At 52.9% G+C, this 136,947-nt stretch overlaps 7 protein-coding genes and 1 long non-coding RNA gene across 16 annotated transcripts in view; all 8 read right to left on the reverse strand.

Annotated features, from left to right (window-relative positions):
• Nucleotides 1-2,259: 2,259 nt before the first annotated feature.
• On the reverse strand, nt 2,260-5,067 carry APOC1 (apolipoprotein C1). Of its 2 annotated transcripts, none has more exons than XM_049900773.1 (4): nt 4,876-5,067; nt 4,289-4,365; nt 3,654-3,801; nt 2,260-2,447 (listed from the first exon to the last, which is right to left on the reverse strand). In XM_049900773.1, the coding sequence occupies exons 2-4, from the start codon at nt 4,344-4,346 to the stop codon at nt 2,417-2,419; spliced, it is 237 nt and encodes a 78-aa protein (XP_049756730.1). In that variant the 5' UTR covers nt 4,347-4,365; nt 4,876-5,067; the 3' UTR covers nt 2,260-2,416. The 2 variants fall into 2 exon arrangements, with proteins under 2 accessions (XP_049756730.1, XP_049756729.1); XM_049900772.1 differs by lacking the exon at nt 4,876-5,067 and adding an exon at nt 4,480-4,513.
• A 3,567-nt stretch (nt 5,068-8,634) lies between these two features.
• Nucleotides 8,635-12,268, reverse strand: APOE (apolipoprotein E). The gene is made up of 4 exons (XM_049901451.1): nt 12,179-12,268; nt 11,186-11,251; nt 10,105-10,288; nt 8,635-9,504 (listed from the first exon to the last, which is right to left on the reverse strand). Exons 2-4 carry the CDS (start codon nt 11,226-11,228, stop codon nt 8,787-8,789), a joined length of 945 nt encoding a protein of 314 aa, XP_049757408.1. The 5' UTR covers nt 11,229-11,251; nt 12,179-12,268; the 3' UTR covers nt 8,635-8,786.
• Nucleotides 12,269-13,139: 871 nt separating this feature from the next.
• Nucleotides 13,140-28,197, reverse strand: TOMM40 (translocase of outer mitochondrial membrane 40). 2 transcript variants are annotated; one of them, XM_049901285.1, is made up of 10 exons: nt 28,127-28,197; nt 27,705-27,987; nt 26,913-26,980; nt 26,344-26,436; nt 24,935-25,036; nt 24,748-24,853; nt 17,586-17,708; nt 17,230-17,306; nt 17,012-17,114; nt 13,140-16,028 (listed from the first exon to the last, which is right to left on the reverse strand). In XM_049901285.1, exons 2-10 carry the CDS (start codon nt 27,979-27,981, stop codon nt 15,889-15,891), a joined length of 1,089 nt encoding a protein of 362 aa, XP_049757242.1. In that variant the 5' UTR covers nt 27,982-27,987; nt 28,127-28,197; the 3' UTR covers nt 13,140-15,888. The 2 variants fall into 2 exon arrangements, with proteins under 2 accessions (XP_049757242.1, XP_049757241.1); XM_049901284.1 differs by having other exon boundaries at nt 28,084-28,161.
• Nucleotides 28,198-29,630: 1,433 nt separating this feature from the next.
• Nucleotides 29,631-65,021, reverse strand: NECTIN2 (nectin cell adhesion molecule 2). Of its 2 annotated transcripts, XM_049900906.1 has the most exons (9): nt 64,745-65,021; nt 49,867-50,244; nt 45,477-45,773; nt 43,814-43,931; nt 43,071-43,219; nt 33,904-34,057; nt 31,601-31,664; nt 31,370-31,456; nt 29,631-30,684 (listed from the first exon to the last, which is right to left on the reverse strand). In XM_049900906.1, exons 1-9 carry the CDS (start codon nt 64,824-64,826, stop codon nt 30,415-30,417), a joined length of 1,599 nt encoding a protein of 532 aa, XP_049756863.1. In that variant the 5' UTR covers nt 64,827-65,021; the 3' UTR covers nt 29,631-30,414. The 2 variants fall into 2 exon arrangements, with proteins under 2 accessions (XP_049756863.1, XP_049756864.1); XM_049900907.1 differs by lacking the exons at nt 29,631-30,684; nt 31,370-31,456; nt 31,601-31,664; nt 33,904-34,057 and adding an exon at nt 36,517-37,269 and having other exon boundaries at nt 64,745-65,019.
• Nucleotides 65,022-71,633: 6,612 nt separating this feature from the next.
• Nucleotides 71,634-83,770, reverse strand: BCAM (basal cell adhesion molecule (Lutheran blood group)). The gene is made up of 15 exons (XM_049901381.1): nt 83,627-83,770; nt 81,171-81,292; nt 80,254-80,482; nt 80,100-80,170; nt 79,592-79,688; nt 79,330-79,512; nt 78,749-78,885; nt 77,676-77,832; nt 74,497-74,612; nt 74,258-74,399; nt 73,723-73,859; nt 73,401-73,545; nt 73,168-73,312; nt 72,194-72,311; nt 71,634-72,097 (listed from the first exon to the last, which is right to left on the reverse strand). Exons 1-15 carry the CDS (start codon nt 83,706-83,708, stop codon nt 72,092-72,094), a joined length of 1,887 nt encoding a protein of 628 aa, XP_049757338.1. The 5' UTR covers nt 83,709-83,770; the 3' UTR covers nt 71,634-72,091.
• Nucleotides 83,771-83,821: 51 nt separating this feature from the next.
• Nucleotides 83,822-86,911, reverse strand: LOC126085742 (uncharacterized). 3 transcript variants are annotated; one of them, XR_007519344.1, is made up of 4 exons: nt 86,726-86,911; nt 86,252-86,414; nt 84,670-84,749; nt 83,822-84,081 (listed from the first exon to the last, which is right to left on the reverse strand). It is a non-coding gene; the product is annotated as an uncharacterized LOC126085742 (long non-coding RNA). The 3 variants fall into 3 exon arrangements; XR_007519342.1 differs by lacking the exon at nt 86,726-86,911 and adding an exon at nt 86,540-86,684; XR_007519343.1 differs by lacking the exon at nt 86,726-86,911 and adding an exon at nt 86,516-86,684.
• Nucleotides 86,912-89,542: 2,631 nt separating this feature from the next.
• Nucleotides 89,543-106,734, reverse strand: CBLC (Cbl proto-oncogene C). 4 transcript variants are annotated; one of them, XM_049900670.1, is made up of 13 exons: nt 106,551-106,734; nt 106,088-106,459; nt 104,804-104,950; nt 104,150-104,306; nt 103,487-103,608; nt 102,182-102,319; nt 98,818-98,905; nt 97,401-97,532; nt 96,075-96,239; nt 95,536-95,616; nt 90,150-90,265; nt 89,979-90,043; nt 89,543-89,867 (listed from the first exon to the last, which is right to left on the reverse strand). In XM_049900670.1, the coding sequence occupies exons 2-12, from the start codon at nt 106,441-106,443 to the stop codon at nt 90,034-90,036; spliced, it is 1,512 nt and encodes a 503-aa protein (XP_049756627.1). In that variant the 5' UTR covers nt 106,444-106,459; nt 106,551-106,734; the 3' UTR covers nt 89,543-89,867; nt 89,979-90,033. The 4 variants fall into 4 exon arrangements, with proteins under 4 accessions (XP_049756627.1, XP_049756626.1, XP_049756630.1 ...); XM_049900669.1 differs by lacking the exon at nt 106,551-106,734 and having other exon boundaries at nt 106,088-106,543; XM_049900673.1 differs by lacking the exon at nt 106,551-106,734 and having other exon boundaries at nt 104,150-104,340; nt 106,088-106,216.
• An 18,108-nt stretch (nt 106,735-124,842) lies between these two features.
• Nucleotides 124,843-136,947, reverse strand: part of BCL3 (BCL3 transcription coactivator) — a 12,787-nt gene continuing 682 nt past the window's right edge. The window contains exons 2-9 of the mRNA XM_049901282.1: nt 135,298-135,451; nt 130,090-130,198; nt 129,278-129,482; nt 129,083-129,171; nt 128,789-128,866; nt 127,861-128,028; nt 127,104-127,221; nt 124,843-126,673 (exon numbers count right to left, since the gene is read on the reverse strand). Of these exons, the coding sequence (XP_049757239.1) occupies nt 126,486-126,673; nt 127,104-127,221; nt 127,861-128,028; nt 128,789-128,866; nt 129,083-129,171; nt 129,278-129,482; nt 130,090-130,198; nt 135,298-135,451 (1,109 nt within the window). The 3' untranslated portion in view covers nt 124,843-126,485. The remainder of the gene's footprint in view (nt 126,674-127,103; nt 127,222-127,860; nt 128,029-128,788; nt 128,867-129,082; nt 129,172-129,277; nt 129,483-130,089; nt 130,199-135,297; nt 135,452-136,947) is intronic.

Consider the following 136,947-nt stretch of genomic DNA (forward strand, 5'->3'; position numbering starts at 1 on the left):
ACACAACAGAACAAAGCGTTGTCCGGTCCTGCGTCATCCCCATGATTGGCTGTGGACCAGACCATGGTGATCCATAGAGTTTTCGTTGACTGATTTTTCGGAAGTAGATCACCAGGCCTTTCTTCCTGGTCTGTCTTAGTCTGGAAGCTCTGCTGAAACCTGTTCAGCCTCATGGCAACACACAAGCCTCCAGTGACAGACAGCAGTGGCTGCACATGAGGCGCATTGGCTGGGAATTAAACCCGAATCTCACCAATAGAAAGTGAGAATTCCACCACTGAACCACCACTGTCTTCAAGAAAATGCTTAAAACCCAGTGCCATCGAGTCAAATCCAACTCACAGTGACCCTACAGGACAAAGCAGAACTGCCCCATAGGCTTTCCAAGCCTGTAATCTTTATGAGAACAGATTGCCCCATCTTTCTCCCATAGAATGGCTGATGGGTTCGAATCACCGACCTTCTGGTTAGCAGCTGAGCACTTAACCACTGCACCACCAGGGCTCCTGTCTGTAAGATAGGGGCAGTAAAAGGTCAAAGGTACACCTGACCCAAGCCATGATATTTTCAATTGCCTCACATGCATGCGAAAGCTGGACAATGAGTAAGGAAGACTGAAGAATCGATACACTTGAATTATGGTGCTGGCGAAAAGTATTGAATGGACTGCCAGAAGAGCAAACAAGTCTGTCTTAGAAGTACAGCAAGGATGCTCCTTAGAAGCTGAGGATGGTGAGACTTCATCGCATTTAATTTAGACATGTTTTCAGGAGGGTCCCTGGAGAAGGATATTATGCTTGGTAAAGTAGAGGGTCAGTGAAAAAGAGAAAGTCCCTTAACAAGATGGTTTGACACAGTGGCTGCAACAATGGGCTCCAACATAAAAACGATGGTGAAGATGGCGAGGGGCCAGGCAGTTTCATTCTGTTGTACATACGGTTGCCGTGAGTTGGAATGGATTTGATGGCACCTGACAACAACAACACAACAAAAGGTCTCTGAGTGGGGCAAATGGTTTGTGCTCAACCGGTAACTGAAAGGTTGACAGTTCAAACCCATCCAGTGGCATCTGGTGATTTGCTTCTGTAAAGATTGTTGTTACTTTTGGTGCTGTCGAATTGATTTAGACTCAGAGTGACCCCATGTGACAGAGTAGAAAGTGAAGATCACAGCCAAGAAAACCCTATGGAATAATTCTACTCTAAAACACATGGGGTCACCATGAGTCAGAGTCGACTCCACGGCACAAGACCACGTCTACCTCATAGGCATTTTGTGAAAATTCAATGGGATTAGTTTTTTCAGATCCAGCGTAATTACTCATTTCAACAAATATTATTGAGGCCCTGCCCCTCCAGGGCTCACAGTTAAGTGGGAGAGACAGACCCATCCATCCCCCAAAACTGATGACCCAGAGTGGACAGAGCTAGGAGAGAGGCACCTGACCCAGACTGAAGGTCAGGGAGGGCTACCTGGAGGAGGTGACATTGGAGCTGAGACATGGAGAGTAAAGATTGTGTCCATCTCCTTCAAGGCTCTAGCCCCGTGTCCCACCTCCCCCTCTTCATTATACCCTCCCTTATCCATATAAAGTTTAATGAGCACCTATTATGAGCACAGTGATAGCCTAATCTCTTACTTTGGGAGCCTCTGGGTGACATGGGTTACGCATGAGTTGGAATCAACTAGACTGCAACTGGTTTTTTGGAGTCCCTGGGTAATGGAAATGGTTAACACACTTGGTTGCTAACTGAAGGTTGGTGGTTGAGTCCCCCCAGAAGTGCCTCAGAAGGAAGGCCTGGCATGGTAACCTACTTCTGAAAAATCATCCACTGAGAACCCTACAGAGCGTAGATCTACTTGGACACATAGGGGTCTCCATGAGTTGGAGTCAACGACGGCAACTGGAGGAAGAGAAGAATTATCTTATCATGGGAAGCCCAGTACAGGGGAGAGTGAAACAGAGCAACAGCACCGGGGTGGGATTTTAATCCAGTCCTCCACTGCCTGGGTGTGTGACCTTATGCAAGTGGCTTCACCTCTCTGGGCTTTAACGACATCATGGAGATGATAGGGCCCAGATCACAGGGCTCTCCAGAGGATTCTTTTTTAAGATCATGAAGTTGAAAAATTCCTAGCACAGGGCAAGTTGAAATATACTCAATACATTTCCGACTTTGCACCTCTTCCCTAAAGGCACCGCACCCACCCTCTTCTGAAGCCCCTGCTCCACGGCGAAGCACTACTCAAGAGGAGATTCTCTATAGGACTTTATTGGTATAGGGGGGTAAGAGACATTACGGTGGGAGTCCTCAGCCCAGGGCTCTGCAGTTTCAGCCTGCAGCAGGGACTAGGCTGCTGAGGAGAGCAGACAGCCCTCCCAGTGTTCAGGGGAAGGTGGTTCCGAAGCGCTTCTTCACTTGCCGAATGTCCTCGAAAACCAGCTCCTGTTGGGGTGTGGGGATCATTTTGTGCCTCCTCCTTCCCAGGATGGCCAGTCCTACCACCTACCTGACTCCCTGATCTTCCCCTTCCTGACCGCCATGCCTTCCCTCCACAAGAAGAGAGCAGGGCTCCCCACTGTCTGTGGAATTAGGAGGTATCCTGGGCTGGTGGCCCAACTTCTGTGCCTCAGTTTCAGATGGACCAGAGCTCCTTGAAGTTGGAACACCTCTCCCTGGCCTGGCTTTCAAGGCCTGCTATCTCTTGCTACCAATCCTTTCTCCAAGCCTGCTCCTGCCCCAGCTGTGCCTTACTCACACAAAGGCACTTTCCAGCCTCTGTGCCTTTGCGCAGGCTGTTTCCCTTGCCTGGATTGCCCTGCTCTCCAGATATCCCTAGCTTGCTTTATCTTGATTATTTATAGATCCCCCTGTCTCAGGTCCTTTGCACTCACCCTTCCACTGGGAACACTCTTCTCAAAAGCTCTGCCTGGCGGGATTTCCCGAATCATTCAGACCTCAATTAAAGAGTCATCTCCCAGGAGAAGACCCCACCACCAAGCTTACAGAAGCCCCTCCCCAACCCTTGGCTGTCCCACCTATTGCCTCATAGGTGCTTAGCTCTATCTGGGTTTATCACCTGGCAGCTCACTAGTCTATGATCTGTTCCCCCTGCCATTATCTGGAACTTTGTCTCATCCATGCCTGTACCATCCCCCTCCTAGGAATAGTTCCTGGCATTTAGCAGATGCTCAATAAATATTTGTTCATGAATGAATGATTCTCTAAACCCCACGCAACACCAAACAGAGCAAATGTTGGTTAAATACTGAGCATTTACAGTGTGCCAGACACTATACACAGCCTCCAGCTGAGGATCCCTCAGAACCCACCCATTTTACAGATAAGGAAACTGAGTCTCATGGGCAGCCTCTGGCCCAAGATCACACACAGAGTGGGGATCTATGCCTGACTCCTTGGGCCCTTCACCATCTCTCAGGGCTGTCTCTAAAAGGTATCCAGCATGGGAGTCAGAGGACACTTCCCTCAAGTATGAGCACCCTAAGATCTGCCTGTGTGACAACAGGGATGTTGTCAGCCTCTCTGGACCTTGGTTTTCCCAATCCGTAAAAGAGGGGAGGACCTTGGACTCTCCTCTCTGCTCCACCCAGATACACCTCAGCCCTCCCGTGCCCGGGGAAGGGGCCTAACCGGGTCTTGGTAGTAAAGTCGCTCTCTTTGATTCTGTCATAGAGTTTCTTGGCCTTGTTTTCCAGGGTACTTCCAAACTCCTTCAGCTTGTCCTGGATGCCCTCCAAGGTGCCGGAGAAGTCGGGGGCCGCCTGTGCTGGGGCTGGGCCTGCCCGGAAAACCAGGAGCGGGGCGGGGGGGGGGAATTTTTCAGTATTGGGAGGCCTTAGGATGCGATTCCAGGGATGGGAAAAGGGATCCATAAGTGTGATTTTTTGGAGGTGATGGTGTTAGAATGCGGGGTACGGGCGCAACCCAGGGCGCTTAAACTGCTGGGAATTGTCTTACTCCTCCACCCTCCCTCCCCGCCCCTTTCCAGCCTATAGAATCACGGTAGCCAATCCTGGACGGATGAGAGGCAATGCGTCATCGGTCGCTAGGACCCCCCTAGGCAGATTTTCCGCCCGCGGGACCTCTTAGAGAATTTGGAGACCCACCTGCCGGGGTGGAAATGGGGGCTCCACGAACGCTACGGAGACCTGGCACAGAAGGGGCCCAAAGAGCTCTCAAAGGTCTTCCAAACTTGAACCCCAGCCCCGCGGTCAGCTTCACGCTTCAAAATTCCAAACTCCCAAATCCTCCTACCCCATTTTTACCTTCCAAAACCATCGACAGAACCACCACCAGGACCGGGAGCGACAGAAGGAGCCTCATGGTGCGGCAGGAGGGGACTCTGAAAGCGAAGGCGGGGTGGGGGCGATCAGTGGCAGCCCTCCTCCCTCCCCCGCAGCCCCTCCACCCCTCTCTTGCAGTCATGGGTCGCCCCTACCAGGCACCCAACACCCACCTGCATCCGAAGTAAGACGACAGGTGGGAGGTCCTGGGCCCCGGTGCCTTTATCAGGCAGGGGAGGGGCGGGGCGGGTTAATCTCCCTCCCCCTGAGCCTCCCCTTTGCCAGCCTCCCTGAGCCCACCCACCTTTTCTCCTCTCCGCCCCTGATTGAAGGAGAAGGGGGCTCAGGTGGGGCCCAGGTACTTCTCTCAGGCCCGAGAAGCCCCGTGCTGTTCAGTGCTTTCACCTCCAAATCTCCCTGTTGAGGGGGGTCCCCAGGCTCCAGAGCCACTTGCCACCTCAGGGGACAGCTCTCACCCTCTCTCCCTGCCCTTCTCCCCTCTGGGGGCATCTCCCATTCTCAGGGGTGTTTCAGTAACCGTGGAGGGGGTGCCTCATCCCCCAGTTTACCGTGTCTCCCGGCCCCTTCTTCCATTCCCTTCTTAGCAAGTCTTCTCAGCTCAAACAACCCTTACTCTTTGCCTCTGGGGGTCACCCAGTCAACCCTTTGCACTCCGATCCCCCATGCCACCTCCCGTCTTTCTTTCAAACTAGCCTTTCAAGCTCCTCACCACCTGCACCTGTACCCCAGGCCTCCCTCAAAGTTATCTTGGGTCTTAACAGCTCCCAGTGTCCCTTTTTTGGGCGGGGGCCTTCTCTTCCACCTATCCAAACTCCAAAACCTCAGCTGTGAGGCTCCCAATGTGTGCCCCTCAAACCATTCCACCAACCCTCCCACTCCATTCCCGTGTCTCCTTGACTTTGACTTTTCAAGCCACAAGGTCCGTATAAACAACCCATCTGCCCCTGTGCCCCTATTTACTCTCCCAGGCCCCTTCTTAGTCTGCTGGCCATCCTGGCACTGAGCCCCCCTCCTCATGACCTCTTCCCTCCCACCACCACATCCATCCCCCAGGGCTGGAGTGGAATGCCCCCCCCGCCCCCGTCATGGGCTGTTTTTGACTGATAGTGATCCCTGGGCAGCTGGGGCGGGGAGGCTGGCTGGGCCTTGCAGCCCCTATTCGGCAACCACGTGTCAGATCCTGCGGGTGGGAGGAATGGTTGTGAAAGGGATGGCACAGACACCACGACCCTGGTATGATTGCAACACCCCTCTGGCCAGCTCAGCGCTTCTAGTCCCTGTCAGCCCCCGAATGCCCTCCAGACTTCTGCTTCCCCAGTGAGCCCAGCACTCCCCAGACATCCACCAGATGTCTGCTGTCTTCCCCACCTGCCAAGAACAGGGTCATAAACAACTCCCAGGCCTTTCTACTCTCTTCCTCTCCTCAGCTATGTTGTTGTTAGTCACCAAGGAGTGGATTCAGACTCACCACAGCAACACTATGGGTATAGAGTAGAACTGCTCCACAGGGTTTCCAAGGTTGTGACCTTTTGGAACCAGACTGCCAAACCAGTCTTCTGAGGCACTTCTGGGTGGTTTCGAACCACCAACCTTTTGGCTAGTAGCAAGCATTTAAAAGTTTTCACCATCCAGGGACTCCTCAGCTTTAAGTGTTTCCATTTTACAGATAGGGAAACTGAGGAACAGTCAAGAACATCCAATGAGTCACTGAGGAGTTGTGGGGGAGGGGTTCTTTGTCCTTCCCCCCGCCCACTGCCAGACTCCAGACTGTTTCCCTTCAATCCCCGAATCCCTGCTGGGGTCACCCCCTCACCCCCAGCACCCACTGCCAGCTCCTGTTCCAGAAACTACTTTCCCCAGGCCCTTGCCTCATGGGGGTTTGGTGAGGTGGGGCCCCCATCTCTGCTTAAATGTCTTCCTGGCTCAGATATTCATGGAATCTCTGAGGGATCCTAGATAGACATGAGAATTCACAGCTCAGATCTTTGAGGGGGGGATTTGGACATCTGAGGAAAACAGGCTCTGAGAGGATGAGGCCTGGAATTCATAGAATCTCTAAGGGACCCTAGATAAAAAAAAAAAAAAAATTTTTTTTTTTTTTAGACATGAGAATTCATGATTCAGCTCTTTGAGGGGGGATTTGGACATCTGAGGCAAACAGGCTCTGAGAGGATAAGGCCTGGAATTCATAGAATCTCTGAGGGACCTTGGACATGAGAACTCAGGATTTGGCTCTACAAGGGGAACATGGACATCTGAGGAAAACAGGCTCTGAGAGGATGAAGGCCCCAGTGCCAGGCACACAGTGAGTCAGCAGCAGCCCTGGCCCCCTGCCCCGCTGCCTCTGAGCCCGACTCTTCCCCTTCTCTGGGCCCTGAGTGAATCATGTCCCTGGGACGGGAACCCTTCTCCATGGGGTGCCCAGGGCAGCGCCAGGGAGATTGTGCCCTTGGGAGTGTGCGGGAGGAGCCAAAGCAGTCAGAGGGCAGGGGAGAAGTGCAGGCCCAGACCCAGGAGATAAAAGTTCAAGCCTCAGCCTGTCCCCTGTAGTGAGAGCCAGGCTCCCCTCCTCTGAGAACTGAGGGGGTGGGAGAGGAGGAAAGTGCCCGAGGCTCTCTCACATCTCAGTCTCTCAGCGGAGCCAACTCCCACCTCCCAGCCAGCCCTGACCTCCACAGGCTTGGCAGGGACCCTCAGAGGAGTGATGGGAGGCCTCTCCCTTCACCCAGCCCCCCAGCCTGCACCCAACACCCAGTAGGCTCATTGCGAGAGACAAGAGGTAAACAACAGGGCTGGAAGAGAGAAAGAGGAGTTACAGGCAGCCCAGGACAGCGCAGAGGCATGAAGGCAAGAGACAGAATGCAAAGAGGCAGACACAAAATTAAGCGAATTGCATGTGTAAAAATGGTTGAAATAGCAAATGTTTTCTTATGTATATTTCACCACAAATTTTTTAAAGCAGGATAAAAAAAAGAAAGCGAGAGGCAGAGGGAAGCAGAAAGAAAAAGAAAGCAAGACTCAGAAAGGAGTGAAGGAAGGAGCTCGCTAACTCAGAGGAAAAGAACAGCCCAGTGATGGACTCAGTACTTAGGAGACCCTGAGCATTTAGGGGCGATGAGAAAATCTGGGAACAGATAAGCGTGATGGTTGAACGATATGATGAACATAACTCATGTCACTGCACTATATATGGGAAGAGTGCTGAAACGGGCAATGTTTTGTTACATATTTACCACAATTAAAAAAAGTGATTAACAAGTGAGGGGAAAACTAGCCAGCGCCCCTGGAGCAAGCGAAACCGTAGGAGGCAGATGAAAGACCTCAGCAGAGGAAAACAGGAAGCTGGGAAATGAAGCCTCTTAAGGGTCAGCAGGACAGAACCCAGGAGAGGGAGACAGAATCAGGTATGACTGGAGAGAGGGAGGGAAGAATCCTGAGAGTGGATAATAATAGCTTAACTATAATGGCATTGGTCTCGGGTCATTTTGAGTCACGACTTAGTGTAGCAGATGTTATAAGGATGGGGAAACTGAGACTCAGATTTTTTTTTGTTATTATTCCCCAAGATCACACAGGGAGTCAAACGGAACAACAGGATTTAACCCAGGGCGTTATTACAGCTGCTAACCAAAGGGGCGGCAGTGTGAGTCCACCAGCTACTCCTTGGAAACCATATGGGGCAGTTCTACTCTGTCCTATAGGGTCGCTATGGGTCAGAATCGACTGGATGGGTAATTGTCCCAGAACTCATGTCTTGGAGACAGAATGGAAAGAGGCAAAGCAAGGGAAATTGATGAGCTGTCCACACACAAAAAGAATGGTTGAAATGGCAAATGTTTTTTCATATTTATTTCATCACAATAAAAAAATGCTTAAAGCAAAAAAAAAAAAAAAAAGGAGAGAAAGTGAGAGGCAGAAACAAGAAAGCAAAAGACTCAGAAAGGGACTAAGCCAAACCAGTTGCTGTGGTCATTCCGACTCTTGGTGACCCATGTGTTACACAGTAGGGTTTTCGTGGCTGTAATCTTTATGGAAGCAGATCACCAAGCCTCTCTTCCATGGCACCTCTGGATGAGTTGGACTCACCAAGCTTTAGGTTAGGGTCCAGGACAAACTGTTTGGTAGCCATCAGAAAGGGACAGAGAGAAGCAAAAAGCAGGGAGAGTTAAATAGAGAAGTGGAGACAAAGAAAGAGACACACCTGATCACACATGGAGTCAGACAGAGGGGGCAGGATGAGAAGTCATGTGGCCAGTGTGGGGAAGGAAGGAGAAACTAAGGCACAAGCGTTAGAAACCACACACAGATGCTCGGCAGCTGCTGTGCAGCCCAGTGGATCTTTATTAAGCGAACGCCCTCCGGGAGGATAGCTGGGGCAGGTGCAGAGCCTCCTGCTGGCGGCAGGGAGGCAGGAGGGATGGGGCAGGAGTGGGGCCTGACAGGTGGTGAGCCTGGGGGCTCACTGATTCTCGCTGGATACAGTGTCGGTCTTGGTGCCCACTGCCGCCTGCACCTTCTCCACCAGGTCGGCCCACTGGCGCTGTATGTCTTCCACCAGGGGCTGGAACCAGCTCTTGAGGCGGGCCTCGAAGGCCTCAGCCTGCAGGCGCATCTGGGCGGCCTGCTCCTCCACCTTGGTGCGCACCTCCTCCACCTGCTGGTTCACCTCATCCAGGCGGTCGCGGGCCCGGTTACCCACCTGCTCCAGCCGCCCACGCAGCTGCTGGCCCCAGGCCTCGGCGCGATCCTGCAGCGGCTGGCTGAACAGAGTGCCCACAGTGGCGGCGCGCACGCGGCCCCGCTCCAGCAGTGGCATCACTTGCTCACGGATAGCACCCACGCCACGCTCCACGCCCTCCTGCGCCCCGGCCTTGTACACTGCCAGGCGCTTCTGCAGGTCCTCGGCATCGCGTAGCAGCCGCTTGTGCAGCTTGCGCAGGTGCGAGGTGAGGCGGGCGCGCAGCTCCTCGACGTTCTGGCCCAGCATGGTCTGCGCCTCGCTGCGGTACTGCGCCAGGCGGCTGCGCACTTCCTCCATGTCAGCGCCCAGCCGTGCCTGCGCCGCCTGCAGCTCCTTGGACATGCGCGCCTGCAGTTCCCTGGACATCGAGCCCACCTGGGCCTCCAGCTCCGACTTGTAGGCAGACACTTCCTTCAGCGTCTTCTCCATCAGCGTCCTGTGGGCCAAGGGGATGGGAGAGGATGAGACGGACGGGGGCCGTGTGTGGAGAGTAATACGGGGAAAGGCCCGGGGGGGGGGGGTGTGGGCAAGACAGTAATAGAGCACAAACCAAAAAGTGGGAGGGAGAGAAGGAGACAGAGTGTGAGAGACAGAGACTAAGGAGGAGCTCCAAAGGAGAGTAAAGGAAGGACAGAAACAGAGAAACACGAAGTGTTTTTAGTTGCCCTGGAGTCGTTTCCGACTCAAGACGACCCCATCTGTTACAGAGTAGAACTACTCCATAGGGTTTTCAAGGCTGTGACTTTTTGGAAGTAGTTCACCAGGCCTTTATTCTGAGGCCCTCTGGGTGGGTTTGAACCGCCAACCTTTCAGCTAGTAGTTCAGCACTTAACCGTTTGCGCCATCCAGGGACTCCTTAGAAAATGAGAAAGCTAGTCAGGGAGCAGTCAAGAACGGGAGTTGGAAATGGAGAGACACAGCAAGAACAGAGAGAACCAGACCCCCAGGAGTTAGTGATGGGGACAGAGAGAAATCCAGCTGAGAGTCTGGTGGGAGCTGCCTCCAGGAGGGTCAGAGGCCGGGGCAGGGCACTCACGTCAGCTCTTGGTTGATCTGGGCACCAAGCAGCTCCTCCTGAACGTCCCCAGACAGCGTCTGCAACCAGTGCAGGTAGTCCCAGAAGCGGCCCAGCGCCAGCTCCCAGGGCTGGCTGCCCTGTTTCTCGAGCCGCTGAAGACCTAACTGCACCTCGGGCTCCGGCTCCACATCGGCCTGGCATCCTGCACAGAGCAAGTTCCTGGCTGGTTAGGGCCCTTCTGCCCCTCTGGATACCCAGTACCTGGTATGCAGTAGGTGCTCCACAAATGCTCATGGGCCTTTTTGGAGCATGGTGGGCGGGGGGTGGTGGAGGGACACCCTGTTTAATCACTGGACAAGCATTTATTGACTGTCTTTGTGTGCCTTATGCAGGGCCACGCTGGGGGGATGGAAGATAAGAATAATCATCTCTGATGTGCTCATCTCTAGAGTTCACTACCTGCTAAGCGCTCCACATATACAGTAAAACCTGTGAAAGCTGGAACCTGTGTAAGGCAGAAACCAGTCAGAAAAGGAAAACTCAAATATTTTCCACTTATAGCAGTAGGGAAACCCTGGTGGCATAGTGGTTAAGAACTATGGCTGCTAACCAAAAGGTTGGCAGTTCGAATTAATGAGGCGCTCCTTGGAAACCATATGGGGCAGTTCTACTGTCCTATAGAGTTGCTATGAGTTGGAATCGACTCACTGGTAATGGGTTTGTTTTTTTTTTTGGTTTTAATAGCAACAGAAAAGTGGTCAGCTACACCCTGTCAAAGGTGGAAAACTGTCGAGAGCCAGAAAAACAAGGCAGTCCCATCGAGTTCGGCTCTCACAGGCTTCACTGTATTAAGTCATCCACCCCACCCTAGCTGGTAGAAACTGTTCGAGAGAGCTCCCAATTTAAGGATGGGCAAAACAGGCCCAGAGAGGTGAAAACAGCTGCTCAGAGCCAGTGAATGTCAGCGAGGCCTCAGACCTGGGCCTGTCCTCAAGGGGAAGACCGACTTACAGAAGAGGGGACCCAGGACCAGATGGGGCAAGGGCTAAAGATGGAAGTGGGAGGGGTCATGGAACCTGAACTAGCCCCACCCCCATACCTGCCAGGAAGGAGACCACCAACACAGCCCACAGAACCTTCATCTTCTGGGTGGCGATTGGTTAGTCTGGGGAAGGAGAAAATGTGTCTATCAACAGGCTCAGGCCCAGAGCCCTGCCCCACCCCACCCTGGCCCGGCCCGGCCTGGCCCGGCCCAGATAGGCCACAGCTTAAACCAATCTGGCCTAAACCAATCGCAAACAAAGACCTAATGGCTTCTTCGTTGTCTTGTTAAGTCCCTCATTGTCTTCCCGTATCTCCCCATCCAAGGTCGGCTCCAGTCTGCCAAAATTCCATCTCCCTCACCCAGGGTTCAAATTCCACCCCCCAACACTCCGCCCCTGGTTCCATTTCAGTTCCAATTGGGCTTTCTAAGTTCCAGTTTCACATTCCTCGTTCCACCTTCACGTTCTAATCTCCAACTTCACATCTGTGCGCTGTCTTCCACGTGTTAATTCACTGAATTCTCATTTTAAAATCCTTCTTCAGATCGAGAATCCAGCCACCCTGCCACTACCCACCCCCTGCTCTCCACCCCCCCACCCCACTACAGTGCCTATGTCAACAATTAAGGAGGATGGGGCACACAGTCGGTGCTCAATAAATGACAGTGACAATTCATAGGATGTGGCTATGGCTTGTTTCCTCGTTTTGCCTACAGGTCCAGCTGCTTTCTCCACCCCTCTCCTCAGCTGAGATGGGGCACCCCAGCCCTCCACTGGATCCAGTCCCCTGCTTCCGGCCTCACCCCCAACTCCCGCTTTTGTCCTGACCCAGGCGTAGGGCAGTTGCCTTCTCTTCCCCGGCCCACCTCCACCAACTCTCTTGAGCTTCCTTCATTCCCTTCCCTGCCCCAGGCTCTTTTTTTCCTGGAAGCCAGGGCTCCAAGGGTCCCAAGACACACCCTCCCAGAGGCCCCTCGACTGGGGGCACTGACACATCATCCCAGAAGCCCCTGAGCTGATGGTCCCACTGCCCCGTCCCTGCATCTCACCAGCTCCCGGGGAAGATAGACTTTCGTCTCCGCTCAGGCTGAGTCTAACTCCGGGAATCAGACTCATCCAATTATAGGGCTCCCCCCTGCCCCGCCCCCTCCCCCAGGGCCAGGGCGGGCTGGGCCAGCCCCTAGTCACGAGGTGGGCTGTACCTCTCCCACCGCCCCCACAACAGGGCAGAAGAAGGAAGTGGGGCTTGGAGGCCCTGTGGCCTGTGGCCCCCCAGCCCCCAGGAAGGGAGATGACACTTCACCCAGTAACCCTACTGCCCTCCTCTACTCTAGGAGGCTGGACATGGAAGGGGATCAAGCAGGCCTGGAGCGCCTCTTACCCCTACTGTGTGGATGGACAAAATTTGGGACAGGAGCCGATGGAGCTTGGACTACAAGGTCCTAGGGGAGGAGGGGACTGGGGGCTCAGATTCCTGGGTCTGAGGAAGGAGGGGACTGGGGCCTGGACTCCTGGGTCTAAGGAGTTGGGGGCCCAAGCTCTTGGGTGTGAGGAAAGGAGGTGTTTAGGGTCCTGGATTTTTGGTCTGAGGGGAGTAAGGTTTGAATTCCTGGGTCTGAGGGAGGAGGGGGCTGGAGGCTTAGACCCTTGGACCCAGAGAGAGGAGGGGGCTTAGACACTTGGGCCCAGAGAGAGGAGGGGTCTTAGACACTTGGGCCCAGAGAGAGGAAGGGGCTTAGACACTTGGGCCCAGGGAGAGGAGAGGCTGGAGTTCTGGACTCCTGGGTCTGAGGAGGAGGGGTATAAAAACGGCATGGTGGAGACTGTTAACCTCCTCTAAATGCATGAGGTGGGAAGAGAATCAAGATCAACAGCACAAGGATGGTGCCCTGAGGTGGAGGTCAGACATACCTGCACCCTTCAACCTTTTCAACAACTCTGACATCAGCCGTCGCTCTTGGGGCGCTATTACTCTGCTGGGTCTGATAATTTCGTTACAGCGGCGATACATAACAAACAGACCGTACTCACCATCATGGGTTTATTAGGGAAGTAACAGGTTACAATTCAGGTTCAGGAACGCCCAGGATACAGCTCTTTAGTCAGGACAGCTTTTTGGTTGTGCCCACAGGCAGGCCTCTTCCTCAGCCCCTGGGCTCCTGGGCCTGGCCTCTGCCCTGCTCATGCAAATCTTACAAAGCTCTTTAGCTCTCCTGACAAGTGCCTAGAGGCACCCCACTCTGCCACCAAGTCTCCTGCCTGAAGGCCTTCAGCTGTCTTACTCCATGGGTTGGCACGCCCACTGAAGCTGCCTAGAACCCTGGGTCAGAATCTTGCCACCTCATGCCGGTCTCCTGGTTCTGCTGCTGCCATTTCTCTGCCGCTGCTTCTCCGTATCTGGTGTTACGGCTGTCTCCTGAGTCTAGGAGATTCTCAGCTCAGGGACCCCGGGGTCAAAGGACGAATTCCACTTCTGGCCTTCCCGCCTCTGGGATGGCTCATTTTAAGCCTGGTGGGATGGCAAAATTGACCAATCCCTTTGTTAGGGTTCCATACACCTTATTTGCATGGTCTCACCCAATCATTTGGCAGGAGTTACAAGACCATGGTGAGAAAGACCATACAAAAGCAATCCAACCCATTGTAAGGGGGCTTGACCCAGAGAGATGGGGCTGGGGCTGCAATTCTGGAGTCTGGGGGCCCAGATAGAAATGGGATAGAAGGGTGGGGACACTGTAATGCAGTTGCTAAAAGCCTAGGCTTGGAGCAAGAAACCTACATTTTAATCCTGGCTCCACCTCTTTGGCCTTGAACTTGGACACCTGGGAGGCCCTCTTTGAGTCACTTTCCCTACTTCGGGAAATGAGGACCCAGCACTTCCCTCCAGCACAGGTGTTGTGGATCCCAAGAGCTGCCCATGGACTGTGCCTTTTACAGGGCTTTGAGAAGCTGTGGTGCTCAGTTAGAACTGTGGGCTCTGGAACCAAACAGCCTGGACTGGGAGTGCGGCTCTGCCAGTTGCCAGCTGTGTGGCCTTGGGTAAATGACCTAGCCTCTCTGAGCATCAGCTTCCTCATCTATAAAACCAGGAAAATAACTGCACCTACACCAGTTTGGTGATGCAGCCAGTTAACGTGCATCTGAAGAACTGAGAACAGTCCTTGGTTCATGACAGGTACTACATTAAGGCTAACTGCTGGTACCTTCCTAGTTATACAAATCCTGTTCAATAGCAAAACCTGAGGAGTCAAGGCTACACACGAATTGGAGGCGGGACTCATTCCTGGTTCCATGAGGGGGTGGCAACACTGGATTCTGTGGGGTCAGAAGAGGCATTGGGTCCCAGGAATGGAGCCCAATGCCAAGCCAGGCCCTGGACTGCTTGCTTTGGTCTCAGAGGGCACTGGCAGGGAGGTGAGGTGGCCTGGCAGGGTAACTAGGGGTCCTTCTGCCCAGCAGCCTCCCTCTCCCAGACTGCTGAGGGGAGATGAGCAAGGGTTTCAGTTCCCCTGTCTGGAGAGGTGTGGGGTGACAGCGTCTGCAGTTTACCTAAGGTCAAGCTGGCAAAGCCCTGGGCTCCCTCCTCCCCAGCTTTAGATGCTGAGACACAAGTGACCCACCTCCCACTGCTCGCTCCATCAGGTGCCAGGAGCCTGAGCCCCCCCCCAACCCCTCAGCAGTTCTTAAGCTTTTCCCGTGGCTGGAATCTTTGGGGCAGCTTCTGAAAGCTCTACCTTCCTATCAGAATGAAGTTCTCAGATCCCATCACTCCTGCACCTTTTGGAATTGTGGGGCAGGGGAGTGGGGGGAAAGGACTCTGGCTTTGCAGCTCCCTGCCCCCACCCACGCACCGAACAACATCCTCACCCCCACTGCTTCAGTAAGCAGGAACAAAGTCCTCTCTAGCTATGTCAAACCGCGGTGAATGACCTCGAGATTCGGTCTCCTGGTGACGGAAGGCCTGTGGGCAAGAGTCACGGGGAGCCTCTGTGATCTCGAGCCAGCACTTCCCCTTGGAGGTGGGCTGAGGGCAAGCAGCCGCCTTGCGTGGGTCCCCGGCAGGCCGGTGACCTCGAGGCGCTCCCTCTCCTATAGCCCCCTCTGGTGGCAGGCCATGGGAAAGGCAGGTGCAGGAGGCCTCAAGGGAGGAAATGTATAGAAGCTGCTCAAGGGGCTGCGGGATCCCCAGACACACACGTAGGAAAATGGAGGTGTCCCGTTTCACTTATTTTTCCACATATATTTTTTGTCGTTTTTTCTTCTTTTTCTGTAAAATGTTCCGGTTCTTCCATAACTTATAAACATGATTTATGCTGAGGGGCGGGTGGGAAAAGGGATGGGCGGGCTGATTGGGGTTGAAAAGCTCCTTCCTCCGCTGGCTGCCCCTACAAGGGCGCCGAGGCCTGGGCCCTTGCGGGGGGGATGGGGACCCCCGACACTCCTCCCTGAGGTCGTCTGGTCTGGCTGCCTCTGCCCCTGGTGCTCAGAACCCCGAGTGCCCCTCAACTCCAGAATCCCTTCCAGGACCCCAGGCTCACTGGGCATGCAGCCCCGGTGCTCAGAACCCTAAAGCACCCCTCGGTTCGACAATTCCCTCCTCAGCCCCTGGGTTGATGGGTCCCCTCCTTTCTGCTGCCCCTCAACCCTCAGAGAAGCAGGGAAGGGAGGGAGAGAGGGGCTCAAGTCTCCCCTCCATGGCCGGGGGAGGGGAGGCGGGGTCTGAAGGAGGAAGGGCGTGGAAGGCGGGCCCAGGTGGGGCTCAGCCGATGGTGAGGCCAAAGCCGCACTGGAACTTGTTTTTGCGGTGGTTCAGGAAGGCCCCGAGCGCCAGGGTCAGGGGCAGCGGTGGGAGCTTCTTCTCCAACGTGGCACCCACGATCCAGTTGCTGTCCACGGAGCCTGTGGGCAGAGCACTGGGTGAGGTGTGCAGGGTCCCCACCCATCCCGTGCAAGCATGCTCCAGGTACCTCTGACACCAGTCAGGCTGACTGACCACACTGTGCCAGCCACCCGGTAACTCTAAAGCACCCCGAGCATCCTTCACCCCTGGTTGCAACCAGCTCTTCTTCCTCTTCCACCTCCATGACATACCCCTTCCTCCCTGACTCTCCCCCATCTCCACCCTACCCCCGTGGAGCCCTGCAAGGACAGGGCCTGGTCACTGCTGTGTCACCAGCACTACCCAACAAAGGGCCAAGCACAGAGTCGATGCTCAGTATCTGTTGAATTTCTTCTGGGGATGTGCACAGAACCTTAGAATGTATGCGCGCTGCGTGCAGCTGCCCCTGCCACCCAGGAGGCCGGGATTACAGCTCATTCAATCGGGGCAGGGAAGCAGCAGCGCTGGAGCCTGGCTGGTTGCAGAGGGAGGGGTCGAGAGGCAGGCAGGAAGGTAGATTCCAGAGCAAACACATCTCTGGGCCCTGCCTCTTGGAGCCCCAACCCAGGCTGCCTGAGTGGGCCTGCCTGTGGGTTTTCACACGCATACAATGAGAAGAACGGAGATTGGAGGCCAGAGACCGGGACTAAGAGTCAGTTGCCCCGGACTGAGGGTCTGCATCCAGCTGTCACCGTGGAACCTGTGGGAGCCTGTTTCCTCTAATGTGATGGCGGGGGGACCCACATTCAGAGTGGGCACCAGTGGGCTGGTTAGGGTGGGATGGGACTGTGTCATGGATGCTTGGCCCCCGCCTGGACCAGACACATGCACCTCATGCCCTGGGGTGGGGCCCAGGAACGTCCACTCCTAATGACTGCTCCCGGATGATTTGGAGGCTCACAGAAGCCGCCTCAACACCATCCTGTGTCGGCTCCTTTGGTCTCTATGCCTGCTCAGAGCTGAGTCACAGCTGTTTTCCATGCCAGGAAACTGAGGTCTGTACCTTTGAAGAGGAGGTTGGCCTTGGGCAGGTCCAGCTGGTACCCGAAGGAGACACTTGTGTCCTGCATCCTTGTGCTGGCCTCAAACTCCACGCCCACTTGCAACTGGAGGGACCGGGAACAGAGTTCACGTGCCAATAGGGGAACACCCCAGGCACACCTGCCCCTGGCAATCCAAGCTGGAGGCACCACCCTGACAGCTGGCCTCTGAGCAGCTCACCTGGTCACTGGCTTTGTGGTAGTATGTGGCGTGCATGCCGGCCTGGCCCAGTGTTACTGTTGCTAACCAGTTGTTCACTGTGAGAAGGTCGGGGAGGGCAGGGGCAGGTTACCAAGGGGACCTGGGGGTCCCCTTCGCCCTCACATCCAGGAGTCTGGGCACCCAACTCCCACAGACCCAGGAGTCCAAGCTCCCAGCTCCCTCTGCCCTCAAATCCAGGAGTCTGGGCCCCCCATAGACCCAGAAATCCAAGCCCCTAGCCCCCACCTCCCTCAGACCCAGGAGTCCAGGCCCCCCTCCTCCCTCAGACCCAGGAATCTGGGCCTCTAACTCCAGTCCCTGGGCCCTAGGCTCACATGTGTATTTCCCAGCTAAAGACATGACGGTGCCCTCCTCCCCCGGCCGCCGGTGGTAGACCAGCTCTCCGCCCAAGGCCAGACACGGGGTGATGCTCTGGAGGTAATGGGCCACGAGGATGCCTGCAGGGAGAGGGATGGGAGATTTATCCTGGTTCGGTGGTCAGTTTCCACCCAGCCAGGGGCCTGGGGTAGGTGCCATCCCTCCTCCAGCCAGGGTGCCATGCCAGACTCAGGCCATCCTCAGACTGAGCCTGCTCCTCACTCCTAGCCTGTGGACCAGCAGTTCCCACGAGGCCAGCATTCACTGGACACCATTTACAGAAGCAGTCTTGGCAACTGATGGAGGCAAAGTCACTCTCCTGGTGTCATACCGCATATCAGGACAGACTCCAGTCTAGGCTCAGCCTAGGCACTGAACCACTCTACCACCTTGAGAGGCAGGACAGCAGGGTGGTTAAGAGCACATTCTGGGGCCAGATGGCAGGATTCAAATCCCGGCCCCACCACTTGGCAGTGGAGTGACCGTAGGGCACCATGTCCCGTGTCTGGTGTCCACAGGACAACCTCTGTGGGGTGACGGAGACAGAACATAGCCTGGCTGCTGCCATTACTCGCTCCTCTGAGGACCACGTCTGGGCTACCTGTCCCTCCCAGCAAGGATGGCTCTGAGTCCTGAGCACCTCCACCGTGGGGCTGAGCTCCTCGAGCCCAAGGCCTGAAATTGGAGCCGAGGAGAGTGAGCGGCCTCATGCATGTGGTGTTATAGGAGTGGAAAAACTAGAAGGAAGAAGGAGGAGCAGAGAAATAGGAAAGACACATATACAGACAGAAAGCAACAATAAGCAAAAGAGACAGAAAGAGGGGCACGTAAGACTCCCCAGTGGAGAAACACACCAAGTGGACAGACACAAGGCTTAGAGGTCACCGCCCAGGGACATACAGTGCGGGCGGGAGACGAGGCTGTGAAGGGCACCAGTGCTGGGAGGACGCTCCCCAGACAAAGCCAGAAGCACACGCTGAGGACCTTGGCCCAAGGGAGCGGGGCTGCCCACGAGGCTCCTGGCTCTCTGAAGTGGCAGGGCTGGTGGACAGGCGCAGGGGCCTCCCGCACTGGCAGGTAGCTCTCAAGACAGGCCGATGGGACAGAGGGAGGTGGAGGGCTCTCGGCGAGGGTGCTGGTGGTTGTTTCCTCAAGTGGCATGAACAGCAGGGGGCTGGAGCCCATCCCAATGGGCTTCTGAGAGCCAATTGGGCCTCCAACAAGGAAATTATACAAATCAGCTCCCAACGCCTATGCCTCTGGTCAGCATCACCCCATGCATTCAATTGCAGGGGAGACTGAGGACCAGGGGGAAAAGGAGCTGTCTGAAGTCACACAAAAAGACAAAGACTTCAACTCAGGGCCTCTGGCCTCTCAGCTGTTGAGACTTTCCTCCCACCCTCAAAGGGCTCTCCATCTAGCCCTCCCCTCCACGTCCCAGGCCTCTGCTCCTCTCACCCCAGGCTCCCCCCTGGTCTCCTGTTCCAGTTTCGCCCCCTCACACGGAGCAAACCTGACCCTGTCCCTCCCCTGCCCAGAACCTGCCATGGCTCCCCCAGTGCCCTCAGGAGATGAGCCTGGCTCCTCATGTCACAGCTACAAGGCATGGTGGGGCCAGACACCCTCCTCCAGGCCACAGGAACCTGCGGAGCTCACTTGCCTGCTGGGCCTGGCCAACTAAACACCTGCACCTCATTATTGCCTGGACCTGCCTGCTTCTCCCTAGCACCCCCTGGCCTGAGTCACCATCCCCATTGGGCCAGCTGAGTTACCCCTCTGGGTCTCCCTGCTTCCACCCTTGACCCCTAAAGTTAATGAGACCAATAGCAGCCATAGGGACCTCGTGGGAGCCGCAGTCAGCACACGACCTCTCCTGCAGCTGCTCACGGTCCCGGGAGTCCTCACTCGAATTCTCTCAGCTCCGGCCTCCCTGGCATCTTTGCTGTTTCCCCAGTATGGTCCCCCCTCTGGGCCCCTCCCCCCACTTCCAGCGCCTTAACTCGCTTTGTCTCTTCTGTGACACTCACCCATATCCATGTACCTCCACTGGACAGTGAGCTCCAGCGGTTCTTAGCTGGGATGATTTCACTCCCCAGGGGAGTGGGGCAATGTCTGAACACATCTGCGTCTGTCCCAACTGTCAGGGGACACCACAGGCATTTAGTGCGCATGTGTGGAGGCCAGGGGTGCACAAATGCGGCCTGCTTGGGGCAGGAACAGGAACACTCAGGACAGACGTGTGGCGGGGGAAACACCTGAAGGGATGGTGACCCCCACAGGAGAGAGCTTTCCTTCTGTCCTTGACCAGCCCAGGCCCTCAGGCCTTCATCCACGCAGAGCCCTTGTCCTAGAGCGCTCTCCTCTTTACCCGCCTTCTAACAAATCCCACTCAGGGTCTAGACCCCCTGTAGAGAAGGGGTCGCTGTCCCTCCAAGTCAGACAGGGTTCACTGTTACTAGCTCCCACAGCAGCCTCAACATCTCCCATGTAGGATTTCTCACAATAGCAATGAGTTAATTGTATGATATCTGCTTAAAGGCCAATGTCTCCCCCACCGATGTGGGAGCCCCTTGAGGGCAGGAACAGGCCATCTCATCACCGCTGTGTGGCCCAGCACTGTCCTGCTCAGGGCTGGGTGTACACTAGGTGGTCAGAATGGAGACTATGTGGTCCTGGGTGAGAGGCTGCACCTTTGGGCCTTGCTTCCTTCACCTCTAAAACAGGGGCAATATAAACACTGACAACCCCCGCCCACCGTGGGCCATCACAAACATCCAGGCAGAGGGTGAATCCTAACCACGTGCACTGAAGACTGAGTCCTTCACCTACAAGGCGGTTGCTACTATTGTGCCCCCCACATGACAGAAGCGGAAACTGAGACCCAGAGGGGGTGGAGCCACTACCTGGGATCACAGAGCTGGCCAGGGGTGGAGCTGCCTGTCTCCAGAGCCTGAGCTGTTAGTAGTACGTTAGCTTAGCACAGATGTGGGCCCTGTTCGTACTAGTGCCTCAGGGAAGGAAGAGATACCTGTGAGAACTAAGACAAAAGCGCTGCCCATGACCTTAGGCTCCAGGAAAGAGGAAGAAAGCACAAAAGAAGAGGTCAGTGAGGCGGCGTTTGGAGTTTGAGGTGCCTGGTGCCAGACAGAAGAGCATGGATGCTCACGTCTGACTTGCTGTGCACCCTTGGGGAAGTTGGTTTCCCTCCCTGGGCCTGTTTCCTCCCCTGTAAGATGGGATAATGGCAGCATCTGCCTCGTAGAGCTGTTGAGAAGAATCAATGAGCCGTTTTCCTCACTGCTCTATCCCCAGCATCTGGAATGATGGAATGAAGGAGATTATACGTATGATGTGCTCTGGGCCTGACAAAGAGCAAGAGGGGCCTGCCATCACTATCACTCACTGCTTGGTTCAATAAGCATTTTCTGAGCACCTACTCTGTTCCTGGCACAGTTCTAGGCACTAGGGATACAGTGGTGAGTAAGACAGGATGCCCTCTAAAAGCCAGCATCCTAGCAGAGAAATGGGTGACAGAGAACAAGACAGTCCCAGAGGCAAGTGCTACAAAGACTAGGGGATGGGGCGGTGTGGTACAGCCCGCCAAGTTGTGGGTCACTTTCATCAATGTAGGTCTCTGTGAGCGTGACACGTGAGCTGGAAGTCCGAGGTGAAGGCTCGGCCACCTTAAGACCAGAGGAAAGAGTTTCAAGGCACAGAGATAGCGCGTGTAAAGGTCCCGGGGTAGAGAGAACTCGGCAGTTCCAGGAAGTAGAGGGAGAACTCCACTGGCGCAACTAACCTGGCACCCCGTGGCCGGCTCTGAGCACCAACATCAGCACAAGGGATCCCGTTAGAAGCTAAGGCAGCCCACCCGCCTCCCTGCTCAGCATGCTCCTGTGCCCCAATTCACTCCACTGAAGCCCTGAGGTGGCCCTGTCCCCTCTGACTCCCTTCTTCCTCATCTGTTTAAGAGAAAGGCAGATGATGCCATCAGCCCCCAGCAGGGGACAGAAATGTTTCTGAATGGCTCCCAAGGACCCTCCTTCCCACAAGGCCTCTCTTCTCCTCCTTGCCTGCTCTCCCCAGCTTCCCTCCTCTCTCAGATGTTGTGATCCAGCCCTTCCTCTCTCCTCAGCTCTGCTCCAGCTGCTCTGCTGTCAATGCTGTTGCTCCTTGTTATGAATTGAACTGTGTTCCCCTAAAATGCCCTCACACACATGCGAAAGTTGGAAAGTGAGTAAAAAAGACCAGAGGATAACAGATGCCTCTGAATTGTGGTACTGGCGAAGAATACTGAATACACCCTGGACTGCCAAAAGAACAAACAAGTCTGTCTTGGAAGAAGTACAGCCAGAATGCTCCTTAGAAGCAAGGACGGCGAGACTGTGTCTCACGTACTCTGGACATGTTATCAGAAGGAATCATCCCTGGAGAAGGACATCATGCTTGGTAAAAGAAAGGGTCAGCGAAGAAGAGAAGACTCTCAAGGAGATGGATTGACACAGTGGCTGCAACAATGGGCTCAAACACAGCAACAACTGTGAAAATTGCGCAGGACCAGGTGGTGTCTTGTTCTGTTGTACACAGGGTTGCTGTGAGTCAGAACCAACTCCACGGCACCTAACAACAACAAAATATGTGCTGGAATCCTAACCCCGTACCCGGGGATGGAAACACTGGCAGTGTGATAAAGTGCTAAGTCTGCTAACTGAAAGGTCAGCAGTTCAAATCTGCAAGGTGCTCCTTGGAAACTCTTCGGGGCAGTTCTACTCTGTCCTCTAGAGTCACTATGAGGTAGAACTGACTCGACAACAATGGGTTTGGTTTGGTTGGTACCTGTGGATAGGAGTCCCTAGGCGGTGCAAACAATTAAGGGCTCGACTACTAGACGAAAGGCTGGCGGCTTGAACCCAAGTGGTTCCTCAGAAGAAAAGCCTGGCGATCTGCTTCTGAAAGGTCACAGCCTTGAAAACCCTACGGAGCAGTTACACTCTGCACACGTGGGGTCACTGTGAGTCGGAATAGACTGGAAGGCAACTAACAACCACACATCTGTGGACGTGATCCTGTTTGGAGATTGTTACGTAACTCAGGCCTTATTAGAGTGGAGCATGTCTAAAACCTAACCACTTTCGAGAAATAAGAGCAGATTAAGCACAGAGGCAAGTAAGCAGGAATGGGAGAAGACAGATGCCAAGTGAAAATCTTTGATGAACCCCGAAAATAACGCTCCTGAAGCCGAAACGTGGATTTTACCCCTGAGCGGACAGAGAGATCCTTCCCCGACAGCCGGTACCCTGAATTCTGTCTCTAGCTTCCTAAACTGTGAGAAAAGAGGTCTGTTAAAGCCACACACTCGTGGCGTTTCTTTCTGCTACAGCAGCGCTAGGAAACAAAGACGCCCCTCTTCCCTCAGCCAGGGGAGCCCTTTCTCTGTCTTTGCAGCTCCAAGCTGACATATTTCCTGGGAAGTCTCCCTAGACTCCTCTAGGCAGAAGCGATCCCTCTCCCAGACCCTCCTGGCTTCCCATCTTCATGACTCACTCAGTACTCGCTGCCCAAGAGCCTGCTGCTCTGTGACCAAGCGGGCGGCCGCGGACACACACAAACCCGATAATCGGCAGTGCCACCCTACCGGTGCACACACCAAACCCTGTGGAGTCATCTCCGACGGCTCTCTCAGCCTCCATCCGCAAATGGGAACTGGCTCCAACTTCACACTGCTTTCAGAATCCAGGCACTTCTTACCCTCCACTGCGATGGAATCCTTGTAGTCTGTTCTCCGAAAGCCAGCACAAGGGATCGTGTTAGTCAGCTTTGTTAGTCCCTCTCCTGCTCAGGGTGCTCCTGTAAAGGCTCCACAAAGCCCGCTGCAACACGGCCCTGTCCCCTCTCTGACTGGCTTTATCACTTTGCAGCCACCGTTTCCATGTTCCTTGAACACACCCCGCGTGATCCTGCCTCAGGACTTTTATGCTTGCTGTTCCCTCTGGCTGGAAAGCTCTTCCCCCACATCACTACACGGCTCCCTCCCTCACCAACTCCAGTCTTGGTTCACATGTGGCCCAGGTAATGAGGCCTTCTCCGAGAGCTCCACCCACCCCGCCCCAGTCCCTCAATTTTCTCAACAGTTCCTATCGTCTGACATCTTTCATTTATGTGTTAGTTTACCCACTGTCTGTCCTCCTGGAATGGAAGCTCTCTGAGGGTAGACTCAAGTCTCCTTTGTTCAAAACTGTCCGCCCAGTAAACGTATGGGTACACATATACATTTACAGGTACTTATACCGCGTTCAACTGTGACTATGGCAGCACTGAAGCAGCCCTGGTGCCACAGTGGTAAATGCGCTCAGCTAACAAAAAGGTCAGCAGTTCGAACCCACCAGCTGTTCCACAGGAGAAAGATGCAGCAGTCTGCTTCCATAAAGATTCCAGTCTCGGAAACCCCAAGTGGGAGTTCTGCTCTGTCCTATAGGCTGGCTATGAGTAAGAACTGCCTTCACAACAACAGGTTTGTCTGGTTTTATAGGTGCAAACGGTGCAGTGTTGAACAGTGTGTGCATACATACACACACAGGGAGCACACGCTCAACAGATACTCTCGTTAGATGAACGTGGAGAAATCAAAGACACACACAGACAAAAAAGGGGAAGGGACAGGCTAGAACTGACACAAATACAGACAGAAAACAGGTGGTCCCTGCTCCCACCTGACCCCACCAGGAATGTCCTGTGTCAGCCCCTATCTCTCACCGCCCCCCTCCCCCCCGCCTCCCTGCAGCAGGTGGCTCTGGCCCACCTGCGGACGGCTCCGTGCTCCCAAGCAAGCCGAGAACCCTGTAAGTAACAAGGACCAGAGCAGCCCACAAGGACCTGGTTCCCGCCACATGCCATGTACTAACTCAGAGAACCCACTCAGCTACCCGGTGAGGTAGCTGTTGACAGGCGGAGGAACCGAGGCCCAGAGAGGTGGCAAACCTACCTAAAAGCACATTTAAGACAGCGGTGGAGCTGAGTGGGAACCTGTGCTCTCACCTACTGAGGTGTCAAAACCACTCCTGCCCCTGGCCATTTCTCAGACGGTCTGGGGAAGGGAACTGGTTTGGAGCACCCTCTTACCTGAGCCTACCAGGACATCTGGGTTCCCCAGGGTGACGGCTGCAGTGAAGTCAGAACCCCGGTACTCCCCGTCTACCTGCCAGTTCACAAACTTCGACTGCTGGGTCTGTGGGGGACACAGGCGAGTGTGAGGGCAGTCAGTGTGTAGCGTGGCTGGGAGAGCAGCTGGCTCGAGGCCCTCACTCACCTGGATGGCCATCTTGGACCTGAGGCCAGGGCCCAGCTGATGAATGACCTGAGCATTGAGGCTGCCGCTGTTGTCCATGTCACCCACCAGCACAGGGAATGCCTGGGGGGCAGAGGGCAAGGTTAGAGGTCAGAGGGCCAGCATAATGGGAGTACCTGAGGAACGGGCCCAGTTGAGAAGCCTAGGGTCAGACAGTCTCAGACTGGGGTCCCCTCCTCCAGGAAGCCCTACCCAACCATCTCGGCTGTACCTACCCTTCTAGGTTCCCATAGCTTTCATACTCCCTGCTGTGGAGTTGATTTTGACTCTTAGCCACGCTATAAGACAGAGTAGAGCTAGCCCATACGGTTTCCAAGGCTGTAACCTTTATGGGAACAGACTGTCATATATTTCTCCTGTGGGGTAGCTGGTGGGTTCAAACTGCTGACCTTTTGGTTAGCAGCCGAGCACCTAACCATCACAGCACCAGGGCTCCATAGCCTTTGGGCTCTCCCATTTCAGCCCTGCATGCTCAGGGTTATTATTCTCTGGGGATAGGTCTGTCCCCCTTCCCCCTCACTGGACCGTGAGCCCCACGAAGGCAGGGCTGAGACTGTTTTGGTCACCGCTCTGTCCCCAGCACTGTCCAATAGAGGACTGGGCACAGAACAGGGGCACAATCAAGGTCGGTTGAATAAATGAACGTGAAGGGAAATAGTAGGAAGAAAAAACCAACCAACCAACCAGTGGCTATTGAGTCGATCCCAACTCATGGCAACCCCATGTGTGTCATAGTAGAACTACGCTCCATACAGTTTTGCTGATTTTTCAGAAGTAAACTGCCAGACCTTTCTTCCAAGGATGCTCCATGGACTTGAACCACCAACCTCTCAGTTAGCAACCAAGCACCTAGGCAGGGACCTAATTCAGTCCCCACTCCTCTTTTGCCTGTGTCCTGCCCCAGTCTCCTTCCAGACCCGCAGTGTTGCCTCCTCCCCTCCTCCAATCTAGCCTCCACAAGACAACCTGAGGGATATTTCTAAAGGATAAAATCTGACGTCTTACCCTCTTTTAAATCTCCCATGGCTGCCTGAGAACCTCTAGAGAAAGTCCAAACGCCTAGTTTTTGCGTTCAACGCCCTGCACAATTTACACTCAGCCCTGCCCGCTCTGGGTCATCACTGCCTGGTGACAGAAAAGGTTGTCATGGTCACCCCAGTATCACCCAGCAAAGGACTGGGCACAGAGGAGGGGTTCGGGGGATGTTTGTGGAATAAAGGCATTCCCCGTGTTCCAACGCACCTTGGAGAGACACCGTCCCAACCCTCCACACCCCAGCTGCTCTGACTTTCTCCTGATGAAGCCTTGGCATTTGGCTACATGTTTGTCCAAAGAAAGATACAATGAACAAATGACATAAGGAATCTCACCTCCGTGGGACTCAGCTGCTTTGTCCCCACGTACGTGACCCCGAAGTGGTAGTTAGATTCCCCGACTGTGCTGAGGGCTACTGTGTGGTTCACCTGTGAGAAGAAGGATGGCTGTGGGCATGAGACTGGGGGCCACCCTCAGCAGAGCTTCCCTCCAGCCTGGGATGGGACATACATGCCAGTCTGCCTCCCCTCTGGGAGAGGGCAAGGCGGGGGAGTGGGAGGCGGCGCGGGCCCTGGGCCGGGCAGGGGATGAAGACTAGGAGGCATGGCCTGGCTGAACTAGAAACTCAGAGAAAAGATGTAGTGGGGCACTGGGGGATGGCTACATACCTGCTACTTCACTTCTGCCTGGATGTTATGTGTGTGGGGGGGGTTATTTCTGGGTTCTGGGTCCCGAAACCCTACCATCAGCCCCTACTAAGGAGTTGGCCTGGCACTGTGTCTTTGAGTCTTTTCAAGCACCAAGAATGCCCATGCCTTTAAAGAAGAGTAAGGGGACTGTCTGTGCAGATGCAGGGGGATGGCTGGGATGACCTGTGGAGGATAAGGGCAACAAGAGGGCTCACCTGGAAGTGGTTACTCAACCCTTTGTTGACTATGAGTTTGACACCCTCCATTTGAATGGGAAACAGTTCTGGAGAAGAGAAATGCAGTCACACTCTCCCCACACACCAACTCTCATCCCTTCCTCCCCAGCTCTCCCTTCTCTACGAACCTACAAGCAGAACAACTGACAAGGCAGCCCAACCACAACCAGTAAAGAGGCAGTATAGGCTACTGGATAGAGCCAGGGCCTTTGCCTGCAAAAAAAACCCTGGTGCCACCACCTACTACTTGTGTGACTTTACCCAAATCACTTTCTCTCTCTGTACCTCAACCTCATCCGTAAGATGGGGATGCTCTCACTAAATACAACTGTTGCAAGGATTTTGAGAGTTAACGTACAAGGAATACTAAGACCAAGGGTCAATCCGTCTCCACCACTGTTACTATACTAATTCTTACAAGTCAGGATCCAGAAGCCTTGGATTCCACCCCACCATGATACCTTGCTGACATGGTGACCTTGGGCCTCAGTTCCCTCCCCGGTCACACGAGGAGGCTGGCCAGGCTGATCCCCGGGCACCTAAGGCGTTTTTCTACTGCTTTAGCATTCCACACCAAATTCTACTATTTGATCCCAGCGTTCTAAGCCCCAAACCAAACGTTCCACCATTCGATCCCAACATCAACCCCCAACACTCAGTTAAAAGATTCCAATGCTTCACGCCAATCTCCAAGGTCCCCAAATGACCTCCCCTCTCCCCCGAGATCCAAAATCCGGGCCATTAGGCCCGCCGAGACCCCTCTCCCCTCACCCTTGCACTTCCGGTGGCACTCCTCGAACGTGCCCGGGTTTGGCAGGCAGCCGCCGGCCCCATCGTCCGCTGTCCCTGCGGCGCTTGCGGCGGCGGGGGCCCCGGGGGTCCGTTCCGAACCTCGGCCCGCAGCGGCCCCGGCCCCCAGGCCGCCCCCGAGCGGCGGCAGTGTGAAACCTGGCGGCGCGGGCGGAGGTGGCGGTAGTCCCACGAGGGCTGGTGCAGGCGGCGGCGGCGGCCCAGCGGGCGGCGAGCTGGCTGCCAACACGTTCCCCATGGTAGCCTACCGGGGAGAGGTCAGAGGCCGGAGGTCAGGGCCCGCGCGCCCCGGGCCCAGTGCCCAGCTAACCCCCACCCTGCTACTGGCCCCAGTTCTCACTGGCGGCGGCTGCGCCTGCCCCCCGCCTGGAATCCGCTCTCACCCCGTGCGCCACGCGCAACCGAACCCTATGCTACAGCCGCCGCCGCCGCCACCACCGTCGCCCCGCCCCACCCAGCCCATTGGCTCAGCGAGCCCTGGTGTCCGCCTCCCAGGCCCAGGGTCCGGCCTTGATATTGGAGTCATGGCTGGGAGTCCCACCCACCTCTTCCGAACGTCATTTTCTGTTGGTCTGTGCTCGCAGGCAGGTCACAGCGCACCTCCTGTTTCTGCCTATTGGCTCAGGGTGCCCGCGCCTCTTGGCCTGCGACGCCGCGGGTTCCCGTGCTTTCCTGCCATTGGCCTGTCCTGCAAACTTTGCAACGCCCACTGACGCATCGGCTCCGCCCCTCTCCTGAAGAGTCCCTTCTTTCGACTCCGCCCGCGGCAAGGTTACCATGATAATTGGTCGGTTTTGGCTCTTGCAGCGTACTGATTGGTTCCAGCCGCCCAGCGGGCCGCTCCCGACGACGTAATCTGTCTGGCGCACTCATTGGCTAAAGTGGCCAGGGTCGAAGGACATCGGTAAAGATGGGTTGCGCGGCAGAGCTGCTAGACAGCAAGGTCAGGCCTCCGCGTCCCACCAGCCACCGCGGCAGAGGGGCAGCCCTCTGATCCGGAGCAGCGGACCGAAAACCGGAAGTGCCGGGCCTTCTCACAGTACCTGGGGAGACTTCTAGCAGGTTATGTGAACCCGTCTCTGCTCCCCATTACCCACAATGCTCCGTTACCTATTAACGCAAAAGCTGCCTTTGGCCCACCCCTTTCGCTACCCATCATGCCTTGTGTCATCCTGTCGCTGCAGTTTCTACCTTTGGTCCATTCATTCCTGTCCCATTACCCATCATGCTTCCGCCCCATTCCTTTCAGCTTGATTTCCCATAGAGCCTTTGGCTCATTCCTGCCTATTCACTTTCATCAATTTTCTGGTCCTTCTCCTTTAATTACCCATCATGTTTTAGACCCATTAATTCCTGTCCATTACCCATCATGCCCGCAACCCCTATTTCTCCATTATTCATCCCTCCGCCTTTGGCTCATTCATTTTCATTACCCATCATGCCCTGAGCTCCTATTGCAATAATTTTCATCATTTTGCGTGTGGCCTATTCTTGTGATTTATCCATCAACCCTAAACCCATTTCCCTTAATTACTGCTATTTCTATTCTTCCGTCTATTTCTGTCCATTACCCATTAGACCGCAGGGCACTGATTAGTTTTCATTACCCACCATGCCCTGGACTCCGTCCTTCCCCATTCTCTCCATTACCCATCATTTTGCCTCAGGTTTATGCATTTTTGCTCATTGCTTTCTCACTTCACTTTTTTTTTCCCCTTCATAGTTTTGGCCCTTCTGTTTCTCTCTGTAACTCATCACGACCACTAGTCTACCATTCCTCTCCTTTACCCTCAAGCCCTGGGCTTCCCATGCATTACCCATCATGTCCACCCTCACCCCCTTATATCCCACAGAAAACGCAAGTCCTGGTCAAAGTATAAACTCATATTTTATGGGAAATGTTAGTGTACAAAACAGTATCAGGTCCGCTACCCCCAACCCAGGTGACCCACTTTGCCCCGAGAGGGATGTTTGGGCGCCCATGCCACTGGGTAGGGGCAAAACGACTCAGTAGTCTCCAAGGTAACAGCAAATTCTTCTTTCAAGGCTGGGACCATCAAAGCACACCCTGCCGGGGCTCACCACTTCTAGCCCTGGGCTGGGGCTCCATGCCCCATCCACAGGAATTGGGGGTGGTGGGGGCTCAGGGGAGGGTCTGGGTCCTGAGACTCCTGCCTGCAGGAGGGAGGAGAAAGGAAGCTCTGCCTTGGGCTGAGGAATCCCTCCATCCTTGCCTCCTTCGGGGATCAGACAGAGGTAGCAGGAGGCGAGTGGAGCTCTGCTGCCTGGAGGGCTCAGGTCTGAGCAGCAGGGAGCCCCCACCGCCCACCCCAGCAGAGCTATTGGGAGTTTACTGCCTGAAGACAAATCAGAGGTCTGGGGTCTTCTTCGGGATAGTGGAGGGGTTTGGAAGTGTCATTGGGGAGATGAGAGGTATGTTTTAAGGTCACAGCCTTGAGAGGAGTCCTCAGCTTAGAGGTTATACAGAAACTTACCCCCATGACCTCAGGAGATTAGGTGACCAGTGGGTTTCTCTGGGTCAGAGGTCAGGAGTTAAAGGTCACCGTGGAGCCACCAAGGTAGAAGTCACAGATGTGATGCATGTGTGTTAACTGGCAGTGGCCTGGCCAGAGGTAAAGGGGCACTAGACCCCTGGCAGGAAGCCGAGGGATCAGACGTACATGGCCCGGGACATGACAAAACCTTTGCCCTGGTAGGACTCAGAGGGGCTCGTGTAGGTCAGGGCATCGTAAATGGGATTCATCTTGTCCAGATAGTCTTCCTCCTCCTCCTCCTCTTCATCTTCTAACTCCAGGGAAACCCCTTCCACAGCAGGTGACCCCGTGGGCACCAGGATGGGGGGCCCCAGGCTTGTGGCCCCCAGGAGCAGAGGCCCGGAACGCTCTTCCAGGGTGGGCAGCTCATGGTATCGAGGCGTTTCCTGGGGGAGAGGAGGGAGTGGGAGCCTAAGGGCACTTCCTGGGCATGACACAGAATCCCAGTCTACCATTTGACCCCAAAATCCTGACTACCTCTTCCCATGCTAACCAGACCTGAGCTCACTCCTTGTTCCTCTTGCCCCCCAAGTCAGTACTGCACTGGGACAGTCACACAGCTCATCCCTAACCCGAAGCCCAGGCATGGGCCTCACCCTGTCAATCCTGGGGTACTCCTTTATCCCCTGGCCCCTGACCCCATGTATTTCCCCCATGACTTTCAACCTCAATCTTGACTTCAACTACTTAATCTTTAGCCCTAAATACCCCCTTGAACCTGGACTTGTCTTGACCTTGGTTCTTGACCCTGACCCGTAGACCACTGAGGCAAGTGCCTGTTGTATCTGTCGCGTCCCAGCTCCTAGCACAGCATCTGGCAAATGTAGATACTCAATCAAGCCTCACGGACCATGTGACCTTTAAACTCTAACCTCATGCCCTTGGACTTTTTTAGCCCTGATCTCCGCTACTGAATCCTGAACGTATCTCTGTGCTCCAAGCTCTGACCAGAGACACAGCCCTGACCTTAAGTTGTGACCTTTAGTCCTTGACTTCTTATGTCAGGGCCTGACCCCTGGCCCTTAAAACTCAGACCCCGAACCCACCCTCGTCTTGCCTCCAAGCTCCTACCTGCTCTGTGCATGAGACGCCAGCATCAAAGTAGGGGGTCTTGAGTGGACTATGCTCTGAGGCTCCCAGGGTGAAGAGCTGGGAGGGCTGCAGTGGGGTGGGAGGGGCAGGTCAGGACCACCCAACAGCTGTCCCCTCCCCAACTGACCCCCTCCCAGTTCTGGCCTCGGTGGGGAGAGTGGGGTATGGAGTGGAGGTGCGGGCAGCCCAGGCTCCTGGCAAAGTGCTCACCATCTCCAGCTCTTCCAGCTTCGCCTTCGGGGTCGGGGGCTTGTATGAGGGAGGGCCCTCCAGGCTGTGGGGCAGGAGGGGGGTCAAGTGGAGGCAAAGACCTGAAAAGGCCTCCTACCTCTGGGTCAGTGCGCATGCTGTTCCCTCTGCCTGGAGCTTCCTTTCATCTCTACCCCTCCCCCACCTGGTAAATTCCTATTCATCCCACAAATCCCCTTTCTTCCAGGAAGCCACTCTGATTCTCCTGACAGAGCAGGAACTCCTGTTAAGTGGTCACATCTACTCCGTACTAACCCCTTGGGACACTTACTGAGCTTGTATTGGAAATGTTATTTATAATGTGGGTCAATTGCTGTTCCCCACTGTGAGCTCTGTGAAGGAAGGAATGAGATCTGAATTGTCAATACTGTGTCCCCAGAACCCACTCTGAGAAATTCGGTAAGTACTTGTTAAAAGAATAAACGAAAAGGGCTTTCCTGTCCCTCAAACTTGGGATAAATTCCTTCATTCTACACACGACAGACCAAAAAAGAGACAAACCAAACCAAACCCACTGCTGTTGAGTTGATTCCGACTCCTAGTGACCCTGCAGCATCCTGCACATATAGAACTGAAGGGTACTTGTTGTTCTTAGTGGCTATGGAGCTGCCTAGTCCTGCGTCATCCCGGTGATTGGTTGCGGATCAAACCATGGCGATGCAAAGGGTTTTCATTGGCCGATTTTTGGAAGCAGACTTCCAGGCCTTTCTTCCTAGTCCATCTTAGTCTGGATGCTCTGCTGAAACCTGTTCAGCATCATCGCGACATGCAAGTAGCCACTGACAGATGGGGTGGCAGCATATGAGGTGCGTTGGGTAGAAATTAAACTCAGGTCTCCTGCATGGAAGGTAAGACTTCTACCACTGAACCACTACTGCCCCCTAAAGGGTGCTTGCTGTGCCTTTAATCCCCAGCTCAGATGTCCTCTCCTCCAGGAAGCCCTCCCTGACTGCCCTGGGCTCTCACAGCCCCCTCAGCTGCCCTGTCCCATCCCCATCCATGCCGGACCCTTACTATCTGGGGATGGGTCTATCTCCTCCCATGCACCGTGAGCACAGAAGACACCACTGGGTCCCCGCACTAAGCTGGGCACCGGGGAGGAGATCGTTAGCAAGTTGTGGGTTTGAATCGACTAGGCAGTTAAGACAGTAGTTCACACACTTCCCTGTATATCAGGACAATTTAGGGAGCTTGTTATAAATGCAGATTCTGAGCCCTTCTTGTAAATATTCTGATTCAGTAGGTCTAAGGTGAGGCCCAGGAATGTGCATTCTTAACAAGTGTTTCTCCTGCTGACTCCAAAACACACACACTGGGTGGTGGTATCTGAGAAACATTTGGTCACAAAAAGACTTGCTTGCTGGGTGAATTTCAGTCAGTGATTTCAGGCCCCTGAACCTGTTTTCCTCTTCAAAAGAATAGGTGTCATTAGCTCTCCTCTGAGAATTTGTGTTCCTGTGATATATCTACTGGTGGGGAAACTTTTTAAATGTTTGTCTCACTGTTGAGTCGCTAACCCCCAAGGGCCTGGCCCAGAGTGGGCACTTTCTGAATACTTGTTGAATTATTGAATGATGATGTTTCAATGAGATCATGCATGTAAAATGCATGTCACCAAGCCTGGCACATAATAAGTGCTCTATTCAGACAAGTGTGGCTAGTTATCCCCAATATGCAGTCTCCCTCTTTCTTAATAGTCAGAAATTTTAATCAGGCACATTTCTAGCCAGCATAAAGACTACATTTCCCAGCCTTCCTTGCAGCTAGGGGCAGCCATGTAACTAAGTTCTGGACAATGGGAAGTGAGAGAAAGTGGCAGGTGTCACTTCTCAGCTGTTCCCTAGTCAGCAGTAACCTGCCCTCTCTTTCCCTTTCCCCTGGGTGGGATAACAGGGGCCTTCAGAGCAGGACGGCCACATCTGGTTGTCATGTACATAGACCCTGACGGGAATGGCTCCAGCTAGAGTGGGGAGCGATCTTGGAAGGTAGACAAGGGCCAAGTGTAAAGAAAGGTGAAGCAACAAGATAGGAGCCTGGGCTCTGACAGCTTCGCAGAGCAGACCTAGCATACCAGTTCAGGCCTTTATGGGAGACAGAAGTAAACATTCCCTCCACTTAAGTCACAGTTATTTTGGGTATCTCCGTTTCACACAGCCACTTTGGATGGTTCTCTCTCACCTCACCACCCAGCCTGAGCACCTCAGTTCCGGCCCCCCATGCCACTCCCACCCCCCGCCATCTACTTATCAGGGCCCATCACTTACTCATCATCTGCCTCTGCCCCCTGCAGCCTCTGCTCCTTCTGCTGCTGCCGGCAGATGAGGATGCCTGTGGCGGCCACGGCGGTTGCAATGATGGCCGCGATGATGCCCCCAATGATGCCGCCGGTGGCCCCTGCACCTGCTGTGTTGGGGGTCTCTGCAAGGAAGAGAAACAGCATGAGGGGCGTCTCCAGGAGGAAACTGCAGTTCCTGATTCCCAGCACTGCCCCCCGTCACCCTCACCTGCCTCCCTTCTCTCCCAAGGGCAGGGGACCCTTACTGAGCATTTGCTGTGCATCAGGCAAGGGAGACAGAGGACAGGACAAGACATACAAAAGTCCCCACTCTCATGGAACTTACGTTCTAATTGGGAAGGGTGTCCAACAGTAAACACATAGATTCAATATCTAAGATGCCAAGTAAGGATAAGTGACATAGAATAATGACACACTGAGGGTGGGGAGATAAGTGATGAAATAGAGGCTCAAAGCAATTTTAAATAGGGTAGCCAGGGAAGGCGTCACTAAGAGGGTGACATTTGAGCTAAGACCTGAAGGGGAGGTGGAGGCAAGTCACAAGGAAATGAGGGAAGAGCATTCTGGGAAGGAGGAACAACTGGTGCAAAGGCCCTGAGGTGGGAGCGATGTGGTGTTTCTCAGAAACAGCAAGGAGTCCATGTGGCAGAAGACTGATGAGGGGGCGAGCGGGAGATGAGGGCAGGAGATGGGCGGGGTGGGGGAGATAAAAGACTGAGAATGGGGGTAGATTCTGGGATTGGGAGCCGAACCTCGTTCATTACAGAAGTGGAGTCATCCTGAGTGGAGGTTCATCACACCCCCAACCTAACAGGAAAAGAGGTGGAGAGGGACTCCTGGCCCCCTGGACCTTTCCTTCCTAGCAGTTCCGCCTCTCCTAAGGAAGTGAGTATGGAGTAATTACCTGTTTACTTGTCAATTTCCACATCAGACCGTGAGCTCCACAGGGCGGGACCTGGAGCTGCCCTGCCCACATCATCTCCAGCCCAGGGTCTGGCACACACTAGGTCTTTGCTAGGCAAATAAAGAAGGACCGCACAGGGTGTTCAAGGACCTACTGTATACCCGGTCCCACTGGCACTGGGTTGCAGATGGACACAATTCTCTGCCCCTGCCCCAGCACTAGCAGGGGACAGTAACACACACGCATGCAAGAGCCCCACAGGTTTCACCCTTTACATCAGCCCGTTAGACAGACGAGAAGATAAAGCTTCCCAGAGGAATGATCTCTGAATCCCAAACCAGTTGCCATCAAGTTCGACTCATGGCAACCCCACGTGTGTCAGAGTAGAACTGCGTTCCATGGGGTTTTCAAGGCTGTGACCTTTGCGGCAGATCACCAGGCCTTTCTTCCAAGGTGCCTCTGGATGGATTTGAACCGCCAACTTTCAGCTAGTAGCCTAGTGCTTAACTGTTTGTGCCATCCAGGGATTCCATGCCTGGATCCCAAGGCTAGCCAATTTCCTCCTTCCTGTTCCACAGCCTGGCACCCTCTGGAGGGACTCAGAGGGTGGGGAGAATAACAGTAATTGCCACTCACCAATCTAAAATTCCTGTTATTCCTGCTGTTATTATTGACGGTGCGCCCTGAGAAGGAGCACTAGGTGTGTCTCAGTTCCCGTGTCCCCGGCGCCAGCCGGCACAGGACCCACAGAGTAAGTGGAAGTAAATGCTGGTTGAAAAATGAACTTGGTTGCTCAGTCCTGTACCAAGGGCACGTCCTCACTGAATCCCACAGCAGCCTGAAGAAGCAGATACTAAACACGCCCATTTCAGAGGTGGCGCCTGAGGCTCCAAGAGCAGAGGCAACTTGCCTAGTCACAAGGTCCACTGAGAGGCAGAGCTGGGGCTTCAACCTTGCTCCTTCCATGCCCTCCTCACTCTGAGCCTGGGCGCTCCAGGATCCCATCTGGGGTTGCAGGGTGGGGTGTGACGCTGTGGGACGGCCCCCACCCCTCCCTCTGAATCACTGAAAACTCCCAGCTGGGCCCTGGGGCCAGGGAAGAGGAAGGAGGTATGGACAGGCCACATGTGGGTGTTGGAGGTGGGTCTTCCCTGGTCCCTCAGGGGCCCACTGTCCCCAGAACCAGCCCCTCCCCGTACCTCTGGGGTCCCAGGAAGTAGAACCGCCATCTCCATCAGACCACACCCATCTACCTTTCCCCACTTTCAGGACCCTGGACACAGATTGTCCGGCGGCCCTACTCAAGACCCAACTCTTCTGGTAACTCAGAACTCTGTCTGGCCAACCTCACCTGGGAACACAGGCCCTGTTTTGGGACTCAGGAGTCCAAGTGTCCCAGCCTCAAACTCCAGACCTCATTGATCTGGTTCCCAGTCCCCTTGCCTGGGCGTCTCAGGCGTCCAACGTGCCTTTCAAGAACCCAAGTGGTCAGATTCATCCAGCCTTCCCCGGTCTGACCCCTCACCAGGTCCCCACTCCCCTGGGACCTGGAGGCTACCCCCCACCTCAAAATTTCTGGGGACCCAGGAGAGTTCAGTGCTTCAGCCTCACCAAGCCCTGGGATCCAGCTGTCCCTGTCCCTCCCACTCTTCCCCCCAAGACCCAGGAGGGGTCTGATGTATTACAAGACACCCCTGCCAGTTTCCTCCAAGACGTTTATTAACTCCTGAGTGTCCATGGCAGGGGGTAGGCCAGAGCAAAAACGAGTCTCTGGGGCTCCCTCCTGGGTCCCCAGTACTCAGCTCCTGGGGCCTCCCCACCCCCATGCAGCCCTGGGGACCGAAGTCCAGTGTGCAAGCCCCCCTCCCCTCCAAATTCCAGCACGGTCAGGAGGGAGCATTCCAACTCCAGTGTGGTCCAGACAAACAAGTTCAACCAGTCCAGAACCTTCTGCTTGCATGCTGGCGGGCGTTGGGCAGGCAGTGGGGGGGGGGCTCTCCGAGCTCTGTCTCTATGTCTGTCTGTATCCAGGTTACACGTAGACGGCCCGCCGTGAGATGAGGGAGCCATCCAGCTGGGACTCCATGTCGTCCTCCATGAGCACCTTGGGTGAAGGCAACATCAGGCCTTCCTCTGCCTTCTCCGCCTCCTCCTCTTGGTCCTCGTCCTTGCCCTCTGGCATCATGGGACCAGGGGTTATCGGGGTCCAGAAAACGGGCCCCCCATTCCCAAACTCCTGAGTTTTCGGATCGTATGACCCTCCACTGTCGTCAGCTTCTCCTCCTCCTCCTGGGCTTTTCCTCCTCCTCCTCTTCCTCAGCAGGATGAAGGCCAAGAACCCCCCAGCCAGAAGCAGCAGCACCAGCAGCGTCCCCCCCACGGCCCCCCACACCACTGGACCCACATCTCGGGTCAAGGCCCGGGGGGTGTCTGAGGAGAGAAGGGGGTATGAGAGAGAGAGAAAGGGAGACGAGGTCAAGAGGATAATTTGGGGGATGAGGGAAGGGGAGACACAGGATGCAGGGGGGCAGTGACAGGAATTGGGGGGCACTGGGCAGAAGAATGAAGAAGGTGGGGGGGCAGGAGAACCCATTCCCTCTTTGATATGCTCTGAGCACTTTGTATGTGGGTGGGGTTGCAAACTGGTGGCCCCCAGGTTGTATTTCCTTATATCTGCATGGTGTTGTTCAAAAACTACAGCAGTTAGCTGACATTTCAAAATTCAGTGATTTCGCCCAAAAATCTAGGTCTCTCTTAGGGGAAAAAAAATCAGGTGACCTGGCCACACCGAACACCCATTTTCACCTGTCACTGCAGTCCAAGTGAAGACTGGTTAGGTAGTTACTCATTTCTGGTACCTGCCTGGACCCCCTGGGAGCCGTGTTGTAGAATCCTCACAAAATCTTTAAGGCCAGGGTCAGGGGATTTCTGGGTGGATCCAGCCAGGATTTGAACATGAGGCTATCTGATTCCAAAGGTCTTTGAGGCTGAGAAGGGCAGTTGTTAGTTGCCGTCAAGTAGATTCTGACTCCTGGCGACCCCATGTGTGCAGAGTAGAACTGCTCCATAGGGTTTTCAAGGCCATGACCTTTTGGAAGCAGATCCTGTCTTCCAAGGCACCTTTGGGTGAGTTCAAACGGAACCTTTCAGCTAGTAGTCGAGTGCTTAATTGTTTGCACCACCCAGGGGACTCCTGAGAAGGGCAGGGGCCTCCTCTAATTACTTGCTCCAGCTAGCTGCCTCCTCTCTAGGCCATGTATCCCCCATGTCTGGTCTCCCATAGTGTACCCTGCAGTGGCTAAGCTCAGAGGGGTCTACGGGAGACAGGAGGGAGGTAGAGAGAGGTAACCAGGGAGGGCTAAGGAGGGAGGGGGGGACATTCTGTGCCCCAAAAGAGGAACAGGTGCAACTGGAACCTTCTCACACACACTCCTCTGCCCACCACCACAGGCAGGGCTTGATGGGAGGGATTTGTGGAGGTTCACTGATTCCCAACTCTGAACCCCACCTCCCTGTCACAGGAGAGGCTAAGACCCAAGGGGACCTGCTCCTGGCGGGTGTGCTTCTGGGTGTTTCTTATAGAATGTTTTCAATGGCGGGGGGGGTCCCCCACCCAGTGGGCTGTCAAATCAGGTGAGTGACTTACAAACAGCATTTAAAAAGAAAGTAGGATAGAAAAAACTTGTCTCCAGTATGAAGAGTAAATTATCTATATATAACCTGTTGCTGTTGACTCAATTCCGACTCATAACGACCCTATCTGTGTGCATGTATATATGTGTACACACACACACATACACACACATTTTTTTGGGGGGGGATTGTTGTCGTAAGGTGTCACTGAGTCAGTTTCAACTCACAGTGACCTCCTGTGACAGAGCGGCCCCATAGGGTTTTCTAGGCTATAATCTTTATGGGAGCAGATCGCCAGGTCTTTGTTCTGTGGAGCCGGTGGGTAGGTTTGAATTGCCAGCCTTTCAGTTTGTGGCTAGGTCTGTAACTGCTGGGCCACCAGTTGTGTCTGTGTGTATGTGTGTATATATATATATATATATATATATATATATATATATATTTTTTTTTTTTTTTTGGAGTGGGGAGGGAGATATATGTGTACAGTCGTGCCCCGCGTCGAACTGTGAGACAGGTATCTCACGATGCCAAACCAGTTGCTGTCGAGTCGATTCCAATTTGTGGCGACCCTAGGTGTCAGAGGAGGACTGCGTTCCAGAGGGTTTTCAGTGGCCCATTTTACAGAAGTAGATCACCAGGCCTTTCTTCCGAGGCACCTCTGGGTGGACTCAAGCCTCCATCCTTTTGGTTGGCAGCCGAGCATGTTAACTGTTTGGACCACCCAGGGGCTAAGACTTATGAGGCGACCTGGTTAAAAACACCTGGAAAGTACTGCATAAGCCAGTGTGGAATGCCCTCTGTGTTTCTGTAGGCAGTGCTCTGGAGACGGCTGCTGGCTGTGTTTGTGCACCTGGAGTTCTAGAGCTCATGGGCGGCCCCGATGCAGCTCCCAGCGGGGGCACCTGTGCTTGGACTAGGGTAAACCTGAGAGTGTGGCTTTGTGACAGCATGTCTGAGTACGCATGTGTGTGGGAAATAAGGACCTGGTCTCTGTGCATGACTCTACAAGAGACTTGAGCGTGCTTTCTCTCAGGGCGTGGGTACCGGTGTTGGCGCACTCGCCCCCTTGAGACTGGCTTTCCTGAGTGCTCCGAGTGTGTGTCAGCATCCATCTTTGGGCGTGTCTGTATGATGCTGTTTCTGACTATAGCAAGGTCTGTGGCTACCTTTGGCGGGAATGGGGTAGAAGGGAGGATCCTTTCACAGTGCTTAGTGTTTTTCTGGGGGGCGTGCTTCTTTGCTGGGGCCTCTGAGTATGTGTAGGCTGCAAGCCGAAGCCCGCTGCCATCAAGTCAATTCCAACTCATAGCAACCCTACAGGACAGGGTAGAACTGCCCCACAGGGTTTCCAAGGAGTGGCTGGTAGGTTCAAAGTGCCAATCTTTTGGTTAGCAGCCGGGCCCTTAACTACTACACCACCAGGGCTCCATGTGTTTGCTGCAGTGGGTATACATGCTGAAGGGGCAGTGATGGTTCGGTAGGAGAATTCTTGCCTGCCACGCGGGAGACCCGGCTTCTGTTCCCGGCCAACGCACCTCATGCGCAGATACCGCCAGTCTGTCCGTGGAGGCTTGCCTGCCTGTTGCTAGATGCTGAACAGATTTCAGCGATGCTTCCTGACTAAGATGGACTAGGAAGAAAGACCTGGAGATCTGCTTCGGAAAACCAGCCGATGAAAACCCTATGGATCACAACAGTCCGCTCCACGATCAATCGCAGGGCTGGTGCAGGACCAGCCAGCGTTTTGTTCATTTGCGTGTGGGCCTGATCCCACAGCAGCTAACAACAATACATCGCTGAAGGGTTGGATCCTGAAGCTTGTGTTTTCTTTGAGGCTGGAGGTGTTTCAGGTAATAGATGGCCCCGGGGTTTCTCTAGAGAGTGTTGCCGTGTGTTGGGGGTGTCCATGTTTTGGTGGGGTTGTATTGTCCTCCAATAATCCTTCAGTGTGACTCTGTGTTTTGCAGGCTCCCTGCCTTTGAGGTGCCTAGTGGGTGAGTAGGAGTGGGAAGCAAGATCTTAGGTGTATTTCCAGTTTGGTGTCTTGCTGGTGGGTGGAGCTGACCCTCCCCTGGGTGTACCTTGGAGGGCAGGGACTGTGTCTTATTCACCATTGTTGACGGCATTGGTTTTTTTTTTTTATTCCCATCACCAAACAGAATGCCTGGCAAAGAGGAAATCTCAACAAATATCTGTCCGATGACTACTTGTGTGCTGCGAATCCCCCGTAAAGGGGTTTCCCCAGAGTTCCTGAGGGCGTGCACCCTGGGAACTTCTTTTGAGTTTCTCCCTAAGTTTCTGTGTGTGAGTGATGTTTCTGCATGTGGGATTGGTCCTGACCGAGGTTCTCTGTGCTTCCAGGTGGTCTGTGTGATAGTGTCCTCCTCTCCAAATGTGTTTGTTGTGAGCGTGTAAGACTTGCTGGGGCTGGGCCAGGGTCTCTGTGGGATTCTTGTTCGGCACAGTGCTTCTGAGTAGGTACCTCATTCTCCCTGGTGAGCGTCTCTGACTTCCTGATGAAGGGTCTGTTTACGTTCGGGTGTCTCTCCGAATGTTTGCATTTGTGCGGGGGGTGTGTGTGTGTGCGTGTGTGTGTGTAGCATGTGTGTGCTGGGTGTGCGTAGTGTGCTTGGGTTATGTGGTGTATGCGTATGAGTGGTGCAAAGTGTGTGGTGTGTATGGAGTGTGGATGTCGATGTGTGTGTGGATGTCAGTAATGTGTGTGGACATGTGTGGACTGTGACATGTATGTAGTGTGTATGGGGGTGTATGTGGTGTGCAATATGTACGTACTGTGTGTGGGGATGTATATGGTCTGTGGTGGGAAACCCTGGTGGTATAGTGGTTAAGTCCTACGCCTGCTAACCAAAGGGTCGGCAGTTCAAATCCTCCAGGCACTCCTTGGAAACTCTATGGGGCAGGTCTACTCCATCCTATAGGGTTGCTATGAGTCGGAATCGACTCGACGGCACTGGGTTTGGTTTGGTTTTTTGGTTGTGTATGTAGTGTGTGTGAATGCGTATCTGGTGTATATGTAGGGTGTGCAGATGTGTATGTAGTGTGTGGTGTGTGTGGGTGTGTATGTGGCATGTATGTAGAATGTATGGATGTCTGTGGGTGAGTACGTAGTGTGTATGTAGTGTGTGTGGTGTATATGTGGTGTTGGGTGCATATGTAGTGTGTGTATATGTGTGGACAGTGTGTATGTGTGGCATGTATGTAGTACATGTGGTTGTGGATGTGGTCTGTGGTTGTACATGGTGTGGATGTAGTGTGTGGATGTGTGTACATGGTGTGTGACATGTATGTAATGTGTATGGATTTGCATGAGTGCATACACAGTGTGGTGTGTGTGGGTTTGTGGTATGTGGTGCGCATGTAGTATGTGTGCATGTAGTGTGGATATGGGTGTGTGGGAGGTGTGGATGTGGTGTGTGTGGATGTGTGTGGAGTGTGTACATGGTGTGTGACGTGTATGTAATGTGTATGGATGTGCGTGGGTGCATACGTGGTGTGTATGTGAGTGGAGCGTGTATGTGGTGTGTGGCCGTATGTGGTGTATGTATGTAGTGTGTGAGGTGTGTGTGTGTGTGTGTATGTGTGTGGAGTGTATATGCGGTGTGTGGCAGATGGTGTAATATTATGTGTCACTAAGACGGTCTGTTTCCTGTCTCTGGCCACGGGTGTCTGTCTCTAGGTGTCTGTGTGTGATGGGGCACCCTATCTCTGTGTGCCTGCCTCCTTTCCAAGGGGCTCTGCTCTCGCCAGCAGCAGCCGCCCCCCCAGCCCCGTGGTGTGGTGTGTGCACAGGTGTGCTGCGGGACGGTGTTCCTAAGCCTGGCTCTTCTCAGGTCCATGTGGCGTCTTACAGGCTCTGGCTGGGTGTCACCTGGCTCTTTGTTAAGTGTGTCTTGGCTGCAGCCACTGTTGTCTCAGGGGTGTGTCTTGGTGATGATGGCTGTGAGTGTGTGGGGTGACGTTATGGGCGAGTGTCTGGATGTCAGTGCATCTCTGCGGAGCCTGGGGTGAGTCTCTGCAGGTGAGGGTCCTGCTGGCTGTGCTGATGTGGGGGGCTCTATTCCCGGTCTGGTGTCGTGTGTCTGTGTCTTGGGGCGTACAGCGTGTAGCAGCCCCTGTCCCTCCAGGCCTGAGGGTCTCCGACTGGGATTTCGGCCCTGTTTTCAGTAGCCAGTTCCCCTGGCCTAGCTTGGCTTCACTCCTTTCCTCCTGGCTACGTGTCCCGGTGCTCATCTGTGCTTCTGTCTAGAGGCCTGACTCTTGGCTGTCTGACGGCATGTGTGGTGCTGTGTGGGTGTGTCTTTCCCAAGCTGAAGCCCCTGGAAGCTTCTCTGGCCTTTCCTTTCTAGAAAGTCCCCAGCACAAGCCTCACCTCCTAACTCCCCTCCATGCTACCCCAAATCTAGATCCCAGCCTCAGGGCCAGAAGGAAAAGCCAATTGCCCTTGCCTCCTTCAGCGAGGAGGGTTGGGTCCCTGCCCACGTCGGCGGCACAGCCCCCCCAAAGCCCCCTACACCCAGGGGGTGGGATGATTAGGGAACAGACTGGGGTCCTCTCATGCTGCCCCCAAACCCGCTTACCTCGGACGAAGATGATCTGCTCGGCGCGGCCCGTGCCCACGGCATTGGTGACCGTGCAGATGAAGGTGGTGTTCAGCAGTCTGTCCACCGAATGGATGAAGAGCTGGGAGCCCTGGACGACCGCCGAGGGTGGGAAGACACCTGACGTCCTGGGGGAGGGGTGGGTGGGTCAGGTGAGGGGAGACTGGGGCTGACAGGGGTACACAGACCTGGTCCCTGCTCATAAGTCCTCAGGAACCAGCCTCCCAGGACCCAAAATATACCCTAAACCAAAACCAAATCAAGCCCTTCACCACTGAGTCAGTTCTGACCCATAGCAGCCCTATAGGACAGAGCAGAACTGCCCCATGGGGTTTCCAAGGAGCGGCTGGTGGATTCACACTGCCAACATTTTGGTGAGCTGCCAAGCTCTTAACCACTGCGCCACCAGGGCTCCAAATGTACCCCAGAGACCCAGATTGCCAGCTCTCTTCTTTCTTAAGGACTCAGGAGTCCCCAGCCTCTGGCCCTCTCCCCTATCACACCCAAGAATACTGGGCCCCTGGCCCCCTAGCCCCAGACCCAGGTGTCTGGGCCCTTGGCCCCCTCCTCCCTCAGAACCAGGAATCCTGGGCCCCTAGCCCCCTTTTCCCCCAGACCTAGAAGTCTGGGCCCCCAGTCCCCTCTTCCCTCAGATCCAGGAGTCCAGGCCCCTGGCCCCCTACCCCCTCAGACCCAGGTATCCGGGTCCACTCAGGACTCACGTGCTCCAGTCATAGCCTGTGGGCTCTGGGTTGCTGCGGACGTCACAGTTCAGGGTGGCCTCACTGCGCCCAAGGTACCAGTTGTCATCATAGCCAGAGATGGAGACCTCAGGGGCGTCTAAGGGAAATGAGGGGGCTGGCTCAGAGATGGAGAGAATTCCAGAAGGAGTGGATAGGTAAGGGAATAAATGCCATCCTAAAGCAATGGGATGAACTGGCAAGAGGAGACCAGGGGAAACTCTTGAGGGCGGGACAGTCCGGGCTGGGTAGGCTGAGGCCAGTGTAGACACTGTGCAGGGAAGCCACGGTAGATTGTGTGTGTTACTTTCCACATGCCCAGAGCAGATGATGTGGGCGGGAAGGGTGTCGAAGCAGACAGTGTTTGGGGAACCAGTGCAGACACCTGGAGGAATTCAGTGTAGATGGCACTCGGGAGCTCCAACATGTGCACGGTGAATACTACCTGAGGGAGCCAGTGTAGACACAGCTTGGGGCATCAGTGTGACCAAAGGCATTGCCTGCAGAGCCAGTGTCAATAATGTTGAGTTGGGGTGTGGGGTAACTTTGGACAGTTTTTAGGAGAGCTGGTAAAGTTCCTATTTGGCAGGGTTCATATGGAGACCATCAAGGGGAGTCTGTGGTAACATTCCAAACCAAACCCATTGCTGTCAGATTGATTCCAGCTCATAGTGACCCTATACGACAGAGTAGAACTGCCCCATTGGGTTTCCAAGGCTGTACTCTTTACGGGAGCAGACTGCCACATCTTTCTCCCGAGGAGCAGCTGGTAGGTTTGAACCACCGACCTTTTGGTTAGCAGCTGAGCGCTTATCCACTGTGCCACCAGGGCTCCATGAGTAACATTAGGGGGTGTCAGAATAGGCAGTTTCTGGAACAGCTAGTATAAAACATATTGGGAGGGGTTAGTATTGACAGGGTTCGGGGCGGGGGCAATGCAAATAATATCAGGGGGTAGGGGTCGGTGTGGAGACCCTAGGAGAGTCAATATAGACATTACCCAGGGAAGCCAATTTAGACAATGTAAGGGGCTACATAGTCAATGTTGGGGTAGGCAGTGTATACCATGGCCCAGGATAGCTGATATAGACAGTAAGAGAGCAGTACCAACTGGGATCCATGGAAGCCAGCATAGAAAATGTTGGGGGGCACTGCTGTGCTAGTAAACTGGCTCTCTGCAAGCAAAGAAAAAAAAGCCCCGATTTGCAGTGTTTGCCAATTTCCTTGGTGTAAATACCATCCCCATGGTTGATTTCAAGCTACCAATGTAAGTTCACTGAAAGTGGGACTGGGAAGAAGTGCATAAAACTGGCTCTTGAAAGCCCACTCTGGCATACCGTTGGTTGGGGTCAGCATAGAGAGCGCCCAGGGAAGCCACTGTAGACAACATGAGGCTGAAGAGAAGCCAGTGTAGGCAATTGGGGGTATTGTAGATATTGTCCAGGGAAGTCAGTGTAGACAATGAAGGGACGATGTAGACAGTGGCTCAGGAAAGCCAACATAGACAATGGGAAGAAGGCAGTGTAGAAAGAACGTGGCTTAGGGGAACCAATGGAGCCCACATTCAGGAACAGTGTAGACACTGCCTGAGAGATGCCAGTGTAGACAGTGTTGGTTGGGGTGGGCCACAACCTGGTGTACTCACAGCGTACAGTGAGGGTCACAGGCAGTAGGACAGGCTCCGTGAAGCTCTCGTGCTCCACTCTGCAGGTGACCTTTGCACCATCTACTTGGCCCGAGGGCACCAGGGTGAAGCGGCTGGTGACAGTGAAGGTGCCGGCCAGGGATCCTGGCACCTGGGTCTCAGTGGCCTTCCCATTCAGGGACGAGGACCAGGAAATGCGGGCAGGTGGGCGGCCCTCACTGGAGACGCAGCGGGCCACAGGCACGGGCTCTAGGCTGAGTGTGACCTCCTGGGCTTCAGCGTGGTTCCGGGGCTGGGCTGGGGAAGAGGACAGAGTCGGCAGGTCATATCATGCCTGTAGCCATTCAACAAACACCTGAGCAGTGGAGCAGGGGGTCGAGGCACGCCTGCCTGGGTTCCATTCCCAGCTCTGCTGCTCAGCAGCTGTGTGGCTTTAGACAACTTATTTTACAACTTGGTGCCTCAGTCTCCTCTTTTGTTTAATGGGGATCATAAAAGTGCCCACCCCATGGGATTGTTGAGTGGATTCAATTAATGAATACATAAAGTATTTAAGACCGTGCTTGGCACATACTATGCTATATACATATTTGCCGCGATATGATATGTCTGTACTCTCAGCCAGAAAACCAGAGACAGGATCCAAATGCCTGGAAAGGACTGGAAAAGAAAAGCCAATTTTACAATAGTAAAAAAGAAAAAAAGAAAATCCCCACCCAGACAGAATCACGTGTCCCAAAGTTCCACCTGGCCAGACCCCCCATGCCAGCAACTTCTCTTCCTGTAATCAGCGTTATCACGCAGTGCCGGAAGTGGGATAAAGATTTCCAAAGCTGGTCATTTTTTGCCCTTTCACCCTGTCCTTCTGGAAAACATGGGAAAATGTTAGGGAAAAAACAACAAAAACTCCAGGAGGAATAGTATAATACCAGCTGTCACTGATGCATCACCCTAACCCAGACTGTCCTGAGTTCTGACTCAGGTCTCCAAGCGCCTTCAGGACTCTCCATCTGGGGACTCTTCTGAGCCGCTCAGCTGTGGTATGGCCTTTCCCTTCTCTCCTCTCCCACAACCCCCTCCCCTAACCCCTGCAGAGCCTCCAACAGGCCTCCCTATGTCCTCCCTGCCTGCTCCTCCCATCTGTCCCCCATGGCAGCCAGGGTGAGGCTCCAGAGCCAACCATAACCACATCCTTTCAGACGCCTCCCACGGCCCCCAGAGCCTAGCATGGTTCTTCCTCTGCCAACCACTCCAGGCACCCAACCCAATGCTCCCCTCGGTCCACGCCCCCACCCAGCACAAGGTCTCGGCAACCCTGCATGCTCATCTCCTCTGCCTGGAATGTCCTGGCCTCCCCGTCCCCTCACCTTGCTCCTCCTCATTCTCCAAATCCAAGCCCAAGCCTCACTTCCTCAAGGGAACTTCTCTGACCTCTCAGGCTCCGTCCCATCTCCTGTTAGTGGCTCGCACGTCACCTGTTCCCTCCGTCAGGGCAGACACTTGGCTGTTTTGTCTTCCGTCCCTTCCCCAGTACCAGTATATGCCTACCCATTGACATCAAGTCACCCCACGTGTTACAGAGTAGAAATGCTCCATTCGGCTGTAATCCTCACAGAAGCAGATCGCCAGACCTTTCTTCTATTGTATTGGTGGATGGGTTCAAACCACTAACCTCTTGGTTAGCACTCAAGCATGAACTGTTTGCACCACCCAGGGATCTTTCGCACATGTTTGGTGCGTAGTAAGTGTTCTCTAAGTCATCTCTTGCACAGGACAAATGACCATACATGAAGAGAGACTTTTGTGCTGTGCTTCGAATGATGGAAAACAACCATGGTTTCTGGGCTTCTTGGAAAGGAAAGCGTTTACTCAGAGATGGCGCAGGGTAGACTTCTCAAACTCTCTGTGGCTGAGAGGGGAAAAATCAAGTGTCCTGAGTGAGTTGGCTTCTGAGAAATTACTAGGGGAAGGTGGGATCTCAGGGGAATCCCAATGGGGTGCTTCTTCCTGAGATTTAGCAAGAAAGGATATCCCTTGAAAAAATACCTTCGTAAGTCTTCCCCATTTTGCTTTGTGGCTGTGCTGGACATCCCCCCGCTGGAGCCAGAAGGCTGGGGATTCTCCCTGGTTCTATTCCTCCATGGACAAGTCCAGTGCCTTCTAGCTCTGAAAAGCGTCTTCCTTCTACCTCCTTCTCTTGACCTCCGCTGCCTCCTCCCTCTTCTAAGCCAATTCCCTCCCTCACCTTCTACTTTTCTCTACTTTCTTTTCTCTGTCCATCCCTCCGATGGCCCTCCAAACAGCAGCCGCTCATCTGTTTATAATGTCAACAATCAGGTCAGGTCACTCTTGTAGTCTGAACCCTACTGATGGCTCCGAATGGTCCTTAGGATGAAGTTCAACCTCTTCCCCTTGGCCTACGAGGCCTATGCAATCTGGCCCTTGAGTTCTCCTGAGTCACGGAGGGTCACTGAATCCCTCAGCCAGCCTCACTAGCCTCATTGCTGTTAGGGGTTGAATTGTGTCCCCCTGGGGGATATGCCTAAGTCCTAACCTCTGGTACCTGTGAATGTGACCTTGTTTGGAAATGGGGTCTTGGAAGACATATCAGTTCAGTTACCGTGAGGTCATCCTGGTGTAGGATGGGTCCTAATCCAATAAGATTGGTGTCCTTATGAAAGAGAGACAGAGAGCAGGCAGTCAGGGAAGACAGAGGCAGAGATCAGAGTGATGCCTCTACAAGCCATGGAACACCAAGATGGCCGCCATCACCAGATGCTGGAAGAGATCCCCCCTCAGAGGCCTCTGAAGGAACCAACATGGCTGATGCCCTGATCTAAGACTCCTATCTCCAGAACTGTGCAACAATCAATACATTTGTTCTTAAAAGCCACCCGCTTGGTGATACTTGTTACAGCAGCCCTAGGAAAGGACTATACTGGCCTCTTCTTGGCTCCTGGAAAGTGCCAAACTTGTATCCACCTCCCTGTGTCTGCACATGCTGTTCCCTCTACCTCTACACCCACTTCTCTGTGGTGCCCTTGGTGGCTCCTCCTGACACATCAGGGCTTGATGAAAATGTCCTTTTGTCAGACACTTTCCCCAACTGTTCCATGTCAATTAGGTCACGAGGTCCCTTATTTTAAGTGAGTATGACCACATGCCAGTGCCCCCTTTGTTTCCTATTTTGATTATTCTCTGGCTTTACGTCGAAAACATTTCCAGAACCTGAGCTTTTTTTTTTTTGCCACCCCACTATCTCCACTTTGCTCTAGTCCCCATCAACTCCTGCCTGGATCACTGCTTCCACCCTCGCCCTCCTGGCCCCCCACATGCAGCTATGAGCCAGGGAAAACCCAAGCCAGGTCACATGCCTCCGCAGCTCAGAACCTCCCCTAGCTCCCGTTTCAGGGCAAGAGCCAAAGGCATTGTGGTCCACAAGACCCCACACGGTCTCAATCACCTCCTTGATCAACTCCCACTCTCCCCTGCCTTCATACACCTCCAGCCACACTGGCTTCCTGGATGTTTGCAAATATTCCAGGTGTCCTGCCTCAGGGCCTTTACACTTGCCGTTCTTCTACCTGGCACACTATTCCCCATGTTACCCACAGGGCTCCCTCATCTCCTTCAGGTGTTTGTTCAAATATCACCTTCCCAGCTCTCCCTCACTATAATGACAACGTGCCCACCTCTCTCCACCTTCCTGTCCCTTCTCCCAAAGCACTGATAACTGCCTGACATCCTCTTCATTTTCCTTACGTATGTTATTTACTCTCTGGTGCCCAATGACTGGACAGTAAGTTCTATGAAGGCAAGGAATTGTCTGTTTTCTCACTGTTTTATCCCTAGAGCCTAGAACGGTACCTGGCACACAGCAGGTGCTCAATAAATGTTTGGTGAATGAGTGCCTCATTGACTGCTGTATCCCCACCATTCTAAACAGGCTCTGGCACACGTTGTTAGCTGCTGTGGAGGCGGCCCCGACTCATGGTGACCCCATACACAATGAAATGAAATGCTGTCCAGTTCCGTGCCATCCCCAGGATCAGCTGTGGATGGGACCCTCGTGCTCCGTAGGGTTTTCATTAGCTAATTTTCAGAAGTAGATTGCCAGGCCTTTCTTCCTAGTCCATCTTAGTCTGGAAGCTCTGCTGCCACCTGCTCAGCATCACATCAACATGCAAGCCTCCAATGATAGACTGGGAATCAAACCAGGGTCTCCAGGAAGAAAGAGAGAATTCTGCCACAGAACCACCACTGCCTGGTGTCTGGCACATAGTAGATGCTCAATGAGGGTTTCTCAATTGACTGGAGACCAGAAGGCAATCAACGTCACAGCTGAATGAGAGATGGGGCTCCCTCACCCTCCCGTCCCACTACCGCTCACCAATCACTCTGAGCCAGGTCACTCCTCGGATAGTGCCATTGGGGAAGGTGGCAAAGTCACAGGTGTAGTTGCCCTCATCCTCCACCGTCAGCCCCCTGAAGGCCAGCGTGGCGTCCTGCAGCTTCACGTCAGTGCCCTGCCCAACCGCGACGAAGGACAGCCGATCTCGGCCTGGCTTCAGGCTGGGGAAGCTGGGGCCATACGAAGGGTGGAAGACGGCCACGTTTGGGGTGCCCCCAGCCGCATCCAGGCGCTGCCATGTCACCTGGGAGATGCGTACATCAGAAGTCAGTGGCAACAGGTGGCATGGCAGCTCCACAGTGTCCCCCAGGCGGCCCTGGACCTCAGGCAGCACACGGACACGCACGTCCTGGGCTCCTGGGAAGAGAAGAACAGGAGGTAAGGCAGGCCCCAGGTGGGGATGTCGCGGAGGGGGCCCCACAGGGAAATGCAAGAGCCTTGCAGGATCCTGATTCTACGAGAGAGTAGCTCCAAAAGACATTTTGGGAGGAACTAGGGAAATTTGAGTCTGGACTAGATGAGATGTTGTTGTTGTGTGCCATCGAGTCCATTCTGACTCACGGTGGCCCCATGTGCAACAGAGTAGAACTGTACTCTACAGGGCTGTCAATGGCTGATTTTTCGGGAGCCGATCACCAGGCCTTTTCTCCCGAGCCACCAGTGGGTGGGTCTGAACAGGCAACCTTTTTTATTAATTAATATTTTATTGTGTGTTTTCAGTGGAGGTTTACACAAAAGTTTAGGTTCCCATTCAAAAATTTCTACACAAGTTGTTCAGTGACATTGGTTACATTCTTCCCAACGCGTGAACATTCTCAGTATTTCCATTCTGGTTGTTCCCTTTCCACTCATCTAGCTTCCCTGCCCCCTTACATTCTCATCTTTGTTTTAAAGTAATTGTTGACCGTTTGGTCTCACATAGGCGATTTTTTAAAGGAGCACAGTACTTACAGGTAATATTCATTATTTTTGAGCCAATTTGTTATTTAGCCACAGGGTGACCTCAGGGGTTAGTTTCCGTTCAAAGTTTGAAGAGTATATTAGGGCAATAGCCTCGAGCCCTCCAGTCTCAATCAGTCCAATAGGTCTGGCTTTTTTTTTTTTTTTTTTTTTAAGGAATTTGAGTGAATCACCAACCTTTTAGTTACCAGCCAGGTGCGTACAAACCATTTGGGCTACTCAGGGATCTCCAGATTAGATGATATTATGGAGTTATTATGTTAATATTTTAAGGTACAGTAATTAAATTGTGGTCATGTAGAATTCCTTTTCTTTAGAAGATTAAAAAAAAAAAAAAAAAAACCCACTGCCATCAAGTTGATTCTGACTCACAGCCACCCCATAGGACAAGGCAGAATTGCCCCTATAGGGTTTCCAAGGAGTGGACTGGTGGACTCCAACAGCTGGCCTTTATGGTTAGCAACCTAACACTTAACCATTGTGCCACCAGGACTCCAATCTCAAATGGTTCAGAAAAAAAAAAAAAAACTGTATAAGAAGAGTTGCTGGGTGGAGCAAAGGTTAATGTGGCTGCTAACCAAAAGATTGGAGGTTCGAGACCACCAGAAATACCTTGGAAGAAAGGCCTGGCAATCTACTGCTGAAAAATCAGCCACGGAAAACCCTATGGTGTGCAGTTCTACTCTGACACACACAGGGTCACCAGGAGTCAGAATCGACTGGGCGGCAACCAACGACAGAGGAAGAGACGAAGCAGATGTGGCCATGTGTTCCTCCTGCCAAGCCTAGTGTGGAGGAGGAGGGGGGCTCCTGGACCACTCCTGGGACTTACACTTGATATGTTTACAATTTTTCACAAGGAAAACGGGGGGAAAAAGGAATCCTCCTAAGATAAATCAATAAAAATAAGTCTATCACAAATAAACTTTAAGAAATTTAAAATGGGAGGCTAGTCTTATATTTTTCCCTCAGTTACACTTTCTTGCATACCTTTCTGTGAACCTACAACTCTCTTTGGCCTATCTTATTTTTAAACAGCTTTACTGAGATATAATTCACACACCATACAATTCATTCATTTAAAGTGTACGATTCAATGCCTTTTTGTATATTCACAGAGTTGCGGGTTATCATAATCAATTTTAGAACATTTTCATACCCCCAAAGGAAACCCCATACCCATTAAGTAGTCACTTCCCAATACCCCATAAACACCGCCCCCCCGCCCCAGTTGTTATATGCCATGGAATTGACTCCAACTCACAGCGACCCTATAGGACTGAGTAGAATTGCCTCAGAGGGTTTCCTAGGCTGAAATCCTTACGGGAGCAGATTGCCGGGGCTTTTCTCCTGTGCAGCCGCTGGTGGGTTCAAACCACTGACCTTCTGGTTAGCAGCCGGGTGCTTAACCAGTGCGCCACCAGGGCTCCTTTTTCTCTCCCTAGGTAGTTACTACTTTCTGTCTCCATAGATTTGCTTATTCTGGACTTTCATATAAATAGAATCATATAATATGTGGTCTTTTGTGACTGGCTTCTTTCACTTAGCGTGTTTGAGGTTCAGCCTCATTGTAGCACGCATCAGTACTTCATTCCTTTCTATGGCTGAATACTATCCCATTGTATGGCTAGACCACATTTTACCTACCTATTCATCAGTTGAAGGATATATGGGTTGTTTCCAACCTTTTGGCTATTGCAAATAATGCTGCTATAAACACTCATGTACAAGTTTTTGGGTGAACACGTTTTCATTTTTCAGATTACCTTTTTTCTTTCCATCTAATAAAAACAGGAATAAAGAGGAATGCTGCCCTGTCATGCAAGGCAGTACATCATGGAGGCATAGAGAGCACAGGCTGCCTGGGTTCAAATGCCGACTCTGACACTTACTGGCTGTGTGACTTTGGGTAAGCCACTTAACCTCTCTGTACCTCAGTTTCCTTATCTGTAAAAAGAGAATAAGAGTAGTGCCCTCTTCCTAAGATTGCTATAAAAATTAAGAAACATTACAGCCATCTAAGATACAACTATTGGTCTCTATATGTCTGGAGCAAAAGAAAAAGAAGGAAACCCAAGAACTGGAATCACAGAGCTAACGGTCTCTGTGAACCACAGCCTCCTCTACCTTGAGATCAGAAGAACTAGACGGTGCCCAGCTACCACTACTGAATGTTCTGGTCAGAGTCACAGTAGGTGGATCCTGACAGAAAAGGAGAAAAATATGGAACAGAACTTCAAATTCTCAAAGAATCCAGACTTATTGGACCCACTGAGGCTAGACAATTTCCCAAGACTATGGCCCTGAGTTGCTCTTCAAACCTTGAACTGAAACTATCCCCTGAAGTCACCTTTAAACTAAGTAACAGTTTAGCTCAAAAAGCAAAGATTGTCACCCCTGAGTATTGCATTCTTAAAAAAGAAAAAAATTTATATGCAACCAAATGGACGACAGCGATTTTATTAAAAATTTTTTTTAATTGTACTTTAGATGAAGGTTTACACATATTGTTTTGTGACTTTGGTAGCCAATCCCACGACATGTCAACACTCTCCCCTTCTCGACCTTGGATTCCCCATTTCCATTTGTCCAGCTTTCCCGTCCCTTCCTGCCTCCTCGTCCTTGCCCCTGCGCTGGTGCGCCCCTTTAGTCTCATTTTGTTTTATGGGCCTGTCTAATCTTTGGCCGAAGGGTGAACCTCAGAAGTAACTTCATTACTGAGCTATAAGGGTGACAGGGGCCGTACTCTCAGGGTTTCTCCAGTCTCTGTCAGACTAGTAAATCTGGTCTTTTTTTTTTTTGTGAGTTAAAATTGTGCTCTACATTTTTCTCCAGATCAATCCAGAACCCTCTATTGTGATCCCTGTCAGAGCAGTCAGTGGTGGTAGCTGGGCACCAGTGAGTTGTGCTGGACTCAGTCTGGTGGAAGCCGTGGTAGCTGTGGGACAACAGCTATTTTAAAGCATAGATGAGAAGGTTAGAAGGCAGACATTAAATCAACGGGAATGAAGCAACCAGAACAGAAATAAGGAGGATGTTGATACAATGTGAAGAATGTAACTAATGTCACTGATCATTACGTCTAGAAAATGCGGAATGGGAGTGCTGTGTATACTTTCACTAAAAATAAAAAACATTAATTAAAAAAAAAAAAGAAGAAGAAATATTTGCAAAGCACTTAGCAAAGGGCCACAGGAAACGCAAGATCAGGGCTTATTAAATAAACACAGTGAGGAGGTATAATTACAAGGGGCTCTTGACATTCAGAAGGAGCCCTGGTCCACAGTGGTTAAAGTGCTCCGCTGCTAATCAAAAGGTGGGAGGTTCGAAACCACCAGCTGCTCCTTGGAAGAAAGACTGCTTCCATAATCATTACAGCCTGGGAAACCCCACAAGGCAGTTCTACTCTGTCCTACAGGGTCACTATCAGTTGGAATCAACTCAAGGGCATAAGAGATTTGGTTTTGTTTTTTGGCTTTCTTTTCACTCAGCCCTGAGGCAGGGCTAAGGGCACATGATCCAATTCTGGACCCTGTTTCTGCCTGGGATGGGTGTGTGTGGGCGCGTCCTGCCTCAGGCAGGAACCCAGGCAATGTGAACAGATGACTCTAAAGAGAGGTCCCCACCATGGTCTCAGGGAACATCCAGCTCAACTGGCATAACAGAGTTTATAAAGAAAATGTTCTACATTCTACTTTGGTGAGTAGCGATCTTAAAAGCCATCTAGGACACTCCACTGGTCTCACCTCTTCGGAAGCAAGGATGAAGAAAACTAAAGACATAGGGAAAGATTAGTCCAGAGGACTAATAGACCACAACTACCACAGCCTCCAACAGACTGAGTCCAGTACAACAAGGTGGTCCCCAGCTACCATCACTGACTGCTCTGACAGGGATCACAACAGAGGGTCCCGGACAGAGCTGGAGAAAAACGTAGAACAAAATTCTAACCCAAAAAGAAAGACCAGACTTGCTGACCTGACAGAGACTGGAGAAACCCTGAGAGTATGGACCCCAGACACCTTTTCAGCTCAGTAATGGGGTCACTCCTGAGGTTCACCCTTCAGCCAAAGATTGAACAGGTCCATGGAACAAAACAAGACTAAAGGGGCGCACCAGCCCTGGGCCAAGTACTGGAAGGCAGGAGGGAACAGGAAAGCTGGTAATAGGGAACCCAGGGTTGAGAAAGGAGAGTGTTGACTTGTCATTGGGTTGTTAACCAATGTCATACAACAATGTGTGTACTGACTGTTTGATGAGGAAACTAGTTTGTTCTGTAAAGCTTCATCTAAAATTCAATTAAACAAATAAATAAAGAGAGGTCCCTGGCAGCAGGCAACCCCGCGGACTTTCAGGAGGAAGCCATCGGTGAAGGTGTAACTGTGGCCCATCATCATGTCATGGAATCCCCAGCATGCCCTGTGACTAAACCTGAGGATGCCACCTTAGGAAATAGGGCTCCTCCCCTCTGGAGGGGCATAGGGCCAGGTGTGCAGAGTTCAGGGCCCCAGAGCCGGCTCCGGCGTAGGCTCCCTGCTGCCTTGGCCCCTTTCTAGCTGGGTGACCTGGTTTCTGAGTCCAAATTCCTCCAGGGTCCATTGTGACAATTCCACTCAGCGACGTTCTCCTGGACTCTCTTGGTAAGGCCCGGTACCTGAGTGGACAGAGTGAGTAAGCTGCTTGCTGTAGGCCAAATCTGGCACTCGTGTGTATTTGTGTTGGCCCACGCAGTGCTGTGAATGAGTGGCCAACACAGAAGGGTCTGGAGCCAGCACGTGAAAGCTCAGACAAAATATCAGGGGATGGAGCTCCAGGGGCAACACTTGGCTGGCTCTGAGGAAGGGTTGCCACCTTTCCACAGGGCTCTCCCTCACAGGCTCACCCCAGCTCCCTGAGCCTGGAGCTCGGCTTCTCTCAGAAAGGGATAAAGGGAATCAAAGCTTTCCTTCAGGTCCCCTATTCCAGGATGTCCTCCCTCCTTCCCTCCGTCAGGCCAGCGCCCCCCCCCCCCCCCCGCAGTCTCCATGGTGTTCTAGGTGATAATTATTTGTTTCAATATTTGTCTTCCCCACTAGAATGTCAACCCCTGGAGAGCAAGCACCTGGCCTGGCAACCCGCACTCAGCACCAGGCCTGATCCCCCTTCAAGTGTTTACCTAGCACCCACTATGTGCCAGGCCATATTTCCTACCCAGCCCCCAAAGGCACTGCCCTTTCTAGCTGGCTGAGAAGGGCAGGGCACTCAAGTCAGACGCAAGAAAGCCATCCAGACCTGCAAAAGCTGCAGACAGCAAAGAAGGGTGGGGCCAAGGAGTTGGGTTTTGCCCTGAATGCAAGTGGGAGCCATTGAGGGTTCTTCAGTTGGAGAGTGACTTAACTTCACTTAAGCCAAGGAGGCCTGAGGGACCGGTGGTGAGATGGATATCAAAAATATCAAAATGGGCCAAAAAGGTGTCAAAGACACACCCAAGAGGTTATGCCTAAGACTGGGTGTGGGGATGTTAACAAGACTTAGAAAAGGAAGGGATTTGGTGGTAGGGGGTGAGGGAGGAGTATTAGGCTCTGTGCTGGCTGAGGGTGCAAGTTGGGTACTTGCTCTCCAGGGGCTGACATTTCAGTAATGGCCGAGTCTTTACAGTGGCCCATGAGGTCCTGCACAATCTCCCTGTCCCCTCTCTGCTCTCAACTCCACCCTCTTCTCTTGCTCACTCAGTTCCAGCCACGCTGGCCTCCTCACTCTTCCTCAAACATGCCAGCAAGCCCCGCCTCAGGGGCTCTACCCAAATGACCACCACGAACAGCCATAAGGAGTCCTGGTGGTGCAACAGGAAAGCGCTTGCCTGCTAACCAAAAGGCTGGCAGTTAGAAACCACTCAGCAGCTCCCGGTGATCTGCTGTCATATGGGGTCGCTATGAGTCACCTAACAAGAAGACCAGCCAGGAAGACTGCAAGGGGTGGGGCCTCATTCATCTGAGGGAAGGAGGGAGGGCTTCCTGGAGGAAGGGACCTGAGAAGAATCTGATTCCTGTATTTGTTTCCAAGGGAAGCCGAGTTCTAGGCCCATGGAGCCCCACACCCCTTTCTGAGGGACCCATCCTTCCGGGCCTTAGGTTTCCCTGTGACTACAAGGTGCTCAGATCCCCCTTCTGAGGAAGCCTGCCTTTGGCAACCAGGGTGCCACCTGAGCACCATCAGCTGCAAATGATAAGCAGCTGCCACGGAGTCGACTCTGACTCACGGCGACCCTGGGTGTGTCAGAGAAGGACTGTGCTCCACGGGGTTGTCGGTGGCCGGTTTTCAGGAAGTGGATCACCACGCCTTTCTTCTAAGGCACCTCTGGGTAGACTCGAGCCTCCAACCTTTCACTCAGCAGCTGAGCATGTTACTTATTTGCGCCACCCCGGGATTCTACAGATGATGAAACCTGTTGCCATTGAGTTGCTTCTGACTCACAGCGGCCCTACAGGATGGAGGAGAACCGCCCCACAGGGTTCCTAAGGCTGCCATCTTCATGGAAGCAGACTGCTGCATCTTTCCCCTGCAGAGTGGCTCGCGGGTTCGAATTGCTGAGCTTTTGGTTGGCAGCTGAGCGCTTAACCACTGTCCCACCAGGGCTCCTTCTACAGATGATAACCCTCCACATTTAGCTTCTTTGGGGTGAAATCCTCAGGTAGTTCTTTCACCCCAAAGCCTCTCCCCTTCCTGCCTAGCTGCTCTGTTCCCTTCCCTGCACGCTGTGAACGTCGTCAGGACAGGGATTTTTGCCTTGTTTTACTCACAGCTGTATCCCTAGTAGCTACAACAGAGACTGGCACATGTCAGATGCTCAGTAAACATCTGCTGAATGAGCAGGTGAATCAGGTTCTAAAATCCCATTGCTTCCCCATGCCCACCGTGAGCTTAGAACTAGAATTCTGAATGGCTGAATAGGATGGTTTAGCCCCTTGTGGGGCCAAGTCTATTTTTTAAAGCGTTTCCACCTCAGTAAAACATTCAGGATAGAGACGTTGGAGTCAATCCTGACTCATTGCTTTCTCTTTCAACACACACGTAGTCCGTGAGGAAATCCTGTTGGCTCCATCTTCAAACTGTGTCTATGATCTGACCACATGATCCCTCCACTGCTCCAAAAACCAAGAATGGGTTGGTTTTGAAGTAACGGTTGTGACCCCATACGTATCAGAGTAGAACTGCATTCCATAGGGTTTGCAGTGGCTGATTATTTGGAAGTGGATAGCCAGGTCGTTCTTCCGAGGTGCCTCTGGCATGGACTTAAACCTCCAACCTTTTGGTTAGCAGGTGAGCACATTTACCGTTTGCACCACCCAGGGACTCCCCACTGCCTCCAGCCTGGTCTAAGCCACCGTCCCCTTGAGCCTGGACTATTGTGTTGTCCCCACCACCCATTTCCACATGAGCCAGCAGGATCCTGTGAGAACCTACATCAGCATGTCCCTCATCTCTGCTCAGAGCTCTCCTGTGGCTACCACATCACTCAGAAAAAAAGCTCAGGTCTTTACGGTGGCCCATGAGGCCCTGCACCATCTGTCCTGGTCCCCTCCCTGTCCTCATCGCCCATCCTCTTCCCCTGGTTAACTCAGCTCCAGCCACACTAGCCTCCTTGCTATTCCTAAACCCACCAGGTAAGTCCCCCACCTCACGGCCTTTGCACCAGCTCCTTCCCTACAGGTCCCCATAGCTCCCTCCCGTAATTCCTTCAGGTCTTGTTCAGTGAGGCCTCCTCTGACCACCCTACTGATATTATCACTTTGACCCTGCTTTATTTGTCCTTAACTCCTCCTGGCACCCATTACTACAAAACACATAGCTTACTATATCTCCTCCAGCACCAGGTGAGCAGGTATCTTTGTCTTGCTCCCTGCCGTATCCCCAGAGTCTGGCACAGTGCCTGGCACACAGTAGGAGCTCCATAAATATGTTGAATGACTGAGTGAGATGCTGAGGGAGAATCAACTGTGCATTAGATCACACAGGCAGATGCTGGGTGAGAGTTTGGGCTTTTTGCTGAGGGCACTAGGGAGCCATGGAGAGTTATAAGCAGAGCGGGGGACAAGGCCAGCTTTGTGCTTTAGGAAGATGCCTCAGAACAGTTTGGAAGGGAAAGACTGAGGCAGAGACCCAGGGGAGAGGAGATGCCTGGATCAGGGTCGGGGCTCTGAGGGTGAGGGGGACCCAGGGTGTGGGTGATGCCCAGATGTTTGTGCTTCAGGTGGAGATGGGGAAAATGAAGGCAGGAGGACGGCTGGCCAGGAATGAGAACCCTGGTGTCCAGCACACTGCAGATGGGTGCCTGAGCTCTGACCTTGGCTGGGACGTGGCCAGCACTGCAGTGGGGGAGGGTGGTGTGGGAAAACTGGCCTCCTGCAGCTTCTGTGACAAGTCAGCCTGATGACAGCTTCATGAGGTGTCAGCTGGGTCCCCTGACACACTTCCTCTCCCAGTGGACTGGGCCTGCAGGCTTCCTGCCACGGGAGCGCAGGGCTGCCTGGGGCCTGGTGTGAGCCAAGGGGAGAGATCTGGGGACAGAGAGACCCAGGGATGGGGAGACTAAGGCAGAAGGGAGTGTGCACAGTGACTCATGGAACTCTGGAGAAAGATGGGGTTGGGAATCTAGACTCCTGAATCTGAGGGAGTTGGGAGCCCAGACTCCTGGGTCTGAGGGAGGAGGAAGCTGGGGACTGGACTGCTGGATCTGAGGAGGAGGAAGCTGGAGACTGGACTCCTGGGTCCGAGGGAGGAGAAAGCTGGGGACTGGCCTCTTGGGTCTGAGGGAGGAGGAAGCTGGGGGCTAGCTCCCTGGGTCTGAGGGAGGAGGGGCCTGGGGCCCAGATTCCTGGGTTTGAGGGAGGAGGGGCCTGGGGCCTAGACTCCTGGGTCTGAGGGAGGAGGGGCCTAGGGTGCCCTGGACCCCAAGAACCTGGGGAGGAGGGACTGGAGGCTGGGCTCCTGGGTCCCTGCCTGGCTGGCTCCTCAGGACTTGGGTTACCCCAACCTCAGCCTATAAAACCCTGTGACCCACCCTCCCATCGCATGACGTGGCCAGACCCTAGCAGGCCCTTGAAGGCCTGTGTGCTTTGAGCCCTGGCCTCAGCTACTGCCTCAGCCACCTCATTAATTAATTAATTGCATTCATCATAGTGACCACCCCCGCAGCGGAAATCCGACCAGTTTGGGGGGTGTGTGGCAGGGGCAGCCAGGATATAGGACTGTCTGTCTGTGCCTGAAGCTCTGCCCCTCCCTCCCTGCTTCCCCCAGCCTGTCCTGCTGATTGTGATTTTTACTCAGCCCAGGAGAACTGAGGGCTGAGACTTCCCTTCCTTTCTGCAGGGGCCAGGGCCACCCTGATGGTCTCCCCTGTGGGCTCTGCCCCTTCTGGGGTTGAATCTGTAGGGCTGCTCTTTTGGGCTGAGCCCCTGGTAAGACCACCTAACGCCTCTACCCCTTAGAGACTCTCACCTCCCCTTCTTGCAGGTTCTATCACTTGAAAGTCTTAATTCTCTCCGAGGCATCTCTCAGTGTCTCTTGTGTCTCCCAGGATCTCTGGTATCTCTGCAACTGGTTCTGAGGGTCTTGTGTCTGTCCCTCTGTGCCTCTGACTCCTAGAATTTCTATCTCTTTGTCAGATCCCTGGGTGGTGCAAATGGTTTGTACTCATCTACTAAACTAAAGGTTGGCAGCTCGAACCCACCCAGCGGTGCTGTGGGAAGAAAGGCCTGGCAATTGCATATTAGCCCATAAAAAAAAAAAAAGCCCTAAACCCATTGCTGCTGAGTCGATTCCAAAACACAGTGAGCCAAGAAAACCCTATGGAGCACAGTTCTATTCTGACGTGCATGGGGTCACTGTGAGTCAGAATCAACTCAAAGGCAATGGGGTTTTTTTGTTTTGTCTCTTTGCCTCTCAGGTCTTTGCCCTTATATGTGTTAGAGTCTCTGTCACTCTTATCTGTGTCTCCCAGGGTCTCCGCTCTCTGTGTCTCTCTTATTCCCCTTCCCCTGGTTATTTAACAGCTTTATATAATTCATATACTGTACAATTCACCCATTTAGAATGTACAATTCAGCGGCTCGAGAATCCTCAGAGTTGTGTGTATATCACCACAGTCAACTTTAGAACACTTTCAGTCCAAGAAGACGCCCCTGCCCTCGTCCCGTTGTTCTCAGCCGTTCTCATAGTCTCCTTTGTGACATCTGAGGTCTTGGTTCTTAGGGGTCTGGGTCTCCCAGTCTCTGGAATCTGGCTTTCTGCACCAGATTCCTGGAGTCTCTAATCTCTCAAGTTCTCTGTCTCTCAGGGTCTCTGCTTCTCTGTCTCTGACCCTGGGGTTTCCTATCCCCTTTTCTGATAAATATTCTCTCTGCCCAAGCCAGCTTGGGCCATTGCCTTGGGCCTCCTCTTCTCCTCCCCCTCCTGCTCCATTTCTCAGCCTTCCTGGGACATTAAAAATGTAACAGCATCCTGGGCAGGGGCGGGGGAGCTGGCCTGCATGCCCCACTCCCTGTCCTTTCTATGTGCACCACTCCCTGTGGCCCACACATGACTGGCCTTGAGACTGGGCTTGGCTGTGCCCTGACCTCCCTGGGTCATGGCATCTTCACCCTCCTTCCCTGCCTGTCACCAAACCTTTCAGACTCTTCTTTAGTTGTTCCCATCTTCAGCCCGCTGTCTTTGTCCAGCTCTCTTCCCCCCCTTTCTCTGCCCCATCCCTGTGTCTTTCCCCTCCATCTCTCCACTTCATTCCTGTACGTGCCTCTGGCCTCTTCCCAAATTTATTTCCTCCACTTCTTCCTTCTGTCCGTTTCTGCTCCCATTCCTGTTATCTGTTCCCATCTTTGTATATCCAGCCTCTTCTGTATCCCTTCCCCACCCCCACTTCTCCTCTGCCCAGCCCCCCTTGCCTAACGAGAGGTGACAGCCAGACCTGCAGTCCCCTTTCCTCCTGTCCCCCTCCACCACCAGGGATGAACAGTGGATGAACAGTGAACGCTTAGAAAGGCACTGGGAGGGGGAGCCAGCCCAGGTGGGGCTCCCTCATCCCTTGTGGAGGCCGAGGAAGGGGAAGACAGAGGAGGTAGAGACAGGTGAACAGAGATGGATGGAGAGAGACAGACAAATAGACTGGGAGAAGGGAAGAGAGAAAGCACTCCAGAGAGACATGGAGGGAGAGACAGAGGAAGAGAGAAATGAAGAGAAAGGGAGGGTGAAGGAAAAAGGTAGACAGACCCACAGAGAGAGAAGGGAAGAGACAGAATCAGCCAGCAGAGAGCTGAGGCAGAAGGCTTCAGGGTCAGTTAAGGGGAACGGCCCCTTCCAGGAACTAAAAGCTTTCACTTGGGGCCAGTGGGACCTTTAAATCCTTCCCATAGCTTCACAGGCAAGGTGTTATGAATTGAATTGTGTCCTCCCAAAATATGTGCTGTAAATCCTAACCTCTAAGCCTGCAGTTACAATCCCATTTGGGAATGGGCTGTCCTTTTTATGTTAATGGCGCAGGATTACTGTAGCATGTATCTTGAGTCAATCTCTTTTGAGATATTAAAAAGATTAAACAAGCAAGGCAGTAGCAGAGAAGGGGGAAGAGAGATGCCAAGACACATGAAGATCGCCCAGGGGCAGATGCTCAGAAGAGACAAGGACCTTCCTCCAGAGCTGACACAGACAGAAAGCTTTCCCCTAGAGCCAGCACCCTGAATTCTGACTTCTAGCCTCCTAAACTGTGAGAAAATAAATTTGTTTGTTAAAACCACCCACTTGTGGTATTTCTGTTACAGCAGCACTAGACAACTAAGACAGAAGGGACTATTATCTCCCTTTTACAAAGGAGGAAAATGGAGGCTCAAAGAGGCTCCCACCCAGCTGAACAGAGCAGATCAGAAGAGCAAAGAGGGTAGGCTCTGGAGCTGGACTCCCCAAGGACTGGCTGTGGAACCCCGGGAAAGTGGCTTGTCCTTTTTGAGCATCTGTTACCTCATTCGCAAAATGAGAACAGGTATAGGACCTGCCTCCTAGAGCAGTCTAGAACTCTCCGTGAAAGCTATCTAGAACCTTCCACGATAAGTCAACCGAGCACTCACTCAGAGGCTCTGATAGGGTCTTTGACACGAGGCAGGGGGATGATGGAGATAGTCCCCAGCTCTGGGTCAAGGCTGATAGAGACTCAGAGACATCCGGAGGGGGGTGGGGAACGACACCAGGGAGCTGGCTCGGGTACTCCCACATCCCTCCGCACCCCTTTCTGAAAGAACCGTAGGGAAACCCCAGCATCCCGAGTTTCCAGCTGAGGATAAACAGCCCGGTCACCTGCAGGGGGCGGAGCCAGCACCTCCTTCACCTGTTCCCTCCTAGCCCCTCCCTCCCCTGGGGTCCTCGCCCCCAAGCGGGGGTGGGGACAGGAGGAAGGGCGGGGTGGGTAGGGTTAAGGGCAGAGTAGAGGGTGGGGCGGAGGATTAGGGCGGCGATTCCTGCCGCTCAACTCCCGCAGCGGCTCAGAGGACAAAGGCGCAGCGAGAGGAAAGATAAGGTACCGAAACCCGGGAGTCCGGAACCGGGAGTCGGGAGAGCGCCCGCCCCGCCCCGCCCGGCTCGGCTAAAGTGAAACCGGGAAAAAGTTCCCCCGGGACGTCCCCGCCGACAGCTCACACGGAGGGATGTCCCCTCCCCTGGCCTCCGGGACACGGGCCTCCTGTTCTACTTGGGACCCAGCTGACCAAGACTCCGGCCCTCGACTGTATCTGGAACCCAGGAGACCAAGTCCCTGCCCAGTTATATCAGGATCTCATACGGCATTCCTCTGCCCACAATGAAATCGGAAGCCCATGAAATGGAGCCTCCGCCCCCCAATTCTACCTAAAACCCAGAGCCCTCTGCCCACAATCAACTATAGAACCCATAAGATTGAGAACCCCCAGGATTCAACTCCACCTGGACTCCAGTAGACAGAGCCCTCAACCCACAGTTAAATCTGGAGCTCACAAGATCGAGACCCCGCCCCCAGGCTCCAGCTCTACCTGAACTCCAGTATACTGGGGCCCCTACCCACAACTAATTCTGGAGCCCACAAGATTGAGACCCTCCAGGCTCCAGTTCTATCTGGACTCCAGTAGACAGAGCCTCTTGCCCCAAATTAAATCTGAAACCCACAAAATTGAGTCCCTTTTCCTAGTTCTATCTGGACCCCATTAAACAGAGCTTCTGGTCATCATTCCACCTGGAACCCAGGACACAGAGACCCTAGCCCCGAATTTTTCTGGAACCAAGGAGTAAGCCTCCAGACCCTTGTAATCTGAGGCCCACGAGTCGCAGCCCTCAGCTCCCTGAGATCCGGACTTGAATCCCCTCGGCCCTTCCCCTAGGTCACCCAAACTCTCATCCTCCACCCTCCGAGATCCCAAGTCCGAGCTCCCCACTACTCTCGTGGTCGACACCAGGCCCCTGCCCTCAATTCTCTCCAGGCCTGAGACGCTCAGCCCTGGGAGAAGGAAAAAGAGGCGGGGGGTGGTCTCGCCTCATCACCGCGACCCTCCTGCTGGGGTGGGGGGAGACATTCCCTACATTCCTGAGTGGGGAAGTGGAGACGGAAACCCAGATCCGGGCTAACAGCTCGGCGCAGGGTGGGGAGGGGGCGTGAGGGCTCCGGCCGACCTCAGGTTTAACCCTTTCAGCGGCAGGGTCTCAGGGAGGGGGAGGAGAGGAACAGAAGTTGGGATTGAGAATGGAGGTGAGGGGTGAGCAGGAGGCAGAGAGGAAGAGTCAGCCAGGAAGGCGGCACAAGAGAGGGGGGCTCGGTAAACTGGGGGTAAGTGCGGGATAGAAAGTGGGGGATGGGGGAGGGTCCCCGCGGAGGAAGAGGAGTCCCCGGGGCCGCCCGCGCTCTCACCGGTTTCCCAGACCAGCAGCAGCAGCGACAGCAGCAACGTCGGCGACGATTTCGACGGCGTGAGCGCTGCGGCCCGGGCCATGGAGGGCCCGGGAAGGGACTGGACCCCGGTGGGGGGCCGCGGGCCACTACGCGAGCGCTGATCGGGTGGGTGGGGGAGCAGGTGCCTGAAGGGCCCCGGCACCAGGCCGGTTATTACCGCGCTCAGCTTTCCTGTGTCCGCGCCCGGGGCCCCTAGCTCCGCTCTGGCCGTTCGGACCCGCTGACGTCACAGGACACACCCCTTTGCTCCCCGCCCCCTCGAGTGGACCCTGGGCTCCGGCCCGCCCCCTCCCGGGATTCTCCGCCGGGCGGTTACCCAGGATTCTACCCGGACCGCCTCCCAGGATTCTGACCACGCCCCCTCCTGTGGTCCTACGCCCGCCCCCAAGCTTCTGACCCCGCCCCCTCCCAGGAGTCTACGCCCGCCCCCAGCATCCTGACTCCGCCCCCTCCTGGTGTTCTATTTCTGCCCGAGTCTGGATCCTGACCCCGCCCACCCCCGGAATTCAACACCCGCCTCTCCCCAGGATTCTGTGCTCGCTCCTCTCCCAGAATTCTACCCTTTCCCTCTCGATGTTCGAACCCGCCCTCTTCGGTATCCTATCCCCGCCCCCAAGGTGTTGTAACCACGCCCCCACCCTTTGCACCCTAGAGGCCCCCACACCCCGCCCCCAGCTCCGCCCAGCTCCGCTAAGGTTCTGACACGCCCCCTCCGGAGCTTCTGGCCTCCTCCGCCCTCGCGAAGCCACGCCCCCGGTGCGGCCCCGCACACCTGCTCCCTCGGATTCTGCGGTCCTGCCTGGTTTCGGTCCGGTTTAAAGTTCTGACCCTCCCCCTTCAGCATTAGCCGTCCACACGCCTGCGTGAGGCACGTGGGCTCTTACAGGCCCGCCCGCTCTAGGGCCTCGCCCCCACGTTGAGCCTTCGTCCCCATCCCCCCGCGCGTCTTGCCCAGTTTGTGCCCCTCGCGTTCTTTGGGCTATTCCCAGCGTGTGCTCGCCTGTCGTCTACTCTGTGCCGCGGACTCTGGGTGTCGCTGCGTAGCTTATTTCTAGATCTCTCTCTGCCCCTCTGAATGTCTCTGTCTTTGTGTCTCTCACTGTCTGGGTTTCCCTCTCCGTCCCTGTTTCTCTGAATCTGGTCGCTCTATTTCTGATGTTTCTGTCACCGTTTCTGTGTCGTGTGGTCCCTGTCTCTTTCCGTCCCTTAGACTCCGTCTCTGTGTCGCTCTCTCTCTCTGGCCCTATCTCTTTCGGTGTTTTTGCCTCTCTGCGTCTCGTGTTTCTCTCGCGGTGTCTTTTTCGATGTCTCTGTTCTCGGTTCTGTCTCTCCCTCCCGCTCTCACAATGGTCGGCGACGCTTCCTTACCGCAGCCGCCCGCCAGGCGGCAGCACAGACCCGCCCCGCGCTCCGCGGGCCCGGCCGGGCAGAGTGGGGCTGGGCTAGGGTCCGGCCTCCAGTCCCGCCGGACCCTTCCAGTGTCCTTGTCCCACTTCTCCTATCTCCCCAGCCTTCTGCCGTGGCTCGCCTCTTTGTGTCTCTCGCTCTGACTCGGCCGCTTTGTCTCTCCTCGGCGGCTCCCGCTCCTCCCCACCCCCACCTACCTCTTCACATTCTTCAGGCTGTCTAGGGAAGCTGGCAAGGCCGCCCGGGAGTGGTGGGATAAGGGCGGGGAGCCAGGGGGTGCAGGGTCAGGGAAGGGTGCCACCGAGCTCCTGAAATCCCTCCATTCGAGTTTCTTAAGGGCCAAGGGCAAAAGGCTGATCAGCTGGGGAGGCTTCTTGATCTAGCAACGAACACCTCCCCAGGTTGGCAAGTCTCAAGTAGTGGAGACTCTAACTGACCTGAGTTCAAGGCCTGGTAATAATAGTAAATGGATTAAGCACTTACTATGAGCCCTGATCTAAGTGCTTTATAAGTATCATTTCAAATAACCTACACAGCACCCTATGTGATAAGGAAACTGAGGCACAGAGAGGTTAAGTGGCTTGGCCCAAAGTCACAGTTACAGAACGGCTGATCCAGAACTGACACTGTCCTAAGCACTTTGTCTTAGTTAACTCCTCACAAGAATCCCTTGAAGGGGCCACTCTTGATTATGATCCCCATTTCACTGAAAATTAAACTGAGGCACGGAGTGGGTATTTGCCCCCAAGCCACCCAGCAGGACAATAGCAGGCTGAGATTTGAACTCAGAATGTGCTTTATGCTAGCTGAACTCCAGAGAGTATGTATTTCAGGCTTGGCACAAATCTGGGGGTGAGGCTGGTTGGACAAACTAACTAACCATTTGTTGTTAAGTGGATTCTGACTCATGGTGACCCCATGTGTTACAGAGTAGAACTCAGCTCCATAGGGTTTTCTTGGCTGTAATCTTTATGGAGGCAGATTGCCAGACCTTTCTTCCATCATGCTTTGTGTGAATTTGAACCACCCACTTTTAGATTAGTAGCTAAGTGTAGACCATTTGCGCCACCCAGGGACCTTGCCAGTGCATGGTAAATACATTCTAGATCTCTCTGTCCTCTCTTCTCAATCTGGGGCCAGGCTAGGGGTTCAAGACCTCTAGATATTAGTACCAGCCTTGCCACTAACTTGCTTTGCAGCCTCTGCATGTACTGGCCCAACTTGGGCCCTGTTGCTTTCTTGATCAAAATAACCAGTTCTCAGGGAAACCTCTTCCAGGAAGGTCTCCCACCAGCCCATCTTCTCCTGGCCTGTTAGTGTGTGGGCTCAGCCTCTTCTGGCTGTTCTCTGGGGACAGGAGTGAGCCCAGGAGGGAAGTCCTGGGAGAAGAGGCTGGAGTTTCATACCCCCACACATGCATACCTCTGGGCACCGTTGTGTTTGTTGACAAATGACTGGGTGGGTCCAGTATCAAGGAGTCCCAAAGGTAGCACTTCACTGAAGAGGCACAAGCACAGGGCCAAGGGCCTCCTGATGGAGCTGTGGAGTGGACGCCAAACATTTTACCTCCCCAGTAGTCTCTCTCCATTCCTCCAGAAGTAGCCTCCCAGTTTTCCTATGGGAAGCCCCCACATCTAGTCCTTATTGTTTGGAATGAATCTGACACAGGCCATGCCCATCAGAGCATTCCATCCCCTTGGCCACAGGGATTGGTTGAGGGATGGATACAAAACCCATTCCTGACCAATGAGAATTATCCCTGAGATTTCTGCTACAACTAATGGGAAAAGGACAGCATCTTTCATTGGGGTTGCTAAGCTGATAGGGTAGAAACCTGTGCCGTGGGTGGCACCTGAAACAAAAGACCCTGCCTATGCATGGAGGACAGCAGAGCTGAAAGATGGAAAAGAACAGCTTTTCAGTGAACCGCCTGGATCCAGCTATGCCTGAAGCTGGTGAGCCCTTGAATTTCTCAGTTATATGAATGAATAATTTTCCCTATTCACTTACACCAATTTTCGAGTTTAGGTTTTTGTCATTTGTAGCCAAACATATCCTTACTAATAAAATCAGAGTCTGAAGAGGCACAGATTCCTGTAGAGTTACAGGCTCAAGAAAACCCATTTGTAAACCCATTGCCTGTTGAGTTGATGGACCCCATAGGGTTTCCAAGGTTGTAAGGTTTACAGAAGCAGATGGGCCCCATAGGATTTCCAAGGCTGTAATGTTTACAGAAGCAGGCTGCCTGCCACATCTTTCTCCCATGGAGCAGCTGGTGGGTTTGAACCGCTGACCTTTTGGTGAGCAGCTGAGCGCTTTAATCACTGTGCCACCAGGGTTCTTTGACAGCTTTATAGACTCCTTCAAAAATGTCCAGGCCTTGAAGAGAGACAAGCTTTGTTACAGTGGGGGAAATGGGGAAAGTCATTCCATGAAGCAAAGTCATGAAGGCAAAGACAGAGTGGATGTGTGTGAGGGAAGCATCCTGAAAGATCTTGATGCCCAGGCACAGGGATGGCTCATAATCCTGGGAGTAATGGGGGGCTACAGAAGGTTGATGAGCAAGGGTATTGTATTCCAAACTTGCCTTTACATCCTGGCATCCCATCCTGTGGTTCACCACCCCTCTTCTCTTCCCCCAAGGTGGGAGGTGGGGTCAGACTGAGGAGGGCCCTGGCTGCCATCTGTATGCAAATTGTCTGCCATGTTATGCGGATGAGGGACTTTATGCAAATATATGCCCTCCTGGGAGGTGGGCTGGGACCCTCCCTTCATTAACTCAGGGATCAGGTGCTGGGTGGGAACCCCTTCCTCCCAGGAGTCCCCTCTCTCCCCTCCCCACAGCCATCTGTCAACTCCCCCTCCAGCTCCCCAGAGCCCCCCTCACCTCTGTCTGCCCTTACAGTGGTGTCTCTCTTCACCTCAGTCCCTTTCCTGGACCAAGGGATCCTTTTCTGCTCTTCTGTCCCCCCAATTTGCCTTCGATAATAATTAACATGTACTAAACACTTACGATGTGCCTGGCTTTGTAATAAGCACTTTCAGCGGACCATCTCATTAAATTCTCCCAGCCATCCCTTGATCCTATGTGTGTTTGTTGTCTTTTTTTTTTTCCTTAAATAGTCAATTCTATGGCTTAAGGGGACTTCTAAGTCAATTGGCAAAATAATTCTATTATGAAAACATTCTGCATCCGCCTCTGAAATGTGGTGTCTGGGGTCTTAAATACTAACAAGTGGCCATCTAAGATGCATCAATTGGCCTCAACCCACCTGGATCAAAGGAGAATGAAGAACACCAAGCTCACACGATAACTATGAGCCCAAGAGACAGAAAGGGCCACATGAACCAGAGACTTACATCATCCTGAGACCAGAAAAACTAGATGGTGCCCGGCCACAACAGATGACTGCCCTGACAGGGAGCACAACAGAGAACCCCTGAGAGAGCAGGAGAACAGTGGGATGCAGAACCCAAATTCTCATAAGACCAGACTTAATGGTCTGACTGAGACTAGAAGAATCCTGGTGGTCATGGTCCACAAACCTTCTGTTGGCCCAGGACAGGAACCATTCCCGAAGACAACTCATCAGACATGGAAGGGACTGGACAATGGGTTGGAGAGAGATGCTGATGAAGAGTGAGCTACTTGTATCAGGTGGACACTTGAGACTATGTTGGCATCTCATGTCTAGAGGGGAGATGGGAGGGTAGAGAGGGTTAGAAACTGGCATAACGGCCACGAAAGGAGAGACTGGAAGGAGGGAGCAGCCTGACTCATTAGGGGGAGAGTAAGTGGGAGTATGGAGTAAGGTGTATATAAGCTTATATGTGACAGTCTGACTTGATTTGTAAACTTTCACTTAAAGCACAATAAAAATCATTTAAAAAAAAAAAAAAGATAGACCAGACTTGCTGGCCTGACAGAGACTGGAGAAACCCTGAGAGTATGGCCCCTGGACAGGCTTTCAGCTCAGTAATGAGGTCACTCCTGAAGTTCACCCTTCAGCCAAAGATCGAACAGGCCCACGGAACAAAACAAGACTAAAGGGGTGCATCAACCCTGGGGCAGGGACTGGAAGGCAGGAGCGGACAGGAAAGCTGGTAATAGGGAACCCAGGGTTGAGAAGGGAGAGTGTTGACATGTCATGGGGTTATTAACCAATGTCATAGAACAATGTGTGTACTAACTGTTTGATGAGAAACTAGCTCTATAAATCTTCATCTAAAGTACAATAAAAAAATGAATAAATAAATAAAAAGAAAAGAAAAAAAAAAAGAATAGACAATTCTACCATAGCGAGAACAAGAAAAACAAAACTGGTTGCTGTCAAGTTGATTCCAACTCATACAGACCCTACAGGACAGAGAAGAGCTGTCTCCTAGGGTTTCCAAGGCTGTAATCCTCACGGAAGCAGCCTGCCACATCTTTCTTCTGAGGAGTGGCTGGTAGGTTCAAACTGCTGCTGGTTAACGCATCTGGCCACTAACCAAAAGGTTGGAGATTCGAGTCCACCCAGAGGTGTCTCGGAAGAAAGGCCTGGCAACCTACTTCAATAAATCACCCACTGAAAGCCCTATGGAGCGAAGTTCTACCCTGACACACGTGGGATTGTCATGAGTCAGGGTCAACTCAGTGAGAACTGGTTTGGTGTTTTGGTTTCTGACTATGATTACCTCTCGGAAACCCAGTTCTTTGTCTCTAATTGTCTATCTCTCTCTAAATCCCTCTCTGTCTCTGTGGTCTCTCACCTCTGGGCTTCGCCAGCTTATCCCTCTTCCCTCCTTTCAGGCTTTCCCTCCGTCTCTTGCAAATCCTTCTTCCTCTGCCTCAGTGGTATCTCAAGCTGTCCTCACTGTCTCTTTCCTCTCTCTGGCACCGGCCCCTCCAAGCCACCTCCCTTTCCACCATAACCACACAGAGGAGGCGCCTCCATCCCTAACTCCATCAACTCTACAGCTACCCGTTACCTGTTGCCGTCAAGTCGGCTCTGACTCACAGCGACCCTCTACGACAGAGTAGAACTGCCCCATAGGGTTTCCAAGGAGCAGCTGGTGGATTCAAACTGCTGACCTTTTGGTTAGCAGCTGAGCTCTTAACCACTGCGCCACCAGGGCTCCAGGTACTCTACAGTTAAGAGGGGCTTTTCCTCTCCCTGTTTCACCTCCCTCTGGGTCTCTGGAAAGAAGAAGTAGGAACTCTCTCTTTAGGGGACCGCACCCCACCCCCAAGCAGTCACTGGTCCTTGGGGGCTGGCCCAGAAACCTCTAGAGCTTCTGCACCCCTCTCCTCCACCCACAGCCAGCTGAGTCACCCTCTGCTTTCTCCCCGTCATGCCTTTCTCCATGACATCAAGCTTCTCCCAGGGCTTGCAAGCGGACCGTTGGAAGGGCGGCGTCACCTGTGTCACGACGCCCTGCCCCTTCCCACCCTCCAGAAGAGGCTCTGGCTGTGGATGGTGTCGGCGTGACAGCATTTATTCCAGACTCCAGTGTCCACAGATGAGGGGCGGGGCCGGGGTGGGGATCCAGTGTCAGACTATGCAGCAGGACGGCAGGTTGGGGGACCAGCAAGGGAGGCAGGAGGTAAAAATAGCCCCAGCCGCCCGACCCTCAGAGCCTCATCCCAGGCCAGGGCCTGGGCTTGGGTCCAGGAGCTATTCTGGGGCCTGGGAGAGTCACACTCCCTGGAGGGAGGCCCCCTCCCATCTCCTTTCCCTCCCAGCCAGTGGCTGCTCTGGGTCCTGCCCAGGCAGAGGAAGGAAGGGAGGGAGGGCCGGAGAGCGAGTGGAGAGGGAAGGCAGGGGCGGGCAGAGGTGTGAGCAAGGCCGGTTGTCTGGTCCTCTGATGCCCACTGCAGATCTGGGTCCAGTGACCGCCTCAGGGAGGTCCATGGGCTCAGCACTGGGAAGAAGGTAGAGAGGGTTAGGCTGTGCTCACAGAGGCCCTGCCACTGCCCAGCGGGCCCCCTCTTATCAAGGTGCCCAGGCCCTTACTCACCTCATCTCCGAAGCCCCCGCTGCCACCCCTGGCTCCTCCAGAGGCACCTCCCATGAGAAGGCCTCTCTGCTCTGGCCTCTCTGACCCTGAGTGGCTCAGGTCTGGCTCCCCAGGTGGCCTGCAGGGAGGAGACGGCATGTCAGAGGTGGTCAGGGTTGGGATAGGAATTGGGGATAGAAGGGCAGAGATGGAGTTAAGGTGGGTGGGGATGGAGTGGAGGGTGGGAATGGCTTAGGGTTAGGGATAGGGGTAGGAATTGGAAATGAGGGTGGGTACAGGGTTAAAGACACTGTCGGGTTGGAGATGGCAGTGTGGTTGGGGATGGTTATGGGTTGTGTTTGCAGCTGGAAATGGCGATGAGACTAGAGTTAGAGAGGGGCTTGGGAATGGGGTGGAAGTTGGGTTTGGTGATGGTTACAGGTTGGGTTTGGGATTAAGGATGTGGCTGCGGAAGAGATTGGGGGCAGATGATCAGTTGGGGCTGGAGGAAAAGTTGGAGCTAAAGGCTGAGGGTGGCTGGAGCTGGGGTTGGCAACAGGGATGAGTTTGTGGATGGTTGGGACTGAGAATGAGGATGTAGTCGGGTGGGTTGAAGATGACATTAGTTCTGAGATGGTCATAGGTTGGGTTTGGGATAAAGGATGGGGGCGGGGTTGGGATTGGTGATGAAGTTGGGTTTGGGGATGAGAATGGGGTTAAACTGGGTTTGAGAATGGGGATGAGTTTGGGAATGGTTACAGGTTGCCCCTGGGGATGGGATTCGGTTTGGGTTGGTGTTCAACTGGGTTTAGAAATGGGTGTGGGTTTGGGAATGGCTAGGAGTTGGGTTAAGGGATGTGTATGGGGTTGGGGATGGCTATGGGTTGGGTTTGGGTTTGGGGTTCAGCTGAGAATGGAGTTGGGGATGAGGTCAGGGTTGGAGCTAGGGATGGGAAGGATCACAGAGGTTCATTTAGAGGCTGCAGGTCACTCACGGTGCTCCCTTCTCTCCCCGCCGGCAGCAGCCAGGACGTCCCTTACGTCTCATGCAATAGAATGCAGCAACGACCAGGAGCAGGAGACTCACACTGACAGCCACGGCCATGACAGCCACTCCTGCCTGGGCAGTCTGGGGGGCCACTGCAGCAACAGGGCAGAGAAAGGGGTTAGTCAGCAGGGTTCTGTCTGCCCCGTGCCTGGCTCCCCTGCCCCCACCATGGGTACTCACCGGCACCAAAGTGGAAGACATGCCGGACGTTCCCGTGGGGGTTGGAGGCCTCACAGGAGACGCCGTCACGGCTCAGGGCACTGGTCACCTTCAGGATCAGGGAGCTGCTCACCCAGCCCTGCCCTCCGGGGGCCAACTCTGCTGGCTGAGGAGGCTCGGGTCAGGCCCTCATGCATGGCGCCAAGGGCTGGGGTGAGGGCAGCGGTGGAGGATGACCAGGTCCCCAGGGAGTGAGGGACGCAATGCCTGGCTCAGTGAGGGGGCTGAGGAAGGATGCCTGGGTCCCAGAAGAGGATTCGGGGTGAAGAGGAAGGTCCCTTACACTACCACCCAGCCGGCTCCAGCTGAGTTTGGGCACTGGGTAGCCGCGAGCAAAGCAGACCAGCTTGACTTCATCTCCTTCCTGCCAGCTGCCCTCAGCCTTGGGCTGGGTCTCATCTGCCCTCAGCTCAGGTAACCCTGTGGGGGGCAGCGGTGGGGATCAAAGTGAGAGAGAGGCACAGAATGGGAGGGAGCCAGAAAGAGAAAAAGGAAAGGACTAGAGGGAAAGACAGGAGTCCCTGGGTGGTGCAAATGGTTAAGTGCTCAACACTAGCCGAAAGGCTGGCGGTTCGAACACACCCAGAGGCACCTCAGAAGACAGGCCTGTCGATCTGCTTCCAAATGGTCACAGTCTTGAAAACTCTATGGGGCCGTTCTACTCTGCACATGTGGGGTCGCCATCAGTCAGAAATGACTCGACGGCCACTAACAGCAACCACAGATGGGAAGACGGAGGGTCCAGCCACGGGCATGTCCTGTTTGTCCCGGCCCCCCACCCCACTGTACACCATCCAGGCCTGCCCCCCACCCCAAACCTTGGACCAGCAGCTTGAAGCTTTGTGTGCGGCTCAGGAGGGGCACCGTGGACATGGAGGCCTCACAGATGTAAGTGCCAGCAGAGTCAAAGGTGACGGAGCTGAGCGAGAGTGTGGGGCTGTCCCCCATGGGTGTCGAGTCCTGGGGAGGGGAGAGGCAAGGCAGTGAGGAGGCGAGGGCTTGACGAAGGGAGAGGGGTGCAGGTGGAGGGTGCGTGGCTGGGGCCCCAATCCTTCACCTTGGTCCAGCGCAGGGCAGGGGTGGGCAGGCCTTGAACAGAGCAGTTCACATCTGCGCTGCCGCCCAGCAGTAAGAAAAGCTCCTCTCCCACGCTGAGCTCCAGGGGGTCCAGGTCTGTGGTGGGGGACACACACACTGTCACTTTCCCAACCTCTCACCCACACAGGGATTCTCCGGGGCTGTCGGGGTACAGACATTAACGGATACTCCTAAGCATGGAATGGAGCCCTAGTGGCACAGTGGTTAAGTGCTATGGCTGCTAGCCAAGAGGTTGGCAGTTTGAATTCACCAGTCGCTCCTAGGAAACCCTATGGGGCACTTCTCCGTCCTACAGGGTCACTATGAGTCGGAATCAGGTTTGGGTTTTTTGGTTTAGGCACAGAATGCCAAGTGTTCCCCATCTTGTCCTCATGAAATCTCCATCCTTCCATCCAAGTCCTCAAGCTAAACTCTACAAATCTGACTCTAAAATACAGGCCAACTTGACCCCTTTCTTCCGGAGCGGACACCTGAGCCGGAGGTTAATAGATAACCCGGAGGTGTGAAGTATTCCTCACAGCCTTGCCACCCATCCTGTTACTCAAACCAAACAAGCCCTTGCTTCCCCCATCCATCGTGTCCTTATCCACTCCGCTGTCAAAGTGGACCCTCCCACTGCTCTCCACCTCCTACTCCGATGTGCTCAGACGCTGCAGTCACTTCTTCACAGGTCTCCCTGCTGCTACTCTTGTTCTTTCCAGTCCATCCTCCACTTAGCAGCCAGAGGGGTCCTTTCAAAACACACATTGGTCAGCCCTCTCCTTTGCTTAAAAATCCTGCAGTGGCTCCCCAGTACCCTCAGCATCAAGGCCAAATTCCTTAACACAGCCTGTAATATCCTACCTGGTCTGGCCCCTGTCCACCTCTTTGGCTTCATCTCCCACCCTCCCCCTTGCCCAGTAAGCTCCAACCACCACGTTCTCTTGTTGTATGCCAAAATGGGCCCTGCCTCAGGGCCTTTGCACTTGCTGTTCCCGCTGCCCAGAATGCTCTTCTTCTAGCTCTTCCAGTCTCTGATTCCTTCTTGTTCTTTGTGTCCTTGCTCAAACGTCCCCTTCTCAGAAAGGCCTCCCTGACCACCTGTTGTGGAAACGCAGATGCCTCCTCTAGGATTTACTCCTCCAGCTGCTGCTGAGAAGGCTGTCAGCTGTCAACCCTCTCTGGGAACTGCCACAGCTGCAGGGAGCCCCCTCGCCCAAGGTCATGCCCCTTTCCGGGTGCAGCCCACACCCAGTGACTACATGGGGGTACGAAGGCCCAGCTCTCCAGCCCCAACTCTGAAGGGCCAACTCAGCTTCCAAGCGCCCTAGGGGAGAATGGAGGGCTTGCTGCAAGGACATCACAGCCCCATTTCTCCCTCTGCCCCACCCCTCTCTCAACAGATATTGACGCCAAGGTGGCGGTGGCTGTTGTCAGTTGCCATCGAATCTGCTCCAAATCACAGCAATCTTACATGTAACAGAATGAAACGCTGCCTGGTGCTGTGCCATCTTATGATTGCTGGTATGTCTGAGTCCATTTTTTCAGATACGTTTCCAAGTATTCTCCAATAAACTTCCTGCTTGCAGATCTCTGAATCAGAATCTGCTTTCAGGAAAACAACTCCCCCCATTTAAACACCCCCTGCTCCCCTGCCAATCCTCTATCTCACCCACCCTGTGTTATTCCCTGTCATGCACGTATTGCTACCCAGTGTCTTCTTTAGCATTTATGAGCTCTGGGAAGGAGGGGGCTGGGCTGCCTTGTTCACAAGTGTGTCCCCAACATCTGGCACAGGGTCTTGTCCCAGGTAAGAGTACATAGGTCCTTGTTGTTGTTATTCGTTGCCATCAAGTCAATTCTGACTCATGGAGACCCCATGTGTTTGCAGAGTAGAACTGCGTTCCACAGGGTTTTCAAGGCTGTGATCTTTAGGAGTCAGAGGACAATCGATCAGAGGGCTCTCTCTAAAGTGCAAACCTGATCCTCCTCTGCTCAGAACCTACCATGGCTCCCCAGTGCCCTCAAAAGAAAGCCCAGCCCCTCACCTCAGCCCAGGTAAGGCTGAAGGTGACTCTGGGTGGATTCGAATCACCAATCTTCCAGCTAGTCATCAAGTGCTTAACCCTTTGTGCCACTCAAGGATTCCTTAGGTTCTTAGGTCCATCAATAAGGAGTTCTGAGAAGGAACAGCCCTTCCGCAGGGCTCGGGTACCAGCGGACTAAGATTTCTTAGAAGACTGGGTAGGAAATAGATGGTAGAGAGGGTGGGAATTTAACGAAAAAGTGAGGAGAAAAGCCTGGGCTGTGATGAAGAGATAACCTTGACGGGGGAGAAGCAACAGCTGAAGGTCAAGCTGCCCAAGTGGGCAAAGCCAGACCTTGAAGGGCTTTGAAGGCTGTGGTGAGGAGCTGGACTTTCTCCTAGGAGCCCTGGTGAGCCATGGTAGGTTCTGAGCAGAGAAAGGTCAGGTTTGTGTTTCGAAAGAGCCCTCTGATCAGACTGACAACAGCAACTCGAAAGGTCAGATAGGAAGTGTAGGGGGGGCTCAGAGTTTATGTTAACGGGGGAGGAATCATACAGAAAAGGAGGATGAGAATGATGGCACAACTTGAAGGATGCACTCAATGTCACTGCATTATTGTAGGTGAAGAAACTGTTGAATCGGTGTACGTTTTGCTGTGTATATTTTCTACAACGACAACAAAAATAAATTACTAAAAAAAAAAGGAGTCCTCTAATGAGAAGGCAGAGGGGGTCAGAAGCCGGGTGAATGGACACGAAAATAGAGGGTGGAGAGGAGGAGTGTGCTGTCTCATTGGGGGAGAGCAACTAGGAGTATATAGCAAGGTGTATATGAATTTTTGTATTAGAGACTGACTTGATTGGTAAACTTTCACTTAAAGCACAGTAAAAATTAAAAAAAAAAAAAAAGGAGTCCTCTGGTTGCCTTGTGTTGAGTGGGTTGGAGGAGAGGAGACTGAGGCAGGAGACCAAGGAGGAAGGTAGGGCAGGGACCCAGGGGGAGAGAAGGCAGCTGGACCAGGGAGAGAGAGAAAGGGCTCGAGGGAGAATGTTCCAGAAAGGGGATGAAAGTGAGGAGGCAGTGGATGTCAGGGGCCCCGTCCTTTTCCTCCACCCTCTCCTAGGTTTCTCACAGGCCACATGCAGCTCCAGGGTCTGGGAGAGCTGGGCGTCCTCTGGGGCATCGTAGTCCTCCACCTTACAGCCGTAGGTACCACTCTGGCCCCGACGCACGCCTTCCAGAGTCAGGTTTCCGTCCAGGTTTGTGTTCAGCACTGTCTCCTGCTGGTCCTGGGGGCCATGGATGAGGAATCAGGTTTAGGAGCTACCCCAGGCAGGCGGGGTCATGCTAAGCCCGGGGCCACCGAGGTCAGAGTCAGGGGTCTTGGTGGGTCAGGGGTCACCAGGTTAGTATCATATTAGGTCTGATCCCACTCAAGTAAGAGGTCAGAGGTCCTGTGAGGTCAAGGGTCCCCCAAGGCAGGTATCATGCTAAGTGAGGACTCTCAAATCAGGGGTCAAGGTCCTGTTAGGTCAGGAGTCACCCAAGATAGGTATCATGCTAAGTTAAAAAAAAAAACAAACCCAAACCAAACCTGTTGCCGTGGAGTCGAATCTGACTCATGGAGACCCCATGTGTTACAGAGTAGAACTGCTGCATAGGGTTTTCTTGGCTGTAATCTTTATGGAAGCAGACTGCCAGGCCTTTCTTCCTGGTGCTGTTGGGTAAGTGAGAACTGCCAGCCTTTAGATTTACAGTCCTGCGCAAACTTTATACTAAGTCTGGACTCTCTCAAATCAGGGTTGGGGTCCTGTTAGGTCAGAGATCACCTAAGACAGGTATCATGCTAGGTCAAACCCAAACCAAACCAAACCCGTTCCTGTGGAGTCAATCCTGACTCATAGTAACCCTATAGGACAGAGTAGAACTGCCCCATAGGGTTTCCAAGGCTGTAATCTTTATGGAGGCAGACTGCCACTTCTTTCACCCACAGAACAGCTGGTGGATCCAAGCTGCTGACCTTTTGGTTGGTAGCCAAGTGCTTAACCACTGCACCACCCAATCTCCTATGCTAAGTCAGAATCCTCTCAAATTAGGGGTCAAGGTGGTCAGCAGCCACCCAGGTCTAATGTTAGAAGCTAGTGCTGGTGAGCTTGTCCCAGAGGTCAGGGGCTGAGGGTTTATAAGGGACAATGGAGTGATCACCTGAAAACGGAAAAAGGTGTACTCTGGGTTGGGACTACCATCCCCCCGGCAGAGTAGTTGGACTGTGTCGCCCTCTCGTACCCAGCCCTCTGTGGTTGATGGGCTGGCCCGCCAGAAGTGTACATTCTCCGTGGGATCTAAGGAAAGGGCACAGAGATTAGGGGTCAGGGGTGAGAGGCAGGACTGGATTAAGGGAGAAAGATCAGCACTAAGGTTGGTGAAAGGTTAGAGGTCGTATGTTTGAGGGCTTAGGTTCACACATCATCTGAGATCAGGAACCAGAGGTAAGAGGTTGAGAGAAGCTGAAGTTACAGGTCAAGGGTCAGAGGTCAGTGTGTGTGTCAGGTCAGTGTGAGATTAGGGGCCTGATGTCATCCTGGGACTCAATTTAGTGTGAGGTGAGTGCGGAGAGGGGAGAGCTCAATGTTTAGTCAAAAAACTTGATGGGGCTCGGAGTAATATGGATGGTCAGAGGTTAGAGGTCAGAGGCCAGCACCGGCACGCATTTGTGTGTGAGGCACTGTGAGGTAGGTCAGGCCATGGTGAGGAGGGGTCAGAGGTCAGGGCCAGCATAGACTCACAGTGCAGGGTGAGGTGGAAGGGAGGGCTGTCCAGGCGGCCGTGGCGGCCCCTGGGCTGGCTATAATGAGCGGCACAGTGGAAGCTGGCATCCCGGTCGGCTTTGTGGAGCCGAAGGTAGAGGACACTGGAGAGAGACTGCAGGCCTGAGGCCTCCCGGATGGTGCGGCTGGCCGTGTAGCCCTCTGGGAGAGACAGGGAGAGATGGTCAGTAACCCCCAGCCAGCCCCCCACCCCCACCCCCATGGCTGCAGTGCCGCTCACCCGGGTTCACCTTCGTGGGCACCTCCAGGCGCTGCCCGTTTCGATACCACGTGATCTGGGGGGCTGGGTTCCCATTCCGGCTGTAGCAGGTGGCAATCTGAGGCAGATGCAGGTGTGGCCCTGGGCTTAGAGCCAGGGCTCTCAAGTCTAGGTCCCCAGGCTCTCCTCCCGCAGGACCCCTCATTATTCACACCCAAGAATCTGGGTTCCCAATCCCCTCCTCTCCCAAGTTTCAGGAGACCAGGTCTCCGTTCCCCTCCTCCCTCAGATCCAGGAGTCCAGGCCCCCAACTCCCTCCTCCCTCAGATCCAGGAGTCTGGCTCCTCAGCCCCCTCCTCCCTCAGACACAGGAGTCCAGCCCCCAGCCCTCACCTCCCTCAGATCCAGGCATCTGGACTCCAGCCAGTCACCTCCTTGCAACAACCCAGGGATTCAGACCCCTCCTCTGTCCAGGCCCCAGCCTCTTCCTCCCCCAGGACCCTGGACTCAAGGTCTATTCCCAAGGTACCTTATGTGCCAAGTTTTCCATCACAGACAGTGTCCCTTTGTTGGGCTCAACCTCGGTGGCCTCTGGTTTTGCTATGGAGAAGACGTTAAAGCCAGGAGCCTCTCCCTCAGCTCTCACCTGCCTCCCTGCCCCCGGGGAGACCCAGGACACTCACCAAAGACACGGAGCCGTGCGGTGGCCTCGGCAGTGCCCGCCGCCCCAGCCTTCACCACACACACGTAGTCCTGCTCGTCGCTCACCTGGGCCTCAGTCATCACCAGGCGCCCCTGGGAGTCCAGCTGGTATGGGGGGCTGCGGCTCCAGGAGTCAGACACTGTGCCCTGCAGCTTCGAACCCTGCAGCTCCACCGAGGTCAGGATGTGGCGGGCCCCAGACCGATCCACCTGCGAGCAGGCAGGGCCTTAGCTCAGGCTGCCCAGTTCGACCCTCCTCCACCCCTCCCCTTCTCTTTCCACATCGCTTTCATTCTGCTCCTCTAAGGGCCTGTCCTTTTTCATCTTGCTTTCTCTCTCAGGTCCCTCTGCCCCTTTCTCCGCCTCCTTCCACCCTTGCTTCCCTATCTTTTGACTTCCTTTGCTTTCTCTCTCCCTCTGCCTCCATCTCATTCTGTTCCCGTCTTTCTTTCACTCTGTCTCCTCCCTTGTCTTCTCGTTTTCTTTCTCTCTTGGAACAAAGGCCTGGTGATCTGCTTCCATAAAGATTACAGCCAAGAAAACACTATGGAGCGCAATTCTACTCTGTCACACATGGAGCCGCCATGAATCGGAATCAACTTGATGGCAATGGGTTTCTCTCTCTCTCTCTCTCGATTCCTGCCCTGGGGTCTCTTGCTTTCTTGGTGTCTCTGTCTCTGAAAGTTCTCTCTCTCAAGAGCCAGCACTCCAAAGGACAAAATCATTCTAGTCTCAGCTGTACCCAGCCACCAGGGAACCTTGTGAGTCCTTGCTGGGCCTTAATTTCCCCATCTGTAAAATGGAAACACAGTTTGGTGGATTGCTAAGGGTCCTTTGGGCTCTGTCAAGGTAGCCTTTGCAGACCTGAGTGCCCTGACTCCCGGCCTGCAGCGCTCACCAGGAACCATTTCATCACATAGTGGTCTTGGGCCCCCGAGGGGGTACAGTTCAGAGTGACAGGCTCTCCTCGCATCACCTCCACCAATGGGGGCACGGATACCTGCACTTCAGCCTCAGCACCTGCAGGAGAACAAGAGAGCGCTCGCCCACTGCCACCAGGGACAGTCGGCAAGACAGAGTCCCTCCTCCCTCAGACCCGGGAGTCCAGGCCCCAGCCCCAGGAGTCCAGGTCCCCAGCCCCTCCTCCCTCAGACCCAGGAGTCCAGGTCCCCGGCCCCCTCCTCCCTTAGACCCAGGAGTCCAGGCCCCAGTCTCCTCCTCCCTCAGACCCAGGAGTCCAAGTCCTCAGACCCCTCCTCCCTCAGACCCAGGAGTCCCAGCCCCCAGTCCCCCCTCTCTCAGACGCAGGAGTCCAGGCCCCAGCCCCCTCCTCCCTCAGACCCAGGAGTCCAGGCCCCAGGACCCTCCTCCCTCAGACCCAGGAGTCCAGGCCCCCAGCTTCTTCCTCCCTCAGATCCAGGAGTCCAGGCCCCAGCCCCCTCCTCCCTCAGACCCAGGAATCAGGGGCCCCCACCCCCCATCTCTTATCTCTGTCTCTGACAGTTTCTCTCCATCTCTCCCTTCACTTGCCGAGCTGAGGGTTCATCCCTGGGTGGCACAGTGCCCTGGGGACCTCCATTCAATCAGCCTGGCTGAAAACTGTGTCCGCCCTGCTTCTCCCACTAGACCAAATGCCCTCAGAGTAGCACCCGGGCTGGGCCTGCCCAGTGACGTGGGCACCTGTCTCTCTCCATTCTGGTCTCCATCTCTGCACAGGTGATGCTCAACCTAGGTCTCAGTCTATTTCTTGGTTTTGGTGCATTAATCTCTCAGTTTCTCTGTCTCTCTGGGTCTCTATCTCTCAGCTTGTCTCTTTCAGTCCCTGGGTCTCTCATCCTCCCTCAGAAGTGGGGTCTGGGGTGTAGGTTGCGGCTGGGCCTGGAGCTGAGGCGGGCTGGGTGCGTGGGGGTGGTGAGGGGGGACAGGGCTGGGCAGGTTTCAGGAATGTGGGAGGGACAGGCTGGATCAGACCTGCCCGGCTTGGCGCCAGAGCCCCCTGCTCCCCCTGTCTCTTTGATAGGGGGTAAGGTGAGTCACCCCAGAAGAGGGTAGTGTTGAGGCCCAGAATCCTGGGTCCTGAAGGAAAGGGGTCTGGGGTCCTGGCCTCCTGGGACTGAAGGAGGAGGGGGCTGGGGGCCCTGGCTCCTGGGTGTGAGGGAGGAGGGGGCTGGGGCCTGACTCCTGAATCTTGGGAAAGTCAGGGGCTAGGGGGCTGGACTTGTGGCTCTGAGACAGGAAGGGGCTGGAGGCCTGGACTCCTGGGTCTGAGGAGTTGGGGCCTGGGGACCCAGGCTCCTGGATCTGAGGGAGGAGGGGGCTGGGGCCTGACTCCTGAATCTTGGGAAAGTCAGGGGCTAGGGGGCTGGACTCCTGGGTCCCAGGTCCAGGCAGAATGAGCCGTGCTTGTTAGGAAACCACGCTGCTCTTTCACCCTCTGGGCTGGCATACTGGTACCACAGCTCTCAATTCTTAGAACCTCCCTTCCCTGCCCTGCCCAGCCTGGCCCAGCCCAGTCCCTGGGGACCCACTATTTGCCATACTTGTGCCAGGGGCCTGGATTCCCAGGCACCCACTTCTGGCCCCCGCCGGTCCCAGGGGAGTGGGAGTGAGGCCAGGCTGGAGTCTGGGGCAGGGTCTGAGCTACAGACAGAAAAGGAAGGCAGAGAGGTTTACTCTGTCTTCCCCAATCTCTCTCACTGCTCTGTTCCTCAGTTCCCAGCCCCTCAGGGCCTCCTCCCCTCCCACCACCATGCAGGCGTGTGGATTTATCTGGGGCCCCAGGAAGGGGGCACTGTCATTCGGAAACACTGTTCCAGGGTCACTGCCCAGGCCAGTGCTCTAGCCCTTTGTAGAAGGGAAGTGAGCCCTTTGGGGTCTGATCTCCGAGACTATGTTGGGAAAACTCCTAATGAGTGCCACTCGGTGGTTTCTAGCCACAGGGTCTCTAGCTTCTTTGAAGGGTCCCTGACCCCCTCCAAACTTGAGAACCTTTGAGCCAGATCCCTGAGGTTTTGGTCTTTTGTGTCCTGAGGGAAGAGGCTGCTGGAGGCTCGAACTCCTGGTCTGAGGGAGGAGGGGGCTGGGGACCCAGATTCCAGGGTCTGAGGGAGGGGGACTCGGGGCGAGGACTCCTGGGTCCTGAGTGGGGAGGGAGCTGACTTCTCGGGTGCTTTCTGATCCACTGCCAGGCTGTCCCCAGCTCCCCTGCCTGGCTGTCCCCAGGTCTTTCATTGGGACGGGTATCCCCCCATACTCCCATATCCCTTCTCCCTGGGGTTCCCAGGTTTTGCTCCTCCGCCCGGAGTCTCGCAGAGCCACCCCCCAGTGCCGCCCTGTTCTCGGCCCGAGCCATACCTGGACGCGCCCAGAGTAGGAGCGTGAGCAGCAGCAGCCGGGAGGCCCTGCGCGCCCCAGCCAAAGCGTCGGGGGGCTCCATGTTCGCGGAGGTGGCGGCAGCGACTGAGCCCTGGCTGCCTGCGGCTCGGCCGCAGCGGGCGGTGGAGCAGGAGGCCCCGCCCCGCCCCGCCCCGCCCCGCCCTCCGGCCCCCCACCCCCCGAGTCCGGGCGCGAGGCCAGCACTTCCCACTGCCCCACAGCGGACCTCCCAGCTCACCGCGAACTGGCGGGTGCGGGGTTCCCTACGCCCTTAAGCCCCGGCGTCCGGGCTAGGCCGACCAGCACCGGTGGCAGTGGCCTGACCGACCAGCCTAGCCTGTGGCCTGGGCTCTGACCTCACCGGCCCCGTCGCGGACGTCTCGTTCCTCAGTCTCTCCAGGGACTTTGGGATCCTTCCCAATATGCTCAGTGACCTGGTCAATGCAAACCAGCAGACCCCAGTACAACCAGTGGCCTACATTGTCCTCTCCCAGTGTCACTAGTGGCTCCCAGTATTACCAGGGACCCACACTGGCCTCTCCCAGTACAAGTAGTCTGACCAGTGACCTGAGTTAGCCTCCCCCAGAACAGCCAGTGAACCCCAGTCCTAACCAGTGGCCTGGGTTGGACTAACTAGTCTGCCCAGTGGCTCCCAGCCTGACCAATGGCCTAGAACAGCTGCTCCAGGTATGCCCTCCCCTGTGGCCAGTGCTCTGAGCTGTTCTCTGGTCAGTGGTCTGGAACCAGCCAGTTCAATCTCATGTATAATAGTCTTCTGATCCCAGCTCTGCGTGGTCCTCTGTGACTGGGGGGGACGGGGCTGCCGGTGTTCTCCCCTGTAGGGCCCTCCCTTTCCGCTCCCATCTCCAGGGAATCCCAGGAATGCCACCCCCCTTCCTCCTCTCTCCTCTGTGCAAGCTCCCTCCCAGCCTTGAGGGAAAGGGAGGGAAGCAGGCAGGCAGTGCAGGTGAGTGGGGGAGGGGAAAGAATCAGTGCACCTGGGTCTGGGGTAAGGAGCCTACCTGGTGAGAAGGTGGGGGTTACAGGTCACACTGGAAGTCACAGGTCAGACTGCCCCAGAGGCTCCTCACAACCCAGGTCACTGCGGGACAAAATCCCCCAGACTGCTGGTTGGGAAGGGAAGTGGGGGTGGTGGGACAGGTTACCTGGGAGAAGCTAGCCCAGGAGCCACTGGTCAGAATGCGGAGTCGCTGGTCAAGGTGGGAGAGGTTCCCGAGGCCTCTGACAGAGTGTGTGTGTGGGGTGTCACATGAGACACAGAGGGGTCTCTTAGATCATAGGTCAGCCTAGAAGTCATTGTCAGATTGGTCAAGGCTACTTATTCATTGCTCATTAAAAAAACAAAACCAAACTTGTTGCTATCGAGTCGATTCTGACTCATAGTGACCCTACAGGACAGCGTAGAGCTGCCCCATAGGGTTTCCAAGGACCAGCTAGTAGATTTGAACTGCTGACCTTTTGGGTAGCAGCCAAGGTCTTAACAACTGTGCCACCAGGGCTCTGCATTGTTCATACAGGAAATCAACTGTTATACTGGGTTATTGTTGTTAGGTGCCTGCCGTGGAGCGGTTCTGACACATAGTGACTCCATGTGACAGAGTAGAACTGCCCCATAGGCTTTTCTAGGCTGTATTCCACAGAAGCAGATCGCTAGGTCTTTCTCCCACAGAGCTGCTGAGTGGGTTCGAATCACCAACCCTTCTGTTAGCAGCTGAGTGCTTAACTGTCTGTGCCACCAAGGCTCCTTGTTATACTGGGAAAGGTGACTTTTTTAGTATTAGTCATACCATCCCCTCCTCCAGGAAGGCCTCTGTACCCCTCAGGCTGAGTCAGCATCCCCCTCTGGGCTCTTCCAGCCCCCTAGGCTCCCCTATCTCAGTCCTGCCAACTCTGGATTGTTGCCATCCGGGGTCAGGTCTGTCTCCTGCTCTGGACTGTGAGCTGTGAGGCCTCTATCACCTCTGTGTCCCCAGCACTCTCTCTCCAGCACAAGCCCAGGCACAGCGCACGTGCTGGGAGAAGGTTTGCAAGACTCAAAACTCAGGAGCACACAGGCTCACATGCAGACCCCACCCATATTAGATCATCACAGGATACACAGTACAACCTCACACCAGAACCTGAGACTGTGCGGTGGCGCTCCCACACAGCCCCAAGTGCTCTCAGGCACGAGCTTGCACGCTGCCACCCCAGCCACCCACTCCCAGCTCTTCCATCCCCGGCTTGTGCACCTGCTGCCCTGGCCTGGATGGACACTGGTGAGTGCCCTCTCATCAGCTCTCCCCCTTCCGCCTTCCTCAGGAACCCCACTAGCTGAAATTCTAGGAGAGGGAGAAGGAATACATTGAGTGTACACGGAGAAGGAGCCCTGGTGGCACAGTTAAGTGCTCAGCTGGCTGCTAACCAAAAAGTTGGCAGTTTGAACCCACCTAGCAGCTCCACGAGAGAAAAAGACCTGGCAATCTGCTCCCGTAGTGATTATAGCCTAGAAAACCCTATGGGCAGGGGTAGGTTAGCCAGTAAGCAAGATACGCACTGATTTACAGTAAGCAAGGTATGCCGGATTTAATTGTATTTACTTACCAATCTGTAGGGCACAATTTCACAGGGCACACAGCAATAACATATGGAGGATGGAAGTCATAAATACCAGCTGCGGCCCCTTTGCAGACTTGCAGAAACCAGTATTGTAACATCATCTGTCCTTTCCCCTACAATTTATTCCCAAAGAACAGCCAGAAGGATCCTGTTAAAATGTGAGTCAGATAGCATCTTTCTTCTGCTCAGATCCTCCCAAGTGGCTCCCTTCTCACCCCAGTAGAAACTGAAGTTCCCTCTGCGGCTCACAAGGTCTTGATCTGGCCTGGTTACCTCTCTGACCCATCCGCCAATCCCTCCCCTTGCTAATTCTTCTTGAGACAACAGTACCCCGGGGTTCCAGGCTTTCCCTTCTAAACACTAGGTAAATTCCAGCCTCAGGGCCTTTGTGTCTGCTGTTTCCTCTACTGCGACACCACCCTCTCCTCCCCCGGAAATCCACTTAGCTCCCTCCCTTACCTGCTTGGAATCTGTCCTCTATCATCACCTCCCCAGAGAGCTTTCCTGGCCACTCCTTATTCCCTTTCTCTTACTTCATTTTTCCTCCAAAGCGTTTATCACGGTCAGGTAGGTTATGTTTCGTTATTTTTTTGTTGTTGTTCATCTTGCCCGATAAACAAGAGAATGGGAACTTTGCTTTGTTGACCCCTGTACCCCCAGCTCCTGGAGCCCTGCTTGGTATGGGGAGGAGCCGAACAAATATTTGTGCAACGAATTAATTATTTTGCCAATTCCATCCTTTCCCTGGTGGTGGTGGTGTTGTTGTTGAGTGCCCTCTATCCGATTCTGACTTATAGTGACCCCATGTGTCAGAGGGCCCCACAGTCTTCTAGGCTGGAATCTTTACTGGAGCAGATCACCGGGTTTCTCTGGAGGAGCCACTGGGTGGGTTTGAACCGCCAACCTTTCGGTTAGCAGCTGAGCACTTAACTGTTGAGCTACCAGGGCTCTTTACACGTCACACACAATAAATAAAGTATATATATATGTGTATAAAAAAAATAAATAAATAAAATTGTGGTGAAGATACACACACTGAAACTTTTACCAATACAGTAACTCCCACATTATAATTCAATGACATTTTTCATGTTGTACCACCATTGTCACTATCCTTTTCTAAAACATTCCACCACCATTTTTACTTATGTATTTTAACTAAAAGGGGCCCTGGTGGCACAGTGGTTATGTGCTTGGCTGCTATCCAAAAGGTTGGTGGTTCCAACCTACCAGCCCTTCTAAATGTGTCATGATCCCCAATTTGTACAAGCTGTGAACTAATTTTAAAGTTAACCACATGGTATGCTCTATGTAAAATAATAGAACGAAAGTAGAGAAAAGATAAAGCTTGTTAGTTAAAATAAAATCCTAAACCAAACCCGTTGCCGTCGAGTCCATTCCAACTCATAGTGATCCTATAGGACAGAGTAGAACTGCCCCATTGGGTTTCCAAGGTTGGCATCCTTATAGAAGCAGACTGCCACATCTTTTCCCCATGGAGCAGCTGGTGAGTTTGAACCACCGACCTTTCAGTTAGCAGCCGAGTGCTTAACTGCTGCACCACTAGGGCTCCCTATGTCCCCTCCTCTTAAGTCTGTGCAGTCTCGTGACTCATATAACCACAGAAAGTGGCTGAATGACTCCTGAAGTCAGCCCAGAAAAGACCATATAGCTCCAGCCTTGTTCGTTGGAATATTCTCAATGAAGCCTTCAGCCACCTTATAAGCAGTCTGTTACCGCATGGTGGCTGCCATGCTGTGGGGAAGCCCCAAGTAGCCAAAGCAGAGACACGTGGGTGGGCTCTGAGACTCCAGCTCCCAGCTACTTCAGCTGCAGACTGTCTGATTGCAACTGCGAGACCGATGCTAAGCCACAACCACCCAACTGAGCCCTTCCCGAAATCCTGGCCCACAGAAACCATGAGCAGTAATAAAATCCCTTTGCTTTAAGCCACTTTGTTTTGAAGTGATTTGTTATGGGCACTCGCTAATGAGAAGAGCAGCCACATCCGGTTTCTAGGGCAGCAGCAGCAGCAGCGAGGTGACTTCAGTGTCCAGTGGTCATCAGGGCACCAACGTGTCCTCATTAGACCGGTTCTGTGATGTGATTGTGGCTGGGCTACCGTGGCTGGCCAGCTGCCAATGTTCTTGCTCATTTTCTGCTCTTGGTTCTCCAATCCCTCCCGGGATTCTGGGAGTGACCCAAAATCCTTTCAATAAATTCTCTTACTGCCCCAGAGGTGGTTTCTATTGCTTGGAACTAAATCTGGCAGACATGCTTCTGTGCTCCTGGTACACTGTCTTTCTCTCATCTTTTGAGTCTCAGCTCAGACAACACCCCCTCCTCCTGGAAGCCCTCCCTGACTGCTCAGGCTGGGTCAGCTGTCCCCTTGGGATTCCCATAACCCCTGGGGTCCCGCATCCCAGTTCTTCCCACTCTGGGCTGTCACTATCTGGAGACAGGCCTGTCTCCCCACTGGACTGTGAGCCCCGGGTTGGCAGGGCTGGGGCTGTTGTCATCAGCGCTGTGTTCCCAGCCCTGGGCTGGGCACAAGGCAGGGGCTCAGGGGATGTGGACTGATTTAACTAAAGCGAGAGAGGCTGCGTTGTTTACTCTAGGATTAGTGACAAGGTGGGGAGACACTTCCTCGGCCGGATTTAGACCAGAAGTTACTAGTACTTTGGGAGAAGGAGCCCAGGTGGGAATAGAGGAAAGAGGGATGAGAACAGGCAGGGTGTGGCAAGACTGGGTACATAAGCCTCATGGAGATGTGGGATCTTCTGTGACTGGGGATTTAGAACTTGGATACCTGGGTCCGGGTCTAGGAATTTTTTTTTGTCCTGATTAGAGCCCTGGTAGCGCAGTGGTTAACAGCTACAGCTGCTAACCAAAAGGTCGGCAGTTTGAATCCACTAGCGGCTCCTTGGAAGCCTACGGGGCAGTTCTACTCTGTCCCATAAGGTCGCTATGAGTCAGAATCGACTTGATGGTAATGGGTTTTTTTTTCCAGTTTGGGGAATACAAGAATAAATGCCAGATTTTCTGAGAGCCTGGGACTCTGGTGGTACAGTGGTTAGAGCACTCAGCTGCGAACCAAAAGGTCAGTGGTTCGAACCCACCAGCGGCTCAGCGGGAGAAAGATGTAGCAGTCTGGTTCTGTAAAGATTCCAGCCTTGGAAACCCTTTGGGGCAGTTCTATTCCGTCCTATAGAATTGCTATGAGTCAGAATTGATTTGCAGGTAAGGGGGTGGGGTGCTCTGGACTCCTAAGTACTGAGGGCAGAAGGGAGAGTCTGAGGGAGGAGGCTGGGGGTGCGGAAGATTCTATTTGGAGGTCTGAGGGAAGAGATGACTGGGAGCCCAGACTCCTGAGTGCAGAGGAGCTGGGTCCCTCACTCGTCGCTCTGATTCCCAGACTCCAGGGCTGGTCAGGTGGCATTCGGGCCTCTGGGACCACCTGTTTCCAATGCCAAGCTGCCCCCTGGCGGCCGCCTCACTCTTGCTTCACACACCAGACGACAGACCAGGCTTGGTACTTTATTTCCACTTCACAAACCCCTTCCAGCCCCTGGAGCTCTCTTTAGCAGCACTTCTTGGTACCCTGTGAGTCGGAAAGAGGTGGGTTAGGTCAAATCACATCAGGTTGGGGCGGGGTGGTGCGGGATGGGGCTAGGCCAGGGGAAGGAACCTGGAGGAAGAGGGGGAGACTCACCTGGCCTCCAGGCTTGGGCAGCAGTCAGGGATAGCTTGGAGGGGGGAATTTCCCTTTAGGAGTTTCTGCAATGGACACAGTTGGGGGGCATTGATTTCCTGGGATCCAGTGCTTCCCCTCTGTCCCCTGACCCCCTTCTTCCCACAGCTCCTGGCTGCCCCCTGCACTTACTCTGTGGGCCTCTCCCTGGCCTGGGGGCTGGAGTTGGACTCCCATGGGACTGAGGCCACAGTTCTAATTTTCGGCAGGGGAAAAGGGGCCCGAAGTCTGGGGAGGGCCAGAGGTGCCTGGAGGGGAGAAGATGAAGAAATGTCAGAGCTGAGCTGTGGCTGTGGGCTCGGTGTCTCATTTCACAGGCCCAGACAGTGATGGGGGTGGTATGGTGGGGCCTTGTCCTCAGTCCATGCTACTTTCTCCCTTGTACCTTTGCCTTGAGTAAGAAGTTGTTTTAAGTTGTTTGTCCATCTGTCCATCCATCTACCCATTCACCCATCCATCTGCCCACCTATTCATCCATCCGTTTCTCCATCTGTCTGCCCACCTATTCATTCATCCATTTCTCCATCCAACCACCCACCCACCCACCCACCTATTCATACATCCATCTATCTACCCACTCACCCATCCATCCATCCATCTACCCATTCATCCATCTGCCCACCTATTCTTCCATTCATCCATCAATCTGTTTCTCCATCCATCTACCCACATATTCATCCATCCATCCATCCATCCACCCACCCACTTATCCATCCATCCACCCACCTTTCAACTGTTTTTCCATCCATCCATCCATCCATGCATCCATGCATCCATGCATCCATCCATCTGCCCCCCATGCATCCATCCATCCATTTATCCATCCATCCTTCTTTCCTTCCATCCATCCACCCACCCATCCCTCATTTGTTCATTCATTCACTCCGCAAATATTTCCTGAGCACTTACTGGTCTTGGTTGGCTCTGAAGAGACAGTCGTGAACAAGACAGACAAAAATCTCTGCCCTTGTGGAGCTGACCAAGAGACTCATCAAGAGCTCAGCAAGAGACTTACTGTGAGTAATTAATGCAAGAACAAGGACATATCTCCGAGAATATTACAGGATCTCCAGAGAACTGAAATATACATGGGGAGAACGGGAGTGACCACAGACAGGTGAGTGGTGGGGGAAGCCTCTCTGAGGAGCGGACAATTGAACAGAAGCCTGAATGCAAGAAGGATCTGGCCATAGGGGGTGGGAGAGGTGGAGAGGTGTCAGATCCCCAGGCCTTGTGGGCCCTGGACAGGACTTTGGCTTTAATCCTCAGAGCCCTGAGGAGTTAGCAAGGGCTTCTGAGAGGTGAGGGAGGGGATCCAACTCAGGCTGTTGTTGTTGTTAGGTGCCGTCCAGTCGGTTCCGACTCATAGCGACCCTATGCACAACAGAGCGAAATACTGACTGGCCCTGCGCCATCCTCACCATCGTTACTATGCTGGAGCCCATTGTTGTAGCCGCTGTGTCAATTCATCTCGTTGAGGGTCTTCCTCTTTTTTGCTGACTCTCTATTTTACCAAGCATGGTGTCTTTCTCCAGGGATTGATCCCTCCTGATAACATGTCTGAAGTATGTGAGAAGTAATCTCACCATCCTTGCTTCTAAGGAGCATTTTCGTTGTACTTTTTCCAGGACAGATTTGTTTGTTCTTTTGGCAGTCCACGGTATATTCAATATTCTTCACCAACGCCACAATTCAAAGGCGTCAATTCTTCTTCGGTCTTCCTTATTCATTGTCCAGCTTTTGTACACATATGAAGCTATTGAAAACATCATGGCTTGGGTCAGGTGCACCTTAGTCCTCAAAGTGACATAACTCAGGCTATACTACATATGCCCAATTTCACTGACTTCCCCAAATCTGTGGGGCTTGTGTCTATTCTCCACATGGGGACACTGAATCAGAGAGTTCCCTAGCAGAGGATGGAGGCACTGAGATTTGCGCCAGGGTCCTATCGACCTAGAGGTGGGTTTCTCTATTGGAGAACATTGCTGCTCAGAGAGCATTCCCAGGGGAAGGAACCTACCGCCACTGAGTCCATGCCGACTCATAACGACCCTATAGGACAGAGTAGATCTTTCCCCATAGGGTTTCCAAGGCTGAAATCTTTACGGAAGCAGACTGCCACATCTTCCTCCTGTGGAGTGGCTGGTGGGTTTGAACCAACGACCTTTTGGTCAGTAGCCGAGTGCTTAACCATTGCACCACCGAGAGAACAGCATATGCAAATCACAACCACAGTGACCCTGACCCTTAACAGAGTCCTCACCTGGGGCCCTGCACCATCACATCCTGTCCCCACAACAGCCTCGTGTGGCAGGGACTAATATCATTCCCATTTTCCAGATGAGGTAATCAAGGCCCACAGAGGAAATGGAATATGAACTTTGGTGTCTGGAGCCAGGAGCTTAGGTTCCAGGGCTGGCTCCATCACTATGAGCTGGGTGGCTTTCAGATCTGTGAGCCTGAGTGTCCGCCTCTGGATAGTGGGATCGTAACAGTATCTAACTCATTGGCTGTCATGACAATTAAATGAATTATGGTAAAAAGCAGTGCCGAGCACAGGTCGTTGTTGGTGACTCTGTACACAAGGGAACAAACACTGCCCAGCCCTGTGCCATCCCTGTGATTGGTTGGGGATTGGCCCACTGTGATCCATAGGGTTTTATTAGCTGATTTTTGGAAGCAGATTGCCAGGCTTTTGTTCCTAGTCTGTCTTAGTCTGGAAGCTCTGCTGAAACCTGTTCAACATCATAGGACACGCAAGCGTCCACTGACAGCCTGCAATGGTGGCTATGTGTGAGGTGCGTTGGCCGGGAATTGAACCTGCGCCTCCTGCATGGAAGGCGAGAGTCCTACCACTGACCCACCAACACCCCTTTCCCAGTTGCCTTACTGGGAAGCGGCAAAGCCCAGTGTGCGCCCCGGGCTGCTTCTTCTGTAGCAGGTTTTGAAGGGTGGAGAAGCAGGAGTTGATTGGACTTTGAATCAGGCAGGGTCTGGGGAGAAGAGAAAAAGGCAGGCTGGGTGGAGGGCACAGCCCAGGCAAAGGTGCCACAATGTGACAAGGGGTACCCGTTGGCGAGTAGTGCTGGCTGTGCCTCCTTGGTGTCTTCAGGGAGCCAGCTGAGCACCTCCTAATGTTTCCATTTTCATTTGGCTGCGGGTTGGATCTGTTTTTAGCTTCGTTGGCTAGTCTCACCACCACCCCCCCTTCCTGCTCCCTTTCTTGTTTGCTGTGGTCGAATAATGTTCCCGGACTTCCTGAGCTGTTTGTTTGAAGACGGCGGAAGACGGCGCAGTATTGATTTAATCCAGCCCACAGAGATGGCCCCCCCAGTGGAGGACTGTGGTCTTGAAAAATCCTGGGGAGGTACGGGGGTGGGGGGAGGGAGGGAACGCCAGGCTGGGGCTTTGGCTTGCTTATGCATTTGCTTAAAACAAAAGCAGAAGGACTGGGGGGGCTTTAAGGCCTCCCAGAGGAGCCCTGGTGGTGCAGTAGTCAAGCACTTGGCTGCTAACAGAAAGGTTGGCCGTTCAAACCCACCGGTGGCTCCTCGGGAGAAAGACGTGGCAGTCTGCTTCTGTAAAAATTCCAGTCTTGGACATCTTATGGTGTAGTTCAATGCTGTATTATAGGGTCCCTATGAGTTGGAATCAACTCGATGGCAGTGGGTTTGATTTTTTGGTAAGGTCCCCCAACACTGGCTTCTCTTTCAGGCTATGTGGCTTTGGGCAGAGGAAGTCACCTTTCTGAGCTTATTTCTTCTAGAAAACGGGGAGAAGAAGATTATTGACTTCAGAGGGCTGTTGGGAAGACTCAGTTCAATGTATTCACTCAACACCTATTTGCTGAGCACCTACTATGTGTCAGCATTGGTAGTTCAGTGGTAGAATTCTCACCTTCCATGCAGGAGATCTGGGTTCGATTCCTGGCCGATGCACCTCACATGCAGCCACAACCTGGCTATCAGTAGAGGCTTATGCATTGCTATGATGCTGAACGGATTTCAGCAGAGCTTCCAAACTAAGACTAGGAAGAAAGGTTTGGTGACCTACTTCTGAAAATCAGCCAGTGAAAACCATATGGGTCACATAGTTTCATCCGCAACCGAGAGTGGGGATGACGCGGGACTGGGCAGCATTTGGTTCTGTTGTGCATGGGGCAGCCATGAGTCGGGGCCAACTCAACGACAGCTAACCACAGCTATGTGTCAGGCACTGTTCTATACTCTGGAGATATATTGGAGAATAAGGTGCCTCAGAAGACAGGTCTAGCGATTTGCTTTCAAAAGGTCATAGCCTTGAAAACCCTATGGACACTCTGACTGGGATCACGACAGAGGGTCTTGAACAGAGTGGGAGAAAAATTGTAGAACAAAAAATCAAATTTGCAAAAAAGACCAGACTTACTGGTCTGACAGAGACTGGAGGAATCCCTGAGACTATAGTCTAAGACACCCTTCTAACCTGGAACTGAAGCCATTCCCGGAGATCACCTTTCAACCAAAACACAGACAGGCCCATAAAATAAACACCACCACCCAAGAGGGACATGCTTCTTAGAACAATCAATTACACGAGATCAAAGGGTGACATTTTCCTAAAAGCAAAGATGAGAAGGCAGCAGGAAGGGGTGGAAAATCAGGATGAAAGGTAACAAGGAAACTATGATGGAAATGGGGGGAATGCTAACACATTGTAGAGAATGAAACCAATGTCACTAAACACTTTATGTACAAACTATCGAATGGGAAACTAATTTGCTCTGTAAGCTTTCACCTAATGCACAATAAAAAAAGAGAAAAAACCTCTATGGAGCCCTTCTACTCTGCATGTATGGGGTTGTCATGAGTCAGAACTGACTCTGATGGCGATTAACAACAACACAAAGGCCTAACCCTCCAGGGTGGTTACAATTTACTGATGGTGGTACCATGCAGTCCAGTCGATCCCAACCGATAGCAACCCTATAGGACAGAGTAGTACTGCCACACAGGGTTTCCAAGGCTGTAATCTTTTCTGAAGCAGATTGCCACACCTTTCTCCCGTAGAGCAGCTGGTGGGTTCGAACCGCCGACCTTTCATTTAGCAGCCAACTGCTTAACCATAAAGCTATATGCTCCACTAGGTGGTGGAAGGGCTGTCACAATACAGCAGAGCCAGGGGTTGGAGAGATGAGGGTGCTATTTTCAATAGAGTGGTCAGGAAGGCCTCCCTGAGGAGTGGGCGAGAAAGCAAACCTGGGGGAAAGGAGATCCAGGTAGAAGGTACAGCAGGTGCAAAGGCCCTGAGGTGGGACATGCCTGGGTTGCTGGAGGAAGAGCAAAAAAGCCAGGGAGGCAAGAGAGAAATAGGAGAAGAGGGTCACGGAGGGGTGGGGGACAGATTGTGCAGGGCTTTGAAAACAGGGGCAAAAGGGGCGTGGCCTGGCCTGGCCCCCCAGGGTATCCAGTCAGACCAGGGACCCTGGGGCTGAGTGAGACCCAAGCAGACCACCCCAGCCCAAGGCCTGACTCACCACCTCCAGTCGGCCTCCACTTCTGGGTCTTGTGGGGGATAGATCTAGCCGAGGGGGGAGAGGGGGCACTGAGGAGGCCACCTGGGAGGGACAGAGGGTGGAGGGGGTATTGTGAGCTGCTGTTCCCTTCTCACCCCTGTATCCTCTTGCCTGGGGTCCTGGCATTCAGGCATTGTTCTCAGTTAGGGAGTTATGCAGTTCTACTCTGTCTTATATATTTTTTTTTACTCTGTCTTATAGGGTCGCTATGAGTCGGAATCGACTCAAAGGCACTGGGTTTATTTTAATGGAGAATAACACGAAGTCCTAACCCTCAGGGGGGTTACAAGCAAAGAAAGCTACAGCCCCAGACCCCTGGGAAATCAAAAGTCCAGACCCCCAGGACCCAAGAATCCTGTCACCAGCCCCCTCCTCCCTCAGACCAGGAGTCTGGGTCCCCAGGCCTCTCCTTCCTCAGACCCAGGAGTCCAACACCCACCCCCTCGCCAGCCCAATCAGGCTCCAGGATTCAGCCCGATCTACTGCCTGGCCCTGCTTACCTGCCCCATCTCCTCCTCCCTGTCTTCCTGGTCACTGCTGTCCTCTGGGTCCTCATCAGCTGCAGACCTGGCCCCCGCCGGCCTCCCTGGGAACTGATGGACACTGATAGGCTCTCGGCCCTTGATCTCACAGCGGCAGAAGGGGCAGGTCTGGCTGTCCGAGTGCTGGGGGAGGTGGGAGGGGAAGGTCAGGGGTTCCCTGTTCTCACCATGTCCTTCCATCCCTAACAGAGTGATGGGGAGGACAGAGAGGGAGAGGGAGAGGGAGAGGATGAGAGAGAGAGTGAGAGAGAATGAGGGAGAGAGAATGAGACAGAAAGAGAGTGAGAGACAGAGAATGAGAGACAGAGAATGACAGAAAGAATGAGAGAGAGAACGAGAGAGAGATTGGACGGGAGCTGAGGTAAGGAGAGGCATGCACAGACGGAGCCCCATGGAGCCGACGGCAACAGTGCCTGCCTCCCAGGGGCCTCTCTGGACCAAGCTTTTGCTGAGAGATTCCTGTGGCTGGAATCCTCACTACGACCCTTGGGAGGGTCATGCCACCAGCCCCACTCTCCAGAGGAGGAGGCTCAGGCTCAGAGACGTGTAGCTGCTTCCCCAGATCACCCAGTAAAGGAGAGATGGGGCCCTTTCTACTAATAACATAGCTGGAGAAGGACAGATGGAACGACAGACAGAGCAAGATGGAGACAGAGGCATGGACATAGACAGCTGGGCTCCTGGCCTCACTCCTGGGGGAGTCTCTGCTCTCCTGGGCCTCAGTTTCCTCATTTGATCAAGTAGGCACATGAGAGCTCCCTGGGTCCCTGGGAGGAGCAAGCGGTTAAGCGCTCGACTACCAGCTGAAAGGCTGGTAGTTTGAACGCACTCAGAGGCGCCTCGGAAGACAGGCCTGGTGATCTTCTGGAAGGTTACAGCCTTGAAAACTCAATGGAGCAGTTCTGCCCTGTACACATGGGGTTGCCAGGAGTCGGAATCGACTGGAGAACAACAACTGGGGCTTTCCCCTGCAGAGATGGGGAGATGGGGCGGCAGGGTGGGGTGGGGCCACAGAGGTGTAGCTAAGGGGGTGGGGGAACATGGGGGCATTTGCCCCTCGGGCACAGGTCCAAGGGGGAGCTAGATGAAGCGTGGAATGGCATTCCGAGGTGCCACAAATATGAAAGGCACCCGATTAAGGCAGCAGGACAAGAGGGGGAAAAGTGTTTCTGCTGACGGGTCACTGCTACCATCGTCTGTTTGTCTTGAAACTGGGGGGTGCAACTGAAAGATTGTCCCGCGCACTCGTTATCCTTGATATACCCCTGCGGGGCTAAGACTCACCTGCCAGGCAGCCAGGCAGCAGCTGCACAGCAGGTGCCCACAGGGCTCGATCTTCACATCCTTGTCATTCTCAGCACATATTTTGCAGAGCTCGAATGTGGAGTCCATGGCCCAGTAGAGCTGCAGTTGCTCCTGGTGGGAAACAAGATGCGGAGAAGGAAGGTGGGTGTCAGGCACAGGGATGCAACTCTGGTCAAGGAAGAAAGCCCCAGACCTCTGCTCCAGGCCAGACCCTCTCCCAAGTTCAAGGCCTCCTATCCAACTGCCTTTTACATGTCAGGAAATGTTTTCCCTAGGAAATCTGTTTGCCAGATTCAGCAAATAAAAATAAAGACGCCCAGTGAAGTTTGAATTTCAGATCAGCAATGAACGATTTTTTTTAGTATAGAAAAACTATACTAAACTCGTTGCCCTTGAGTCAATTCTGACTCAGAGCGACCCTATAGGACAGAGTAGAACTGCCCCATAGGGTTTCCAAGGAGCAAGTAATGGATTCAAACTGCTGACCTTTTGGTTAGCGCCAAACACTTAACCATGGCGCCACCAGGGGCCCTTTTTTTTCCTTTTTAGTATAAGTATGGGCCCTGGTCCTATAGTGTCGATCTGAGTTGGAATTGACTTGACAGCAACAGGCTTTTGTTTTTTTTTGTCCTGAATAAGGTCCCTGGGCGGTGCAGTTTGCGATCACTTGCTAATGTAAAAGCTGGTGGTTTGAACGCACCCAATGGTGGTGGAAAAAAGTCCTGGCGGTCTGCATCTATAAAGATTACAGCTAAGAAAATGCTAAGGAGCAGTTCCACTCTGTAACACATGGGGTCGCCATGAGTCGGAATTGACTTGATGGTAACAGGTTTGGTTTTTTTTTGGCTTGCGTCCCAAATATTGCATGGTACGTGTTGTTGCTAGTTGCCAAGAAGTCAATTCTGACTCATGGCAACCCCATGTGTGCAAAGGAGAACTGCCCCATAGGGTTTTCAAGGCTGTGACCTTTTGGAAGCAGATTGCCAAGGACTTTCGGTCAGTGTCGACTGCTTTAACTGTTTGCTGTACCCAGGGACTCATTTATACTCAGAATGTACTAGGGTGGCTGGGAGAGTTAACAGCTGGCACAGGGGCTGTCACTGGCGAACGTTCAAGCACCATTAGCTCTTCTGATGATCTCAGCAGCTCAGTTTCCTTGTCTCATCCCCACGATGACCCCTGGGAAGGAGGCAGGAGGAACTAACTGAATTTTTGAGAAGATGAGCAGAGGCTCAGAGAAGGGAAGTGATTTGCCCAAGATCACACAGCTGCCTAGCCACACTCCAAGACAAGGCCTTGGTGATTCCAGGGCCTGAGGCTGTGGGGAGGATTCCTGAGCTCAGGCAAATGGTGTAGTGTGACCCTCAGCAGGGCCAGGAGCACAGGCCTATCTCACCTCTGACACATGGATGTGCTGGTGAGGCTCCATGTGGCAGAGTTCAGTCAGGTCCGGGTTATGGTTCCTCCCGTCTGGGTACAGGTAGCTGTGGGAGGGAGGAGAGGGGTGCTGAGGGGCCATTCAGCACCCCTCACCCCTAGGCTGACAAGCCCCGCCCCCTGGGGGGTCCCACAGCTCCCTGGGATGAGGATCTGCCCCAAACCCATTGCTGGCCTGGGAGTATTTTCCCTCCTCAGATTGGGACACTGTGTCCCCTTACACCTCTCTCAGGACATAAGAGTGTCCCCTCAGACCCAGGGCAGGGTGTGTCCCCTCAGATCCCTCAGGGCAGGGTGTGTCCCCTCAGATCCCCCAGGGCAGGACCATGTCCTCCTCAGACCCCAGGACAGGGTGCGTCTCTCAGGCTCCCTAAAGAAGGACATAATAAACCTATAAACTCAAGCTCTGGAAACAGATCACATGGAACCAGAACAGGAAACTGATAAAAATCTTGAGTCACAGCTCCCAGAAACCCCCGCCTCCCCTTCACAGATTCTTCAGGTCTGAGCATAGAAGCCTCTTCGGGTAACAAAGTGTGGAAGTGACCAAATCTTAGAGTCTTAGACCATCAGGGCTGAAACGGGGAAGGGCCCTCTGAGGGCATCCACGCGGCTTCTCGCCTTACTGATTGTGGTGACCCAGGGTTCCGTGTGGGAAAGGCACTGGCCCAGGGTCACACAGTGAGGCTGGGAGAGATGCAGAACAGCGGCTGAGGGCAAGATTTGAGGGCTGGGCTGTAAAGGAGCGGAGAAGAAGGTTCTAGACCCTCGGGGTCTCCCATCTGGATTGGAACAGCATCCTCAAATCAACGGGGGGGCCAAGTTCCCAGAGACCTGGGCTCCAAAGTGCCTCTCCCACAAACACACCTTGGTGATTCAGGCCTCAATTTCCCCTTCTGTAAAACGGACACAATCATGCTTAGGGCAAAGGTGAAGCAGCTTTGGTAGCCCAAAACAGTTCAGCGCTCAGTTGCTAACTGAAAGGTTGGGGGTTCCAACCCACCTCGCAGCTCTATGGGAGAAAGACCTGGCAATCTGATTCCTAAAGATTACAGCTAAGAAAACCCTATGGGGGCAGTTCTACTCTGTCCCACGGGGTTGCTGTAAGTTGAAATCGACCTGATGGCACCCAACAACCACAACGGGGCAAAGACTGGTGGTGAGGATGAAATAGGAGTGCTGGTAGCATAGTGAATTCTCCACTCCGAAGGAGAAGGATGTGGCGGTCTGCTTCCCTGAAGACTCTGGCCTTGGAAACCCTATGGGGCAGTTCTACTCTGTTCTATAGGGTCACTATGAGTTGGAATCGACTCAACAGTAACGGTTTGGTTTTGGTTTTCGGTAGCATGTCCAGCACAGTCCCTGCTCAATAAAAGGAAACTGCTATGATCAACTTTAGACCCAGAAAGCCACCTTGAGCCCTGGTGGTGTAGTAGTTAAGCAGTCAGCTGCTAACTGAAAGGTCAGCGGTTCGAACCCACCAACTTTTCCGTGGGAGAAAGATGTGGCAGTCTGCTCTCGTAAAGATTACAGCCTTGGAAACCCTATGGGGCAGTTCTACTCTGCCCTCTAGAGTTGCTATGAGTTGGAATTGACTTGAAAGCAGTAGGTTTGGTTTTTGTTTATGCAGTAGAAAGCTCTGCCTCCCGTCCCTTCTCTCTGAGCCTTGATTTTCCCAACTATAAAATGGTAGTGTGTGTGTTTATGGGGAGGGGGGAGGCTGGACCAGGTTCACACTGATATGAACTGTGGATCTTCTCCTCCACTGAAATTTGACCTGCAACTCAGGACAGTGTAGTGGCAAAGGGCCCGGACTCTGAGCTAGCTTCAAATCCCAGCTCATTAGTTCAGTAGCTGTGTGACCTGGGACAAGTGACTCTGCTTCTCCGTGCCTCAGTTTCCTCAGCTGTAAAGTGGGAATATAATAACAGTATGGGTGTATAGGAGTCTCTGGGTGGCACAAAGAGTTAAGTGCTCAATTACTAGCTAAAACGTTGGCAATTTGAACCTACCCAGAGGAGCTTCAGAAGACAGTCCTGGAGACCTGCTTTCAAAAGGTCATAGCCTTGAAAACCCTGTGGAGCACAGTTCTCCTCTGTACGCATGGGGTTTCCATGAGTTGGAATGAACTAGATGGCAACTAACAACAACAGTCAGATAGCATATCAATTACATCAGGGTCTGGTTAAAAGTCCAGGGTACGGCTCCAGAATCTCACCCATCTGTTTTTCCCTCCCCTCCTATCCATGGCAGCTTCTGAAAAAGGAGCCCTGTGGCAACCAAGGTTAGAGGTCAAAAAGCACTATGAGTCAGATCAGAATCGACTCAATGGCAGCGGGTTTGGTTTTGGGTCTTAGCTGGTCCCCTGGTGCGGTGGTAGAATTCTTGCTTCCCATGCGGGAGACCTGGGTTCAGTTCCTGGCCAATGCACTTCAGGTGCAGCCACCACCTGTCTGTCAGTGGAAGTTTGCATATTGCTAGGAAGTAGAACAGGTTTCAGCAGAACTTCCAGACTAAAATGGACTAGGAAGAAAGGCCTGACAATCTACTTCTGAAAATCAGCCAATGAAAACCCTGTGGATTCTCCTTTGCCATGAGACCAGAAGAACTGGATAGTGCCTGGCTACCATTACTGAACATTTAATCAAAGAGTCTCTAGAAGAATCCTCATCACAATGGGGAAAATACAGAACGGAATTTCAAATTTCTGTGGACTACAGACTTTCTGGAGCCATGGAGGCTGGATGAACCCCTAAAACTGTTACCTGGAGATATCTTTATACCTTAAGCCAAAAATGTCCCCCGAAGCCTTTAAATCTAGCGATAGTTTAATTAGTAAAGAATGTCTGCTTTGAGCATTATGCTCTTTTAAGATCTATCTGTATGGGATCAAATGGACAACAGCAACTTGAAAGGTTAGACAGGAGGCTTAGGGGACAGGGAGTTTATGCTAATGGGGGAGGAATAACTCTGAAAAGGAGGTTGAGAATAGTTGCACAACTTGAAGAATGTAATCAATGTCACTGAATTGTACGTGTAGAAATTGCTGAATTAGTGTATGTTCTGCTGTGCATGTTGTCAACAACAAAATAAATTATTAAGAAAAAAATCTATGGATCACGTGGTCTTTGTGTGAATTAGAAGGTGCCACTTCCTCGAGACCCTTGACTGCCACCTGCTGGAGTACTGTGGTATTACAAATTTATGATGTTGCTAGGTGAATGTGTGTCTTCAGACACGGTGATCTTGGGCAGTGGGCAACATGCATAACCTTTTGCTGTGGGTTCTGCTGACACCTTCCCCTTGCCGGGATGGGGACTCACAGGCCTTTTCTTTGTCCTTCCAGGAGCACCTGGAACAGAGGTTTGTTGGGAGGGATGGTCTGTAGGATGTTGCCTTCCGTGCTCACGTATCCAATGGCCCACTGCCCCAAGCGAGTGCAGCTGGGGCGAAAGATGTAGCTGGAAGGAGAGGTAGGGGAGGTGGGGTCAGGGAGTGGTCATCACTGCCCCTTCAGGGACCTCCCATCTCTCCACCCTGTTGGGATTGAAGTATTTAAATCCTCATCCCTTTACAAACCCAATTCCCTACCCTTTACGGATATGGTGCCAGATCCCCTTCCACCACTATAGGGGATACCTGTCGTTTTTACCTTCTTCCAATAACAACACCCCAGTGTTTATTTGGGGACCTCCCTCTCCTTTACTGGGGTTCAGACAAGGCTGATTCTAGCTTGGCCAATCAGTATATTTCAGAACCCTTGACCACAGTGATGGGAGTCTGACCTAAGACTTTTGCTGGGAGTATCAGGAAAAAGGTACCCATTTCTACAGAGCTTGCTAAAGTGGGAGGGTATACAGCTGGGGCTCATAGAAACCATTCTGCCACCGTGAGGACAGGATCAGCCTGGGAATGAAGCCAACACAGGGGAAAGCAGAGACGATGAATAGGAATCAATTCCTGACTATCACTTGAGCACCTGGGTCCAGCTGTGCCTGAAACCCAATATTCTGGTCTTTCTGATTATGGGAATTAACTCGTTCTCCCCCCCCCCTTCTTAAATCAATTTGAAGTATAATCAATTTGAAGTATGACTGGAAGAGTACTAAAACACTCACCTTCCTGGGGATCCCTCCACCATGAATCTGACCACCTATCCCTTTATCCTCTTGGTGTTTCAGGCAGCTCAGTCTCTTAATTCTTAACCCTCTGGGGAACCCAACAGCTTAAAACTCCAAGTTTGAAACATTCAGGTGTCTGGTTTTCCAGTCTCCTACCCCCAGCAAGTGGGTGTCACATTAAAAATATTTAACAGATGGGGCAGCTTGGGCTGCACCTATCAGTGTTAACAAATCTTGACCCAGGGCAGGGTCTTTGGGGCCTCTGCTAGGCTAGGCAGTCCCTTTAGTTGCTGGATTGTGGGAGGTTCAGGAAGTTCAGGGAGAGGAGTGGGGGTGGCAGGGCCACTGGGCATTTCCCTCCAAATCATTGACTTTCTGGGATCCCAGAGACCTCAGCCCTTCACTCGTCACTCCCTGAAGAATGTCTGGGCTTCCACCACCCACCAGCCCAGGACCCTGACACCTGAGCCCCCGGCAGCCCCATCCCCCTGAGGCCTGGGTGTTTACCTGCCAGGCTTGTCCCTGCAGGCCTGCAGCCGTGCGCGGACCTCATCATACGTGAGGAAAGCCATGTAGCCTGGGTGGTTGACCGCCAGGAGCTCCCAGTTCTTGAGAAGTGTGGACCATGGCTGGGGTGGGGCAGGGTGTGGTCAGCGAGGGGCCTAGGAAGCAGCCCATACCTCTAGTGCCTCCAACCAAAACAACCAAACCCATTGCCGTGGAGTGGAGATTCCGACTCATAGTGACCCTGTGGGACACAGTAGATCTGCCCCATAGGGTTTCCAAGGAGTGGCTGGTGGATTTGAACAGCGGAGCTCTTAATCACTGCACCACCAGGGCTCCCTAGTGTCCCCAGGGTCCAAGGTTTTAGTCAGCTCACTCACATCCAAAGGTCTCAGGAATATCTCTACATGGAAGACTCCAGCCCCTTCCTCCCCCAGAATCCAGGAGTCCAGGTCCCCAGACCTCCCTCCTTCAGACCCGGGAGTCCAGGCCCTCAGCCCCCTCCCTCCTCAAACCCAGGACTCCAGGCCCCCAGCCTCCTCCAACCTCAGAACCAGGAGTCCAGACTCCCAGCCCCCTCCTCCCTCAGAACCAGGAGTCCAGATCCCCAGTCCCCTCCTCCCTCAGACCCAGGAGTCTTGGCCCCTAGCCCTGACCTTCTCTGACCTGGAAGAGCCTGGTGAAGATGTCAAACTCGAAAATGGACACGTGGCCGCTGCAGGTGAGGTCGATGGTGGAGCGCAAGGCCAAGGCCGTGGAACCTGATTCCACAGGGTGGCAGGTGTGCAAGAGGGACTCAAACTCAGCCCAGGGCAGCACACACCTGGTGAGAGTATGGAGCTGAGGTCTCTGGGAGCCTAGGACAGGAGGATCTCTGGCAAGGAGGGGGCTGGGGCCTGGACTCCTGGGTCTGAGGGAGGAGGGGGCTGGGGCCTGGACTCCTAGGTCTGAGGGTGGAGGAGGCTGGAGGCTAGGACCTCTGGATCTGAGGTAGGAGGGAGCTGGGGGCTGGGACTCCTGGGTCTGAAGGAGGAATGGGCTGGAAGATGGGACTCCTAGGTCTGAGGGAGGAGGGGGGTGGGGGCCTGGATTCCCATATCTGAGGGAGGAGGAGGCTGGGAGCCTGAACTCCTGGGTCTGAGGGAAGAGGGGGCTGGGGGGCTAGATACCCATATCTGAGGGAGGAGGGGGCTGGGAGCCTGATTCCTGGGTCTGAGGGAGGAGGGGGCTGGGAGCTTGGACTCCTGGGTCCCTGGGAAGGGGCAGGAGGGGCCTCCAGGAGCTGAAGGCTCTGGGGAGCCAGGGCAGGGGCTCACTCACCGAGCCCCGCAGTGCTCCCTCCAGAAGGTGTGGGCTGGCACCTTTTTAAGCTGGTACGTGTGTCCACAGTACTGCCCCCCGGGGAATAGCGCGTCAAGCTCTGCATGCATGTGGCTGAAGATGAGGGCCAGCTTGGCCAGCTGCCGCCTGCGGGGAAGGGCTCTAAGGACCTGGGCTGGACCTTGGGCTTCCCACCAACTCCCTGCTACCCACGGGGCATACCCACAGGGACAAACCCCCAGACTCTAATGATCAGCTCAGCGTAAAAGCCACTTCCAAGCCTGCCTGTTCTGGGCCTCATTTCCCTCATCTGTGAAGGAAGTGTAAGTACTGCCCCAGATCCAGGTTGTTGCTGGTTTGTCATGGAGCTGGCCCCCACCTCATGGCGACCCCACGTGTTACAGAGTAGAACTGCTCCATATGGTTTTCTTGGCTATAATTTTTATGAAAACTGATCACCAGGCCTTTCTTCCACAGCACCGCCAGGTGGATTCCAACCACCAACCTTTAGGTTAGCAACCTAATGCCAACCGTTTGTGCCACCCAGATGGCTTATTTGCTGTAAAGAAGGGGTGTGGGGCCTGATGGGGTTGAGAACCACTCACTGCTCTAGACCTTGTTCGGAGCTCTAGGCCTCACACCTCATCCGCCCCTGTCACTCAGCAGAGTTCAGTTGCCCACTAGAGTTGGCCACCTACAGACAGGCCCTAGGTCTTGAGCTGGCTGTTACTCAGGAACTAAAGGACCAAGGCCCTGGAGAGCCAGAGAGGGGAGAGTTGGTACCTGGGTCTCCAAACAGGACAGGGCCTGGGGGCCTTGGCCCCTGGGTCCCCTAGAGAGGCAATTTGGAAGTCTGGTGCCCCAAAAAAGAGTAAGATAGGGTGGCTTTGGTGGGTAGTGATAGGACGGGACTCTCCAGGCAGGGGCTGTGATAGGGACTTGAAGATCAGTTTCTCCAGGTGTGTGAATCCTCCTCAGGCAAGAAGCCCCACAGGGTCCTCACGTTCCCAGAACTGCCTATATGAGGCCCCTGGAGGTGGGGCAGAGGCTGCTGGGTGCCCAAGAAAGAGGGGCAATGGGGAGCCTAAGGTCTGGATCTCCAAGGAAGGAAAATGCTGGGCTAGGTTTTCTCAGGGAGGAGGGGACTGGGAGGCCCTGACTCCTGGGTCTGAGGGGAAGCTAGGGCCCTCCAACTCCTGGGTCTGAGGGAGGAGGGGGCTGAGGGCGTGGCCTGGGCCTCCCTCCTGATCCCACCTTTGTCCTGGGGCCCAGGCATCTGCTCACCTGAGTCTGGAGCCCTCCCGGAAGAGCTCGTCATTGGCTTCCGTTCGGCCCCTGGGAGGCAGCAGCGTTGCCACCTGCCTGCCCTTGGCCTCCAGGTTGGCGAGGTAGATGGCGAGGAAGTCCCAGGCTCCGCCGGGACCCTCGAGGCACCTACCGCCCTCCGCCCGCCGGGCCAGGGTCACCTTGCGCAGCAGCTGCGCGGTGCGGGGCAGCAAGTCTCGCAGCGAGGGGGGACTCGAGGCGAGCCGGGGGTCCCCGCAATGCGCTTCCAGGCGCTCCAACAGCTTCACCACCCGGCCGAGTGCGCGGGCGTCCCCCGACTGCCGCCCCCAAGGGGCCGGCGCCGCCGCAGCCATGTGTCCCTCGGGTGCCCTGGAAGGGACAAGAGTGGCGGGAAAGGGCGCGGCACAGAGTGGAGGCGGACGGGGCGGGCCCTGAAGAACCGGAGTAGGGACCCTGGTACCTGTGTCTCCAAAGGGGGCGGAGTCTGAGGCTCTGGCACCTGAGTCCCCTAGAGGTGCGGCTTGGAAGTCTGACTTGTAAAAGAGAGCAAGATAGGGTGGCGTCGGTGGGTGGCGAGAGGAGGGCGCTCCTGAGGAGGTGGGAATTGCAGGTAGGATGCCTAGGCCCCTTCAGGGAAGAGCAAAGGGCTGGTGCCAAGATTGCAGTGGAGGACAAGGCTGGGGAGACATCTTTTGGGGGGCGTAGGGCTGGGAGTTTAACTCTCCAAATCCTTCAGGGAGGTGGGGCTGGCACGCAGAGCTCCTGGGTCGCTGCTGGGATTAAAGGTCAGAGAGCTGGGCTGTAGGAGGAAAGGTCAGGGAGCAACGTTATCTCTTTGTCCCCGAGAAGGAAGGCACAGCCTGACCAGACTCCTGGGTCTCTTAGGAACAGGGCTTGGGAGGAGGGAGTCTGAGGGGGCAAGAATTTGGTGACAGGACTCCTGGGTCCCATAGTGGGGGCCTGCGGAGAATCAGGCCGGAGTTGAAACACCCGGATTTACAAAAGAGGCAGACTCCTGAGTCCGGAAGGGGAGAGGCTGAAGACAGGGTTTAAGAATGCAGTGGCGGGGCTAGATTTGCGAGTGCAGGGCTTGCGGGCGGGATCTTCCCTCCAACCTGCAGGACCTGTACCATCAGTCCCGCCTGCGCTGCGCTCTGGGCAGCCACCAGGGGGCGCCGTGTAGGGCCGTCTCGCCGCCCCAAGGCATCCAGGCCACGCCCCACGGGCCCAGGCCACGCCCAAGGCGCCCAGACCACGCCCCCAGGAGGCCAGGCCAAGTACTGATCCGAAATATGCAGGCGCTGAGACAATTTGGAAGCCTGGTGCTCCAGTGGTTAAGAGCTTGGCTGCTAACCAAAAGGTTGGCAGTTCCAGTCCACCAGCAGCTTCCTGGAAACCCACAGGGGTAGTTCTACTCTATCCTGTAGGGTTGCTATGTGTCGGAGTCCACTCCACCGCAATAGGTTTGGTTTTTGGTTTCAGAGAATTTAGTATCAGGGACAAGTCATAGCTAACATTTTTCAACACTCGCTGTGTGCAGGCTTCACAGCATTTATTTTCTCTGAATCCTCAAAAATTCTTTGAGGTGGATCAGAGGGGAGGGGGTTTAGGATGAGGGCTGAGGGGTGAGCCTTCCACCGCCCCCCCTCCCACCCAGCCTCCACCCTCCATCTCTTAAAGAAAACAAAAAACATTGCCATAGAGGCCGACTCATGGCGACCTCACGTGTGTCAGAGTAGAACTGTGCTCCATAGGGTTTTCAATGGCTGTGATCTTAGCCCTGTGGTGCAGTGGTTAAGTGTTAGGCTGCTAAGCGAGAGGTGGGTGGTTCCAACTTATTGTGGTCCAGAGATGTGGCAGTCAGCTTCCCTAAAGACTTACAGCCTTGGGAATCCTATGGGGCAGTTCTACTCTGTCCTATAGGGTCGCTATGAGTTGGAATCTAGTCCACGGCACCCAACAGTAACAGTAATCATACAGAATAGGAGGCCTGGTGGTACAAACGGTAAAATGCTGGACTATTAGCCAAAAGATTGATGGTTGGAACCCACCCAGAGGCACCGGTCAGCAGTTCCACTCTGCACACCTGGGGTCGTCATGAGTCAGAGTTGACCACACGGCAACTAACAATTGTCCTACTGAAGTTGGTCACCAGGTCTTTCTTCCACCATCTGCTGGGTGGATTTGAACCACTAACCTTTCGGTTAGGAGCCAAACACAAATGATTTTTGCCACCCAGGGAACCTCTTCCATCTCTTAGAACCTGAGAATCCTGAACGTGTGGACTCCTTGATATTGCATTTCACACTAAGTGTCTTTGCGGTCAGAATGGCTGTTGTATTCCAGCTCCCAGTGTTTCTGCCCTCTCTGAGCCTCAGTTTCCTCCACCAGTAAATAGGATGAAAACCCATTATCCTGGCAAAAATTCAAATTTCAGACAATGCCAACAGTTGGCGAGGAGGTGGTAGGAGTGTAAATGGCCAAACGACTTTGGAGAGCAATTTGGCAGCCTCCACCAAACCTTGACAGGACAAGTCCATTGCCAACTATGTCCTTCAGAGTTGTGGCTTAGAAACATTTTTGCTCCCATCGGGGTATTAATACAGACGTATAACCTGAAACAATGGCAGTTCAGCACAAATGGTTAAGTGATGGACAACCCACTAAATTGATTTCATAACCCACTAATGGATCTCGTTCGGCAGTTTGAAACATACTGCCCTAAGAAACTCCAAGAGACGTGTCCAGGAATATTAATTGCAGCCTTGTCGGAAATGGAGAAGACTGGAAACAGGGGAAGAGTTCATCACCAGGAAAAGGGATACATAAATTGTGGCTTCCCACACTGGCCTCCCAAACAGCAGGTAAGATGAATGAACTAGACACACATACCAGTACACGTGAATCTGAAAAATGTAATGATGAGCAAAACAAACAAACAACCAGGTGCACAACAGTTAGTACAGCACTGTGTCATTTATACCAAGCTTCAAAATAGGGCAGGACATCCCACTTTGGTGAGTGGCATCTGGGGTCTTAAATGCTAGCAAGCGGCCATCTAAGATGCATCAATTGGTCTCAATCCACTTGGAGCAAGGGAGAATGAAGAACACCAAAGACACAAGGTAATCATGAGCCCAAGAGACAGAAAGGAACACATAAACCAGAGACTACATCAGCCTGAGACCAGAAGAACCGGTGCCCGGCTACAACCGATGACTGCGCTGACGGGGAACACAGCAGAGAATCCCTCAGGGAGCAGGAGAGCAGTGGGATGCACACCTCAAATTCTCATAAAAAGACCCGACTTAATGGTCTGACTGAGACCAGAAGGACCCCGGAGGTCATGGTCCCCAGACCTTCTGTTAGCCCAAGACAGGAACCATTCCCAAAGCCAACTCTTAAGACAGGGATTGGACTGGACTATAAGAAAATGATACTGGTGAGGAGTGGGCTTCTTGGCTCACGTAGACACATGAGACTATGTGGGCAGCTCCTGTCTGGAGAGGAGATGAGAGGGCAGAGGGGGACAGAAGCTGGCTAAATGGACACGGGAATACAGGGTGGAGAGGAGTGTGCTGTCTCATTAGAGAGGGCACCTAGGAGTATGTAGCAAGGTGTATATAAATTTTTGTATGAGAGACTGACTTGATTTGTAAATTTTCACCTAAAGCACACACACACACACAAAAGGCAGGAACACAAGTAGCTGGGTTGCAACAGCCATTCTGAGCTCAAAGAGGCTTAGTCTAAGATACAATGTCAAGGATTTCACAGGTTCAGTGTTCTCAGATTCTAAGAGATGGAGGAGGAGCCCCTGGTGGTACAGTGGTTAAAGGTTCAGCCGCAAACTGAGAGGCCAGTGATTTGAACCCATTAGCCACTACGTGGGAGAAAGATATGGCAGTCCGCTTCCTTAAAAACTCTGTAGGGGCAGTTCTACTCTATCCTAGAGGGTTGCTATGAGTCGGGATAGACTAGACGGCAATGAGTTTTCAATGGGTTAAGAGATGGAGGCAGTTCCCCGGGTGACGAAAATCATTTTTGCTTGGCTACTAACAAAAAGTTGATGGCTCAATTCCACCCAGTGGGCTGCAGAAGAAAGGCTTGGTGACCACCTTCAGTAAAATCATTGTTGTTGTTAGTCGCCATCTGTCGTATTGTTTGGGAGTGCATACATATGTGATATAGTATAAAAGCATACATGGTCATTCTGAACGTGATGGTCGGGATGCAGAGAAGGATGGAATCTGATATGGATGCGCTGGTACTTTAATGCTTTGATGTTAAAAATCTGGATTCAAATATGGCAAAATGGTGACGAGTTAATATACACTTTGTAGGGGATAAAAGCGAAGTAGACGACATGAAGAGATGCTCAAATCATTAGTCATTAGGGAAATGGAAAGATAAACCATAGTGAGATACCACCTCACGCCCTCTCGTCGTTGTCAGTCTCTGCGGAGTCCGTTTCGACTCACGTGGACCCCATGTGTGCAGAGTAGAACTGCTCCATAGGGTCTTCAAGGCTGGGACCTTTTGGAAGCAGATCGCTAGGCCTGTCTTCTGAGGCACCCCGGGTGAGTTTGAACTGCCATCCATCCAGCTAGTAGTAGAGCCTTTAACCATTTGTACCACCAGGGTGCTTTCATATATCCCAGAGCCCTGGTGGTGTGGTGGTTAAGACCTCAGGCTGCTAACCAAAAAAGTCAGCAGTTCGAATCCATCAGCTGCTCCTTGGAAACCCTATGGGGCAGTTCCACTCAGTCCTGTAGGGTCATTATGAGTTGGAAAGAACTTGAAGGCAACAGGTTTTTTTTTTTTTTTTTTTTTTAACCTGTTGCTGTCCAGTCGATTCCAACTCATAGTGACTGTATATGACACAGTAGAACTGCCCCATCAGGTTTCCAAGGCTGTAATCTTTATGGAAGCAGACTGCCACATCTTTCTCCCTTGGCTCGGCTGGTGGCTTCGAACCGCCGACCTTTCGGTTAGCAGCAGAGTGCTTTAACCACTATATCACCAGGACTCCTTTTACTTCCTCTAGGATGGCTACAATAAAATAAGACAGACCATAACAAATGTTGGTGAGGATGTGGAGAAATTAAAACCCCCATACACAGCTGGTAGTGCAGCTGCTTTTGAAAATAGTTCAGTAGTTCTTCAAAATGCTAAAAACAGAGTTACCATATGACCCAGCAATTCCACTCCTATGCATATACCCAAGAGAACTGAAAACACGTGTCCACACAAAAGCTTGTACATGAATGTTCATCGCTGTTGGTAGGTGCTGTCGAGTCGGTTCCAATTCATAGCAACCCTATAGGTTACAGTAGAACTGCCCCATAGGGTTTCCAAAGAGTGGCTGTAGATTTGAACTGCTGACCTCTTGGTTAGCAGCCGAGCTCTTAACCACTACACCACTCACAGCAGCATTACTTATAATAGCCCAAAAAGTGGAAACAACCAAAATGTCCACCAACAAATGAATAATATGTGGTATATCCATGCAATGAAATAGTATGTGGCTGGAAAAAGGACTGAATTTCTGATACATGCTATGACATGGTTTTTTTTTTTTTTTTTTTTGAACATTTTATTGTGTTTTGGGTGAAAGTTTACGCAGCAAATTAGTTTCCCATTCAACAGTCCATACACAGATTGTCCCCTGACGCTGGTTGCTGTCCCTGCTATGTGTCAGTGCTCTCCCTATTTCCACCCTGCCTTCCTCGTTTCTGTCCCTCCAATGTCCCTGCCCCTCGTTGCCTTCTCATCTTTGCTTTTTGGCAAATGTTGCCCATTTGGTCCCATATAGTTGAGTGTTGTAAGAAGCACATTCCTCACGGTTGTTATTGTTTCTTTTATAAGCCAGTCTACTATTTGGCCGAAAGTTCACCTCTGGGAGTGGCTTCAGTTCCTGGTTAAAAAAGGGGGTCTTAGGGCAATAGCCTTGGGGGTTCCTCCAGGCTTTATCGATCCAGTAAATCTTTTTAATTTATGAATTTGAGTTTTGTTCTACATTTTTCTCTCATTCGAACCAGGACTTTCTATTGTGTCCCTCAGAATGGTAGGTCGTGGTAGCCGGGCACCATCTAGTCCTTCTGGTCTCAGGCTAGAGGAGGCTGTGGTTCATGTGGGCCATTAATCCTGTGGACTAATTGATTCCTTGAGTCTGTTTTCCTTCACTCTCCTTCGCTCCAGGCATGAAGAAACCAATACTTGTATCTTAGATGGCCTCTTGAGAGCTTTTAAGACCCCAGATGCTACTCGCCAAACTAGGATGTAAAACATTTTCTATATGGACTACGTTATGACAATTGACCTAGATGGTCCCGTACGACATGGTTGTAACCTTGAAAACATTACGCTAAGTGAAAGAAGCCAGTCACAAAAGACCACATGCTGTATGATCCCATTTTTATGAAGTATCTAGTATAGGCAAATTTATAAGGACAGAAATTGGAGTGGTTGCCTAAAGATTACAGCCTAGGAAGCCCTATGGGGGAGTTCTACTCTGTCACATCGGGTTGCTATGAGTCGAAATTAACTTGATGGCTCCTAATAACAACAACAGTACGGCTGGGGGAAAGGTCCCTGAGTGGGGCAAATGGTTTGTGATGGACAACTAACCTGAAGGTCGATGGTTCGAAGACACCCAGGCAGTATAGCGACCCTAAAGACTAAGCTAAGAAAACCCTATGGAGCAGTTCTACTCTGTTAACACATGAGGTCACCATGAATCAGAATTGACTGCACAGCAACCAAGAACAAGGGCTGGGGGGTCTGGGAGGGAGTAGGGGGGTGACTGCTAATAGGTATGGGTTTCTTTTGGGGGTGATGAACATGCTCTAAAACTGATGTGGTGATGGTCGCACAATTCTGCGAATACACTAAAACCGCTGCGTTGTATACTTGAAATGGATATATTGTATGATGTGAGCATTGTGTCTCAATAATGCTGTTTAAAAAAAAGTGGATGATAACGCTACCTACCTCAGCAGAGACCAGACCTTCGAATAGCCACAAGAGGGTGCGCTCGGTACAGCGTTACCTCTCCCCTTGGGAACGGAGCGTCTCTGGCCACGCCTCTGGCCTGTGGCCGCGGCTCGGACAAACTGGCCTCGCCTCTGAGGCCCCGACCACACCCCCACCGTCCTGGCCCGACCTCTAGGCCTTAACCACACTCTGAGGCCCTGATCCTAAAGGACTCAGCGGCAATGGGTTTGGTTTTCGATTTAACTCTCTTTGCCATTGGCATAAACAGTACGCCAGCCACTTTTTAATGCCTCTGGACCTCAGAGAGAAACCCTGGTGTCATAGTGGTTAAGTGCTACGGTTGCTAACCAAAGGGTCGGCAGTTCGAATCCTCCAGGCGCTCTTTGGAAACTCTATGGAGCAGTTCTGCTCTGTCCTATAGAGTCGCTATGAGTCAGAATGTACTGGAGGGCACTGGTTTGTTTGGTTTTTTTTTGGTTTGGACCTCAAAGGAAAGGCCGTTTCCCGGGTTCTAACGCTTTAAGGTAGTTCGCTAGTGGAGTTCAGCAGACCAGAGCTGGAGCCTTAATTGTTATGTCGGTTGAGCATTCTATCAGGTGAGGCTTCCTGGAAGGGTTAGTTTTGTAAGCTTTTGCCTTTTTTCCCTTTATTTCTGTGAGAAAAGATTTGCAAGCATAATTATGGCTTTCCTATGTGACAGTTTGGGAGCCCTAAAGGTTTTGTTTTGGCTTTTCTGTGTCGTGTTTGGAAAACCAGACGTTCCCCGTGTAACCTGATGGAAAGGCGCCGGCAATAAATTCCTTATCTAGTAGCTCTTACTGGTATATTGTCACACCACAGATCAGTGGCGCCACAGTGCCACTCACCTCATTGGTGGCTTGCATTACCAGATCACATTTCTCAAAATCCATATTACCAACCAAAAATTTAAACACACTCAGCTAGTAAGCACGCACTCCAATACTGAAAACGCATGCCACTAAAAAAAAAAAAGACCAGACTTACAGGTCTGACAGGGACTAGACAAACCCCAGGAGTATGGACCCCGGACACCCTTTTAACTCAGAAATTCAAGTCACTCCTAAGAGTTCACCCTTCAGCCAAAGATTAGACGGGCCCACAAAACAAAACAAAACAAAACAAAACAAAACAAAACAAAACAAAACAAGACTAAGTGGGCATACCAGCCCAGAGGCAAGGATGAGAAGGCAGGAGGGGACAGGACAGCTGATATAATAGGACCCCAAGCCTAGAAGGGGAGAGTGTTGACACGTTGTACGGCTGGCAACCAATGTCACAAAACAATATTTATACTAATTAATGAGAAACTAATTAAGGAGAAAAAATGTAGTAATAAAACTAAGGCCCTGAAGATCACACCCCCAGACAGGGTCTGAAGCAAAAAATTCACCCACACTCTGACCACAGGCTTAGAGACACAGATCCTCAAGGCTGCAGGCTTTTAAACCATGACTTTTAATTTGAAATCATTTTGAACTTGCAGAAAACTTACAAGAATAGGACAAAGAAATTCTTGTCTACCCTTGTCACAGATCCACCAACTGTTAGCAAGTTATCACATTCGTTCCATCTCTTTTTCCCCCCTAGATCCATTTAAGAGTAAGTTGCAGACATTCTGCCCCTTTGTTCCTGATACTTCAGTGTGTATTTCTAAACGTAAGGATACTTGCATAGCCACAGTACAAGACCAAAATCAGGACTTTAACACTGTTACAGGAGTCCCTGGGTAGTGCAAATGGTTAAATGCTGGACTACTAACTGTAAGATTGGCAGTTAAAACCCACCCAGCGGTGCCTTGGAAGTAAGGCCTGGCGATCTGCTTCCAAAAGTTCACTGCCTTGTAAACCCTATGGACCACAGTTCTAGTCTGCACACATGGGGTCGCTGTAAGTCGGAACCGACCCAACAGCAATTAACAACAAATGTTGATACTAGTATCTACGAGTTCAGACCATATTCACATTTTGCCAGTTGTCACAAAACCATCCTTTCTAACAAAATTTTTTGCCACTCCATCGTCCGGTTCAGCCTTATGTGCTGCATCTAGTTCTCCTGTCTCTTTAGGCTTCTTCGGTCTGGTAGTTTTTCAGACTCTGTGTTTCACGACATTGGCAATTTTTCAAGATTATAGGGCAGATATTTTGTAGACTGTCCCTCAATTTGGCTTTGTCTGATATTTCCGTGTTACCAGACTGAGGTAGCAGGAATATCACAGAAGTGACGTTGTGCCTTTCTTGGTCCCTATATCAGGGGAACCCTGGTGGCATAGTGGTTAAGTGCTATGGCTGCTAACCAAAAGGTCGGCAGTTCAAATCTACCAGGCACTCCTTGGAAACTCTATGGGGCAGTTCTACTCTGTCGTATAGGGTCGCTATAAGTCAGAATTGACTTGACGGCGGGGGGCTTGGGGGCAATATCTGACTATAAGTCAGAATTGACTTGACGGCGGGGGCCTTGGGGGCAATATCAGGAAGCACGTGATGTTGGTCCCATTAGCAGTGACAAATTTGATCACTTGGCCAAGGTGAACCCTAGACTTTTTTTTTTTTGTGCTTTAGATGAAGGTTTACAGAGCAAATTAGTTTCTCATTAAACAACTCATACATATAATGTTTTGCGACCTTGGTTGCCAACCCTGTGATATGTCAACACTCTCCCCTTCTTGATCTTGGGTTCTCCATTTCCATTCATCCAGCTTTCCTGTTCTCTCCTGCCTTCTTGGCCTTGTCCCTGGACTGGTGTGCCCATTGTCTCATATACATGGTTGAGCTTCGTGTATCATTGTTTGTTTTAAGGGTCTGACTAATCTTAGGCTGCTGGGTGAACCTCAGGAGTGACTTCAGTACTGAATTAAAAGGGCATCCAGGGGCCATACTCTTGGGGTCCCTCCAGTCTCTGTCAGACCAGTAAAGAACCTGAGACTCTTAAGTTCATGGGATCCTAGACCCATAGGCTTACCAGGTCCGTTCCTTCCCTCTCTAGACCTCAGTTTCCTTTTCTGTAAAATGGGTCTGCAAACAAACCTACCTAGCCAGCAGATGAGTTCTGTTCAGCTCTCATGCTCTGAAAAACTATTCTTTGGCACATCACCAACATTTAAAATTTCACAGATTTCACCCATGCATCTGAAAGAGACATTCTCTGAGTGTCAGGGTTTACCCAGGGTGGTAAGAATAAGTAAAACTTTGCAATAGGGGCCAGGGGCCCCTGAGAAATGTGTCTAAAACATGACTTCTGGTTTTCGAGTTGACCCTGGAATTCTAGGACTGTCACTGCTGGGAACAGTGATAGTGGTGGTAGTTGTGGTTGAGGGGGTGGTAGCTGAGGGGCGGGGGCTTAACTCTGTGAAGGCTGGAGGGCAGGAGGCCCTCCCATAGCCCCCCCCACACCCTGCCTTTCTCTCAGGAAAAAGGGATGCGTGTTGAAGGACACCCGCCGGGTCCCAAGGTCTAGGAGGCTGAGCGGGGATTTCCATGTGTGAGAAGCCAGAGCCTTTGTTTTAGGGAAGTAACTACCAAGGTTACTGCTGAGTTCAGTTATCCAACCTGGTTGCAGTGTCTTACACACAAAGAGGCACGTCTCCCACAGCCTGGGCCTGTAGGTGCAGAGAGACTCCTGTTATGGATTGAATTATGTCCCCCAAAAATGTGTGTAATAAATGCAGATCGATTAGGCCATGAGTCCCAGTATTCTGTGGCTGTCCTCCATTTTGTGATTGCAATTTTATGCTAAAGAGGATTAGGGTGGAATTGTAACACCCTTACCAGGTCACATTCCTGATCCAGTGTAAAGGGAGTTTCCCTGGGGTATGGCCTGCACCACCTTTTACCTCTCAAGAGATAAAGGGAAAGGAAAGCAAGCAGAGCTGGGACTTCATACCACCAAGAAAGGAGCAGAGAGCATCCTTTGGACCTCAGATTCCTGAGCTGAGATGTTCCCAGACCAGAGGAAGACTGATGCATCACAGGGGCCTTCTTTCAGAGCCGACAGAGAGAGAAAGCCTTCCCCTGGAGCCGGCGCCCTGAATTCGGACTTCTAGCCTATTGGGCTGTGAAAGAATAAACTTCTCTTTGTTAAAGCCATCCACTTGTGGTATTTCTGTTATAGCAGCACTAGATGACTAAGACAACTCCCAACACACACTCCCGGGAGACAATGGGCCAGGTCCTGTGCTAAATGCTTTACATGCATGCTCATTAACCCCTCATCCACCCTGAAAGGTGAATGTTTTGCCCCTCTTACAGATGAGGAAAGTGAGGCTTAGGTAGTGACGTCATTCACCAAGGGTCATGTAGTCATTTTGTGCCACAGCCCTGGTAGGACAGATGCACTTGTCGTGTTGACTGCTGACCAAAAGGTTGAAGGCTTGAGTCCACCCAGAGGCACCTCAGAGAAAGGCTTGGTGAACTGTTGAAAACTCAACCAATGAAAACCCTATGTAGCACAGTTCTATTCTGACACACATGGGGTCACCATGAGTCGGACTTGATTTGATGGTGTCTTAGGCTGGGTTCTCTAGAGAAGCAAAACCAGCGAAGTGCACACACACACACACACACACACACACACACACAGAGAAAGAGAAAGAGGGAGATTTATCTCAAGGAAATGGCTCATGCTGTAGTGCAGACTGGCAAGTCCCAAAGTACGTGGGTCAGGAGTCAACTGGAGGCTTCTGACTCACGTGGCTGCACGGGCTGACAAACCCAGAATCAGCAGCTCAGAGGGCAGGCTGCTGGCTCACAGGGCTGTGGAGCTGGTGAATTCCAAAGTCAGCAGGTCAGGCGGCATGCTGCTGACTCAAAAACCGAAGGTAAGATGATGACAAGCCAGAAACAGGATCCAGAGCACGCAAGTGAGCTTAGCCAGATATATATATATATATGTACATATGTATATATATGTGTATATATATGTGTATATATATATATGTATATATATATATATTGGTTGTAGACCACATCCCTGGGGAAACTGGCTGATCACATCAGATCACATCATGGAGGTGATTATATTATATCACAAAATGGAGGATAATTAAGTCAGATCACAAAATGGAGGATAATTATATACTACTGAGAATCATGGCCTAGCCAAATTGACACATAACATTAACTATCACAGTCCACCCCTTGTCAACTTGACACCTGTACGCACCTCTTTTAGTCATACGTAATCTCTAAATAAAGACAATCATAAAGTCATACTTTTGCCTAATATGATACAACTAACGTATGTACAACCAAAAATGCACTATCCTAGTTTACATCTTATATTTTATAAGTGATGGGATAAAGGAGCAGAGAAAGCAAAAATATTTCATATATATATGTATGCACACATATACATATAATAAAAAATTTGAAAAAGAAGAAATACTGATAACAATTATAGTCCTTGTTTCTGCAACTGGTCACATGGCTGTCACTGGACTTAGAACTACCTTCTTCCACAACCTATTCCATATTCCCCTTACCCTCAGCAAGCACCTTAGCTGCTTGTGGTTCTTTGCCTGGTGGGGTGACCCAAAAGTTCATTCCTGAAGGGCCTGTACCATTAGTAGTCATGTTGGAATTGGGTTGCTGTAGTTTTCCATTGACTTCAATCACAGGGCATGGTAGTACTAAGAGTTGCCCTAAGGGATCTCCTGAATTCCAGACATACTCTTCTTTACCTCTATTATGTAATATCAGTCTAATTGCCTCTTGGTAATCAGGATCAATTACACCAGCCAATATGGTAACTCCCTTCTTTGCCTGTTGATCCAGAGGCATGAGGAGCCCAAAGAGCCAGGTGGCATTCTTAGCTTCCAGTTCAATAGAATCAGCATTGTGTATCCAGGTGGGAGAATTCTTCCCTTTGGTACTAAGACCTTGAGACCTGCAGAGCATAGTGTTGCATGGAGAGGAAGCAAAAACTTTATGAGTATGTCACTGGGGGTAATATTGAGTGGTGCCATTCACATTTACACCCCTTGGTTCCTGGACCTGTGGATCCTGTCTATGAGAGAAACAGCACCACATATCGGATGCTGGTTTAGAGCATATATAGCCTCGTGGAGAACTCTGCCCCAACCCTGTAAGGTATTGCCACCCAGCTGGGGCCATAATTGTGTCTTTAGGAGGTCATTCCATCGTTCTATCAAGCTAGCTTCTTCAGGATGATGGGAAACATGGTAGAACCAGTGAATTCCATGAGCATAGGCCCATTGCTGTAATTCATTTGCTGTGAAGTGAGTCCCTTCATCTGAGGTGATGCTGTGTGGTACATCATAATGGTGGATAAGGCCTTCTGTGAGCCCGCGGATGGTGGCTTTGGCAGAAGCATTGTGTGCAGGGAAGGCAAGTCCATATCCAGAGTAATCATCTATTCCAGGAATGATAAAATGCTGCCCTTTCCACGATGGAAGTGGTCCAGTGTAATGAACTTGCCACCAAGTTGCTGGCTGATCACCTCAAGGGATGGTGCCATATTGGGGACTCAGTGTTGGACTCTGTTGCTGGCATATTGGACACTTAGCAGTGGCTGTAGCCAAGTCGACCTTGGTGAGTGGAAGTCCATGTTGCTGAGCCCATGTATAACCTCCATCCCTGCCACCATGACCACTTTGTTCGTGAGCCCGTTGGTCAATGACAGGAGTGGCTGGGGAAAGGGGATGATTTTTTCCACAGAACACGTCATCCTATCCACTTGATTGTTAAAGTCTCCTCTGCTGAAGCCCCCCTTTGGTGAATATTCATGTAAGACACAAATATCTTCACTTCTTTGGCCCATTCAGAGAGGTCTATCCACTCGCCTCTTCCCCATACCGGCTTGTCATCACTTTTCCAATCATGTTCCTTCCAGGTCCCTGACCATCCAGCCAAACCATCGACCACAGACCATGAATTAGTATACAATTGCCTATCTGGCCATTTCTCCTTCCAAGCAAAGTGACCAACCAGGTTCACTGTTTGAAGTTTTGCCTATTGGGAAGATTTTCCTTCACCGCTATCTTTCAGGGAGGTCCCAGAAAGGCATGGTAGTGCTGCCTCTGTCCACTTTCCCATGGTGCCTGCATATCAAACAGAACCATCTGTAAACCAGGCACAAATTTTCTCTTCCTCCGTCAACTGATCACAGGGAATGCCCCATGAGGCCACAGGGCAGACTGGAAGATGGAAGGAGCGGAGGCCGTGGTCATTTGGTCCACTTCCTCATGTAACTTACTTGTGCCTTCAGGTCCTGCTCTAGTCCGATCTCGTATATACCACTTACATTTAATGATGGAGTGCTGCTGTGCATGTCCAACTTTATGACTCTGTGGGTCAGACAACACCCAGTTCATGATGGGCAGCTCAGGCTGCATGGTGACTTGGTGGCCCATGGTTAGGCATTCAGTCTCTACTAAGGCCCAGTAACAAGCCAAAAGCTATTTCTCAAAAGGAGAATAGTTATCTGCAGAGGATGGGGTGGCTTTGCTCCAAAATCCTAAGGGTCTGTGCTGTGATTCACCAGTGGGGGCCTGCCAAAGACTCCAAAGAGCATCTCTATCTGCCAGGGACACTTCAAGCACCATTGGATCAGCCGCATCATATGGCCCAAGTGGCAGAACGGCTTGCAGCAGCCTGAACCTATTGCAGAGCCTTCTCTTGTTCTGGGCCCCACTTAAAACTAAAAACTTGTTGCTGTGAGTTGATTCCGGCTCACAGAGTAGAACTGTCCCATAGGGTTTCCAAGGAGTGGCTGGTGGATTCAAACTACTGACTTTTTGGTTACTAACCAAGCTGTTAACCACTGCGCCACCAGGGCTCCCACTCAAAACTAGCACTTGATAAATGGTCTGAGGTAGCACACCCAAATGAGGGATATGTTGCCTCCAAATTCCAAAGAGGCCCCCTAGGCATTGTGCCTCCTTTTTAGTTGTAGGAGGGGTCAGACGCAATAACTTATCCTTCACTTTAGAGGGAATATCTCCACATGCCCAACACCACTGGACTCCTAGACATTTCACTGAGGTGGAAGGCACCAGAATTTTTGTGGGATTAATTTCCCACCAACTCACATGCAAATGTTTTACCACTAAGTCCAGAGTCATTGACACTTCTTCCTTACTAGCATAACGTCATCATTGTAATGGGCCAGTGTGATGTCTTGTGGAAGGGAAAGGCGATCAAAGTCCCCGCAGACGACTAAATTATGACATAGGGCTGGAAAGTTGATACACTCCTGAGGTAGGCAACTGAAGGAAACTATTTTGCTCTGTAAACCTTCACCTAAAGCACAATAAAATATTAAAAAAAAAAAAAAAAGACTAGTCAGACTGGAGAACCTTGGAGCAAGGGAGAATGAAGAAAACCAAAGCCACAAGAGAAAATCAGTCCAAAGGACTAATGAACCACAACTACCACAGCCTCCACAAAACCGAGTTCGGACCAATTAGATGGTGCCCAGCTACCACCATGGACTGCTCTGACAAGGACCACAACAGGCGGTCCCAGACAGAGCTGGAGAAAAATGCAGAACAAAATTCTACTCACAAAAAAAGACCAGGCTTACTGGTCTGACAGAGACTAGACAAACCCCAAGAATATGGTCCCAAGATACTCTTTTAACTCAGAACTCAAGTCACTCCTAAAGTTTCACCCTTCGGCCCAAAGATTAAACAGGCACATAAAACAAAACGAGACTAAAGGGGCACACCAGCCAAGGGGCAAGGACGAGAAGGAAGGAGGGGACAGGAAAGCTGGTAATGGGGATTCCAAGGTCAAGAACGGGAGAGTGTTGACATGTCATGGGGTTGGCAGCCAACACTATGTCACAAAAGAATATGTGTATTAATTGTTTAATGAGAAACTAATTTGCTTCTGTAAACCTTCATCCAAAGCACAACAAAAAGAAAACTCATCCTTGCAATTTTGTTTCTCTAGAACTACTCTCAGTACCAAATGTCTTAGGCTGGATTCTCTAGAGAAGCAAAACCAGTGAAGCGTATATATGCATTAAAAAAAAAAAAAACAACAAACCCAGTGCCGTCGAGTGGATTCCAACTCATAGCAACCCTATAGGACAGGGTAGAACTGCCCCATAGAGTTTCCAAGGAGCACCTGGCGGATTCGAACTGCCAACCCTTATGGTTAGCAGCCATAGCACTTAACCACTATGCCACCTGGGTTTCCTATATATACCCAAATCTGTGTGTGTGTATATATGTGTATATACACACACACATACACATACATACACATATAGAGAGAGAGATTTATCTCAAGGAAACGGCTCACACTGTCATGGAAGATGGCAAGTTCCAAAGTCCATGGGTCAGGCGTTGGCCGGAGGCTCCTCCTTACTCACATGGCTGCAGGGACTGATGAACCCAGAATAGGCAGGTCAAACAACAGGCTGCTGGCTCAGGGGTGCGGAGCTGGCGAACCCCAAAGTCAGCAGTTCGGGCGATAGGCTGCTGGCTCAAGTCCCAAGAACCAGAGGTAAGATGATGACGAGCCAGAAACAGGATCCAGAGCAAGCAAGAGAACTTTGCCGGAAGGTCCGTATATATACTGGATGCAGGCTACACCCCTGAGGAAACTCCCCAGACAACTGATTGGCTGATCACATCAGATCACATCATGGAGGTGATTACATTACATCACAAAATGGGAGATAATTACGTAATATTGAGAATTATGGCCTAGTCAATTTGATGCATAACATCGTCACAGACAGGAACTGTTAATCCCTGGAACCTGTATATGTCTCCTTAAACAGCCAAAAGGAGTTCGCAAATGTGAAGTTAAGGTTCTTAAAATGGGGGGATAATTCTGGATTAGCTGGATGGGCCCTAAATGCAATCACATGTATCCTCAAAAGAGGAAGGTTTGACTACAGAAGTAGGAGACGTGATGACAGAAACAAGAGACTGGAGTGATGCAAGGAGGACTCATAAACCAAGGAATGTGGGCAGCCTCCAGAAGCCGGACAGGGCAAGGAAATGGATTCTCCCCTGGAGCCTCTAGAAGGAGCCAGCTCTGTGGACACCTTGACTTTAGCCCAGTGGCCCTAATTTTGGACTTCTGACCTCCAGAACTGTAAGAGAATAAATGTGTGTTGTGTTAGCCACAAAGACTGTGGTGATTTGTTACAGTGGCAGCCAACACAAACCCTGCCCAATTTGCACAGTCACATCACAGAGTCAAAACACAGACAGTAACTTACTGGAACCTGTAGAGCCACTGAACAAAATGTGACAAATGTCACACAAAATGTGACAACAGTCAGACACTCAGAAATCATCACATGAGGACCCCCAAGTCTCGAAGTTAGAAACACTCAAAAATGCTACACACACAGAAACCCGACGTGCAGCCACATGGTTGGTCTTGGTAACACCAATTAAAAACCGGTTATCAGCCAGGGTCTTAAAAGCTTGCAGGCATCCATTCAAGGCATAACAACTGGTCTCTATTCACCTGGAGCAACAGAGGAAGGAGAGTCAGGAATAGGAGGGGGATATGGAATGTGTGGGCAATTGCCTCCATGAACACCTGCCTCCTTTGCCATGAGACCAGAAGAAATGGATGGTGCCCGGCTACCATTAATGAACATTCTGAGCAAAGATTCTATAGAAGAATCCTGATCAAAAGGGGGAAAATGAAAAACAGAATTTCAAATTCTCATGGAATCCAGACTTTCTGGAGCCATGGAGGCTGGACGAACCCCAAAACTATTACCCTAAAATAATCTTTATACGTTAAACCACAACTATCACCAGAAGTCTTCTTATAACCAGAAAAACAGTTTAACTTACCTAGTAAAGAATGTCTGCCTTGAGCTTTATGCTCTTTTAAGATCTATTTTTGTATGGGATCAAACTGACGACAGCAGCTTAAAGGATTAGATAGGAACCTTAGGGGGCAGTGAGTTGATGTTAACTGGGGTGGACAACTCAGAAAAGGAGGGTGGGAAGGGTTGCACAACTTAAAGAATGTAATCAATGTCACTGAATTGGACACGTAGAAACTTCAGTTGGTGTATGTTTTTATGCATTGTTTGTGTATATTCTCAACAAGAAAATAAATTATTTAAAAAAAGACAGTTGCCATCAAGTCAAAATTGATTCATGGTGACCCCAAGTGTGCCACAGTAGAACTGTCCTTCATTGGGTGTTCAATGTCAGATTTTTTGGAGGTAGATCACTAGGCCTTTCTTCTGAGGTAGCTCTGGGTGGACTTAGACCTCCAACCTTTTGGTTAAGAGCCGAGTGCCTTAACCGTGCTAGCCCGGAATCCCTTTCGGTAATACAAGGACCCCAAAACCACCGAATCCCTTAGAAACACACACATACAGAAACCCAGAATCAACTATGGAATCCAGCTGGATTCCCTGCAAAGATGTCACACACCAAGTCACCCCCGAACATAATGATGCAGTGATATCATGTAAAAAACACTCACATTCCAAGCCAAACACACTTGAAGTCCTAGAGTCACACATGGCCATGTGATCATTAGTTTGTGTAGTAAAGAAATGACCTCATCCAAGAAGAGGGCAGAGGCCAGAGGTCAGTGGAGGTTCAATGGTAGAATTCCCACCTTCCGTGCAGGAGATCTGGGTTCCATTCCCGGCCAATGCACCTCGAGCAAAACCACCACCCGTCTGTTAGTGGGGGCTTGCACGTTTCTGGGATGCCGAACAGGGTTCAGCGGAGCTTCCAGACCAAGACGGACTAGGAGGAAAGGCGTGGCAATCTACTTCTGAAAATTGGCCAATGAAAACTTATGCATCGCAGAGGTTCAATTTGCAACCCATCATGGGGATGGCACAGTACTGGGCAGTGCTTCACTCCGTTGTGCGTGGGGCCTCTACGAGCGGGGGGGCCCAACTCAATGGAAGCTAACAACTACCAGGAGGGCTAGCCTTAGCCCTGGGTTATTGGGAAGTGAGCTCTGAGCCCTGCCTGATAAATGTCCTTACCTGGAGGCCTTGGGCCACACTGCACAGTCTAACCATATGATTTATAGTTGGTGCTTCGGGCACACAGTATCCACTCTACCTCCAGAGGGGCTGGAAACTAAAGGTCAGCCATGTGGTCAGTCAGCCCTGTCTACGCGACTGAGCCCCAATGAAAACTCTAGACACCAGGGCTCAAGTGAGCTTCCCTGGTTGGCAATACTCTGCCTGTATTGTCACACACTCTTCTGGGAAATACAGCACTGTCCATGACTCCACGGGACAGGACTACTAGAGGCTCCGTGTGTGGGACTTTCCTGCACTCCACCCCGCATGCCTCTTCCCTCCGCTAATTTTAATCTGTATCCTTTTGTTGGAATAAGCTATAACTGTGAGTGGGGCCCTGGTAGCGCAGTAGTTAAGAGGTTGGCTGCTAACCAAGGCTCAGTTTGAATCTACCAGCCGCTCCTTGGGAACCCTATGGGGCAGTTTTACTCTGTCCTGCAGGGCCACTATGGGTCAGAATCAACTCAAAGGCTACTCTTTTTGTGTGTGTGTCTTGTGTGAGTCCCTGGCTGGTGCAAATGGTTAATCACTCAGCTACTAAAGGAAAGGTTGGCAGTTCAAATCCACCCAGAGGCACCTCAGAAGAGAAGTCTGGTGATCTACGTCTGAAAAGTCAACCTTTGAAAATCCTACGGAGCACAGTTGGATTCCACGAGTTGGAATGAACCTGACGGCAACTGGTTTGTTTCCTCGGTGAGTAACAGGTCACAACAGGTTTCAGTGAATTCCGTGAATCCTCCTCGCAAGTTATCGAAACTGAGATGGTCTCGGGGACCCCCGAACTTGCAAGCGGTGTCAGGAGTGAGAGTGGTCTTGGGGGTTGTTCCCTAACTTTGCAGTCTGAGACTCACAAAGCCGCTCACGGGGTCGGCTGGATACAGCGTACAGTTGTGCGCACACCAGAACACATTCCCTGCAGACCTCCTCAGAGAGGCCCAGCTAAGCAAGAGACACGGTACAAAAATAGTTTATTACAAAAGAAATCCAACCAAAATGCCTAATAATTTACATTGTTATCAGTGCCCGCCTACGGCCCATCTCTCCTCTCCTTGTCTGTCCGGGTACAGGAAAGAGAAGAGTGGCTGTTTCTGGTTCCACCAACTCTGGGATAGGACAAGGAAGTGAACGTTTGGGTGGAATTCCAGACAGGGGCCTGGTGCCTGAGAATAACCGGGTCAGAGTCCTGGGTGGGGGGACGAGATGGGGGAGTATCTGCTCTTAGAAGAAGGGACTTACGGGTAGGTGCATGTGCCTCTGTGCAAATCCTGGTCCCAAAGATTGGGGGGGGGGGGCAGAGTGAGATCTTCACAGTTTTCAGGAGGGCTGACCCCACAGGACAGGGAGGCCCCTCCTCATGAGTCCAAGATCTGCCCCCCCATCCCTCTCAGCTCCCTCCTGGAGCTGGAGAGGGCGGTATAGGACGGCCTGGGGCTCGGAGGACCCCAGCAAAGGGCAGGAAGGCAGGTGGAGATGAAGGAGGAAGGAAGAAATTGGGGGGAACCATGGGAAATCCAGGGGGGTCCTTGGGGGGAGACTGGGAAGGTGAAGAAGATGGTGATGCAGAAAGAAGACCTGTGGGGAGAAAAGAGAAGGGTGACAGCAGTGAGAAACTGAATCTACACATGAAGGGGCTGAGGCCCGGACTCCTGGGTCTGAAGGAAGAGGTGGCTCGGGGCTGTGACTCCTGAGTCTGAGGGAAGAAGGGGCTGGGTCCTAGACTCCTGGGTCTGAGGGAGGAGTGGGCTCGGGGCCTGGACTCCTGGGTGTGAGGGAGGAGGGGGCTGGGGGCCTGGACTCCTGGGTGTGAGGGAGGAAGGGGCTGAGGGCTGGATTTTTGGGTTTGAGGGAGGAGGAGGCTGGGTCCTGGACTTCTGAGTTTGAGGGAGGAGGGAAGGAGCCAGCAGCCCGGACACCTGAGTCCTGAGGGAAGAAAAGGCTGGGGGCCCGACTCTTGGGTCAGAGGGAGGAGACTAGGAGCCTGTGGGTTGGGAGGAGGTCTCACCGTTGGAGCTGAGGTGGCTGCTGCTCTCAGGGGAAGTGGTGGCACTCCTCTCAGGAGATGGCTCTGGCTGTGGCGGAGGAGCTGGCCGCGTGGCCTTCCCCCTCAGAATGTCAATGACCTGTGGGAAGATGGGGGATCACCAGGAAGCCACCCCTACCCACATGCTCCTCCATCTCTTCTTGCTCATGGGGTCTGTCAGTCCAGGGCCTCCATGCCAGAGCCTCTCTTTCTCAGTGTGTGACATGGGAAAGTCACTTTCTTCCTTTGTGCCTCAGCCTTTCACTTCTAAAACTCACGCTCACAGGCACACTAGTGCCTTTGCGCCCTCCAATTCACATGCCCACTCGTTTTTAGTTACCATGGTGTCATTTCCGACTCATGGCGACCCCATGTGTGCAGACTAGAACTGCTCCAGAAGATTGTCAAGGCTGTGACCTTTTGGAAGCAGATCGCCAGGCCTGTCTTCCGAGGTACCTCTGGGTGGGTTCAAACTGCCAGCCCTTCCTCTGGGCTAGGAGTGGACTGCTTAACCGTTGCACCACTACGCCCACTCCTTACACTCCCATACTGGCCCAAACACACATTTTCACACACACTCCTGCATCCTTGCACACACATGACCACTCACCTGTCCCGCCGCACACACACGTGTGCATCGGCACGCACACACCCCCGTACATTCTCACCCTCTCAGGCTCCTGCCCGGACCTGCGCCCCCACCCTCACAGAAGGGCCAACCTCTGGCGCGCACACTCACCCGACGGCTGCGCGCCACCATGAGCGGCGTGTCGTTGTGGCAGTTCTTGAGGCCGCTGTCAGCGCCGCTGCGGACCAGCGTGCGCACCAGCGGGAGGAGCCCGCGGCCGGACGCCGAGTGCAGCGCCGAGCTGCCGGAATACATTTGCGCGTTCACGTTGGCGCCGTGCTGCTGGGCGGAAGGGGCGGGTTAGAACGGGCCAGAACCCGCAGGAGTGGGACAGACCTGGGCCAGACACGGTGGATAGGCCGTGGCCCACAGAAGGGCGGGTCTTGGGAGAGTGGCAGGGCCCAGGGCGCAGGCCAGGCCGGGGGCGTGGCCAGCCGGGTGGGTGTGGTTACACGAGGGCGTGGCCAAAACTAGCAGCGGGCCAGGGACAGTTGTCGTGGGCGGGCTCCTAGACCGGCGTTGCCCGAGCCGCTTGAGCGAGGGGCGGAAGAGGGAACCGGGGCGGAGCCATATCGGGCTGGGGTGGGGTCATAGGAGGGTTGTCGCTAGAACTAAGAGCAGCCCAGAGGGGATTGGGCGGGCGGCGCTGAACCAATCAAAGCTGGAGCGGGCGGACCTGGCCGAAGCAGGGGCGGTCAGATAAGGGGAGGGTCCAGAGTCTTGGCCAGATCGAGGGTGGAGTCAGGGCGGAGGGTCAGTGAAGGGACAAGGTCAAAGCCTGTAGCCGGAGTCGGAAAAACCATCGCAGGGAGGGGCCTGGGGCGTTGTGGGGGCGGAGGAGGAGTGGAAGAGAGCCCTGCACGGGGTCGCAGCCAGGGGAGGGAATTCAGGGAGTTAAGGGACGAGCCCTAGAGGAGGATCAGAGCTGGGAAGCAGAGCTCGAAACGGAGAACTAGCCAGAACTGGAAGGCGGGGTCAGGGCCGGGCGGGGGCCCAGAGAAGAGGGTGGGCGAGAGACTAAGGAGGGGGCCGTACCCACCTGCAGTAGCAGTTGCACCATGCTAAGGCTGTTGTTTTCCACGGCGTGGATGAGAGGGGAGCGACCGCTCTTAATGTCCTGTGGCAGGAAGGAAGGGTCTCTGAGCTTCTCCAATTTCTGTCCAGCTAGACGCCAGCATCCGACCCGCCTGGTCCAGCCTTGGTGTCCCGCAAGCTCCTTCAAGCCCCGCCCACTCGCGCGCTCTCACGCAAGCTCCACCCATGTGCCCGCCCCTTCCGAGTAAAGCCCCACCCCTGCCTCTCTTGGCACCAACCCCGGTCAGCGCATGCTCACCACGGCGTCGATATCGGCGCCACGCTCCAGCAGCAGCAACACGGCTTCGTGGCACTCGGTGTTCACCGCCACGTGCAGGGCGGTGAGCCCTGAGGGCGGGGTGGGGGGGGGCTCAGTCAACCTCGGGCCCGGGACCTTGCAGCCCCGGCTGGACTCCAGGTCCTGGCGACAGCCACCCCCGCTCGCCATACTCACCATCATAATTGCGGGCCTCCAGGTCCACGGTGCCCGGGGCTGCACTGTCCAGCAGGGCCCGCAAGCAGGTGGGACTGCGGTGTTCGCACGCCAGGTGAGCTGCCGTCTGACCGTGGCGGTCCAGCGCCATGGGGCTGGCGCCGGCCATCACCAACAACCGAACCACGGATGGCAGCGTGGTGATCACTGCCAGGTGCAGCGGTGTCTAGAGGATAGCGGCTATGAGGGACCCATGCTCTGCCCAGAGTTCCAGTCCTACCTTCCTAAAATTTCCAAAGCCTGACCCCTAGCAACCCATAACCAGAAGTCTGGGGCACCTCCTTCAGGTTCAAGTCAGAGCCCCCCAGCTCTTCCTCCCTTAGAACTCAGAAGGCTGGGCTTCCAGCCTCCTCTTACCCCACAATCCGGATTCTGGGTCCCCAGTCCCCTCCTCCCTCACACCCAGGAGTCTGGGGCAGCTTCCTGCTTACAACTAAAAGTCTGGGGTTCCAGCCCGCTCCTGGACCCGGGAGTCCCAGCCTCCTGTCCCCTTCTCCCTTAGACCCAGGAATCCAGGCCCCAAGTCAGGTCCCTGCTCCCTCAGACCCAGTAGTCTGAACACCCCTCTCTCAAGACACAGGAACCCTGGCCCCCTGCCCCCTCTTCCCTTAGACCTAGGAACCCAGGCCCCCAGGCAGGTCCTTCCTCCATCAGACCCAGGAGTTCAGCTCCCAGACAGACCCCTCCTGCCTCGGACACAGGAATCCAGGCCCCTGTCCCCAGACCTCTCTTTCCTCAGACCCAGGAGTCCAGGCCCCCACCCCCAAGCTCACCTGCCGTAGGTTGTTATAGATGTCCAGCTCCCGGCCCCCGTGCTGGAAGAGATTGACCAGCCGGTGCACGGCCGGCAGGTTGCCCTGCACCACGGCAATGTGGAGGGGCCTAGAGGGGGAAGAATCACAGGTGTGAGGAATGGTCGCCTCTCACCCCAGTCTCTTGGCTGTGCTAACTTCAAGGTGTGTTGGCTACTTTGGAAATCTGCAGAATCCAACCACTTCTCCCCATGCCCTCCACCCTGGTTGAGCAACCATTGTCTTCCTCCTGGATTATTCTAGTCCTCTCCTCACTGGCCTTGCTGCTTCCACACCAGCCCTACAGGTCTGTTGCCTATGCACTAGCCAGGGGGACCCTTTTAGAACCTAAATCAGGTTACGTCCATCTTCTACCCAGAACTTTGAGCTCCTGTGGCTCACAAGGCCCCATGTGATCTTGTTAGGCCTGTCTCCAGTGCCCTTTGACCTCATCTCCTTTGTTCTCCACACCCTGCTCTGGCCACGCTGGTCTCCTTGTGTTCCTCAAATATACCAAGCATGTGCACCTCTTCAGGCCTTTGCACTGGCTGTTCCCTCTGCCTGGAACATTCCCCCACATATCTGCAGGGCTTGTACTCCTCAAGAGGTCCCTGGGTGATGCAAACAGTTTGCACTTAACAGCTAACCTGAAGGTTGGTGATTGGAACCCCCCAGTGGCACCTCGGAAGAAAAGTCCTGGCAATCTGCTTCTGTAAATATTACAGCCAAGAAAACCCTATGGAGCAGCTCTACTCCATAACACGTGGGGTTGCCATGAGTTGGAATCGACTTGATAGCAACTTTTTTTTTTTTGCTTTTCCTTGCTCAGGCTTTGTTAAAATGGCAAGACAGGGTTCACTTCCCCTCCACCTTACCCAGCTTGATTTTCCTCCACATCACCTGGCATTGTACCACTGACTTGTTTCCTGTCTGAAGCTCCCCCACTAGAATGTCAGCTCCACCAGGGCAGAGGGTTGTCTATCTGGTTCACTGCCCAGTGCCTAGGACCGTGCCTGGCTCTGCGTTGGTGACCCCTAAACGTGTGCTGAGTAAGTAATTCCATCTCAACGATCACCCTGGCCATCCTTCGAGTTGGTGAGCCCGTCTGTGGACCACAGTTTTCTGTGAAATGAGTGGGGATAAGCTAGATGCTATCAAGGGCTGTTTCAGTGGTGTCTGTATATCAAGTTCAGGACTGAGTACATAAGTGGACAGAGAACTTTGCCTAAAAGGAGCTGGGAACAAACTGAGATGGGTCATGGTTATGGACGCTGGGCTGTGCAGCCCAGGGTTCCCTTCAAGACTGAAGGACCCCATTCCCTCAGCTTCTGGGAAGGTCAGCAGCTCTCAGCGCTTTCTGGGAATCACCCTTGGCTGAAGAGAGATGCTTGCCCAGGGTCGCGCCCCCCTGGAAGGGATGGGCAGCCATGATCCAAGGGTATCCAATGGCTGGTCAATAAGGCCCGGCCTCTGGGCCCAACTTTGAAGGCCATCCCTGCTTCAGTGTTCCCTGTGGGAGAGCTGAGACTTTGTTGAGGCTGCACCACAGCTCAATTTCTCCCTCTGTGTGGTCCCCAGTCCTGCTTCCATCATCCCCATGGGTGTTGATTCTGAAAGTACTCCCCAATAGACTTCCTGCTTACCTCCCAGGGACCTGAACCTCAAACAGTCATTTAGAGCAAAAGGCAATCTGGGAAGATTGTGTGTGTTGGAGAGCATGTGTGCGCACAGGCGTGCATGTGCATGGGGCTGGGGACATCAGAGTTGAGGGCTACACAGGCCTGACAGCTTTTCTTTAATGTTCGCAAAGTTACTAGATCAACTACTTTATCGGTTCTGGTTCTGACGACTGTCCAAAGCAAAATCCAGGATCTACATTTTAAGCCAGTTCCCTAGGTGATTCTGATGGAGGCTCAGACATCCTGCAGCCCAGGGGGTTTCTGGTGGTAGGTGGGCCAGGGTTGCAAATGGAGCTTCCTTCCTACCTGTGAATGCTGGGGCAAAGTCATGGGGTCCTTCGAACCTGTTTTCTCCTCGATAAAGTGCAGCCCTGAGGTGGTGCAAATGGTGCGCTTAACTGCTAACCTACAGGCTGACAGTTCAAAACCACCCAACTGTGCTGAAGAAAGGCCTGGCGGTCTGCTTCTGCCCAGAAAACTCTATGGAGCAATTCTACTCTGTAACACATGGGGTCGCCGTGAGTCGAAATCGACTCCACGGCAATGGTTTTTTTTTTTTTGTTTTTTTTAAAGTTAAGTTATAGCCCACAATTAGCGTCCACCTCCCAGGAAAGACTATGGCAGGTGAAACGCTGAAACTGGATCCTGACTGGTGAAAGTCAGATTTAAAAGGGAAATGTTGGGGGAGGGGCCGGGCCTGGGTGGGCGGTCCCTGTGAAGGGCTCCGTCCCCTCCCTACACCTCCCAGGACTCCCGGCCAGGGTCCCTCGCGGGGCGGGCGGGGTTAAGTGAGGGCAGAGGGAGCGAATGATTTCAGAGAAACCGTCCAGGCCCTAGTTCCCATAAACGCGCACGGGCCGCAGGGGGTGGGGCGGGGCTGGAGGAAGTGGGGACGGGAGGGGCGGCCCAGCCCTCGGACTTCCAGTAACAGGTCTGTTGGGCGGGGCTCCGCTTCCTGCTCCCGGGGGAGGGAAGCCTGTCCCGCCGAGGTCTAACCCGGCCACCCTCGGCACCCCAACTTCCATCCTGAATGGGGCCAGGAAGGGGGTAGGAGCCCATGCCAAGGAGATGTGGCTTCCCTAGAGGACAGAACCCAAATCCTCCAACCCTGGGCCCCTCTGGCACCCCAACCTTCAGGATTCAGACTCCCACTGGCTCCCTACTCCATATCCTGGCATTCCCCAAATCTCTTGAGAGCCAGGAATACAGCACCCCAATTCTTCTTTGGGGACTCGAACTTACAGACCCTGGACCCTCCGAGCTCTGGGTCCCTAAGCTGCCCTCTACCGTGTTCCTTGTCCCCTTGGGGACCCAGGAATGCAGTGCCCCAATCGTTGCCCCTTTGGGGTCACAGACTTCCAGGCCCCTAGCAGGGCCGCCTTCACAGGAATGCGATCTGTGCAGTTTGCACAGGGCCCCACGCTTAGAAGGGCCCACGCTTGTTTTAATGCTCTGCTGCAGCTGCCTTGAAATTCTTTTTGAACAAGGGATCCTACACAATCATTTGCACTGGGCCCTGCCTCTAGGCCCCCTCGGAGTTCGTCATCATGTTCCTTAACCTCCTTGGGGATCCAGGAGTACAGCACTCCAACCTCTGCTCTCTGGGATTCACAACATGTCCCCTGACCTCTGGGGGGGGGAGGGGGGTTCAGATACCGTGAGACTCTTGTTCCCCTGAAGACCTAGAAGTCCAGCGTCCCAACCATTGCTAACTGGGGGACTCAGACAAGGTCCCAGCCCTCTCCTCCCCCGCCGCCCCCCTCCCCAAGCTTTAAGTGGGGCCAAGGCGCAGTCTGGGGCTGGGACAGCTGCCCGTTCCGGTAAAGTCTCGGCCCCAGCGGAAGGGGTTAAGGTTTGAGGGAGAGTCAGGAGGGGGAAGGTTGCTAGTGAGTGACGGGGTGCTGACGTGGGGGGAGGCAGAGCAGCTGGGCTGCGGTCAAGTTCTGCGGGAAGGGATTTCCCCCAACAGGCAGCTGAGGCAGAAGTGTTTGCGTTGGGGGGAGGGCGGGTGGGGCGCGGGTCTAGGGCTGGAGACTGCTTTCACAGGCCACAACAGGTCACCCCTGGGGGCAGATACAAGATGACCCCCAGGGGCACTGAGCCTAGGCGGGGAACAAGGTTTTGTTGAGCTCTTTAGATCTCCAACACTTTCTCCTGCTTCGCCTCACAGGGATGGCCCATAACTACCCACGACTACTGGGACCTCTGTTCAGTCAACACCAACTCCCACGTATTGAGTGGTTACTGTGTTGCCAGGCCCTGTTCTCTGCACCATATGTGTACACCATTGCACTGAATCCTAATTGCGAGAGGGGCTGTTATGAGTCCTGATTTCCAGACAGGGAAACTGAGGCTCAGGGAGGTGAAGTCACCCAGTAGACCAGCGGTGGTCTTCCATCCTGCAGAAATGGGCCTGTTCAGCCTATGTGTGGTTTCCAGTCCCCAAAACCAATTCCCAGATGGGCAGTTTCTAGAAATAATCTCATTTCTTCCTCACAGAGATCCTCACACATTTATGGTTCCTGGGTTTTTTTTTTTTTAAATGGAGAAACTGAGGCACAGGGGGGTGAGAAAGTGGCCAGCTGAGATTCAAACCTAGGTGGACAGAATACCAGTAATCATGATGGTCAAGTGTATTGATGGTATAGGGCTAAATTCTCCCTGCAGGATTGCACAGCAGACTCATGAAAGCTGGAACTTTCTTCCAATTGCAGGTGAAAAAGCATGGGGGTTGTGAAATTTAGGGGGTCTTCAAATTAATTTAGTGGATTGTGGCCAGCAGAAAAACAATGAAACAGACTAGGATAGAAAACATCAAAGTAGATCCTATGGAGTTTGGATGAATATTGTTTTGTTTTGTGCAATTTTTAGTTCAAGTATCTGTGGGTATGTATTATGGGCATGCTGGATTTGATATAAAGTAGCAGTAATAATAATATACACTTATTGAGCACATAAGGAGTCCCCAGGTGGTACAAACCATTAAGTGCTTGACTACTAGCCAAAAGGTTGGTGGTTCAAACCCACCCAGAGGCAACTTGGAAGACAGACCCGGTGGTCTGCTTCCAAAAGGTCACGGCCTTGAAAATCCAATGGAGCAGTTCTGCTCTGCACACATGAGTTGGAATCAAGTCGATGGCAACTAACAACATTGAGCACTTACAATATACCAGGCCCAGTGCTAGGAGCTTTACATGTATAATTCATGTAATAAATCAATCACTGAAATGCATTTCTTACTTTTGAGTTGTGATAAAAAAATTGGAAGCCTCTGATTCCAAAAACAGTTCTAAGGAGGAACTGCTGTCAGGGTACCCATTTTTTAGAGGAAACTGAGGCTCAGAGAGGGGAAGGGCCTTGCTCAAGGTCACCCAGCTAGCAGTGGAGATGGGATTCTAACTCAGGTCCTGGTGATGCAAAAGCCCAAGCTGAGTGCCCGTGTGTTGTGGGTGAGGTGGGTGGAGGGCTGGCCTCCCTACCTGCCCTCCATTAGTGGGGGACTGTCACTTACGTGTCTCCGTCCTCATCTGCACGGGTGGCCATGGCGATGTCGGCTGACAGGGGGTGTTCCACTGAGCACATGATGGGGTACAGGGGGGCAGGCAAGCTTAGCAGTGGAAAGGGGGAGCCCATGGTTGGGGTGGAGTACAGGGGTAGTAAAGGTCCTGGGTAGTGGGGAACAGAGAAAAGATGTAGGTGAGGCCAAGCCCAGAGACCCTTAACCCACTCCCCATCTCTTGGCTTTGCAGTGCAGTCTGACTTTCATCTCCAGTTTTTCTGCAATCTCATACTGGGTCCTCAAGTCCCAGGACAAGGCCAAGACAAACCCCCTTTCCCCATCCCTCCCTTCTGGCTTCCATAACACCCCCAGTCTTGGTCACCCTCATTGTCATTTAACTGAATCTCATCTCCTGCTAGAAAAAGAATCCCTTAAGGGTGTGGACCAATCCCCCAACATCATCCAGCAGGGAAACGCCAGGGCCTGTTTGCTAAGTGAATTTATGGCCAAGAGAGATAAGGAATGGATGGAGAACTGGGCAAAGAGTGTGGGGTGTATGTGTAGAAGGTTTGGGGAGAGGAGAGGAGAGGGTCAGAGGGTAAGAGGGGGTGGCATCAGAAGCCTGTCCAGATTCAATGGTTGGAAGGGACCATAAAAAAACAAACCTGTTGCCTTCAAGTCAATTCCGACTTATCCATGGCAGCAGTCTAATCCACATCCACCCATTGCACAGATGGGAAAAACTGAGGCCCAGGTTCACACCCAGGGAATGGGAAAGGGTGGGGAGGCAGTGCCAGGCTTTCTGATGCACAGCTTGAGCCTCTTTATCTGTTGCACTCTGATGGAGTGGAAGGTGCAGAAACTTGGCTAAGGTTTGGGGAGGGGGCAAATCTGGGCTCTCTGCAGCTTTTGGGGTCACTTGGGGAATGGTGACATGGGCACAGTGGGTAATGCAGACGGGATGGGGAGATTGGCGCATGACCTTCTCTGATATTCCCTTATCCTTGGGGACCCTCCATTCCTGGACCCCCAAGCTTCCAGGTCCCTGCATATCCAATACCAGGCCTTAGGTCTCTGGTGCCTTTTTCTGGAGACCCCTGAATCTCTCATCCTGGCCCTAAATCCTTGAGTCCCAGAATTCCTCAGTCCTGCCGCCCATTCCAAGAACCCTCTGTACCCACACCCTGCCCTTGTGACCCAGATGGGACCCTGATCACTTGTGACCACACATAACTGGGTGTCCAGAACCCTGGTTCTCTGTCCCTCTGGCTCCTTGAACCTCCAGTATCTGGGTCCCTGGAATTCCGGTGTTTCCTTGGATCCCTGGGATCCCAGATAGTGGGGTACTCAGAACCCCAAACTCAGCTATCCTAATTCCTCATGTCTTCTGATATCTGGGTACCTGAAATTTTGACATCCCAGGACCTCTAATATCTGCCTCCTTAGAACCCCAGTCTCTGTTCCCTAGATTGCTTTTGACCCCACATATCTGGATCCCAGGAACCGAAGTTTCTTAGGTCCAGGCCCTGACTCCTCATAACCTTAGATTATCTGAGTTCTTGAGATTTTGTAGTTATGGGACCGTCATATCTATCTGTGTCCCTGGGACCCCAGACTCTACCTTCTGACTCCCCAAGACCCCCATATGAGACCCCCATATAT

This window comes from Elephas maximus, chromosome 11, assembly GCF_024166365.1.
Source record: "Elephas maximus indicus isolate mEleMax1 chromosome 11, mEleMax1 primary haplotype, whole genome shotgun sequence".
NCBI lineage: Eukaryota > Metazoa > Chordata > Mammalia > Proboscidea > Elephantidae > Elephas > Elephas maximus.

Excerpts from the sequence above, each read along its gene's own strand:
- APOC1 (XM_049900773.1), bottom strand. The coding sequence starts at position 4,346 with ATGAGGCTCCTTCTGTCGCTCCCGGTCCTGGTGGTGGTTCTGTCGATG. Across the intron at positions 3,802-4,288 it reads TCTGTCGATGGTTTTGGAAG|GCCCAGCCCCAGCACAGGCG; the intron begins GTAAAAATGGGG and ends TTTTCCGGGCAG. Across the intron at positions 2,448-3,653 it reads GACTTTACTACCAAGACCCG|GAGCTGGTTTTCGAGGACAT; the intron begins GTTAGGCCCCTT and ends ACACCCCAACAG.
- APOE (XM_049901451.1), bottom strand. The coding sequence starts at position 11,228 with ATGAAGGTTCTGTGGGCTGTGTTGGTGGTCTCCTTCCTGGCAG. Across the intron at positions 10,289-11,185 it reads GGTGGTCTCCTTCCTGGCAG|GATGCCAGGCCGATGTGGAG; the intron begins GTATGGGGGTGG and ends TGCTCTGTGCAG. Across the intron at positions 9,505-10,104 it reads CAGATCAACCAAGAGCTGAC|GACGCTGATGGAGAAGACGC; the intron begins GTGAGTGCCCTG and ends CTTGGCCCACAG.
- TOMM40 (XM_049901285.1), bottom strand. The coding sequence starts at position 27,981 with ATGGGGAACGTGTTGGCAGCCAGCTCGCCGCCCGCTGGGCCGCCGCCG. Across the intron at positions 26,981-27,704 it reads GTGCCACCGGAAGTGCAAGG|AACTGTTTCCCATTCAAATG; the intron begins GTGAGGGGAGAG and ends TCTCTTCTCCAG. Across the intron at positions 25,037-26,343 it reads AGCAGCTGAGTCCCACGGAG|GCATTCCCTGTGCTGGTGGG; the intron begins GTGAGATTCCTT and ends TCTGCCCCCCAG.
- NECTIN2 (XM_049900906.1), bottom strand. The coding sequence starts at position 64,826 with ATGGCCCGGGCCGCAGCGCTCACGCCGTCGAAATCGTCGCCGACGTTG. Across the intron at positions 31,665-33,903 it reads GGGGCAGAGGCAGATGATGA|CCTGGAGGGCCCTCCCTCAT; the intron begins GTAAGTGATGGG and ends CCTGCCCCACAG. Across the intron at positions 31,457-31,600 it reads AGCTGGAAGAGCTGGAGATG|CCCTCCCAGCTCTTCACCCT; the intron begins GTGAGCACTTTG and ends ACCCCACTGCAG.
- BCAM (XM_049901381.1), bottom strand. The coding sequence starts at position 83,708 with ATGGAGCCCCCCGACGCTTTGGCTGGGGCGCGCAGGGCCTCCCGGCTG. Across the intron at positions 74,613-77,675 it reads CCTGGAGCTGCATGTGGCCT|ACCTGGACCCCCTGGAGCTC; the intron begins GTGAGAAACCTA and ends CCCCCACCACAG. Across the intron at positions 74,400-74,496 it reads CTGCCCTGCGCTGGACCAAG|GACTCGACACCCATGGGGGA; the intron begins GTGAAGGATTGG and ends TCCCCTCCCCAG.
- CBLC (XM_049900670.1), bottom strand. The coding sequence starts at position 106,443 with ATGGCTGCGGCGGCGCCGGCCCCTTGGGGGCGGCAGTCGGGGGACGCC. Across the intron at positions 102,320-103,486 it reads TGCAGGGACAAGCCTGGCAG|CTACATCTTTCGCCCCAGCT; the intron begins GTAAACACCCAG and ends CTCTCCTTCCAG. Across the intron at positions 98,906-102,181 it reads GAAGGACAAAGAAAAGGCCT|CTACCTGTACCCAGACGGGA; the intron begins GTGAGTCCCCAT and ends TCCCTCCCACAG.